Source organism: Prionailurus viverrinus, chromosome A2 (genome assembly GCF_022837055.1).
Source record: "Prionailurus viverrinus isolate Anna chromosome A2, UM_Priviv_1.0, whole genome shotgun sequence".
NCBI classification, from domain to species: domain Eukaryota; kingdom Metazoa; phylum Chordata; class Mammalia; order Carnivora; family Felidae; genus Prionailurus; species Prionailurus viverrinus.
In genome coordinates this window covers 9883701-10006712 of record NC_062562.1, presented here as the reverse complement: position 1 = coordinate 10006712, position 123012 = coordinate 9883701, and the positions used below count along the sequence as shown (strand labels likewise).

The 123012-nt window shown below is 42.5% G+C and overlaps 9 protein-coding genes and 2 pseudogenes across 9 annotated transcripts; 4 read left to right on the top strand and 7 right to left on the bottom strand.

Annotated features, from left to right (window-relative positions):
* The first annotated feature begins 6689 nt into the window (after positions 1–6689).
* On the top strand, positions 6690–7622 carry LOC125160395 (olfactory receptor-like protein OLF4). Its single transcript, XM_047849325.1, has one exon. It carries the CDS (start codon positions 6696–6698, stop codon positions 7620–7622), a length of 927 nt encoding a protein of 308 aa, XP_047705281.1. The 5' UTR covers positions 6690–6695.
* A 14347-nt stretch (positions 7623–21969) lies between these two features.
* LOC125161047 (olfactory receptor-like protein OLF4) lies at positions 21970–22798 on the top strand. Its single transcript, XM_047850651.1, is given in 2 exon segments — positions 21970–22743; positions 22745–22798. Coding segments are annotated over 2 exon segments (828 nt in total).
* Positions 22799–31679: 8881 nt separating this feature from the next.
* LOC125160318 (putative olfactory receptor 7A2) lies at positions 31680–32648 on the bottom strand (annotated as a pseudogene).
* Positions 32649–47339: 14691 nt separating this feature from the next.
* LOC125160184 (olfactory receptor 7A17-like) lies at positions 47340–48272 on the bottom strand. The gene has a single exon (XM_047848867.1). The coding sequence runs from the start codon at positions 48270–48272 to the stop codon at positions 47340–47342; it is 933 nt and encodes a 310-aa protein (XP_047704823.1).
* An 8426-nt stretch (positions 48273–56698) lies between these two features.
* On the bottom strand, positions 56699–57631 carry LOC125158689 (olfactory receptor 7A5-like). The gene has a single exon (XM_047846024.1). The coding sequence runs from the start codon at positions 57623–57625 to the stop codon at positions 56699–56701; it is 927 nt and encodes a 308-aa protein (XP_047701980.1). The 5' UTR covers positions 57626–57631.
* Positions 57632–69305: 11674 nt separating this feature from the next.
* LOC125161121 (olfactory receptor 7A17-like) lies at positions 69306–70280 on the top strand. The gene has a single exon (XM_047850759.1). It carries the CDS (start codon positions 69312–69314, stop codon positions 70278–70280), a length of 969 nt encoding a protein of 322 aa, XP_047706715.1. The 5' UTR covers positions 69306–69311.
* An 8931-nt stretch (positions 70281–79211) lies between these two features.
* On the top strand, positions 79212–80243 carry LOC125160165 (olfactory receptor-like protein OLF4). The gene has a single exon (XM_047848845.1). It carries the CDS (start codon positions 79212–79214, stop codon positions 80241–80243), a length of 1032 nt encoding a protein of 343 aa, XP_047704801.1.
* An 8225-nt stretch (positions 80244–88468) lies between these two features.
* Positions 88469–89297, bottom strand: LOC125159100 (olfactory receptor-like protein OLF4). Its single transcript, XM_047847020.1, is given in 2 exon segments — positions 88469–88522; positions 88524–89297. Coding segments are annotated over 2 exon segments (828 nt in total).
* A 7024-nt stretch (positions 89298–96321) lies between these two features.
* Positions 96322–97316, bottom strand: LOC125160191 (olfactory receptor 7A17-like; annotated as a pseudogene).
* Positions 97317–108268: 10952 nt separating this feature from the next.
* Positions 108269–109204, bottom strand: LOC125160202 (olfactory receptor-like protein OLF4). Its single transcript, XM_047848910.1, has one exon. The coding sequence runs from the start codon at positions 109193–109195 to the stop codon at positions 108269–108271; it is 927 nt and encodes a 308-aa protein (XP_047704866.1). The 5' UTR covers positions 109196–109204.
* An 8472-nt stretch (positions 109205–117676) lies between these two features.
* Positions 117677–118612, bottom strand: LOC125160629 (olfactory receptor 7A5-like). The gene has a single exon (XM_047849763.1). The coding sequence runs from the start codon at positions 118601–118603 to the stop codon at positions 117677–117679; it is 927 nt and encodes a 308-aa protein (XP_047705719.1). The 5' UTR covers positions 118604–118612.
* Between the last annotated feature and the right edge of the window lie 4400 nt (positions 118613–123012).

Here is a 123012-nt window from a genome sequence, read left to right as displayed (position 1 = left end):
ATGCGACTGGAAGCCAAAAGAAAGCTGGAGTAGCAATACTTATATCAGACGAACTAGACTTTAAATGAAAGGCTGTAACAAGAGATGAAGAAGGGCATTATATAATAATTATAGGGTCTATCCATCAGGAACAGCTAACAATTATAAATGTCTATGCGCCGAATACCGGAGCCCCCAAATATATAAAACAATTACTCATAAACATAAGCAACCTTATTGATAAGAATGTGGTAATTGCAGGGGACTTTAACACCCCACTTACAGAAATGGATAGATCATCTAGACACACAGTCAATAAAGAAACAAGGGCCCTGAATGAGACATTGGATCAGATGGACTTGACAGATATATTTAAAACTCTGCATCCCAAAGCAACAGAATATACTTTCTTCTCGAGTGCACATGGAGCATTCTCCAAGATAGATCGTATACTGGGTCACAAAACAGCCCTTCATAAGTTTACAAGAATTGAATTATACCATGCTTACTTTCAGACCACAATGCTATGAAGCTTGAAATCAACCACAGAAAAAAGTCTGGAAAACCTCCAAAAGCATGGAGGTTAAAGAACACCCTACTAACGAATGAGTGGGTCAACCAGACAATTAGAGAAGAAATTAAAAAATATATGGAAACAAATGAAAATGAAAATACAACAATCCAAATGCTTTGGGACGCAGCGAAGGCAGTCCTGAGAGGAAAATACATTGCCATCCAGGCCTATCTCAAGAAACAAGAAAAATCCCAAATACAAAATCTAACAGCATACCTAAAGGAACTAGAAGCAGAACAGCAAAGGCAGCCTAAACCCAGCAGAAGAAGAGAAATAATAAAGATCAGAGCAGAAATAAACAATATAGAATCTAAAAAACCTGTAGAGCAGATCAACGAAACCAAGAGTTGGTTTTTTGAAAAAATAAGCAAAATTGACAAACCTCTAGCCAGGCTTCTCAAAAAGAAAAGGGAGATGACCCAAATAGATAAAATCATGAATGAAAATGGAATTATTACAACCAATCCCTCAGAGATACAAACAATTATCAGGGAATACTATGAAAAATTATATGCCAACAAATTGGACAACCTGGAAGAAATGGACAAATTCCTGAACACCCACACTCTTCCAAAACTCAATCAGGAGGAAATAGAAAGCTTGAACAGACCCATAACCAGCAAAGAAATTGAATCGGTTATCAAAAATCTCCCAACAAATAAGAGTCCAGGACCAGATGGCTTCCCAGGGGAGTTCTACCAGACGTTTAAAGCAGAGATAATACCTATCCTTCTCAAGCTATTCCAAGAAATAGAAAGGGAAGGAAAACGTCCAGACTCATTCTATGAAGCCAGTATTACTTTGATTCCTAAACCAGACAGAGACCCAGTAAAAAAAGAGAACTACAGGCCAATATCCCTGATGAATATGGATGCAAAAATTCTCAAGAAGATACTAGCAAATTGAATTCAACGGCATATAAAAAGAATTATTCACCATGATCAAGTGGGATTCATTCCTGGGATGCAGGGCTGGTTCAACATTCACAAATCAATCAACGTGATACATCACATTAACAAAAAAAAAGAGAAGAACCATATGATCCTGTCAATCGATGCAGAAAAGGCCTTCGACAAAATCCAGCACCCTTTCTTAATAAAAACCCTTGAGAAAGTCGGGATAGAAGGAACATACTTAAAGATCATAAAAGCCATTTATGAAAAGCCCACAGCTAACATCATCCTCAACGGGGAAAAACTGAGAGCTTTCCCCCTGAGATCAGGAACACGACAGGGATGCCCACTCTCACCGCTGTTGTTTAACATAGTGCTGGAAGTTCTAGCATCAGCAATCAGACAACAAGAGGAAATCAAAGGCATCAAAATTGGCAAAGATGAAGTCAAGCTTTCACTTTTTGCAGATGACATGATATTATACATGGAAAATCCAATAGACTCCACCAAAAGTCTGCTAGAACTGATACATGAATTTAGCAATGTTGCAGGATACAAAATCAATGTACAGAAATCAGTTGCATTCTTATACACTAACAATGAAGCAACAGAAAGACAAATAAAGAAACTGATCCCATTCACAATTGCACCAAGAAGCTCAAATACCTAGGAATAAATCTAACCAAAGATGTAAAGGATCTGTATGCTGAAAACTATAGAAAGCTTATGAAGGTAATTGAAGAAGATTTAAAGAAATGGAAAGACATTCCCTGCTCATGGATTGGAAAAATAAATATTGTCAAAATGTCAATACTACCCAAAGCTATCTACACATTCAATGCAATCCCAATCAAAATTGCACCAGCATTCTTCTCGAAACTAGAACAAGCAATCCTAAAATTCATATGGAACCACAAAAGGCCCCGAATAGCCAAAGTAATTTTGAAGAAGAAGACCAAAGCAGGAGGCATCACAATCCCAGACTTTAGCCTCTACTACAAAGCTGTCATCATCAAGACAGCATGGTATTGGCACCAAAACAGACACATAGACCAATGGAATAGAATAGAAACCCCAGAACTAGACCCACAAACGTATGGCCAACTCATCTTTGACAAAGCAGGAAAGAACATCCAATGGAAAAAAGACAGCCTCTTTAACAAATGGTGCTGGGAGAAGTGGACAGCAACATGCAGAAGGTTGAAACTAGACCACTTTCTCACACCATTCACAAAAATAAACTCAAAATGGATAAAGGACCTAAATGTGAGACAGGAAACCATCAAAACCTTAGAGGAGAAAGCAGGAAAAGACCTCTCTGACCTCAGCCATAGCAATCTCTTACTCGACACATCCCCAAAGGCAAGGGAATTAAAAGCAAAAGTGAATTACTGGGACCTTATGAAGATAAAAAGATTCTGCACAGCCAAGGCAACAACCAACAAAACCAAAAGGCAACCAACGGAATGGGAAAAGATATTCGCAAATGACATATCGGACAAAGGGCTAGTATCCAAAATCTATAAAGAGCTCACCAAACTCCACACCCGAAAAACAAATAACCCAGTGAAGAAGTGGGAAGAAAACATGAATAGACACTTCTCTAAAGAAGACATGTGGATGGCCAACAGGCACATGAAAAGATGTTCAGCGTCGCTCCTTATCAGGGAAATACAAATCAAAACCACACTCAGGTATCACCTCATGCCAGTCAGAGTGGCCAAAATGAACAAATCAGGAGACTATAGATGCTGGAGAGGATGTGGAGAAACGGGAACCCTCTTGCACTGTTGGTGGGAATGCAAATTGGTGCAGCCGCTCTGGAAAGCAGTGTGGAGGTTCCTCAGAAAATTAAAAATAGACCTACCCTATGACCCAGCAGTAGCACTGCTAGGAATTTACCCAAGGGATACAGGAGTACTGATGCATAGGGGCACTTGTACCCCAATGTTCATAGCAGCACTCTCAACAATAGCCAAATTATGGAAAGAGCCTAAATGTCCATGAACTGATGAATGGATAAAGAAATTGTGGTTTATATACACAATGGAATACTACGTGGCAATGAGAAAAAATGAAATATGGCCTTTTGTAGCAACGTGGATGGAACTGGAGAGTGTGATGCTAAGTGAAATAAGCCATACAGAGAAAGACAGATACCATATGGTTTCACTCTTATGTGGATCCTGAGAAACTTAACAGGAACCCATGGGGGAGGGGAAGGAAAAAAAAAAAAGAGGTTAGAATGGGAGAGAGCCAAAGCATAAGAGACTGTTAAAAACTGAGAACAAACTGAGGGTTGATGGGGGGTGGGAGGGAGGAGAGGGTGGGTGATGGGTATTGAGGAGGGCACCTTTTGGGATGAGCACTGGGTGTTGTATGGAAACCAATTTGTCAATAAATTTCATAAAAAAATAAATAAAAAAAGAAAAAATAATAAAAAAATAAAAATAAATAAAACAGTGTCAAAAAAATAAAAAAATAAAAAATAAAAAATTCTTTACAAAGAGGGGCTGAACAGCAGCTCTTAATTGTGATGTGGAATGAAAGTCCTAAAAGTGTGCAAATGTGTCATGAAGCTGTGGTATGTAGTGCTCAGGGTTCGTATCAAGAAGCTTTTTTCTCCTCCTTGTTGAAAAGGAAAACCGGAATGTTGTGTAGATAGCAGGACTATATCTCCAACACAAGCCAAAAGCTTGGAGATCCAAGGGAACTAATCCACACAGATTGCTCAGTCCTAGACTTGGGCGAAACATTGACATAAGCTTTGGGGGTCGCTGCTGGGAGGTCTGAACTCTGAGACCAGCGGAGTTCATGAGGAAGGAATACTCAAACCTGGGGTCACGCAGTTATAACCTGGTCTATTGGGAACACAGAACCTCCAGAACAATTTCCTTTGTGTCCAGACCCGTGTCCCCCAGGGAAATCATGTGCTGCTCCAAAGAGGAGGAGGAGGGGAACGTGCCTCATGAACAGACAGAGGAAACTATAAATCCCTCCTGTGCACACCCACTGCCTGTGCCACCATGGGCTGATGGGACCAGGTTGTTGCCGTGGAGTCGAAAGCTTGACTGGGAGACTCATGCTAGCCTCCGTTCTGCCGTCTTGTGTGGGGACAGAGTTCAGTCACCACCAATAACCATCCAGGAGGAATCCAGACGGCCACATGGACACCTCTCCCTCACAGCTCCCAGCCAGGTGAGTCTGAGAGCTTGGCAAGACCCAGAGGAAAGGGTCAGAGAGAATCAAAGCCAGGCGCATCTACCTGAGGTCACCTGACAGCCACCAGCCTAGCCCAGAACATGGAGATCTCTATGGCCATGTACTTGCCTGATCATGCCCTTCTGAAAAAACAGTGAACAAGGTCAGAGAGGGCCCGTTCCTTTGGTACTTGCCTTATAATGGTGGAGTCACAGGGCTATGAAAAAAGTTTGTGTGGTGTGAGAGCCTCAGGCAGAAATCTTACGGAGATGGTGACTTAGAGCCAGAACGGTTGTCATGGTATGTGCAGAATTTTGTAGCGCAAGGTCTGAGCAGAACTTTTCATGTTGTGCAAACCAGAAACAGGACCAGAGTGTTCCCAACACTCGGCCAAAAGATCACAACACAAAGCCCAGGAAAAAGAGAGAAAAGATGCCACGTCTAAAGAGTGAAAGGCACTTGTCCCACCTTCTCTAAGATCACAGGACATCCAGTTGGTTAAAGAAATAGCAAAGTCTCAAGGTGCTTTTTCAAAGAACAAGCAAGTCTCTTACTTTCCATTATAACCTGCCCAACTTTTGCTGTGCTTTGCGTATTTCCTGTGCCGAAGTGTTGATTTATTCCTTGCCACAGGTTTCTCTTGAAACATTCACTCTGTAAGGTGAGCAACGCCCTGAAGTTCCCACTAATTTTGTCTTCTGACGGAATTTAAGGTTCCTCCTTACTATTTTTACTGGGCATCAGGGAGGTAACAAGACTTGGAATGTTTTCAGAACCAGGGATGCTCTTTCTTCCTCATGGCCCCTCGGATTTTAGCGATCACCTGAGCCATTAGATCTTTTCTGCCACTTCCATTTTATTTCACTTTCTTGTTTCTCTCTCTCTCTCTGATTTTGAGCAGATTGTTTGTGTTTCTTTAAATACAGGAAAGAAAATGAGCATGCCAATCTGACTTGTCAATTTTATTTGTTCATGGGAAACTTATGTCATTTGCAGGAATGATAATGGATCTGTGCATCTTGAGTTATATCCACTCCGAACTTAATTGTTGGGGTTGGAGTGAGAAATCATGGTAAAAACACAGCCCAGGGAGCACTAATTTGGGGTGTGTGTGTGTGTGCACCTTGTGAAATGACATCCGTCATCAGAGCAGAGGACATGGTCTAATATATTCCAAGGTGATTCTTATAATACAGAAGCCAGAACTCAATCAACACACTGTATCTAGGAGGCTCTATGTCAATTTACAGCAGACTTTGCAAGTAGATTCTAAAATACAAGCAGTACATAGTGTGGGTGAGTGACTCCTTTCTCTTGAAGGGGAACCAGCAAGGAGGCCACCTATTTCTTTGAAATTGCCTGACACGATCTCTGATCATTTTCCTGCTCAATCCCCTTCCCATAAATGCTTCCTGTTTTGGACTCAAATAGCTCCAAGTAGTATCATCCTCGGGGCCTTAGCTGAGGCCATTCCCTCTACCATCACACACTTCCCCACACAGGCTCTGGGCTCCTGCCTTCATTCCCTGCAGGTCTCTGATCAAATGTCACCTGGTTTACTGGTCTTGACCAAACACTGATTACAAAATAGCACTCATGTCCACACTCTCCTTTATATCTGCTTTTGTTGCTTCATAGCACTTGACACCCTGTGATGTCTTATTAATATTTGTATTTGATTCTATTCATTCTCCATCACTAGATTATAGTGGCTTTTGGTTTCTGTATCCTGTGCTCATGGCCTAGACAATGCCTGGGACATGTTTGACCCTCAGTACATATTCCCCCAATGCAGGAAAGATATTCTTAGTAAAACAGTAAAATACATGACCTCTGCTGGGGAGTGTGGAGAATGAGACCAAAACACCTGAGATGAAACAGGAGGGAATCTCTTCATAAGGACAGTCCTTTGGGGCAAAAGGGACAAGATACCGAAATGAACTTCTTGACTGCACAATATAAATGGTAGCATTTCAACTATGTGGGTAAACTGTTCATGTGAAAATTAATGATGTCCTTTGCCTCTTTCTGGCAGTCAGTGCAACCTCATGGAACCAGAAAATATTACACGGATATCAAAATTTCTTCTCCTGGGATTTTCAGAGAGACCAGAACTGCAGCCCCTCATATTTGGACTTTTCCTCTCCATGTACCTGATCACTGTGTTTGGCAACCTGCTCATCATCCTGGCCGTCAGCTCTGACTCTCACCTCAACACCCCCATGTACTTCTTCCTTGCCAACCTGTCCTTTGTAGACATCTGCTTCACCTCCACCACCGTCCCGAAGATGCTCTGGAACATCCAGACTCAGAGCAAAGTCACAACCTATGAAGACTGTATCACACAAATGAACTTTTTCATAGCCTTTGCGGGGATGGACGACTTTCTCCTGAGTGTGATGGCCTATGACAGGTTTGTGGCCATCTGTCACCCCTTGCAATACACGGTCATCATGAACCCCAGGCTCTGTGGACTCCTGGTTCTGGTGTCCTGGATCACGAGTGTCCTGCATTCCTTGGTACACACCTTAATGGTGTTGCGGCTGTCCTTCTGTACAGAAGTAGGGATCCCCCACTTTTTCTGTGAACTCAATCAGATGATCCAACTTGCCTATTCTGACAGCTTTCTTAATAACGTGGTGATGTACCTTGCAGCTATGCTGCTGGGTGGTGGTCTGCTTTTCTGGATCCTTTACTCTTATTCTAAGATAGTTTCCTCCATATGTGGGATCTCATCAGCTCAGGGCAAGTATAAAGCATTTTCTACCTGTGCATCTCACCTGTCGGTTGTCTCCTTATTTTATTGTACCAGCCTAGGTGTGTATCTTAGCTCTGCTGCTACCCAGAGGTCACAGTCAAGTGCCACAGCCTCGGTGATGTACACGGTGGTCACACCCATGCTGAACCCCTTCATCTACAGCCTGAGGAACAGAGACATAAAGAGGGCTCTGAAAAGAATACTTGGGATCCAGTGATATAAGAACCAATCATCCAAAGGCTAACGACATGACCATGAATGAAGGGCTCAAATCCTCAGAGTCAGGAACTCCCAATCTTTGATCAGACTGTGGAAGTAGGATCTACTCCTTCTATTTCTTTCTTGGCATTTCCATTTGTTTGATCAACTTCTCTCTACATTTAAGGAACTCACTTTATTAAGTTTCTACTGTGACTGAAATACAGACGGTTTTTCTTTGTCTATTTTCAGACGTCCCCAAAGTTTACTCCAACCTTGGGACACAAATGCCTGAAATTTCTGTATCTCACATGGGACTAGTTGGAATTTTTAAAATTAATTTCACCTCAAATGACTTATACCATGCCGGGTAATTTCCCCTAGATTTCCTGAGATCATTATCATGAGTTATACGCTTCATACGGAATAAAGCTACACTTGATCAGTAAGCCATTTTCATCATTGTACTGTCAAGGAGAATACAAAAGCACAGTTTCCACCTTGTGTCTCAGTCTTTTCCTTCACTTCCTTTAGGACTCCACCTTATGAAGTGGACTCTAACATTGTTCCATTCAAGCCTCAGGCAATTCACACCCCGCTCTGGCTAGGAAAGCCCAAGTACTCACCCGCGCCCATGTGCTTGTCCACACTCCCACAGACCTTTCCCTGACCACAGCCTATGCTGTGGCTGCACCAGCCCTTGGGTTCTTATTGTGATTGCAGGACATATGTCAGCAACATCTATCGGAGAACTCTAGTAACCCAGGTTTATTACTCATGTATGCTGGAGGACACATGCGATGCTCAAAAGTCATTCTGGGAGGTCTCAGAAGGGGAGAGAGAGTCAAGAGGAAGAGAGAAAGAGAGGGAGCCTCTGAGGGATCTGGATTTATGAAGGACCATGGCCAGGGTGGGTAGCTGGTGTTGGGTTCACACGTTCTTGGAGAATTGTATTGAGTAGAATGTGTGGGCTGAAGGGGAAAACCTGATTCACTCATGTGTCAGTCTCTAGTTTATAAAGGGCTTTCTGAAGAGGTACTTCGTGACTCGGGATAGCCGAGGGCTTATCTGGTGATTGTGGAACACATCTGACGAAATGTTTATTCAACATGGTTGTGTTCGAAATGGACCCGGGGAAAATACATTATTTCAGTCCCTTGCACTAAACATGCCCTTATGCTTTGTCAGCGGTCTCTTGGTTTTATTCTGTTATTCACCTCGGGGTCCAGAAATTCTACCATAGTCACTGGGAAAACCTGATTAGCTAATCTAGATCTCCCAGTCGAGTGTACTTAGAACGTCAAATTTGAAGAAACAGTTCGACCTGATATTTCTTCGTATCGGCCTGACCAGAAATATGAGGAGGCAAACATTCGAAACACTCATTTCGTGACACACAAAATGTTTCTCTCATTTTTAAAAAAAAAAATCACAGTTCGTGCTATGCACCTATTTATTAAAGCATGGAAGATGGTGTTCACCACTGAGGGAGTTTGTTCATCCAGGCGCAGGATTGCTTAGTGTCTTCTACGTTTTATCACTGAGTTATCTTCCTGTTTCTGCTTGAAAACTTCTAATGTGATCCGCTCATATGATTCTTTCCGTTGTTACACGAAATAGCTTCCCTTTCCTGATATATGTCACAAATCCCACGCGATGGCGAATGCACAGTATCAGCACCATCTATAAAATACATCCTTTCTGCTCTGAAATCTTTTCCATCTGCTTGATCAGAGGACGCTTCACCCAAGAACTGCATGTCCTGCTGGGGTGTGGTTCAGGGTTACCAGTTCTTCTGCACAAATGGGCGCGTCCTTCAAAGTCGCCCAAGCTGACGAGCAGCCCTGTTCATTCTGCTGCATAAATCCTTCTTTGCAAAAATAATAATAATAATAATAACATGTGAAAGGGACTGGAGATTAGGATGTGGGCATATCTGATGGTGCCTTATTCTCCTTAGTGTAAAGGCTTGCTCATCAGGGTATTATTTTGTTCACTTATAAAAGCAATAAACACAGATTTCTCACAGCCTGAAGAATGAGCGAATACACGATCCTTTCACAATTACAGGCACGCAAGGACAAGAGTTGGTGCAGAAGCCTTCACACTACCTACACTTATCTCTAACACAGGATCATCTTCTTGCTAATCAAACAGTGGTCCGCAGACTCAGACTTGCACTTCAGACTCACCCAGGAGCTTGGAGAAATGCAGAATCGCTAAGATTTTGCACTTGTAGTGGGATCCGTATGGATTCACAGGCACAGTGAAGTTGGAGACATGCTGGTCTAGCTGGGATTCTCACCGTTTATGGTGGACATTGGTGGCAGGATAACAGTATTTTGGGGTGCTTTCCTGTGGACTGTAGGTGTTTGGCAGGTTCCCTTCAGATTTTGACAGACGTCCCAGGGGAAAATTCATTTCCGGCTGAGAACCACGGCTCCAAGTTTGAGAACCAGAAGCATCCTGACAGAATCAAACTCAAGGGACACCACATACTCAGATATTAAATTTAGACAGATGACTAGACATCACCAAGCACCATTTATACATCGTAAAATGTAGTTCATAATCTCAGGGATAAGATTTTATAAAGATTAAATCCAAACTCCCTGTGAGATGTTAAGCTCACATTGTAGTACATAACTAGATCTCTATACATCTGTTATATTTAAGGACCATTTTATAACAAGGGAACAAATGACAGCTTTTAACGTCTTATAAAACAAGTGACAGAAAAACTGTCTTGAAACCAATCTCTGTGGCACCCAAATTTTATTATCAGAAATCATTTCTCTGCTTTATTATTTTTTCTTTTTTTTAATATATGAAATTTATTGTCAAAATGGTTTGCATACAACACCCAGTGCTCATCCCAACAAGTGCCTTCTTCAATGCGCATCCCCCTCTCTCCCCTCTCCCCCACCCCCCACCTACCCTCGGTTTGTTCTCAGTCCTCAAGAGTCTCTTATGGTTTGCCTCCCTCCCTCTAACTCTCTTTCCCCCTTCCCCTCCACATGCTCTTCTCTTTAGTTTCTCAAGATCTACCTATGAGTGAAAACATATGGTATCTGTCTTTCTCTGCCTGACTCCTTTCACTTAGCATAACACTCTCTAGTTCCATCACGTTGCTGCAAATGGCAGGATTTCATTCTTCCTCATTGCCAGTAGGATTCCATTGTGTATATAAACCACAACTTCTGTATCTATTTGTCAGTTGATGGACATTTAAGCTCTTTACATAATTTGGCTGTTGCTGAAAGCGCTGCTCTAAACATTGGGATGCACATACCCCTGTGCATCAGCACTCCTGTGTCCTTGGGTAGATTCCCAGCGGTGCTGTTGAGAACAACAGTAGACACTGGGTCACCTCATGGGCTCAGTGGGTTCATCTTCTGTGTCTTGATTGCAGCTCAGGACATGACCCCATGGTCTGGAGATGAGCCCCAGTTTGCTTCTGCACTGAGCATAGAGACTGCTTGGGATTCTCTCTCTCCCTCTTTCTCTGACTCTCTCTCTCTTAATATAAATAAATAAACATTAAAAAAGCTTCTCTCTGTCCCTCTCTCCCTCCCTTCCTCTTCCCCACTCATGCTTTCTCTCTCCCTCTCTCTCAAAAACAAATAGACAGACAGACATACAGTACTAGAAATGCTACAGCTGGGTCCCTAGGACAGGCAATGATTGGAAGACAAAGAGGACTAATCCCGGAGGGTTCCTTGGTCTTAGACTTGGAGGAAAGTGTGTCTCAGCTGAGATAAGGTGCCAGACGATTTACACATATGGAAGGGGACAAGTTCAGGGAAAAGGGGAGGAAAAAAAGAACTGCATTCACTTGGTCTCTGACCTAGTCTTTTGGGAACAGAGATTCATTAGGAAAAAATACTTGTGTCCAGAGCAGTTTTCCACTTGGGAATATGAGATCAGAGGCTGGGGTACCAAGAGGGAAATGAGCCTAATGAGCAGATACGGGGAGCTGTAAATACTCTCTGGTCTCCTGTCAGCCTGTGTGAACTTGGATGGGAAGGGACAAGGTCTCCCTCTGTTCTTCCAGGCCCTAATTACGGCTGGGGCCCATGCTTTACTCTGTCCTGCTGTCTCAGTTGAGAACAGAGCTTTAGTCCCTACCATCTGCAGTCCAGGGAGGCATTCAGACTTGTCACAAGGAGACCTTGTCAGACACCCCAGCCAGGTGAGCCCAATGCCTGGTGCGCCATGAATGACAGGGTCAGAAGAATGGAAGCCAAGTTCATCAACCTGTCTTCGCTGGAGAGCCAATTCAATCTAGTGCAGGGCTGGTGATCACTGTGTTCATTTGTTTGTTTGATTACGTGATGTATTTATTCAGTGGCTGTGTCAGTTTCACAGAGTGGATGCTCACACTTTCGTTGATCTTCCATATTCTATTCCTTTAACTTACTATTAAGGCAATGGCAGTTTATTTTATGTCCCAGTATCTCAGGAACCACACAAGGTGATTAGATAATTGCTCTGCCTCATCCGTTTCATTCACCACCACCACCACTCTCTGCCTTGCTTTCTGTTGAACAGATTTTTTATGTTTGTGTAAATCACAGCAGAAACTTGCCATTCCAATATGGAGCCTCAAATTCATTTGTCCATGGGAGGCTTAAGAACTGGCATTTCTGGGGACCATTTCTATACTTTGCAGGTAAAAGGTCGCTGATCTGTCCTCACTGGCTTATTTCTTTTTCGGGTGTGGAGTTTGGAGAGTTCTTTATAGATCTTGGATACTAGCCCTTTGTCCGATGTATCATTTGCAAGTATCTTTTCCCATTGTGTCAGTTGCTTTTTAGTTTTGTTGATTGTTCCCTTTGCAGTGCAGAAGCTTTTTATCTTCATGAGCTCCCGATAGTTAATTTTTGCTTTTAATCCCCTTGCCTTTGGAGATAGAGACACAGAATCTGAATCAGGCTCCAGGCTCCAAGATGTCAACACAGAGCCCAATAAACAGATCCCAATGTGGGGCTCAAACTCATGAACCATGAGATAATGACCTGAGCTGAAGTTGGAAACCCAACCAACTGAGCCACCCAAATGCCACATCTGCAAGGCATTTAACAAAGAGTTAGTATCTATTCTCTTCAACCTACTCCAAAATATTGAATAGGAGGGAAAGCTTCCAAATACATCAATCAGGCCAACATTACCCTGATGCTGGAACCAAACAACGACACCCCCAAAAAGAAAACTATAGACCAGTATCCTTGATGAAGATAGATGCAAAAATCCTCAGGAAAATCCTAGCAAACCACACACGACAGTATATTAAAAAGATCGTTCACCATGATCAGGTAGGATTTATTTCAGTGATACGAGGGTGTTTCAATATTTTGAAAATCAATGTTATACACATCAACAAAATGAAGGATAAAAATCATACGATCATCTCAATAGATGAATAAAAATCATTTGACAAAATTCAACATTCATTCATGATAAAACCTCAGTAAAGTGGGGTTAGAGGCAACATACCTCCACATAATAAAGGCCACCTATGAAAATTGCATAGGTTGCATCATACTCAATGGTGAAAAGTGGAGAGCTTTTCCCCCTATGTCAGGAAGAAGAAAATATGTCCACTCACACTTATCCAACATAGTACTGGAGGTCCTAGCCACAGCATTCAGACAAGAAAAAGAAATAAGGATATCCATATCGGTAAAGAAGTTAAACTGTCACTATTTGAAGATGACATGATACCATACATGGTAAATCCAAAAGAATCTACCAAAACATTCCTAGAAGTATAGATAAAGAAGATGTGGTATATATACATACAATGGAATAATATTCAGTGATCAAAAAGAATGAAATCTTGCCATTTGAAAGAAATGTGGATGGAACTAGAGTGCATTATGCTAAGCGAAATAAGTCAGTCAGAAAAAGACAAATATATCATTTCACTCATATGTGGAATTTAAGAAACAAAACAGATGAACATAGGGGAAGTGAGGGAAAATAAGTTAATAACAGAAGGAGTAAAACCATAAGAGGCTCTTGAATACAGAGAATAGGCCAGGGGTTCCTGGAGGGGAGGTGGATTGGGGGTTAGCTAAATGGGTGATGGGCATGTATTTAAGGAGGGCACTTATTGGAATGAGCACTGAGTGTTCTATACAAGTGATGAATCACTGGGTTCTACTCATGAAACCAACACTACAGTGCATGTTAACTAACTTGATTTTACATACATACATACATACATACATATAAAATTACTAGATGTATTACATTAATTCAGTAAAGTACAAGATACAAAATAAATTCCCAGTTATCAGCAACGTTTCTGTACCTTAACAACAAAGCAGCTGAAAGAAAAACATTTAGAAACACCATTTACAATTGCACCAAAAAGAATACAATATTTAGGAATCAACTTAGCCAAAAAGTGAAAGACCTATGTTCCAAAAACTATAATACACTGGTGAAAGAAATTGAAGGTAACATAAATAAATAGAAAGATATTCCATGCTCATGGATTGGAAGAATTATTCTTGTGAAAATGTCATTATTACCCAAAGCAAAGCAATCGACAGATTCAATGCAATCTCTATCAAAATACCAACAGCAGTTTTCACAAAACTAGAACAAATAATACTAAAATTTGTATGCAACTATAGAAGACCCTGCATAGCCGAAGAAATCCTGAGAAAAAAGAACAGACCCACCAGGTTTCAAGATATACTTCAAAGCTGTAGTAATCAAGACAGTATGCTTTTGGCACAGAAATAGACACATAGGTCAGTGGGACAGAATAAAGACCCCAGAAATAAAACATGACTAAATGGGTTTAATATATTACTTGGATGTAAATTTTTAAAAAAATTTAAAAAGGTGAGACTATGGGGGAAAGACAGTCTTTTCAATAAATGGTGCTGGGAAAACTGGGCAGATACATGTAAAACAATGAAACATGACAACTTTCTTACACCATACACAAAACCAAAAATGGATGAAAAACCTAAATGTGAGACATGAAACTGCCCGAAAAGAACACAGGCAGTAATTTCTGTGACATCAGCTATAGCAACATTTTTCTAGACAAGTCTCCTGAGGCTAGGGAAACAAAGTAAAAATAAACTATTGGGATTCCATCAAAATTAAAAGATTTTACACAGCAAAGGAGAGAAGAAAACAAAACAAAACAAAACAAACCTGATCTATTGAATGGGAGAAGGTATTTGCAAATGATATATCTGATAAAAGGTTAATATCTAAAATACACAAAGAATTCATACAACTAAACAACAACAAAAAACCCAAAGAATCCACTTAAAAATTGGGCAGAGGTTCTGAATTGACATGTCTCTAAAGAAGACATCCAGATGGCCAACAGAAAAATGAAAAGATGTTCATCATCACGCATCATCAGGGAAATGTAAATCAAACCACAAGGAGATACCACCTCACACAGGTCAGAAGGGCTAAAATCAGAAACACAACAAACAAGTGCTGGTGATGAAGTGGAGAAAAAGGCACCCTCACACACTGCTGATGGGAATGCAGCCACTGTGGAAAACAGTATGGAGGGTCCTCAAAACTTGGAAATAGAACGACAACATGATCCAATAAGTCCATTACTGTTTCCAAAGAAAAGAAAAACGCCAATTTGAAAACATATATGCACCCCTATGTTTATTGCAGTATTCTTTACAACAGACAAGATATGGAAGCAACCTAAGTGTCTATCAATAGAGGAAGGGATAAGGAAAATGTGGCGCACACACACACATACACACGAATATTGATCTGATGTGTCATTTACAAACATCTTCTCCCATTCTGTAGGAAGCCTTTTAATTCTTTTGTTTTCTTCACTGTGCAGAAGCTTTTTACATTGGTGAGGTCCCAATACTTCACGTTCGCTTTTGTTTCTCTTGCCTACGGCAACATGGGTAACAAGAAGTTGCTATATTTGAGGTCAAAGAGATAGCTGCCTGTGTTCTCCTCTAGGATTTGGGTGGTTTCCTATCTCACATGTAGGTCTTTCATCCATTTTGAATTCATTTCTGTGAATGGTGTATGGTGTAAGAGAGTGGTCCAGTTCCACTGGCATGTTGCTCTCCATTTTGCCAATACCATTGCTTAAGAAGCTGCCTTTTTTTCTACTGAACACTTCTTCCTTCTTTGTGGAAGATTGACCATATTGTTTTGGGTCCATTTCTGGGTTTTCTATTCTATTCCATTGTTCTATGGGTCCGTTTTTGTGTCAGTACCATACTGTCTTGATGACTACAGCTTCGTAATACACCTAGAATTACCAAATGTTTTATAAACATCAACTTTTAACCTGTCTTAAACATACGAAACTCCCAGATGATTTGTCAAAAGAATATCAAATCCAAGGATTATTAAACCCATGGTTGTATAGCAAAGGAACACACTTTTTCTTGTTGAAGAAAGAATAGGTATTTTCTAGACTATCAGGAGTTGTGTTCCCACCACAACTCAATGTTTCGGAGAGCCAAGGGGCATTGTCAAGACAGGTTCCTGAGTCCTAGATTTGGAAAAAGAAACTTTCACTCATGTCTGTGAAAAGTTTCAATGTTAGACAAGCCGGGGAAGTTTGAGGAGGAGTAAAAACAATTGGATATGCCTGAATTCTAATCTGATCTCTTGGGAACAGGGAATCTACAGGAAAAAATTCCATTCTGTCCAGCTAAGTTCCCATGGGGAGATGGGCTCAGGGGTTGGAGTAACAATGGGAAATGTGTCTAACGTTTCAGACACATTTTGCTGTGTCAGATGCAGCAAACATAAGGAGCTGTAAATACCTCCTCTGCTGCAGATCCAGAACATGTTTAATCTGAAGCCGGAGGAGACATGGTCTTTGCATTTGGATTCTTAAGTCTGGTTTGGGGACCAATGCTTCACTCCTTCCTGTTCTGGGAATAGAGCTTGCTTTCCATCATCAACAAACAGGGAGGAATTCTGACTTCCACCTGGAGACCTTCCTCTCAGAGACCCCATCTAGGTGAGTCTCAGAACTCAGCAGGTATTCCAGGGAAGGTTCTGAGAGAATGCAATCTGAAAGCTTTCCTCTGAGGTCACCTGACAGCCTAACCATCTTGGTCTTGGGGACAAAAGTGCATTGTATTTGATGGCACAGTGAACTCTTTCATTTTTTTAATGTTTAATTATATTTGAGAGAGAGAGACAGAGACACAGTAAGAGTGCGTGAGGGGCACAGAGAGAGGGGGACCCAGAATCTGAAGCAGACTCCAGGCTCTGAGCTGTCAGCACAGAGCCTGACGTGGGGCTCGAATTCACGAACTGCGACATCATGACCTGAGCCAAAGTCAGACGCTTAACTGACTGAGCCACCCAGTCTCCATTTATTTTTTTATGTTTATTTACTTTTGAAAGAAAGAGAGAGAGAGGCAGAGTGTGAGTGGGGGAGGACCAGAGAGAGAGGGATACATAGATCTGAGGCAGGTTCAGACACTGAGCCATCAGCACAGAACCTTATGTGGGGTTGGAACTAACCAACTGCGAGATCATGACCTGAGCTGAAGTCGGACGCTTGACTGACTGAGCCACCCAGGTGCCCAACCCACTCATTTATAATCAATTTATTTAAGATGTGAAAAAAAGGAAGTGTCTGTTGAAATTAGCAATGTAAGGATTATTGTTGAAAATTAAGTGGTGGGAATAAAAGATCAGTTGGATGCGACCAACGAGGGAATGCCGGGTACTGTCTTCCAGGATAATCTGAACATTTTCAAAGAGTTTTCAGTTAAAGGAAATATAAAAATATACTATTAGGTATGGAAGGAGGTGCAGTGAGGGAATTTAAACAATATTTTTAAGATGGGGTATTTTGGAGCATATTCTGTATCTTTTAGAAAGGTCCAGACCAATGGAGGGAGCCACGACCTGGCAACTGCAGTTCTGGAGACATACATTTCACAGAATCTTCTCTGCATTAGGTCACTTAAAAAGTTTATTTAAAACTCGAACAGGCATATGCTAGAGGGTTTTATTTTGAACTTATTACCTGGAGGACGAATTTATGTTGGGGTTTATTGGCCATTTACTTTCCCTGTCGTAAATTATCAGTGTAATTTCTTTGACTTTTACATCGAGTCTGAGTGTTCTTTTCTTTGTTTGTTGCTCCTGCTGAATCATTTTCTTCCTTCCTCTTGATTGCATTTTTTCACACAAATAATTCTACTCCTGAAACCAATATTACACTATATTTTAACCAACTAGAATTTAGATAAAGACTTTAAAAAGCAAAAAAAAAAATTGCAAATTTTAAGCCAAGTTTACTATTTGCTGTTTAATTCTTGTATGTATGTACAGATACATTTTCTGGGTGGTGTGAGAGTTTATAAACTTTGAGTGGTCAAATCTACCAGTCGGCCATATTTTCTCCCCCACCCATTGCTTTCTATGTGCCTTGTAGTCAGAAACTGCCTTTTGTATGTATTGCCACCTACCTCCCATCTGTGCTTCCTCACTGCCACCTTTTGTTTTGTGATTGGGTCTATTTTCTAAACTAGCAATCGTCCTTCTGCCGTCCTGTGGAAACGTGAATTTCTCTTGCATTCAACTTATATGTTTCTCACAAGTGTGTGTGACCCCACTTAGGTTTGTATAGAATGAAATTATAATTTTATAGTCTGCTCCCTGCATTATTTTTAAAGTCAGTTATAATCATAATTCTTGTTTTCCTATTCTTTTTTGAGGTTTTTGCCTATTCCATTTTGATTTTGAGACGTGTGTCAATGTGATGAAATTGTTATTTTATATCTTTTCCTACAGAAGAGTCTTTTTAACTCGATTTTAATTAATAAGTTTATTTTGAATTCACTATTTATCCCAGTTTTCTTCTCTCTGCTATTCCTTGTATTTTATAAATTCCATTTTCTAAAAATGTGTTACTATATAAATGAACACCTTTATGAAACAGCAAAAAAAATGAATGAAAGAAGTGAGGTCCTGCTCATTTGGATCTTACATTAAATGAAGAAAGCAGAGTGGCGGAAATAAATGTGTATCTGACACAATGTTCTCAGGGATAGACATATGAAGAAAGGAAACACGTTTTTGCACACTCACACGTACACACATATAACTCAACAAGGAGAACCACGAGTGATTGGTCTGCACCCTGACCACGTACGACGTGCTCTGATATTTTCTATTGTGCCTTAGTTTTTCTATTCTAGTTTATTCTTGCAAACCACACCCTGACCCCACAAATGGTCCCAGTCTCAGAATATGGAAAACATTCCTCTCCCTGCTTCTCTGTTCCTGTGCTGGTAGCTCCCTGTTTGTGTTCCCTCTCCTTTCATTGACAACTCCTGTGAGCACAATCTCTCATTTGTTCATTCAATATGTATTTATTACCACTGTCCCCAACCAAACTATGTCTGGGGTAAAGGATGGGAGTAAGTATAACATGCCCAGGGCACCCACAGTCTAGCAGGGAAACATATATGGAATTAAATAAAAATTACAGTGATAACACCACATCTAAATTATCACAAAAGAAAGTCTTTTTTTTTCTTGTGGGAATGTCAAAACACACACACACAGTCACACACACACTCACACACATTCATGAAGGAGACGACTCCTTGCTGTCTGAAAGAGGAGATGGGAGTTTCAAGACAGAAGAGGCGAGAACTTCCAAATTGACCAGTGGATGATTCCAACCAGAGGGGAAGCAGGTGTGTAGGGGCTCAGAGTCTTGACACTGGGGCTTGAGATGAAGCTACAACCCAAGTTCAGTGTCGGTAGAATTGTTGTGGGTGAGGCAGCATGAGTGCAAAGCTGTTGGGTCAGTCAGGGGAGGCAAGCCAAGTGTTGGAAATATGGATTTGGGGTTCATTCTCGGGGGAGGTCAGATGAAAGCATTAAATCAGGAAGGTGGACAGTAACGTAATTGTAGTATAGAGAGATCTCTCAGGGGGGTAAATGTGAATATTGGCTAGAGGGGTGCTAGCCTGTGATGGGTGGAGAGAGGAAGAAAACTGAAATAAGGCTGTGGAATTGGGGCCCCAGAAGTGGGGAGTGATGGGGACTTTGAGAGAAGAAAAAGTTGGTCAAATCTCCTCACCAGTAAGAAGCACTCATTATCCATTGAGGGAACTATGCTAGGTTCTTTATGGCGTATTCACTAAATCTGCCAACCACCTGAGCAGGATAGATACCTCTAGCCCTACTATTTGGGGAAGGATATTAGCATTTACAGTTGTTTGGTTGGGAAGGTGGGGGAAAAGAAGAGAGGGAAACAAAACAGAAGAGACTCATAAAGATAGAGAACAAATTGAGGGTTGACGGAGGCAGGTGGGTGGGGGATGGGCTAGATGGGTGATGGGGATTAAGGAGGGTAATTGCTGTGATGAGCACTGGGTGTTGTCAGTGATGAATCACTGAATTCTACTCCTGAAAACAATATGTTGCACTGTATGTTACCTGAGTAGAATTTAAATGAAAAAAAGAGTAGTTTGCTTGGTTCTCCAAGTTCAAAAATCAAACGTATGTAGATCCAAAATTCAAAACACGAGTCTCTGATGATGAAGGTGTTGCATTTTATATCATTTATAAGAGGTGGGGTTTTGTTAGCAAATAATCTTTTAAAATCTGCCACTTTTGTTGTACTCTGTGTATTACCCTTAGAGAATTGTGGGGGTTTTCCCTTGCTTGTTATTTAGCGGGATGTCTTGGTAACATGAAGACATTCCTACATTTTCTTTTGGATAAATTGCTTTTTGCGGCTTTATTATTCTGGGCATCAAGGAGACGTACCTGGGGTTGGGTTGTCACCAGAACCAGGGACACTTTCTCGTCATCCTCACCAGGGGCCACCTGAGCTCATTAGATCATTCTCCCCGCTTTTCTTGCTCTCAGTTTTTGAATTTGATTTTTGTTTCTGTAAATACTGGACACAAAATGATCACCTTAAAATTGAGACCCATGTCTACATGCTCACGGGAGACTTAACTACTAGAATTTGGATGTTTTTGCAACTTATAGGAAAGACAATCTGATATTGCACAGCTTGCCTTGTATCATTGTTTGCCTAATTATTGCAACTGGAGGTGAGAATAGTCTGGTTGTGACATGGTCCAAGGAGGCTATAGAGCATGCATGTGTGTGTGTGTGTGTGTGTGTGTGTGTGTGATGAGCAGTTCTCAAGACAGAGGTCCTGGTACCCATACCTCCAGTACGCGACCCTTATAATACAGGTGCCAGATTACTACCAACATATGAAGCTAAGAAGGCCCATTTCTATTCAAAGATTCCTTGGAAATGAAATTAATAAAGTGCAAGGAACACCATGTGAAGGAGGGCTTCCTTGTGCCGGGAAGTTTCATCAGTGTCAGGGAGGCCATCTCATTCCTCAACGTTCCCTGCCACCACCTCTCATCAGTCTTCCTCTGGCTCCTTCCCCTGGACACACTGGCTTTCTTTTGAGCCTGGGTCTTTAACACAATATGCAAACAACAAAAGGCAGGATGGTGAAGGGGAGTGGGAGACACTGGCTTCCGGTTGAGGAATTCCTTCCATGTTCAGGAAGGGGAGACTCAGAGGAGGGAAAGGCCCATCGGAGGGAATACTGTCAGTGATGCTGTCACAGGCTGTGTGGTGACAGATGGCAACTCCATGCCTGGTGAGCAGGGCGTGATGTTGACACTTGTTGAATCACTGTGTGGCGCCCCCCAAACTAACGTGACCTGGTGTGTCGACCACCCTCATGCTTTAAAAACTTAATTTAGAAAAACTCACGTCTTTCCTCAGAGCCGTCGCACTCATAGTTCCCTCCGATGGGCACGCTCTTCCCCAGAGGACCTTGTGTCTCCTGTCTCCTCGAGGGCTCTGTTTACATGTGTGCCGGTGTGCCTGAACAACCAGGAAGAGCCATCCCTCCATCCACGCTTCCCTTTACACAGGTTTTGTTTTTCTTCACGGCACCTGTTACCTCCTGATATTTTATCTGATCTTTATTTGCTTATCCCCTTTCTCCATCACTGAACTCTCCAGGCTTTTGTTTCTAGACAGTTATACTCTTTACCTGGAGGTTAGTGAGTGTTCAAAGTTATTCCTCAAACGCATGACAGATTTCAGAATTTCTCATTAAAAATATATAATAGATGAGTAGTTGGGGAAAAGCTAACTGGGGGATGTGAAGCCCTAGTTAGAGCTGACATGGGGAGGGGATTTTTCCCCTGAGATTTTTCCCTGAGAGGGGAAATTTCTGTAAAAAAACTATAGAAATTGATCTTTTGAATGCAAAATAAGAATTGTAGAATTTCAACGATATTTGCAATGTTCATTTTGAGAAAATTAGTCATGTTATTTCTTTGTCCCCCGGTAGTCATCTCCAGCATATGGAAACAGGAAATGATACACAAATTTCAGAGTTTTACCTTTTGGGATTTTCAAAGGGACCAGAGCTGCAGCCCCTCATATTTGGACTTTTCCTCTCCATGTACCTGATCACTGTGTTTGGCAACCTGCTCATCCTCCTGGCCGTCAGCTCTGACTCCCACCTCCACACACCCATGTACTTCTTCCTGGCCAACCTGTCCTTTGTAGACATCTGCTTCACCTCCACCACCGTCCCAAAGATGCTCTGGAACATCCAGACCCAGAGCAAAGTCATAACCTATGCAGGCTGCATCACTCAGATGTACTTTTTCCTTCTCTTTGCTGGATTAGACAACTTTCTACTGTCTGTGATGGCTTATGACCGGTTTGTGGCCATCTGTTACCCCCTGAACTATATGGTCATCATGAACCCCCGGCTCTGTGGGCTGATGGTCCTGGTGTCCTGGATCACGAGTGTCTTGCATTCCTTGTTACAAACTTCAATGGTGTTGCAGCTGTCCTTCTGTACAGAGGTGGAAATCCCCCACTTTTTCTGTGAACTCAATCAGATGATCCAACTTGCCTGTTCTGACACCTTTATTAATAACTTGGTGATGGATCTTGCAGCTGTGCTGCTGGGTGGTGCTCCCCTGACTGGGGTCCTTTACTCTTATTCTAAGATAGTTTCCTCCATACGTAGGATCTCATCAGCTCTGGGCAAGTATAAGGCATTTTCCACCTGTGCGTCTCACCTCTCGGTTGTCTCCCTATTTTACTGTACCAGCCTAGGAGTGTATCTTAGCTCTGCTGCTTCCCAGAGCTCACGGTCAAGTGCCACAGCCTCGGTGATGTACACGGTGATCACACCCATGCTGAACCCCTTCATCTATAGCCTGAGGAACAGAGACATAAAGAGGGCTCTAAAAAGAATCGTTGGCATTCCAGCAATGCATGGGACAATCGTCCTGAGGCCAAAGACGTGCCCATGATTGCAGGGCTCAGAGCCTCAGAGCTGGGAACTTCTAATCTTTGATCAGTCTGGGGAAGTAGAATCTGCTCCTTCTGTTTATTTCCTGGCATTTCCGTTTGTTTGAATTCACCTTCTCTATACATTGAGGTAACTCACTTTATCAAGCTTCTGTTCTGTCTGATATACCATTTCATCTTTCTCCACTTTCATACGTTCCCAGTGTTTTCCCAATTGTTGGATCACAAATGCCAGGAAATTTCTTTACCTTACAATTGGCAAGTTGGTCTCCTTAAAAATAATTCCATTTCAAACTGAAATGAATTTATACCATGATTTCTACCATGGCACATAAATTTTCCATAATTTTCCCCAAAGAATAATCCCAAGGTGAGTTATTCATGTGGAAAAACACTACACTTGGCCCCTAGGCCCTCAACATAATTTTATTGTAGATGGAAATACAAAACCACTGCTTTCACCTGGAATATGTCAATCTCTTTTAAGTCCCTTCCTAAAGAACTCTTTGATGATGTGGACTCTAGCAGGAGTCCATTTAAGCCTCAGGCTATTGACACCAATGCTTAGGTAGGAAACCCCAGGCATTTGCTTATGCCCTTGTGCTTGTGGACATTCCCCCAAGTGTTTCCCTGACCAGAGCCTATGCTGTGACTGCCCTGGCCTTTGGGTTCTTATTTTGGCCACAAGACACACCTCAGCAACACCCACTGGAGGACTATAAAAACACAAGGTTCATTGCTCACAAACGTTGAGGGCACATGGGATTCCCAAAAGGCATTCAAGGAGGTCTCAGAGAGGGAGAGACTTTAACAGGGAAGGAAAGAGAGCACTATGAAGGATCTGGCTTTTGGGGGGGGTCCATGGGGGGAGTGACTATGTTTTTCTGGGCTCAGTTTTTATGGATGAATTTAAAACACGAGTGGAGTTGGAGGATGGGCCGAATGGGCCAAGGAGAGGCGGGACGGAGTTATGGAATGATCAATAATGAGAATGGAAGACACAGTGTATGGAACATAACATCGATGATGTACTAGCGGTAATGGGACAGGTGTCAGTACACCTGTGTGAGCCCCCATAAAGTACAGAGAAGTTGAATCACTGTATTGCAGACCTGAAACTAAGGTAACATCGTGTGTCAACTACACTCATGTAAACAGTTAAAGAAAAAGAATAATAAAATATTATCCCCCAGTACTCAAAAATAACAACAGCAAAAACCAGACAAAAAGTCCAGTAACGGAATGTGGGCACCAAACAGGAAAAGCGGGGTCACTCACTGTTGTTACCTAGATTACCAGGGCTTTCTAATGGGGCAATTTGTGGGGGGGGCCTGCATGATTGTATAGTAACTGAATCATACGCCTGGCAATGTGTTAATATGAATGGTGATCTTTGAAATGGGTGCCTCAGAAGTGAAAAGCCTAATGTCAGGCAATTATTGTACAAACACGCTTCTGTGTCTCATAACTGGACTCTGTTGTTGTTGTTGTTGTTGTTGTTGTTGTTTTCTGTTATTCAGCCCGGCATCCAGAGGCTTATCATAGCCACTGGCAAAAACTGATGAGCAAATGAAATGTGTACCTCCCCTGGAGTCAACATGGAAAGACAAATTGGAATAAACAGATTGATCTAATATGTTCTTGGTGTCAGAGGAGACCATAAACCCGAGGAAGCAAAACACCCATTGTGTTCCTATGCAAAATATTTCTTTTTCATGCACTGCCTCTATTTATTGAAGCATGGAGGCTTTGGTCCGCAGCTGAGGTGGTTTGTTCACTGAGGTAAGGGGTTGCTTAGTGTCTTCTGTTTTATCTCCGAATTCGCTTCCCGTTTCTTCTGAAAGCTTTGCAACGCTACCTGCTATCATGAGTCTTCCTACCGTCGCATGAAATAGGTTCCTTTTCCCAGTATTTGTCACAAATGATGGCAAATGAACAGTATCAGCCCCATCCATTTCGCGCCTCCGTCCCCCTCTGAAATCTCTCCCACCTGCACGACCAGAGGATGCTTCACACGAGAGCTGGATGTCCTGCTGGCATGTGGCTCAGGGTCCCCAGTTGTTCTGCACAAACGTGCATGTCCTTCAAACTCTCCCAGTTACCCCAAAGGGAGCCCACTTGTTCGTAACGTCGTGGGAAATAAACTTGAAAGAGAACGATCATGAGTGCTCTCCTCAACGTCAGATCCTTTGCCACAAATAAAACTCAGCATATCTTCTAATTTTCTAAGGTCCATTCGCTTGGGTTATTGTATCAGTCAGCTACTGCTGTATAACAGGCGGTCCTTGTCAAATGAGATATCATAACACCTTTACAATCAAATGGAATCATATGCGGGGGAGCGTTTCTGATCTCTGCTGGGCTCCTCATGGGTCTGGGGTCAAGTGTGAATCTCTACATTGTGTTTCTAAGGCTCATGCGTGATGTTGGGCTTGGCTGTTGTGCTCTTCTGTCTTTAACCAATTTATGGTCAGATACGGTTCCCATATGGAGGTTAATCTTTTCTTTATGGAAACAAACTGCTTTATCATGTGAATTACTTAAATGTGATTCCATTGTTCATACATCCATATTAACATTTGGCTTCCTTCCCCATTAGAAGTGCTATCTCCTAGCTCTCCTAAGTGAGAATCAGCTACCCGTTCTCTAGATCCTAACCTTAGCCATGACCCATTCGATTTTCTCCACTGAATTAAATCATCAGAGTGTAATTACACACTATAACCTGCATATGTAAAGTGTGCACTTTGGTGAATTAAAGGAGCCACACGCAAATGAACAGTAGATATTTCAAGTTTCTATTTGTGTATATTTTAATACTGTCACATAAGCTTTAACTGCTTTGTTGGAGAGTTTCTTTTCCAAATTTATTTATTTATTTTGAGAGAGAGAGAGGAGAGAGAGAGAGAGAGAGAGAGATGGGGGAGGGGCAGAGACAGGGAGAATCCCAAGCAGGCTCCACAGTGTCAGCCCTGATGCAGGGCTCAGTGCCATTATGTTAGGTAACTTCTAAACATTCAAGCATCCTGAGACTTTGCTGAGTTCATGATTCAGCTCTAGAAGTTTTTGATGGAGTCTTTCGACTTTTCCATGTAAAGTATCATGTCTTCTGCAAAAAGTGAAAGTTTGACTTCTTTGCCAATTTGGATGCCTTTATTTCATTTTGTTGTCTGATTGCTGAGGCTAGGACTCCCAACACTATGTTAAACAACAGCGGTGAGAGTGGACATCCCTGTCCTGCTCCTGATCTTAGGGGGAAAGCTCTCAGTCTTTTCCCATGGAGGGTGATATTAGCTGTGGACCTTTTTTTTTACGTTTTTTATGGCGTTAAGGTATGTTCCTTCTATCCCGAATTTCTTGAGCATTTTTATCAAGAAAGATTCTGTATTCTGTTGAATGCTTTTTCTGCATCCACTGACAGGGTCATATGGTTTTTATCCTTTCTTCTATTAATGTGATGTATCACATTGATTTGCAAACATTGAACCAGACTTGCAGCTCAGGAATGAATCCCATGTGATCATGGTGAATAATTCTTTGGATACACTGTTGAATTCAATTTGCTAGTATCTTGTTAAGAATTTTTGCAGGATATAAAATCAATGTACAGAAATAGGTTGCATTTCTATACAGCAATAATGAAGCAACAGAAAGAGAAATCAAGGAATTGATCCCATATACATAGACCTGGAGGAAACTGTAACTCACAGTGGTGCTGTGAGTTCACTCATCAGGAAGGGGTCACATTCATGGAAAAGGAAGAACAAAAAAACCTAACTGCAGTTACTGCTTCCAAACTGGTCTCTTGGGATCAGAGATTCATTAGAGAAATGTCCTTTGTGTGCCAAAGGGTTGTCCACTTGGGAGCCATGCTGGAGTAAGAAGAGAGACATGTACCTAACGAGCAGATACAGGGTGCCGGAAATACCTCCTAGTCTCCTGTCTGTCAGTGTGTGCAACCTTAGACAGGAAGGGGTGTGGTTTTCTTCTGTTTGTTCTGAGTAGTAACATTGGCTGGGGGCTGATGCTTCTCTGACTGTCCGGCTTTCTCCATTGAGGAGAAAATGATCTCTAATCTATCATCCAGGGAGGAATTCAGCATCCAGGGAGGGATTCAGACTTCCATAAGGAGACCTTCCTGTCAGACAACTCAGCCTCATCATCCGTGGATGAGAGGGTCAGAGAGAGTGGAAGTCGAGAACATTAATCTGTCATCTCCTGAGGGCCAATCCAATTTAGCCTAGAGCATATTACTGTGTCTGTGTGTTTGCTCGTTTAATTAAGTTATAATGTATTTATTCAGTGCTAATGACAGTTTCGCTGAATGACTGCCGTTCACACTTTTGAAGATATTTCTTATTCTATATCATTCAATTGCTATTATGGCCGTGCTAGAAAAAATATGTTGAGATTGTTAAATTCACTGTGTGTTTCTAATGGAGTATAATTTTGTCCCCCGGGGGACATTGATCAATGTCTGGAGACACTTTGTCTGTCATGCTGGAGAGGGGTGCACAGAGGTCAGGGATGCTCTGAACATCTTACAAGGCACAGGACACTCCCCACCACAGGGCAGGCTCTGGGCAGGGTGGGTGCATAGACTAGGAAACTCCTGGTGACAGAATGTCAGTATCTGTAATACAGCTGCTTTCAGTTTCTGTGTTCAACCTTGTTACACTTACTCTTATGCCAACAAATTCAGAATAGCCCTTTGGCTCCTATTTGAAAGTTTCAACCACAAACAATGTAACAGTCCTGTAAGGTTTTTTCCAGGCTGCTGGGTGAAAGGGGCAGTTCTTGTTATTTTCCTAAACCATCCCTCAGTTTCAGCCAAGGTCATATGTTTGATGACCATTCTGATTGGTTTTATTATTATTATATGCCCATAGGTTATTCTCTCTCTCTCTTTTATTTTTAAAACATTATCAACATTTCAAATGATTTCCTGAGATCATTGTTTCTCAATTGATTTTTGCTATACATTTTGATCATAAAAATTTTATATTTTATTTAAATAAATCTATCTTCTTACTTCTGAGATTATGGCTTTATTTAGTGGGTTTGCTCATCTGTGAATGTTATATGTAGTTTCCTTGATGTTCTGCTATATTGTATGGTTACACTTACACTGGGGTCATAATCCCTCTGATGTTGGTAACGTGTCTGCGGGATAGGACCAGTTTCATATTCTTCCGGATAGATATCCATTGATGCCAGTATTAGTTTAGACATCCCTTTATTCTAGATTTTTTTTTAGCAATTCAACCTTTTCCAATGAAATGAAATACAACCTTGCCATATGGTCAATGTCCTTATACTTTGAGACCTAATTTCTGAGTCATCCCACAAATACAAACTGAGCATTGTAGGAACATTATGTATTACGTTTTTTTGCGTGTAGGCCATTGACAATTTAATTATGAATCCATGTTGATATCATTAACAATTTCTTTTTTATAGCCAATTTCAGTTAGTTTTTAGTTTTCACATAATTTTGCTGTGGACAGTTATTTGGAAACTAGTCATTTTAACCTGGTTTCATTATCCCTTTATTATTTTTTTTTATAAATTTTTTTTTCAACGTTTATTTATTTTTGGGACAGAGAGAGACAGAGCATGAACGGGGGAGGGTGAGAGAGAGGGAGACACAGAATCTGAAACAGGCTCCAGGCTCCGAGCCATCAGCCCAGAGCCTGACGCGGGGCTTGAACTCACGGACCGTGAGATCGTGACCTGGCTGAAGTCGGACGCTTAACCGACTGCACCACCCAGGCGCCCCACCCCTTTATTTTTTTAATTCTATAATTTTTCATATCCTTGAGTTTTTCATACTAACCATATATTCACATACATTTGTGACAAAAACAAAAGTGAACAAAGAAGGTGAAATCCCTTCACCAGCGTATGTTTCTGTGTAGCACCAAGGACAGAGAACAATAATATAAATATACAGATGGCATCATGCGGTCAAGCATAATCATACGAAACAAGTTATTTGGTGCAAAACTGGACTGTCGTGATGTCGGGAGCATTTACAGATCATGGTCTGGGGAAGCCTCTGTCCACTGGCTGACATACAGAATGAGGATTCGAGGTGCCCCTTGGGTTTGTGAAAAAGAGACCAATACGCAGAGTCCAAGAGTATCGATGAGAGGACTTCATATAGGGATGGGAGACGAGTGCCTGGGTGGCTCAGTGGGTTAAGAGACCTCTTCTTGGTTTCGGCTCAGCTCAGATCTCACCATTCGTGGATCCAGCCCCTTGTTGGGCTCTGTGCCCACAGCCTGGAGCCTGCTTGGGACTCTCTCTGTCCCTCCCCTGCTTTGTGCTCTCTCTCTCTCACCCTCCCTCCCCTGCTTGTGCTCTCTCCCTCTCTCCCTCCCCTGCTTGTGCTCTCTCCCTCTCAAAGAAATACACATTAAAAAGCGAAAGGGATAACAGGGCTGCCCTCACCTGCTGTCAGCCCCCATGAAGGCGAATTGCCCAAGTAATGATGCGAGAGGCACGTGAAAGCGAAGTCTTCCGTGGTTGACCTTGTAACTGCGCACCTCGCAGCCAATCGTGTGTGCTTCCTTTTGTGAAGTGTTGGCTTATCCCTTTGCTCTTTTTTTCCCTTGGGCCCGCCATATGTAAGGTGTATGACATTAGGAAGATATGGGCACTTTCGTCTTTGGGGGGAGCTAAATGTGTTCTCACATGGTTTTTGCTGGGCATCAGGGGAGGTGGTCGGGTGCAAAGCTGCCAGAAGCAAGGAGGTTACTGTTCATCACAGTCCCTCGGGGACTCCCTGAGCTCCTTGGATCCTTGAATTTCAATAAATAAATTTTAAAAAGTCGGGGTACTAACCTCTTCGGTTGTGTAATAGTTTAGCAGAAACAATTAGGAATTTCATTATTAGATCAGAAGTTACAAACTGTCATTTTTCCCTCCTGATGAAGTGTATATTAATTATAAGAGATACATTTTGATTTCTGCAGCATAGACTAGCTTAGCACACTAAAGGGATTCTATGGTTTAATTTTGACAAAAGTACAATCTATGATGTAGTAGTTTCATGAGCCGTATTTACTATTGTAGAAATGGGCTCAGAAGAATTCAATGTGCTGCTCAAAGGCACAAACCAATCAGCATGTAGTCTTCATTGGAATGATGTCAGGATGTTTCCAGTTCTGAAACTCTGGGAAGTGGTTCCCACCAGAGTTGCTCTTGGGATTTTTGTCCATGTCTGAAGAGCTGCTTCTGAATATCATCAGCCGCAGGACAGCACTCGACAAAAATAGTTACCCAGCTCCAAGGGTCAATGGCGAGAAGGTGAGGAAACCTGTTCCACACTAAGGTTCTCCACTTCACTGTGCACACAATTCACCAGGGACTGTAGTTGAAATGCAAATTCTGGTTCCTCAGGTCTCCAGGGGCCCCGAGGATCCTGCTTCTCTAACAAGCTCCCTGGTGGTGTTGATGTTGCGGGTCCTGGATGTGGAGCCCAGAGTGAGAGCAAAGCTGTGGTCCCTCGTTAGGAGAAATTTAAGTTAGAATTAAAGTTGTGAAGATGGCAATACTACCCCTAAGATCTACAGATTCAATGATAATTTGAAAATAACAAAAATGGGGTATCCTTGGAAAACATTTTTAAAACCATCATAAAATTAAATAAAAAATCTTCCAAGCACGAGCACAGGAGGTCATCCCATTTATTTATGTATTCTTTAATTTCTTTCAGGACCATTTTATTGTTTTTATTTATAAGTGTTTTGATGGCAATAAGTAACCAATCATTCACCCCAGCGAGTAAATCCCCTTAAACACTGCCACTGCTATTCCATACTTGATTGAGAGATGTACAGCTTGAGAAGAAATGTAGAGCATAGTAATACAAAGGAGAATTTAAAACTTGCCTTATCATAGTCGAGGTCATCTTTGACTCCAAGGCCGTATTAAGTCATTCTACTTTTTTGAATTTCTGTTTCCGTGTAGACTCCACTGGTAGACAAGTTTTGGATAATCAGTTTCACCAGTGACTAAGGTAAGCACTGGGGACATACAGCCTGAGAAGAAGATGGGATCCTAATTCGGAGAAAAAAGCTAATGGTCTCTTATAAAACACACTTTTCTGTTCATTAGGAAGAGCAGTTATTGTAGTGATATACAAAGAATGACAGACACAAAGTGAAAAACTGTGGTATCAGATTTAGAATAGAATAGAATAGAATAAAAGAGAATAGAATAGAAATGAACTACTGATCAAACTGAATTTTTTCCATCAGAGTGGTAACAAATGAATATTCTTTTAGGAAAACTAAGGACATATTAAATGGGGTAATTTTTGTCATTTGGGAATAAATTATTCTTAAGAAATCCAAGCAGTTCCATTAGATAAATGGGAATTCCTAAGTTTTCCATATCACAGGTTGGGAATCAATTTACAAATAAAGGTAAAAGATCTGTACACTGAATAGAAGGTTTACGAAAGAAATTGAAGAAGACAAAAAGAAATGGAAAAACATTCCATGCTCAGTGATTGGTAGAAATAAAGGAAGAAAATGAAGGAATAATGATTGCATATCAGAGAAAGGTAAAAAAAAAAGTTTTTTAAATAAGTAAATTGTACTGAGTAGTTGAAAAAATAAAAATTCCAGGAAATAAATGAAAGAAGCACTCTCTATAACCACAATTTGCTTTAAACACACACACACACACACACACACACACACAACTTATTCATTTAAGACCATGAGGCCTGCAATCATGGGAAATTCTTCAACCCCAGGACAATTGGAACTTTTATAGCTACCATCCCAGAGAATCTCCTCAGAGCCTCCTTTATGTCTCTGTTCCTCAGGCTGTAGATGAAAGGGTTCAGCATGGGTGTGACCACCGTGTACATCACCGAGGCTGTGGCACTCGAGTGGGAGCTCTGGGTAGCAGCAGAGCTAAGGTACACTCCCAGGCCAGTACAATAAAATAGAGAGACAACGGAGAGGTGAGATGCACAGGTGGAAAATGCTTTATACTTCCCCTGAGCTGATGAGATTCTCTGTATGCAGAAAGCTATCTTGGAGTAAGAGTAAAGGATCCCAATGAAGGGACCACCACCCAGCAGCATAGCTGCAAGATACATCACCAAGTTATTAAAAAAGGTGTCAGAACAAGCCAGTTGGGTCATCTGATTGAGTTCACAAAAAAAGTGGGGGATTTCTACCTCTGTACAGAAGGACAGCTGCAACACCATTAAGGTTTGTAACAAGGAATGCAGGACACTCATGATCCAGGACACCAGAACCAGCAGTCCACAGAGCTGGGGTTTCATCATGACTGTGTAGTGTAGGGGGTGACAGATGGCCACAAACCTGTCATAGGCCATCATGGTCAGGAGATACATGTCCAACACTGAAAAGATTAAGAAAAAGTCCATCTGTGTGATTCAGTCGTCATAGGTTATAACTTTACTCTGAGTCTGGATGTTCACCAGCATCTTCGGGATGATTGTGGAGGTGATGCAGATGTCTACAAAGGACAGGTTGTCGAGGAAGAAGTACATGGGGGTGTGGAGGTGGGAGTCAGAGCTGACGGCCAGGAGGATGAGCAGGTTCCCAAACACAGTGATCAGGTACATGGAGAGGAAAAGCCCAAATATGAGGGGCTGAAGTTCTGGTCCCTCTGAAAATCCCAGAAGGAGAAATTCTAATAGTCGTGTATCATTTCCTGGTTCCATGAGGTTGAACTGGCCCCCGGAAAGAGGAAAGAGATATCATCAATTTTCACCTGAAGGCATGACTCACATAGTTGAAAGGGTCCAATTTATATTGTGCAGTGAAGAAGTTAATTTCATTGTCTTGTGTATGGATTGCTCCCTTGAAAGGATTCCCTCTCATTACATCTCTGATTAGGCATTTTGGTCTCATTCTCCGCATTCCCCAACAGAGGTCGTGCATTTTACTCTTTTACTAAGAATATCTTTCCTGCATTGGAGGAGTATGTACTGAGTGTCAAATATGTTCCAGGCACTGTCTAGGCCATGAGCACGGGATACTGAAAACCAAAAGCCACTATAATCTAATGATGGAGAGTGATTAGAAACAAATAAAAATATTAATAAGACATCAGAGGGTGTTAAGAACTTTGAGGAAACCAGGGTCAGTGTAAAGCAGAGTGTGGTGAACAGGTGACCTTAGAACAGACCTCAAGGAAAGGAAGGCAGGAGCCCAGAGCCTGTCTGGGGAAGTGTGTGCTGGCCGAGGGAATGGCCTCTGCTAAGGCCCCGAGGATGATCCTACTTCGAGCTATTTGGGTCCAAAACAGGAAGCATGTTTGGGAATGGAGAATTACCAGGAGAGATATCAGAGTTGGTGTCAGGCAATTTCAAAGAAATAGGTGGCCTCGTTGCTGGTTCCCCTTCAAGAGAAAGGAGTCCCTCACCCACGCTATATATTTCTTGTATTTTAGAATCTACTTGCAAAGGCATCCTTTAAATTGACATAGATGGGGCGCCTGAGTGGCGCAGTCGGTTAAGCGTCCGACTTCAGCTCAGGTCACGATCTCGCGGTCCGTGAGTTCAAGCCCCGCGTCGGGCTCTGGGCTGATGGCTCAAAGCCTGGAGCCTGTTTCCGATTCTGTGTCTCCCTCTCTCTCTGCCCCTCCCCTGTTCATGCTCTGTCTCTCTCTGTCTCAAAAATAAATAAACGTTAAATTGACATAGAGCCCCTACTGAACACCATGTGTTGATTTCTGGCCTCTGTGTTACAAGAGTCATCTTGGAATATATTAGACCATATACCTCTGCTCTGTGTATGTATCCCATTCCACAAGGTGCACACACACACACCCCAAATCATTGCTCTCTGGGCTGTGTTCTTTCCATGAGTTCTCAACCCTCACCCCAACAATTAAGCTCGGAGTGGCTCTAACTCAAGATACCCAGATCCATATCATTCCCCTAAACAATCTAAATGGTACCTGAATTTCAATGAATAAGCTTCCCAAGAATAAATACAATCACCAGTCTCACCTGGATGGGAGCTCTGAGGGAGAGGTGCCCATGCGGCAGTCTGAATTTCCCCTGGATGGTTGGTTATTGATGGCGGCTAAACTCTGTCCCCACACAAGACAGCAGGAAGGAGGCTAGCGTGAGTCTCCCAGCCAAGCTTCAGACTCCAGAAGCAGCAACCAGGTCCCATCAGGTGGTACAAGCAGAGGGACTTCACACAGGAGATACAGTTTCCTCTTCTGTTGAGAGGGCACGTTTCCCTCCTACTCCTCTGACCTACAGCACATGATTTCCTGGGGGACACTGGTGTGGACACAAGGGAGAGTTTTCATGGAGATTGTGTTCCCAATAGGCCAGGTTATAACCATGCATATCCGGGGTTGATTAATCCTTCCTTGTGCACACCTCTGCTCCCAGAGTACAGACCTCCCAGCACCTTACCCCAAGCCTGATTTCAGCATTTCCCCAAAGTCTAGGACTAGCAATCTGTCTGGATTACACTCCTTGGACCTCCAAAATACCACGTGCTGATTGAGTTGTGACCTCTGTGTTACAAAAGTCACCTTGGAATATATATTAGACCATGTACCTCTTGTGGTGGAGACACAGCCCTGCCATCTATAGAACATTCTTGTTTTCCTTTTAAACAAGGAGGGCAACTAAGTTCCTTGATACAAACCTCAAGGACTACATACCTCAGCTTCATGACACATTTGCCAAACATTTAGGAATTGCATACTATGTCACAAGTTAAGAGCTGCTCTTTAGCCCCTCTTTGTGAGGCTTTTGTTAGTTGTATGGCATATGTTTAGATACTTTTTTTTAAATATGAAATTTATTGTCAAATTGGTTTCCATACAACACCCAGTGCTCATCCCAAAAGGTGCCCTCCTCAATACCCATCACCCACCCTCTCCTCCCTCCCACCCCCCATCAACCTTCAGTTTGTTCTCAGTTTTTTAGAGTCTCTTACGATTTGGCTCCCTCCCTCTCTAACTTTTTTTTTCTCCACCTCCCCCCTGGTCTTCTGTTAAGTTTCTCGGGATCCACATAAGAGTGAAAACATAAGGTATCTGTCTTTCTCTGTATGACTTGTTTCACTTAGCATCACACTCTCCACTTCCATCCACGTTGCTACAAAAGGCCAGATTTCATTCTTTCTCATTGCCACGTAGTATTCCATCGTGTGTATAAACCACAATTTCTTTATCCATTCGTCAGTTGATGGACATTTAGGTTCTTTCCAATATTTGGCTATTGTTGAGAGTGCTGCTATAAACATTGGGGTACAAGTGCCCCTATGCATCAGCACTCCTGGATCCCTTGGGTAAATTCCTAGCAGTGTTATTGCTGGGTCATAGGGTAGATCTATTTTTATAGATATTTTTTGGTTGGAAAAGTTTGGAATATAAAAGTAAACAGATTCTTCCCTGTAGTTTCTGGAAGGAACCAAGCCTTGCAAACATCTTCATATTAGCCCAATGAGAGCTACTTCAGCTTCTAATTCACAGAATTATAAGAACATAATGTGTTTATTTTTATATTAATTTAATTTAATTTAATTTATTTTTGAAATAGAGAGAAAAGGCACAGTGAGCAAAGGGCAAAGAGAGGATCCCATGAGGGGCAGAGAAAGAGAGAGAGAGAGGTGGGAGAGAGAAGTGGGGCTCACCTGACATGGGGCTCAAGATCATGAGCCCTGAGATCACGGCTGAGCCAAAATCAGATGCTTAATTGACTGAACCATCCATGCACCCAGCATAAATGTTTTAGAACACTAATGTAGTCATTTTACATTAGCATTAGGACTTTAATACAATTTTCCCAATTAAGTTTTGTTAAGACCCTGAGATTAAGCTTCTTCATTCATCCATTTAACTTCCCCTGGGTAAAGGCATTTTGTGTTGTAATCCCATCTTCATGTAAAAGAAGAAATGTAGAATCAATTAGGAGTTATTAATCCTCTTTAACTGGTAAAGAATTTCTCAATGCATAAATTCAAACGTACTTCAGATTTCGATGTCTTTGAGACAACAGGAAAAGTAAGTCATCCTTTAAATGTGTGTCTCTCATTTACTTTATATCTTTTTGTCTACATGTACGCATTCTTTTAAATGCATGTTAATTCAAACATTTATTCTGCAACTTTCCCTCAAGTTTCCTTTCAACATAAAGTAAGAGATTAGAAATGAGTTTGTGTTTAAAATGAATAAATATGCGTCTCCTGGGTGGCTCAGTCTGTTAAACACCTGACTTGATTTTGGCTCACAACATAATCTCAACCATTGGAGCCACCCAGGCAACCCAGTATCTATTCTTCTTTTTAATAAGGCAGAAAACTGACTTCTTCTGATAATAAACCTTGGGCACTAACCACATTGGCGTCAAGACACTTTTGCCATCACCTACTTTATCACAAGTTAAAAGCTGCCATTTGGTTCTTTGTTACAAAATGCTTGTTAAGTAGAACAAGATGTATTTAGATCCTTTTGTGTACTACAATGTGAGCTTAACATCTCATAGGGAGTTTTGATTTGATCTTTATAAACATCTTATCCCCAAGGAAGTACATTTATGAACTCCATTCTACATTGTATAAATGGTGCTTGGTGATGTCTAGTTATCTGTCCAAATTTAATATCTGAGTATGTGGTGTCCCTTGAGTTTGATTCTGTCAGGATGCTTCCGGTTCTCAAACTTGGGGTCGTGGTTCTCAGCCAGAAATGAATTTTCCGCTGGGACGTCTGTCAAAGTCTGAAGGGAAGCTGCCAAACACCTACAATCCCCAGGAAAGCACCCCCAAAATACTGTTATCCTGCCACAAATGTCCACCATAAAAGGTGAGAAACCCAGCTAGACCAGCATGTCTCCAACTTCACTGTGCCCGTGAATCCACACGGATCCCACTACAAATGCAAAACCTTATCTCATGTTCTGGGTGGCCCAGAGATTCTGCATTTCTCCAAGCTCCTGAGTGATGTTGAAGTGCAGGTCTGGGTCTGTGGACCACTGTTTGATTAGCAAGAAGATGATCCTGTGTTAGAGATAAGTGTAGGTAGCGTGAAGGCTTCTGCACCAAATATTGTCCTTGCGTGCCTGTAATTGTGAAAGGATCATGTATTCGCTCCTTCTTCAGGCTGTGTCAATTCTGTGTTTATTGCTTTTATAAGTGACCAAAATAATACACTTATGAAAAAGGCTTTGTAGTGGGCAAAATAAGGCCCCCCCAATATGTTCACATCCTAATCCCTAGTATCTACAACATGTTATTTTTTATAGCAAAGAAGGATTAAGGTAACAGATTGATCGGAGCGGCTGATCAGCTGCCATCGAGAGGAAAAGAGCTGTGATTGTCCACGTGGGACAAAGGCAATCACTACAGTCCTTCAAATGTTGAGGAGGGAGACAAAAGAGTTGGTGCTAGAGAGACTTTGAAAACTTACCCTGCTGGCTCTGAAGGTGGAGAAGAGCCATGAACCAAGAACTGCAGATGACCAGTGACAGAGACTGGAAATGGAAAGGAAACAGATTCTCCCCTGAGCCTCCAGTAGGAACTCAACCCTGAAGACATCTTGCTGCTAACCTGATGAGACTCCTTCCAAGCTTCTGACTCCAGAATTGTAAGAGTGTGTATTTGTTCATTTTAAGCAGCTAAAATGGGGACATTTTACAGCAGCAGTAAGAATCTCATAGGGACAGAGTCAATAAAATGATTTGAGGGAACTGAGTTTAAGACTCTCAATTCATTTATCAGCTTCCCTTGGGTAAGGGCAATTGACACGTAAAGAAACCACATTAACTCGGCGGCAAGATGGCGGTTTAGGAGGATGCTGGGCTCACCGCACGTCCTGCTGATCACTTAGATTCCACCTACACCTGCCTAAATAACCCAGAAAACCGCCAGAGGATTAGCAGAACGGAGTCGCTGGAGCCAAACGCAGACGAGAGGCCCACGGAAGAGGGTAGGAAGGGCGGTGAGGCGGTGCGCCCTCCACGGACTGGTGGGAGGGAGCCGGGGCAGAGGGGCGGCTCGCCGGCCAAGCAGAGCCCCCGAGTCTGGCTTGCAAAAGCGGAGGGGCCTGACAGACTGTGTTCCCACAACAAGGGCGACTTAGCGTCTGGGAGGTCATAAGTTAACAGCTCTGCTCAGAAAGTGGGAAGGCTGGAGGACAACCAGAGGGAGAGCTGCTGAGCCCCCTGACAACAGAGCTCAGTTTGGTGGGGAACAAAGGCGCTCGCCAGCGCCATCTCCCCCGCCCATCCCCCAGCCGAAATCCCAAAGGGAACCGGTTCCTGCCAGGGAACTTGCTCGCTCCGCGCAAACACCCAACTCTGCGCTTCTGCGGAGCCAAACCTCCGGCAGCAGATCTGACTCCCTCCCGATGCCACAGGGCCCCTCCTGAAGTGGATCACCTAAGGAGAAGCGATCTAAGCCTGCCCCTCCTGCCACCGAGCACCTTGCCTACCCACCCCAGCTAATACGCCAGATCCCCAGCATCACAAGCCTGGCAGGGTGCAAGTAGCCCAGACGAGCCACACCACCCCACAGTGAATCCCACCCCTAGGAGAGGGGAAGAGAAGGCACACACCAGTCTGACTGTGGCCCCAGCGGTGGGCTGGGGGCAGACATCAGGTCCGATTGCGGCCCCGCCCACCAACTCCAGTTATACACCACAGCACAGGGGAAGTGCCCTGCAGGTCCTCACCACGCCAGGGACTATCCAAAATGACCAAGCAGAAGAATTACCCTCCGAAGAATCTCCAGGAAATAACAACAGCTAATGAGCTGATTAAAAAGGACTTAAATAACATAACAGAAAGTGAATTTAGAATAATAGTCATAAAATTAATCGCTGGGCTTGAACAGTATACAGGACAGCAGAGAATCTCTTGCTACAGAGATCAAGGGACTAAGGAACAGTCACGAGGAGCTGAAAAACGCTTTAAACGAAATGCATAACAAAATGGAAACCACCACAGCTCGGCTTGAAGAGGCAGAGGAGAGAATAGGTGAACTAGAAGATAAAGTTATGGAAAAAGAGGAAGCTGAGAAAAAGAGAGATAAAAAAAACCAGGAGTATGAGGGGAAAATTAGAGAATTAAGTGATACACTAAAAAGAAATAATATACGCATAATTGGTATCCCAGAGGAGGAAGAGAGAGGGAAAGGGGCTGAAGGGGTACTTGAAGAAATAATAGCTGAGAACTTCCCTGAACTGGGGAAGGAAAAAGGCATTGAAATCCAAGAGGCACAGAGAACTCCCTTCAGACGTAACTTGAATCGATCTTCTGCACGACATATCATAGTGAAACTGGCAAAATACAAGGATAAAGAGAAAATTCTGAAAGCAGTGAGGGGTAAACGTGCCCTCACATATAAAGGGAGACCTATAAGACTCGTGACTGATCTCTCTTTTGAAACTTGGCAGGCCAGAAAGAATTGGCACGAGATTTTCAGGGTGCTAGACAGAAAAAATATGCAGCCAAGAATCCTCTATCCAGCAGGTCTGTCATTTAGAATAGAAGGAGAGATAAAGGTCTTCCCAAACAAACAAAAACTGAAGGAATTTGTCACCACTAAACCAGCCCTACAAGAGATCCTAAGGGGGACCCTGTGAGACAAAGTACCAGAGACATCACTACAAGCATAAAACATACAGACATCACAATGACTCTAAACCCATATCTTTCTATAATAACACTGAATGTAAATGGACTAAATGTGCCAACCAAAAGACATAAGGTATCAGAATGGATAAAAAAACAAGACCCATCTATTTGCTGTCTACAAGAGACTCATTTTAGACCTGAGGACACCTTTAGATTGAGAGTGAGGGGATGGAAAACTATTTATCATGCGACTGGAAGCCAAAAGAAAGCTGGAGTAGCCATACTTATATCAGACAAACTAGACTTTAAATTAAAGACTGTAACAAGAGATGAAGAAGGACATTATATAATAGTTACAGGGTCTATCCATCAGGAAGAGCTAACAATTACAAATGTCTATGCACCGAATACCGGAGCCCCCAAATATATAAAACAATTACTCATAAACACAAGCAACCTTATTGATAAGAATGTGGTAATTGCAGGGGACTTTAATACACCACTTACAGAAATGGATAGATCATCTAGACACACGGTCAATAAAGAAACAAGGGCCCTGAATGAGACATTGGATCAGATGGACTTGACAGATATATTTAGAACTCTGCATCCCAAAGCAACAGAATATACTTTCTTCTCGAGCGCACATGGAACATTCTCCAAGATAGATCATATACTGGGTCACAAAACAGCCCTTCATAAGTTTACAAGAATTGAATTATACCATGCTTACTTTCAGACCACAATGCTATGAAGCTTGAAATCAACCACAGAAAAAAGTCTGGAAAACCTCCAAAAGCATGGAGGTTAAAGAACACCCTACTAACGAATGAGTGGGTCAACCAGACAATTAGAGAAGAAATTTAAAAATATATGGAAACAAACGAAAATGAAAATACAGCAATCCAAATGCTTTGGGACGCAGCAAAGGCAGTCCTGAGAGGAAAATACATTGCAATCCAGGCCTATCTCAAGAAACAAGAAAAATCCCAAATACAAAATCTAACAGCACACCTAAAGGAACTAGAAGCAGAACAGCAAAGGCAGCCTAAGCCCAGCAGAAGAAGAGAAATAATAAAGATCAGAGCAGAAATAAACAATATAGAAACTAAAAAAACTGTAGAGCAGATCAACGAAACCAAGAGTTGGTTTTTTGAAAAAATAAACAAAATTGACAAACCTCTAGCCAGGCTTCTCAAAAAGAAAAGGGAGATGACCCAAATAGATAAAATCATGAATGAAAATGGAATTATTACAACCAATCCCTCAGAGATACAAACAATTATCAGGGAATACTATGAAAAACTATATGCCAACAAATTGGACAACCTGGAAGAAATGGACAAATTCCTAAACACCCACACTCTTCCAAAACTCAATCAGGAGGAAATAGAAAGCTTGAACAGACCCATAACCAGCGAAGAAATTGAATCGGTTATCAAAAATCTCCCAACAAATAAGAGTCCAGGACCAGATGGCTTCCCAGGGGAGTTCTACCAGACGTTTAAAGCAGAGATAATACCTATCCTTCTCAAGCTATTCCAAGAAATAGAAAGGGAAGGAAAACTGCCAGACTCATTCTATGAAGCCAGTATTACTTTGATTCCTAAACCAGACAGAGACCCAGTAAAAAAAGAGAACTACAGGCCAATATCCCTGATGAATATGGATGCAAAAATTCTCAATAAGATACTAGCAAATCGAATTCAACGGCATATAAAAAGAATTATTCACCATGATCAAGTGGGATTCATTCCTGGGATGCAGGGCTGGTTCAACATTCGCAAATCAATCAACGTGATACATCACATTAACAAAAAAAAAGAGAAGAACCATATGATCCTGTCAATCGATGCAGAAAAGGCCTTCGACAAAATCCAGCACCCTTTCTTAATAAAAACCCTTGAGAAAGTCGGGATAGAAGGAACATACTTAAGGATCATAAAAGCCATTTATGAAAAGCCCACAGCTAACATCATCCTCAACGGGGAAAAACTGAGAGCTTTTTCCCTGAGATCAGGAACACGACAAGGATGCCCACTCTCACCGCTGCTGTTTAACATAGTGCTGGAAGTTCTAGCATCCGCAATCAGACAACAAGAGGAAATCAAAGGCATCAAAATTGGCAAAGATGAAGTCAAGCTTTCGCTTTTTGCAGATGACATGATACTATACATGGAAAATCCGATAGACTCCACCAAAAGTCTGCTAGAACTGATACATGAATTTAGGAAAGTTGCAGGATACAAAATCAATGTACAGAAATCAGTTGCATTCTTATACACTAACAATGAAGCAACAGAAAGACAAATAAAGAAACTGATCCCATTCACAATTGCACCAAGAAGCATAAAATACCTAGGAATAAATCTAACCAAAGATGTAAAGGATCTGTATGCTGAAAACTATAGAAAGCTTATGAAGGAAATTGAAGAAGATTTAAAGAAATGGAAAGACATTCCCTGCTCATGGATTGGAAAAATAAATATTGTCAAAATGTCAATACTACCCAAAGCTATCTACACATTCAATGCAATCCCAATCAAAATCGCACCAGCATTCTTCTCGAAACTAGAACAAGCAATCCTAAAATTCATATGGAACCACAAAAGGCCCCGAATAGCCAAAGGAATTTTGAAGAAGAAGACCAAAGCAGGAGGCATCACAATCCCAGACTTTAGCCTCTACTACAAAGCTGTCATCATCAAGACAGCATGGTATTGGCACCAAAACAGACACATAGACCAATGGAATAGAATAGAAACCCCAGAACTAGACCCACAAACGTATGGCCAACTCATCTTTGACAAAGCAGGAAAGAACATCCAATGGAAAAAAGACAGCCTCTTTAACAAATGGTGCTGGGAGAAGTGGACAGCAACATATAGAAGGTTGAAACTAGACCACTTTCTCACACCATTCACAAAAATAAACTCAAAATGGATAAAGGACCTGAATGTGAGACAGGAAACCATCAAAACCTTAGAGGAGAAAGAAGGAAAAGACCTCTCTGACCTCAGCCGTAGCAATCTCTTACTCGACACATCCCCAAAGGCAAGGGAATTAAAAGCAAAAGTGAATTACTGGGACCTTATGAAGATAAAAAGCTTCTGCACAGCCAAGGAAACAACCAACAAAACCAAAAGGCAACCAACAGAATGGGAAAAGATATTTGCAAATGACATATCAGACAAAGGGCTAGTATCCAAAATCTATAAAGAGCTCACCAAACTCCACACCCGAAAAACAAATAACCCAGTGAAGAAATGGGCAGAAAACATGAATAGACACTTCTCTAAAGAAGACATCCGGATGGCCAACGGGCACATGAAAAGATGTTCAGCGTCGCTCCTTATCAGGGAAATACAAATCAAAACCACACTCAGGTATCACCTCACGCCAGTCAGAGTGGCCAAAATGAACAAATCAGGAGACTATAGATGCTGGAGAGGATGTGGAGAAACGGGAACCCTCTTGCACTGTTGGTGGGAATGCAAATTGGTGCAGCCGCTCTGGAAAGCAGTGTGGAGGTTCCTCAGAAAATTAAAAATAGACCTACCCTATGACCCAGCAATAGCACTGCTAGGAATTTATCCAAGGGATACAGGAGCACTGATGCATAGGGCCACTTGTACCCCAATGTTCATAGCAGCACTCTCAACAATAGCCAAATTATGGAAAGAGCCTAAATGTCCATCAACTGATGAATGGATAAAGAAATTGTGGTTTATATACACAATGGAATATTACGTGGCAATGAGAAAAAATGAAATATGGCCTTTTGTAGCAACGTGGATGGAACTGGAGAGTGTGATGCTAAGTGAAATAAGCCATACAGAGAAAGACAGATACCATATGGTTTCACTCTTATGTGGATCCTGAGAAAATGAACAGGAACCCATGGGGGAGGGGAAGGAAAAAAAAAAAAAGAGGTTAGAATGGGAGAGAGCCAAAGCATAAGAGACTGTTAAAAACTGAGAACAAACTGAGGGTTGATGGGGGGTGGGAGGGAGGAGAGGGTGGGTGATGGGTATTGAGGAGGGCACCTTTTGGGATGAGCACTGGGTGTTGTATGGAAACCAATTTGACAATAAATTTCATAAAAAAAAAAAAGAAACCACATTAATAGAAATAAAATGAAATAGATTTTGAAACATTTTGCCCCTTTACCTGATACAGTGATTTCTGTGGGGCATCAATGTGAGTGTGGTCTGACCATGAATCTTTTGAGGCAGTGACACAAGAAAGGAACTCATGATCAGAATTATGGTAACATGTGATAAATTAAAATTTTGTGTCTATTACCACTTCCTTTTACATATGTTCTTTATTTAGTTTCCCTTTATTTTTTGTTGCTACAACCATTCATTCTTTTCAGTGCTCTCCTGTCCAACTGTCTCTCAAGTCTCCTTGCAACATAAAAGATGAAATCATAAATCATCTGTGTGTGTACATGTATGGGGAGTGTGATTATTTGAAAGAAAAATGTATACACACACACACACACACACAAGACACAACCACTACACTTGAATGTTTTCTTTGAGTAAAAATGCATTTAATTTTTTTCCTTACAAGATTCATAGGAATTAACGTTTAGCGTCTGCACTGCCTACAGAAATAAGGAAAGAGAGGCTCGGGGAGCTTGAATTTTTAACGATTACCTGAGAAAGCAATTAAAGCTTATGTAGACCCTTAAATTATACACAGATGGAAACTTGCACTATGTGCTTTTCATTATCTTTTTTGTAAAATTTTTAAACATTTAATTATTTTTGAGAAGAGAGAGAGAGAGAGACAGAGCATGAGCAGGGGAGGGTTGACAGAGAGGGAAACACACGATCCGAAGTAGGCTCCAGGCTCTAGCTGTCAGCACAGAGCCCGGTGGAGGGCTCGAGCCCACGCACCTGAGCTGGAGTCAGACGCTTGAGAGACTGAGCCACGCAGGCACCCCATGTGCTCTACATTCTTGTGTAGCTCCTTTAACGTACCAAATTGTACCCTTTCAACATGCGGTGTATTGTGTATAATTATACTTCAATGATTTAATTGGGGACATATCTATGGAGCAGGGCTCAGAGGAGGATTTGGAGCACAGTTAGCTGACTCTCCATTACAGGTGTGGAGATAGCTTTTGTAACGGAAGGAAAGCAAGTTTATGTACGGATGTAGGCACAGTGAGATGCAACTCGAAGAATACACATAAGCGTATGTAATTTGTAAATAGAAGACTAGCCTACAAATCGAAATGTAGAAATAAGACCAAGAATCTGGCTGAAACAGAAGAGCATGACAGCCACAGACACAACGTCATGGATGGGCGCTAGAAATACCAGGTAGAGATTCAGTCCTGACCACAGACCCATGAGGAGCCCAGCAGAGGTCAGAAAAGTTTCCCGATACAATGCCGTTTGATTGTAAAGGTATTATTGACGAAGAGAACAAAAAGCATGAAGAATGTTGCTGGAAGTCAGATTCCCAACAACTGTAGCTCACTGATAAATCCCCAAGAAATGCAGGGAATGACATTCTCCAGGAACTCACGGCTACTCTGATGCTGATGTTTTGTTGGAGACTAAAAGCACCATTATCTTTGACAGGAGTGAGACCTCCAAGGTCACTTTCATCATACGGAAATTCCTTAGACGTTTATGTTATCTCTACCCTTCCCTCCCTCCACAAACTTAAAAGTATATAATCACTCACTTTCCACAATCCCAGTGCGGCGCTCTCTGGCCATGAGTCCTGCCGCCTTGCTATGAGAGCACATTTTTTTGCACGGTAAAACAACTCAAGGATTCTTTTGTGACCGTTGTCCTCGGCGATCCCACATCATTTTAACATCCCACGTGACAAGGAAAGAATGTTATACAGCAAGAGCTGACTGACACAATCATCCGAGCAACCAACCTGAACTAATTTGAACACGTTCTACCTTTTACTAATGTCATATGATTTGACAATTGAGGAGGGCACTCATGACCATTCAGTGATTCAAGTGTATTTCCCATGACTTGATGAACAAGTGACCATGTGAGGGCTCCCTTCTGGGTAACAGGGAGAGTTTGAAGGACATGCACGTTTGTGCAGAAGAACTGGAGACCCTGAGCCAAACCCCAGCAGGACATCCAGCTCTTGGGTGAAGCATCCTCTGGTCATGCAGGTGGAAGAGATTTCAGGGCAGGAAAGAGGTACGAAATGGATGATACTGGTAGTGTTCATTCACCATCTCTTGGCATTTGTGACAAATATTAAGAAAAGGAAGTTATTTTGTGTAACAACGGAAAGAATCATATTAGCAGCTAGCATGAGAAGTTTTCTAGCAGAAATGGGAAGATAATTCACTGATAAAAGATAGAAGGCACTAAGCAATCCTGCACCTCAATGAATAAATCCCCTCAGTTGTGAACACCATCTTCCGTGCTTTAATAAAGAGGTGCGTAGCATGAACTGGGACATTAAAAAAAAGAAAGAAATGTTTTTTGTGTAGCAAAATGAGTGTTTCGAAATTTTGCCTCCTCATACTTATGGTCATGCCGATGCTAAGAACATCACGTTGATCTATTTATTCAAATCTGTCTTTCTAAGTACACTCCACTGGGAGATGAATATTTTCTAATCAGGTTTGCCAGTGGCTTTGGGAGGCTTTCTGGACCCCGAACTAAATAAAAGAATAAAACCAGGAGACCGGTTATAAAGCACAATAGCATGTTTAGCATAAGTGAAATTAAGCTTTAGATTTCTGGGGCATCGAATTCAAAGACAACCATGTGAAATAAACATATTGTTTATTATTTAAATAAACATATGGCTCAGCTACCCTCAGCCATAAAGTATCTCTTCAGAAAGTCCTGGATAACCTAGATACTGACACGTAAGTGAATCAGCTTTTCCCCTTCAGCACATAAATTCTACTCAATAAAATTCTCCAGTGAATCCCCATGGGCCTTAATAGACCCAGGTCCTTCAGCAGCACTCTCTCTGTCTCCCTCTCCATCTCTCTCTCCCCCTCTGAGACATCCAGAAATGGCCTTGGGCATCCCTGTGCCCTTCAGCTTATGTGAGTCATACATTTCCGTTTTTAGAGTTCTCTGATAGGTGTTGATGTGTGTCTTGTGATCACAATAAGAACCCAGGGACCTGTGCAGTCACAGCATAGGCCTGGTCAGGGAAAGGTCTGTGGGAATGTCCAAAAATACACGGGTGCAGGTGAGTGCCCGGGCTTTCCTAAGCATTGGTGTCAATAGCCCGAGGTTTAAATGGAACAATGTTAGAATCCACATCATCAGGAGGAGTATTAAATGAACTGAAGGAAAAAGACGGATAGACTCAAGGTGGAAACCGTGGTTTTGTATTCTCCTTGGCAATAAAATTATGGAAATGGCTTCCTGATCAAGTGTAGCTTTATTCCATAAGAAGAGTATAATTCATGATAATGATCTCAGGAAATCTAGGAGAAATTTACCTGGCATGGTATAAGTCATTTGAAATGAAATTAATTTTAAGAAATCCAACTACTCCCATGTGAAATGCAGAAATCTCCAGGCATTCATGATCGAAGGTTGAGGAAAACATTGGTGACATATGAAAATAGACAAAGGGGAAAATGTCTGTATATCAGAAACAGCATAAGTTTAACAAAGTTACTTAAACGTATAGAGAAGTTGACATAAATAAAGATGGAAATTCCAGCAAATAAATAGAAGGAGTGGATTTCACTTCCACAGTCTAATCAAAGAATAATTCTTGACTTTGAAGCTTTGAGCCTTGCAATCATGGGCACGTCTTCAGCCCTAATATGATTGGCCCTCACATCATTGAAATCCCAATGATTCTTTTAAGAACCACCTTTAGGTCTTTGTTCCTCAGGCTGTATATGAAGGGGTTCAGCATGGACGTGACCACCGTGTACATCACCGAGGCTGTTGCATTTGACTGGGAGCTCTGGGTAGCAGCAGAGCTGAGGTACACACCTAGGCTCGTACAAAAAAATAAAGATACAACTAAAAGATGAGATACACAGGTGGAAAACGCTTTATACTTGCCCTGAGCTGATGAGATTCCAATTATGGTTGAAACTATCTTAGAATAAGAGTAAAGGATCCCAACAAAGGGACCTCCAGTCAGCAACATAGCTGCAAAATACATCACCAAGTTATTAAAAAAGGTGTCAGAACAGGCAAGTTGGATCATCTGATTGAGTTCACAGAAAAAGTGGGGGATTTCCGCCTGTGTACAGAAGGACAGCTGCAACACTATTGAGGTGTGTACCAAAGAATGCAGGACACTTGTGATCCAGGACACCAGGACCATCAGCCCACAGAGCCGGGGGTTCATGATGACCGTGTAGTGCAGGGGGTGACAGATGGCCACAAACCTGTCATAGGCCATCACACTCAGGAGAAAGTCGTCCATCCCTGCAAAGGTTATGAAAAAGTTCATTTGTGTGATGCAGTCTGCATAGGTTATGACTTTGCTCTGGGTCTGGATGTTCCAGAGCATCTTCGGGACGGTGGTGGAGGTGAAGCAGATGTCTACAAAGGACAGGTTGGCCAGGAAGAAGTACATGGGGGTGTGGAGGTGGGAGTCAGAGCTGACAGCCAAGATGATGAGCAGGTTGCCAAACACAGTGATCAGGTACATGGCGAGGAAAAGTCCAAATATGAGGGGCTGCAGTTCTGGTCTCTCTGAAAATCCCAGGAGAAGAAATTTTGATATCCGTGTAATATTTCCTGGTTCCATGAGGTTGCACTGACCCCCGGAAAGAGGCAAAGGACATCATTAATTTTCACATGAACAGTTTACTCACATAGTTGAAATGCTACCATTTATATTGTGCAGTCAAGAAGTTCATTTCGGTATCTTGTCCCTTTTGTCCCCAAAGGATTGTCCTTTTGAAGAGATTCCCTCCTGTTTCACCTCAGGTTAGGTGTTTTCATCTCATTCTCCACACTCCCCAGCAGAGGTCATGCATTTTACTGTTTTACTAAGAATACCTTTCCTGCATTGGAGGAATATGTGCTGATTGTCAAACATATTCCAGGCATTGTGTAGGCAATGAGCATGGGATACTGAAAAACCAAACGCAAGTATCATCCAATGATGGAGAATGACTAGAAAGAAACAAAAATACTAATAAGACATTAGACTAATAAGACATCTCTATGAAGAGAACAAAAGTAGATATAACGGAGAGCGTGGATACGAGTGTCGTTGTGTAATTGGTATTTGGTCAAGACCCGTGACAGGTGACATTTGAACAGAGACTTCAGGGAAAGGAGGGCAGGATCTGCAAGCATTTCTGGGGAAGTGTGTGCTGGCTGAGGGAATGGCCTCTGCTAAGACCCTGAGGATCATACTACTTGGAGCTATTGGGGTCCAAAATAGGAAGCGCTGTGTGAAAAGGAGTAAACAGGAGAGAAATCAGAGATGGTGTCAGGCAATTCCAAAGAAATGGGTGGCCTCATTGCTGATTCCCCTTAGAGGGAAAGGAGTCACTCACCCACACTATGTACTGCTTATATTTTAGAAACTACCTGCAAAGCCTCCTATAAATTGACAAGGAGTCCTCCTGAATACCCTGTGCTGATTGAGTGCTGGCTTCTGTATTATTAGAGTCAACTTAGAATATATTAGTTAAGGCACCCCTGCTCTGAAAACAGCTCCCCCTCCACAAGACAAGACACACACACACACACACACACACACACCAAATCATCACTCCTTGAACTGTGTTCTTCCATGAGTTCTCACCTCCAGCCCCAATAATTAAGCTCAGAGTGGCTATAAACCAATGTGGCCAGTTCGATTATCATTCCCCCCAAATGATGTAAAAATGGTACCTGAATTCCAATGATTGAGCTTCTTATGGACAAATACAATTGACAGGTCAGACTGGCATGCTTATTTTCTGTCCTGCATTTAAAGAAAAACAAACTGTCTGCTCAAAATCAGAGAAACACACACACACACACAGAGAGAGAGAGAGAGAGAGAGAGAAATGAAATTGAAGTGACACGAAAGATTTCATGGTTCATATGATCACTGAAACCTGAGGGGCCGTGAAGAAGAAAGAGCATCCCTATGTCTGACAACATTCCAAGTCTTGTTACCTCCTTGATGCCCAGCAAAAATAATAAGGAGCAAAATTAAATGTGGTCAGAAGACGAAATTAGTCGGTTGTTCAGCATGTGGATCGCCTTACAGACTGAATGCTCCAAGAGAAAAGCGTGTTAAGGGAATAAATCAACCCTTCGGCACGGGAAATATGCAAAGCACAGCAAAAGTTGGGCAGGTTATAATGAAGCAGTAGGAGATTTGGGGTTTTTTTCTGTGCCTGGTTCATATTTCTTTGACCCATTGGATGTCCTGTGATCTTAGAGAAGGTGGACAAGTCCCTTTCACTTTTCAGATGTGGCATCTTTTGTTTTTCCTGGCCTTTGCATTGTGACCTCTCTCTTGACAAGGGGAGTGGGCACACTCTGGTCCTGTTTCCGGTTTGCACAACACTCAAAGGTTGGTTCAGACCTTGCTCTACAGAATTCTGCACACACCGTGACAGTCAGTCTAGGCTCTGAATCACCGTCTTCATAAGATTTCTGCCTGAGGCTCTTACACCACACACTTATTTCATTCTACTATGACTCTGCCATATAAGGCAAGTACCAAAGGAACAGGGCCTTCTCTGACCTTGTCCACTGTGGTTTTTCAGGAAGGCATGGTCAGCCAAGCACATGACCATAGAGATCTCCAGGTTCTGGGCTAGGCTGGTGGCTGTGTGGGGACCTCAAGTGAATGCACCTGGCATCGATTCTCTCTGACCCTTTCCTGCTGGACCTCCTGGGCACCCGGAATCACGTGGCTGGGAGCTCTGAGGGTGACGTGTCCATGTGGCTGTCTGAATTCCTCCTGGATGGTTATCGGTGGCAACTAAACCCTCTCCCTGCAGAAGATGGTGGGAAGGAAGCTAGCATGAGTCATCCAGCCAAGCTTCGGACTCTAGAAGCAACAATCAGGTCCCATCACCCCGGTGGCACAGGGAGAGGGACTGCACAGAGGAGACATTTATAGTTTCCTTTGTCTGTTCATGAGACATGTTTCCCTCCTGCTTGTCCAACCTGCAGCACATGATTTCCCTGGGGGACACTGGTCTGGACACAAAGAAAGATTTCCTGGAGATTCTGTGTTCCCAATAGACCAGGTTATAACTGTGTGACCCCAGTGTTGATTACTCCTACCTTGTGAGTTCTGTCACTCCCAAGTTCAAATATCCCAGCACCTAATCCCAACGCTGATTTTAACATTTCCCCAAAATCTAGGACTAACCAATAAGTCTGGATTAGATCCCTTGGATCTCCAAAATGTTAGCTTACGGTGGAGACCTGAGCCAAAATCAACAGTTGGACGCTTCTAAGCCTCAACCACCCAGGCGCCCCCAGATACTCATTTAAATATGTTGTGCATAGATATGGCCCCCATTAAGGGATTCCTTCTGGCACATTGATGTAGGGTTTTTTTTTTGTCAAAAAGCTTCTTCTGTAAGTAATGACATATTTTATAATTTCACTGAGAAATTCTTCAAGTATTCAAGAATATAAATTGAGTGCTGACCATGTTTCAGGCAATGAGAATAGGGTGTGGTGAAGAACGAAAATCCCTAGAATCATGGAGAAAAAGTATATAAGCAAACAAGAGAATTCTATAACTTTTAGATGGTGAGGGCTGCTGTGAAGAAAAGAAAAGCAGGAATAAAGGAGGGAGCCAATAGGGCATTCTGTTTCAGTGATTATATAGGCAAATTCTGCAAACAAGGTGAAATAGTAACACAGAACTCATATAAGAGAGAAAGGATTATGTGGGAAGCCCTTACCTGGCAGAGGGAAAGGCCAGTACAAAGGCCCCAAGGAAAGTACTGGTTTCAAAAGTTCAAGGCAAAAAGCAAAGCCAGCGATGAAGGGGAATGAGCCTGATGGAGATTGAGGACAGACGCTGTCACACATGTGGGGAGAAAAGCGGCCTCTCTGCTACAACTGTGATCTCAAGGCACAGGACCGTCCTTGCCCAAGCTACATCTCCCTCTGTATACATCATGGTCTCAAGGCATCCTATGAGTTGCCACAGATCCCCTTCTTGGTGCCTTCTCTTGACAGAGTTCTGGCCCCTGTATTGTGTCTTCTTGGGATTTCAGAGTCCTGACCCCCTTTTTTTTTAAATATGAAATTCATTGTCAGATTGGTTTCCGTACAACACCCAGTGCTCATCCCCACAGGTGTTCTCCTCAATACCCATCACCCAGCCTCCCCCTCCTCCCACCCCCATCAACCCTCAGATTGTTCTCAGTTTTTAAGAGTCTCTTCTGGTTTGGCTCCCTCCCTCTCTAACTTTTTTGAGGACTGCTCACCCTTCACCAGTCACAAGACACCATGGCCTCCTGGGTTGTGTATTTCCCTGTCTTCACAGACCTCACCATCCCGGTTATGCTGGGAATGGACACAACCCAAGGAGGCCAGATCAGTCATCTTTTCCCTGCAAAGTATAGAAATGGTTCCCAGAAATGCCAGTACTTAAGCCTCCCATGGACAAATGAATTTGAGGCTCCACATTGGAATGGCAAGTTTCTGGTGTGATTCACACAAACTTAAAAATGTCTGTTCAACAGACAGCGAGACAGAGAGTCATGTGGGGCAGTGAATGAAATGGATGAGGCAGAGCAATTATCTAAAAAACTTTGTGGTTCCTGAGACACTGGGAGGTAAAATAAACTGCCATTGCCTTAATAGTAAGTTAAAGGAATAGAATATGGAAGATCAACGAAAGTGGGAACATCCACTCTGTGAAATTGACACAGCCACTGAATAAATACATCACTTAATCAAACAAACAAATGAACACAGCTGTCACCCCTCTTGCATTAAGTTGAATTGGCTCTCAGGCGAAGACAGGTTAATGAACTTGGTTTCCGTTCCTCTGACCCTCTCATCCATGGCACACCGGGCCATTGGGCTCACCTGGCTGGGGTGTCTGACAAGGTCTCCTTGTGACAAGTCTGAATGCCTCCCTGGACTGCAGATGGTAGGGACTAAAGCTCTGTTCTCAGCTGAGACAGCAGGAAGGAGTAAAGCATGGGCCCCAGCCGTAATTAGGGCCTGGAAGAACAGAGGGAGACCTTGTCCCTTCCCATCCAAGTTCACACAGGCTGACAGGTGACCAGAGAGTATTTACAGCTCCCCGTATCTGCTCATTAGGCTCATTTCTCTCTTGGTACCCCAGCCTCTGATCTCATATTCCCAAGTGGAAAACTGCTCTGGACGCAAGTATTTTTTCCTAATGACTCTCGGTTCCCAAAAGACTAGGTCAGAGACCAAGTGAATGCAGTTCTTTTTTGCCTCCCCTTTTCCCTGAACTTGTCCCCTTCCTGATGTGTAAATTGTCTGGAACCTTATCTCGGCCGAGACACACTTTACTCCAAGTCTAAGACCAAGGAACCCTCCGGGATTAGTCCTCTTTGTCTTCCAAGCATTGCCTACCCTAGGGACCCAGATGTAGCATTTCCAGTGCTGTCTGTCTGTCTCTTTGTTTGTTTTTAAGAGAGAGGGAGAGAGAGAGCATGAGTGGGGGAGAGGAAGGGAGGGAGAGAGGGACAAAGAGAAGCTTTTTAAATGTTTATTTATTTATATTAAGGGAGAGAGAGTCAGAGAAAGAGGGAGAGAGAGAATCCCAAGCAGTCTCCATGCTCAGTGCAGAAGTAATCTGGGGGCCCAGTTCCATGACCAGGGGGTCGTGTCCTAAGCTGGAATCAAGACACAGAAGATGAACCCACTGAGCCAACGAGGCACCCCAGTGTCTACTGTTGTTCTCAACAGTGCCGCTAGGAAACTACCCAAGGACACAGGAGTGCTGATGCACAGGGGCACGTGCACCCCAATGTTTAGAGCAGCGCTTTCAACAACAGCCAAATTATGTAAAGAGCCTAAATGTCCACCAACTGACAAATGGATACTAAAGTTGTGGTTTATATATACGATGGAATACTACATGGCAATGAGTAAGAATGAAATGCTGCCATTTGCAGCAACATGGATAGAACTAGAGAGTGTTAGGCTAAGTGAAAGAAGACAGGCAGAGAAATACACATACCGTATGTTTCACTCATAGGTGGATCTTGAGAAACTTAAGAGAACAGCATGGGGGAGGGGAAGGGGAAAAGAAAGTTAGAGGGAGGGAGGCAAACCATAAGAGACCCTTGAGGGCTGAGAACAAATTGAGGGTAGGTGGGAGTTGGGGGAGAGGGGAAAGTGGGTGATGGACATTGAAGAAGGCACTTGTTGGGATGAGCCCTGGGTGTTGTATGGAAACCAATTTGACAATAAATTTCATATATTAAAAAAAAGAAATAAATAATAAAGCAGAGAAATGACTTCTTCTGATAATAAACATTGGGTGCTACAGAGATTGGCTTCAAGACACCTTTTCTGTCACTTGTTTTATAACAGATTAAAAGCTGTCATTTGGTCCCTTGTTATAAAATCGTCCTTAAATATAATGGATGTATTGAGATCTAGTTATGTACTACAATGTGAGCTTAACATCTCACAGGGAGTTTGGATGTAATCTTATAAAATCTTATCCCTGAGATTATGAACTACATTTTACGATGTATAAATGGTGCTTGGTGATGTCTAGTCATCTGTCCAAATTTAATGTCTGAGTATGTGGTGTCCCTTGAGATTGATTCTGTCAGGATGCTTCTGGTTATCAATCTTGGGGTCGTGGTTCTCAGCCAAAAATGAATTTTCCCCTGGGACGTCTGTCAAAGTCTGAAGGGAACCTGCCAAACACCTACAGTCCACAGGAAAGCACCCCAAAATACTGTTATCCTGCCGCCAATGTCCACCAATAACAGTGACAAACCCAGCTGGACCATCATATCTCCAACTTCACCTGCCTGTGAATCCACACGGATCCCACTACAAGTGCAAAATCTTAGCGATTCTGCATTTCTCCAAGCTCCTGGGTGACGCCGAAGCACAGGTCTGAGTCTGCAAACCACTGTTTGATTAGCAAGAAGATGATCCTGTGTTAGAGATAAGAGTAGGTAGCGTGAAGCCTTCTGCCCCAAGTACAGCCCTTGCGTGCCTGTAAAAGGATCGTGTATTTGCTCATTCTTCAGGCTGTGTGAAATCTGTGTTTATTGTTTTTATAAGTGACCAAAATAATACCCTGATGAACAAGCTTTTACAGCAAGGAGAATAAGGCACCATCAGATATGCCCACATCCTAATCTCCAGTCCCTTTCACATGTTATTATTATTTTTTAGAGCAAAGAAGGATTTATGCAGCAGATTGAACAGGCTGCTCGTCAGCTTGGGCAACTCTGAAGGACATGCCCATTTGTGCGGAAGAACTGGGGACCCTGAACCACATGACTGGCAAGACATGCAGTTCTTGGGTGAAGCGTCCTCTGGTGAAGCAGGTGGAAAAGATTTCAGAGCAGAAAGGACGTATTATATAGATGGTGCTGATACTGTCCATTTGCCATCCCATGGGACTTGTGACATATATCAGGAAAAGGAAGCTATTTCGTGTAACAATGGAAAGAATCATATGAGCGGATCGCATTAGAAGTTTTCAAGCAGAAACAGGAAGATAATTCAGTGATAAAATGTAGAAGACACTAAGCAATCCTGCCCCTCGATGAACAACTCCCTCAGTGGTGAACACCATCTTCCATGCTTTAATAAATAGGTGGATAGCACAAACTGTGATTTTTTTAAAAAATGAGAGAAATATTTTGTGTGTCACAAAATGAGTGTTTCGAAAGTTTGCTTCCTCATATTTATGGTCAGGCTGACACGAAGAACATATCAGGTCGATCTATTTATTCAAATTTGCCTAAGTACACTCCACTGGGAGATCTAGATTAGCTAATCAGGTTTTCCCAGTGACTATGGTAGGAATTCGGGACCCAGAGCTGAGTAACAGAATACAACCAAGAGACCGCTGACAAAGCATAAGGTCATGTTTAACGCAAGTGACTGAAATGACGTATTTTCTCCGGGTCCGTTTCGAACACAACCATGTTGAATAAACATATCATCATTTGTGTTTCACAATCACCAGATAAACCCTCGGCTACCCCCAGTCACGAAGTACCACTTCAGGAAGCCTTTTATAAACTAGAGACTGACATATGAGTGAATCAGCTTTTCCCCTTCAGCCCACACATTCTACTCAATACAATTCTCCAAGAACGTGTGAGCCCAACACCAGCTACCCACCCTGGCCATGGTCTTGGAGAAAGCCAGATCCCTCAACAGCTTCCTCTCTCTCTCTCTTCCTCTTGACTCTCTCTCCCCTTCTGAGACCTCCCAGAATGGCTTTTGACCATCCCATGTGCCCTCCAGCATACAGGAGTAATAAACCTGGGGTTATTAGAGTTCTCCGATAGATGTTGCTGACCTGTGTCCTGCAGTCACAATAAGAACCCAAGGGCTGGTGCAGCCACGGCATAGGCTGTGGTCAGGGAAAGGTCTGTGGGAGTGTGGAAAGCACATGGGTGCAGGTGAGTCCTTGGACATTCCTAGCCAGAGCAGGGTGTCAATAGCCTGAGGCTTAAATGGCACAATGTTAGAGTCCACATCATCAGGTGGAGTCCTAAAGTAAGTGAAGGAAAAGACAGAGACTCAAGGTGGAAACTGTGTTTTTGTATTCTGCTTGACAGTAAAATGATGGAAATGGCTTTCTGATCAAGTGTAGCTTTATTCCGTACGAAGCGTATAATTCATGATATCGATCTCAGGAAATCTAGGGGAAATTTACCCGGCATGGTATAAGTGATTTGAGATGAAATTAAACTTAAGAAATCCAACTAGTCCCATGTGAGATACAGAAATTTCGGCATTTGTGACCCAAGGTTGGGGTAAACTTTGGGGACACCTGAAAATAGATGAAGGAGAAACCGTCTGTATTTCAGTCACAGCAGAAGCTTAATGAAGTGAGTTCCTTAAATGTATAGACAAGTTGATCAAACAAATGGAAATGCCAAGAAAGAAATAGAAGGAGTAGATTCTACTTCCACAGTCTGATCAAAGATTGGCAGTTCCTGGCTCTGAGGATTTGAGTCCTTCAATCATGGTCATGCTTCAGCCTTTGGATGATTGGTTCTTCTATCACTGGATTCCAAGTATTCTTTTCAGAGCCCTCTTTATGTCTCTGTTCCTCAGGCTGTAGATGAAGGGGTTCAGCATGGGCGTGACCACCGTGTACATCACCGAGGCTGTGGCACTTGAGTGGGAGCTCTGGGTAGCAGCAGAGCTGAGGTACACTCCTAGGCCAGTACAATAAAATAAGGAGACAACCGATAGGTGAGATGCACAGGTGGAAAATGCTTTATACTTGCCCTGAGCTGATGAGATCCCACGTATGGAAGAAACTATCTTAGAATAAGAGTAAAGGATCCCAGCAAGGGGACCTCCAGCCAGCAGCATAGCTGCAAGGTACATCACCACGTTATTAAGAAAGGTGTCAGAAGAGGCAAGTTGGATCATCTGATTGAGTTCACAGAAAAAGTGGGCGATCTCTACCTCTGTACAGAAGGACAGCCGCAACACCATTAAGGTGTGTACCAAGGAATACAGGACACTCGTGATCCAGGACACCAGAACCAGCAGCCCACAGAGCCGGGGGCTCATGATGACCATGTATTGCAGGGGGTGACAGATGGCCACAAACCTGTCATAGGCCATCACACTCAGGAGAAAGTCGTCCATCCCCGCAAAGGCTATGAAAAAGTTCATTTCTGTGATACAGTCTTCATAGGTTATGACTTTGCTCTGAGTCTGGATGTTCCAGAGCATCTTCGGGACGGTGGTGGAGGTGAAGCAGATGTCTACAAAGGACAGGTTGGCCAGGAAGAAGTACATGGGGGTGTCGAGGTGAGAGTCAGAGCTGACCGCCAGGATGATGAGCAGGTTGCCAAACACAGTGATCAGGTACATGGAGAGGAAAAGTCCAAATATGAGGGGCTGCAGTTCTGGTCTCTCTGAAAATCCCAGGAGAAGAAATTTTGATATTCGTGTAATATTTCCTGGTTCCATGAGGTTGCACTGACTGCCAGAAAGAGGCAAAGGACATCATTAACTTTCACATGAACAGTTTACCCACATAGTTGAAATGCTACCATTTATATTGTGCAGTCAAGAAGTTCATTTCGGTATCTTGTCCCTTTTGCCCCAAAGGATTGTCCTTTTGAAGAGATTCCCTCTTGTTTCACCTCACATTAGGTGTTTTGGTCTCATTATCCACACTCCCCAGAAGAGGTCATGTATTTTACTGTTTTACTAAGAATATCTTCCCTGCATTGGAGGAATGTGTACTGAGGGTCAAACATGTCCCAGGTATTGTCTAGGCCATGAGCACAGGATACTGAAAACCAAAAGCCACTATAATATAGTGATGGAGAATGAATAGAATCAAATACAATTATTAATAAGACATCACAGGGTGTCAAGTGCTATGAAGAGACAAAAGCAGATATAAAGGAGAGCGTGGACATGAGTGCTATTTTGTAATCAGTGTTTGGTCAAGACCAGTAAACTAGGTGACATTTGATCAGAGACCTGCAGGGAAGGAGCCTGTGTGGGGAAGTGTGTGATGGTAGAGGGAATGGCCTCAGCTAAGGCCCTGAGGATGAAACTACTTGGAGCTATTTGAGTCCAAAACAGGAAGCATGTATGGGAAGGGGAATGAGCAGGAAAATGATCAGAGATCGTGTCAGGCAATTTCAAAGAAATAGGTGGCCTCATTGCTGGTTCCCCTTCAAGAGAAAGGAGTCACTCGCCCACACTATGTACTGCTTGTATTTTAGAATCTACCTGCAAAGTCTGCTATAAGTTGACATAGAGCCTTCTAGAATACAGTGTGTTGATTGAGTTCTGGCTTCTGTATTATAAGAATCACCTTGGAATATATTAGACCATGTCCTCTGCTCTGATGACGGATGTCATTTCACAAGGCGCACGCACACACACACACACACACACACCAAATTAGTGCTCCCTGGGCTGTGTTTTTACTATTATTTCTCACTCCAACCCCAACAATTAAGTTCGGAGTGGATATAACTCAAGATGCACAGATCCATTATCATTCCTGCAAATGACATAAGTTTCCCATGAACAAATAAAATTGACAAGTCAGATTGGCATGCTCATTTTCTTTCCTGTATTTAAAGAAACACAAACAATCTGCTCAAAATCAGAGAGAGAGAGAGAAACAAGAAAGTGAAATAAAATGGAAGTGGCAAAAAAGATCTAATGGCTCAGGTGATCGCTAAAATCTGAGGGGCCATGAGGAAGAAAGAGCATCCCTGGTTCTGAAAACATTCCAAGTCCTGTTACCTCCCTGATGCCCAGTAAAAATAGTAAGGAGGAACCTTAAATTCCGTCAGAAGACAAAATTAGTGGGAACTTCAGGGCGTTGCTCACCTTATAGAGTGAATGTTTCAAGAGAAACCTGTGGCAAGGAATAAATCAACACTTCGGCACAGGAAATACACAAAGCACAGCAAAAGTTGGGCAGGTTATAATGGAAGGTAAGAGACTTGCTTGTTCTTTGAAAAAGCACCTTGAGACTTTGCTATTTCTTTAACCAACTGGATGTCCTGTGATCTTAGAGAAGGTGGGACAAGTCCCTTTCACTCTTTAGACGTGGCATCTTTTCTCTGTTTTTCCTGGGCTTTGTGTTGTGATCTTTTGGCCGAGTGTTGGGCACACTCTGGTCCTGTTTCTGGTTTGCACAACATGAAAAGTTCTGCTCAGACCTTGCGCTACAAAATTCTGCACATACCATGACAACCGTTCTGGCTCTAAGTCACCATCTCCGTAAGATTTCTGCCTGAGGCTCTCACACCACACAAACTTTTTTCATAGCCCTGTGACTCCACCATTATAAGGCAAGTACCAAAGGAGTGGGGCCCTCTCTGACCTTGTTCACTGTTTTTTCAGAAGGGCATGATCAGGCAAGTACATGGCCATAGAGATCTCCATGTTCTGGGCTAGGCTGGTGGCTGTCAGGTGACCTCAGGTAGATGCGCCTGGCTTTGATTCTCTCTGACCCTTTCCTCTGGGTCTTGCCAAGCTCTCAGACTCACCTGGCTGGGAGCTGTGAGGGAGAGGTGTCCATGTGGCCGTCTGGATTCCTCCTGGATGGTTATTGGTGGTGACTAAACTCTGTCCCCACACAAGACGGCAGAACGGAGGCTAGCATGAGTCTCCCAGTCAAGCTTTCGACTCCACAGCAACAACCTGGTCCTGTCAGCCCACGGTGGCACAGGCAGTGGGTGTGCACAGGAGGGATTTATAGTTTCCTCTGTCTGTTCATGAGGCACGTTCCCCTCCTCCTCCTCTTTGGAGCAGCACATGATTTCCCTGGGGGACACTGGTCTGGACACAAAGGAAATTGTTCTGGAGGTTCTGTGTTCCCAATAGACCAGGTTATAACTGCGTGACCCCAGGTTTGAGTATTCCTTCCTCATGAACTCCACTGCTCTCAGAGTTGAGACCTCCCAGCAGCGACCCCCAACGCTTATGTCAATGTTTCGCCCAAGTCTAGGACTGAGCAATCTGTGTGGATTAGTTCCCTTGGATCTCCAAGCTGTTGGCTTGTGTTGGAGATATAGTCCAGCCATCTACACAACATTCCCGTTTTCCTTTTCAACAAGGAGGAGAAAAAAGCTTCTTGATACGAACCCTGAGCACTACATACCACAGCTTCATGACACATTTGCACACTTTTAGGACTTTCATTCCACATCGCAATTAAGAGCTGCTGTTCAGCCCCTCTTTGTAAAGAATGTTTTAATTATATGAAATATGGTGAGATTTTTTTTTTCTTGCAGTATAATATGAGCTTGGAATAGAAAAGTAAACAGGTTCTTCCCGGTAGCTTTGAGAAGAAATCAGGCCTTGCAATCATTTTCATTTTAGACCAAGGTGAGCCACTTCGGGCTTCTGATCCATCGAATGTAAGAACATAAATGAATTTTAAAACACCAATGTAGTTATTTTACATCAGCGTTAGGACTTAAAACGACAATTGTTGTTCCAATGAAATTTTGTTAAGAATCTGAGATTAGAGGGGCACCTGGGTGGCTCAGTCGGTTAAGCGTCCGAGTTCGGCTCAGATCATGATCTCACTGTTCGTGAGTTCAAGCCCCGCGTCAGGCTCTCTGCTGACAGCTCAGAGCCTGGAGCCTGCTTTACATTCTGTGTCTCCCTCTCTCTCTTCCCCTTCCCTGCTCATGCTCTGTCTCTCTCTGTCTCAAAAATAAATAAACATTAAAAAAATTAAAAAATAAATTAAAAAAAAGAATCTGAGATTAGGGTTTTCCCTTCATTCATGGAGTTTCCCCTGGGTAAAGGCATTTTGCATCGTAATCTCATCTTTAAGTAGAAAAGGAGATTTAAAATAAATTTACAGACATTTATCCTCTTTAGCTAGTAGAGAATTTTTCAGTACGTAACTGCATGCATGCTTCAGATTTTGACGTCTTGGAGGCATTAGGGCAGGAAATGTAATTCATCCTTTAAATGTATGTCTATCATTTATGTCTGTCTTGGAATCTTTGTGTCTATAATTTATGTCTGTCTTGGAATCTTTGTGTCTACACATCTTCATTCTTTTAAATGCATATTAATTCAAACATTTACTCTTTTAATACCTACACCTTCAACTTTCTCTGAAGTTTCCTTTCAACATAAAATAAGAGATTATGTATGAGTTTGCATTTAAAATGAATAAATATGGGGCTCTTGGATGGCTCAGTTGTTTAAGCACCTGCCTCTTGATTTTGGCTGAAGTCACAATCTCACATTTTGTGAGTTCAACCCCCATGTCAGGGTCCGTATTGACATGAGGCTGCTTGGTATTCTCTGTCTTTCCCTCTCTCAGCCTCCCCCCACACCTCTCTCTCCAAATTAAATGCATAAACATTAAAAAAATTTTAAGTGAATAAACAAACACACAGAAACCAGAATGAGACCTACATATACAGAGAAAAAAACCTCATGGATTGCCTGAGGGTTGTGGGGGCATGGGCAGAATAGGTGAAGGGCAGTGGGAGATACAGGCTTCCAGTTGTGGAATTAATGAGTCTTGGGGAAAAAAGGCACGGGGTATGGAATACAGTCAATGATACTGGATGGGTCTGTATGATAACAGACAGGAGCTACCTTTGCGGCGAGCACCGCGTAATGGGCAGAGAAGTTGAATCACTACGTTGTGCACCTGAAACTAATGCAACATTCTTGCCAACTGTACTCAGATAAGATTTCTTTTAAGTGAGTTCGTGTTTATGTACATATGGGTATATGTGTTTATTTGAAAAAACACATGTAATATATACGTACAACTTTGCCTCTGAACTTTTTCTTTGGACTCAACAAAGCTAACTATAATTTAAATTTAAAAAAGTAATAAAATAAAATACAATTTTGCTTCAGCATATTAAAGGACATCTAGAGTCTGAGATCATATTCTAAAGTCAATCTATTTATTAAAGTTTGTTGCTCCATGAAAATTTTCTTGGAGATGCATATTTGGTGAACACTTGAGTAAGGAAGTGACTGTCGTACACATTGTGGACAACAATGTACTAAGAGACCAGGATCCTAATGAGGAGAATAAAGCCCAGCTATAAGACACATTAATATATTAAGTGTCCACTATTAAGAGCAGTTAAGATACTGATATCAAAGGAACTTGGGACATATAAGTGAAAGAAACATAATCTCACAGAGCCTGATGAGGTGCTTGAAATTGTCAACCACAAGATCATGACCTGAACCAAAGTTGGACGCTCATCCCACTGAGCCACCCAGGCATGCCAAAAATAGAGTTCTTTTAGAGACACATAATAAAATATTATAGATAATAAACCAAATAATTTGTATTTTAAATATTTTTATTTATTTTTAGGGCGGAGAGAGAAAGAGAGAGAGAGACAGAGAGAGAGAGATGGCCTGAGCTGGGGAGGGACAGAGAGAGGCAGAGACATAGAATTTAAGCTGTCAGCAAAGAGCCCGACATGGGGCTTGAACTCAAGAGCTGTGAGATCATGACCTGAGCGGAAGTTCGATGCTTAACTGACTGAGCCACCCAAGCACACCTTACATTTATTTATTTCAATTCAAGTCAGTTAACATACAGTGGAGTGTTGGTTTCACGAGTAGAACCCAGTGATATATCACTTACATATAACTCTCAGTGCTCGTCCCAACAAGTGCCCTCCTTAATGCCCATCACCCATTTAGCACCTCCTCCCACCCACTTCCTCTGCAGCAACCCTGAATTTCTTCTCTGTATTTTTGAGTCTCTTATAAATTGCCTCCCTCTCTGTTTTCATCTTAGTTTTCCTTCCCTTCCCCTATGTTCATCAGTTTTGTTTCTTTAGTTTCACACATGAGTGAAATCGTATGATATTTATCTTTCACTGATGGACATATTTTGCTTAGCATAATACACTCTAGTTCCAACCACGTTGTTGCAAATGGAAGATTTCATTCTTTTTGATCACTGAGTAATATTCCATATATATATATATATATATATATGCCACATCCTCTTGATAGATTAAAGGGGCATATGTACCCCAATGTTTATAGCAGTGTTATTAACAATAGCCAGTTATGGAAAGAGCCCAAATGTCCGTGGATTGATGAAAGGATAAAGAAGATGTGAGTGACCTAAATTTTGATCATGAGTTGCTTGCCTATCTCACTACCTCAAAAGCATCATAGTCAGACCACACTCACATTTATGCCCCAGGAATTCACTCTACCAGGTGCTAGGCAGAATATCTCCAAATTGATTTAATTTCTTCTCCATAATGTGGGTTCTTTAAATGTCAATTGACCTTAACCAAGGGAAGCTGATGAATGGAGAAACTTGAACTCGGTGCCCTCAAATAATTTTATTGACTATGTCCCTGTGAGATTCCTACTGCTGTTATAAAACATTCCCACACTAGCTGCTGAAGACAAGCACATACAGGTTCTTACAGATCTGGAGTCAGAAGATTTGAAAGAGTCTCGTCAGGCTAATAGCAAGGTGTCTTCAGGGTTGTGGTCCTTCTGGAGGCTCAGGAGAGAATGTGTTTCCTTTCCAATTGCAGTCTCTGTTGCTGGCCACCTGCATTTCTTGGCCATGGCTCTTCCGCCACCTTCATGGCCAGCAGGAAAGCATTCTCAAAATCTCTGACATCAACTCTTTTGTCTCCATCCTCAACATTTGGAGGACCATCCTGACTACCCTAGTCCCACCTAGAGAATCACAGCTGATCCTTTTATCTCCATGGCAGCTAATTTACAGCCCTGTTTAGTCTGCTACCTTAATCCTACGTTGCTATCAAAAATAACATGTGAAAGGTCCTGGGAATTAGGATGTGGACATATTTGGAAGGGCCTTATTCTGCCCACTACAAAGTCTTTTTCATAAATGTATTATTTTTGTCACTTAAAAAAGCAATAAGCACAGAATTGACACAGACTGAAGAAAGAATGAATACATTATTCCTTCAAAATTACATGCATGCAAGGACACCATTTGGTGCAGAAGACTTAAAAATACCTACACCTGTCTTTAACACCAAGATCCCAGCCTTGCTAATCAAAGAGTGGCCCACAGACCCAGACCCACATTTTAGCATCACCCAGGAGCTGGTAGAAATGCAGAATCTCTGGGCCACCCAGGATGGGAGATCAGATTCTGCAATTGTAATGGGATCTGTGTGAATGCACATGCGCATTGAAGTTGGAGAACTGCTGGTGTAGCTGGGTTTCTCACATTTTATGATCGACATTTGTGGCAGGATAATATTTTCGGGGGTGCTTTCCTTTGAATTGTAGGTGTTTGGCAGCTTCCCTTCAGACTTTGACAGACATCTTCAGGGGAAAATTCATTTCTGGCTGTGAACCACTGCCCCAGAGTTTGAGAACTAGAAGCATCCTGACAGAATCAAACTCAAGGGTCACCACATACTCAGGTATTAAATTTAGACAGATGACTAGACATGACCAAGCGCCATTTCTACAATGTAGAATGGAGCTCATAAATGTACTTCCTCAGGTATGTTTATAAAAATTGAATCCAACTATCCCTATGAGAGGTCAAGCTCACATTGTAGTACGTAAAATATTTAAATACATCTGTTATAATTAAACATTTAATAACAAGGGACCAACTGATAGCTTTTACCTTGTGATAATGTAAGAAATTCCTAATTGTGATGGCAAAAGTGTCTTGAAGCCAGTGTGCGTAGAACCCAAGGTTTATTATCAGAAGAACCCAGTTCTCTGTGCTTCTCTGTGCTGATAGCTCAGAGCCCAGAGCCTACTTCGGATTCCATATCCCTCTCTCTCTGCCCCTCCCCTGCTCATGCTCTCTCTCAAAAATAAATAAACATTAAGAAATATTTTTTTAAAGAATAGACACTAGGATGCTGGGTGACTCAGTTGGCTGAGCATCTGGCTCTTGATTTTGGCGCAGGTCCCAATCTCAGGAACCTGGAGATTGAGCCCCCATCAGGTTCTGCATTGAGAGTGAGGAGCCTGCTTATTATTATCTCTCTTCCTGTATCTCTCTGTCCCTCCCTGGTTCTTTTTCTCCCATAGAAGAAGACAATGAAGAAGAAGAAGAAGAAGAAGAAGGAGGGGGAAGGGGAGTTGAGGAAGGAGAAGAGGTGGAAGAGGAAGAAGCAGGAGGAGAAGGAAGAAGGGGAGGGGAAGGAGAAGAGGAGACACTGGAGATGGCGGGGCTGGGTCCCCGAGACAAGTCAAGGTTTTGAAGTTAAAGAGACCTAATCCCGGTGTGTTCTTCCTTCTTAGAGCTGGAGAAAAGTGTAACTCTGAGCTGAGATAATGTGCTAGGAGACTTACATAACAGGAAGAGGGCAAGTTCAGGGAAAAGGAGAAAAAAGCAAAGAACTGGATTCCCTTGACCTCTAACCTAGTCTTTTGGGAACTGAGATTCATCAGGAAGAAATCCTTTATGTCCAGAGCAGCTTTCCATTGGGAATCATACGCTTAGAGGTTGGAGTAACAAGAGGGAAATGCGCCTAATGAGCAGATACAGGGAGGTATAAATACCCTCTGGTCTCCTGTCAGCCTGTGCGACCTTGGACAGGAAGGCGAGTGGTTTTTGTCTGTTCTGAGTCCTAATTCTGGCTGGGACTGATGCTTCACTCCCCCCTACTGTCTCTGCTGAGGTCAGAGCCTTAGTCCCTGTTACCTGCTGTCCTGGGAGGAATTCAGTTTCACACGGAGACCTTCCTGTCAGACACCCAGCCAGGTGAGTCCAACAGCCCCGGGCACCGTGGATGACAGGGTTGTCTGAGAACATTAATCCATCATCACCTGGGGGCCAATTCAACTTAGTCCATACTTGCTTGCATAAGTAATGAATGTATTTATTCAGTGACTGTGCCGGTTTCGCAGAATGGCTCCTACGAACACTTTTGATAGTCCTTCATACTCTTTATCATGAAAGGGATGCTCTAAACATCCTAAGATACACAGACCTCAGCACTGGGCAGGCTCTGGTCAGGATGTCCATAGGCAGAGACGTAGAAACCCTGCATTAAAAATATGAATATTTGTAATATAGCTGCTTTCATGGTCTGGGGAGTCCTTTGAATGTTGGATGAGATCCAGAATGCAGATTAGAGGGTGTCCATTGGGTTTGAGAACGAGAGATCTTTACTCCTGCCTTCAACCTGTAACACCCACTTTTCCACCAGCAAATTCAGTGTAACCCCAAGACTACCCGCTTGAAAGTCCAAACACAGGGGCACCTGGGTGACTCAGTCAGTTAAGCATCCTACTTTGGCTCAGGTCATGATTTCACAGTCCATGAGTTCGAGCCCCACGCCAGGCTCTATGCTGACAGCTCAGAGCCTGGAACCTTCTTCGGATTCTGTGTCTCCCTCTATCTCTGCCCCTTCCCACTTGCACTCTGTCTCTCTCTCTCTCTCTCAAAAATAAATAAACATTAAAAGACAAGTTCCAACCACAAACAATGTAACACTGCTCTAAGTTTTTTCCCCAGGTTCCTGGGTGAAGAAGACATTTCCTGTTGTTTCTTAATCTATCCCTTAATTTCAGCAAATGTCATATATTTGATGACCTTTCTGATTATTATATGGCCATATGCTATTTCCCCTCTCCTGCTTTTTTTCAGCATTTCAAAAGATTTCCTCAGATCATTGCTTCTCAATCGACTTTGGAAAAACTCTTTGACCATAAAAATGTTTATCTTGGTTTAAATATTCCTATCTTCTTACTGCTGAGTTTCTTGCTTTATTTTAGTGGTTTTTCCCACCTGCAAATGTTATATGCAGTTTTCTTGATGTTCGATATATTGTATGGTTACATTTACACTGAAGTCAGTATCCCTCTGGTGTCGGTAAAGTATCTGAAGAAGATGACCAATTTAATGTTTTTCCAGATAGATATCCATTTATTCTAGCTGTTACTTAGCAATTCACCTTTTCCCAACGAAACTGAAATACGACCTTGCCATATAGGAAATGTCCTTAACACTGAGACCTAATTCCTGATTCATTCAACAAATAATAACTGAGCATCTGCCATGGGCCAGAACATTCTAGAGACATTATATGTCATATTCTTTCATGGTGTTTCACAATTTAGTTATTAATCCGTGTCGGTATTACTAATGACTGCTATTTTTATCTGTTCCAGTTTGCTTTTGTTTTTCATACAACTTTGCTTATGACAGTTGTTTTCAAGCTACTATTTTAACCTGGTTTCCAGATCCTTTCATTCTTTCCATTCTATAACTTCTCATAGTCTTATATCTTTTTACAGTAAACATATATTCAACTAAGTTGGTGAAAAACAGAAATGAACAGAGAGGATAAAGTCCCTGCTCTTCTGGATGTTACAGTGTAGCATTGAGACTGCCATGATGTGGGCAGGATTTACAGAGCACGGTCTGGGGAGTCCTTTGCATGTTGGATGAGATCCAGAATGCAGATTAGAGGGTGTCCATTGGGTTTGAGAACGAGAGATCTTTACTCAAAGCCCAGGAATATCAATGAAAAGGTGCCACATAAGAAGAGGGAGAAAGGAGCTAACCTCATCCCCTATCAATCACGTAGAAATGAATCAGTCATATCATGATGCAGGAGGTACAGGAAAATGTCTTCTAGGCTTGACATAAAAATGCCCAACTTTGATTGTATTGGTTTATCCCTTTGCTTGTTTTTCTTGATGTATAATATAAACAGATATGTTAATATTTATATCTATTTATATTTTTATCTATATAGTTTTGTACAAGTACACCATGAATATATCACTATCTGTCTTTTAAACAAGTTTGTTTCATTCTCGTATTATTTTTGCTGGGCATCAGGGGATGTAACCAGCGGGGAAGCAAGGGAGATATTTCTTCCTCACAGTCTCTCAGGGACCACCCCAGCTTATGAGATCATTGCTCTCCCTCATCGATTTCATTCCCTCTGTATCTCACCCTCTGTCTCTTTCATTTATTGAACAGATTTTGTTACACTGGTGTAAATCACAGTGGAAAATTAACATTCCAGTATGGAGCTCCATGATGATTGGTCCATGAGAGGCTTAAGAATTAGCATTTCTGGGAACCATTTCTACACTTTGCAGGGGAAAGATGGCTGATCGGGTCTCCTTGGGTTGTATCCATTCCCAGCATAACCAGGAATGTGGGGACTTTGAGGACAGGGAAATTCACCACCCAGAAGACCACGGTGTCTTGTGCATGTGTGACTTGTAGAGGGTGAGCAGTCCTCACAACAGGGGCCAGGACTCCTCAATCCCAAGGTGACACCATACACGGGCCACAGCTCAGTCAAGAGCAGGCACCAAGACGGGGATCTGTGCCAATTCATGGGATGGCTTTGCAGCACGATGAATGCCGAGGGAGAGGCAGTGTAGCCAATGACGGCCCTGTGCCTGGAGGTCACAGTTGTCGCAGAGAGGCCACATCCCTCCTCACATGTGTGACAGAGTCTGTCATCAGTGTCCCTCAAGATCATTCCCCTTGCAGCGCTGGCTTTGCTTTTTGCTTGAACATTTGAAACAAGTACCTTCCTCAGGGCCTTTGCACTGGCCATTCCCTCTGCCAGGCACACACTTCCCCCAGAATCCTGTGTCTATGTCTCTGTCTTACATGACGTCTGTGTTCCAATGCCACCTGTGTACAGAATTTGCCTAAATGCCATTAAAATAGATGCCCTATTTGCTCTCTGCTTTATCCCTGTTTCCCATTTCTTCACAGCACACCTTACCATCAAAAAGGTGAGATAATCAAAAGATAATTGTGTCAAAAAGATAATTGTATAATTATCTTCTTTGCTTACATATTTTTTCTCCATCGCTGTCGGGATTTTTGTTCTTCGGCACTCTATACTCATTGCCTAGATAGTGCCTGAAACTTGGTCAGCACTCAATTTATATTCCTGAATACTTGAAGCATTTCTCAGGAAAAGTATAAAATACATGATTCTTAGGAAAGAAGCTGATTGACAATAAAAATATATCAGATGTGGCAGCGATGATTCCCTAAAGGGGACCATATCCGTGCACAACATATTAAAAGGAATTTCTGGACTGCAAAAAAACAAACAAACAAACAAACAAAAAAACAAAACATTCGCATTTCAACATTGTGAGTAATACAAATTTGTGTTTTTTTATTTCCCTCTTTCTCAGAGGTCACCTCCACCACATGGAACCAAGCAATGAAACACAATTTTCAAAGTTTCTTCTTCTGGGATTTTCAGAGGAACCAGGAATGCAGCCCCTCATATTTGGGCTTTTCCTCTCCATGTACCTGATCACTGTGTTTGGGAACCTGCTCATCATCTTGGCCATCAGCACAGACCCCAACCTCCACACGCCCATGTACTTCTTCCTGGCCAACCTGTCCTTTGTAGACATCTGCTTCACCTCTACCACCGTCCCAAAGATGCTGGTGAACATCCAGACTCAGAGCAAAGTCATCACCTATGCAGGCTGTATCACACAGATTTATTTTCTCATACTCTTTGCTGTGATGGACGTCTTCCTCCTGAGTGTGATGGCTTATGACCGGTTTGTGGCCATCTGTCACCCCCTCCACTACACGATCATCATGAACCCCTGGCTCTGTGGGCTGCTGGTTCTGGTGTCCTGGATCATGTGTGTCCTGAATTCCCTGTTACAAAGTTTAATGATGTTGCGGCTGTCCTTCTGTACACACTTGCATATCCCCCACTTTTTTTGTGAACTTAATCAGATGCTCCAACTGGCCTGTTCTGATACCTTTCTTAATAACGTGGTGATGTATCTTGCAGCTGTCTTGTTGGCTGGTGGTCCCTTCATTGGGATCCTTTACTCTTACTCTAAGATAGTTTCCTCCATACGTGGGATCTCATCAGCTCAGGGAAAGTGTAAAGCATTTTCCACCTGTGCATCTCATCTATCGGTTGTCTCCTTATTTTACTGTACGATGCTCGGCGTGTACCTGAGCTCTGCTGCTACCCACAGCTCACGGTCAAGTGCCACAGCCTCGGTGATGTACACGGTGGTCACACCCATGCTGAACCCCTTCATCTACAGCTTGAGGAACAAAGACATGAAAAGGGCTCTGAAAGCATTCTTTGGGAAGGAGACCCTTACGTGGCCAGTCGTGATAAGATTGAAGAAATGCCTCTGATTGCAGGGGCCAAAGCCTCTGGGTCAGAGATTGTGGTCTTTATTCAGACTGTAGATGTAGTATTCCTCTTTCCGTTTATTTCCTTGTCCTCAACTTCCGTATGCCATATATGTAACTCACTCTATGAAGCTCTGCTCTCTCTGATATCCTACAGATTTTTCCCACTTTCTGAATTTTATTTCCAACCATGGATCTGAAATATTTGGAAATGTTCATTTACCTTGAGGCACCATAGATGTTTTTAAAAAATAATCTTTCTCAAACAATTGTGTCACACCAAATCATTTTTCTTTCATATGTGTTTTTTTAATGCCACGTTTACCACTGGTTAGCTCTCTGTATGTCTTAGGATTAGTGGGCAGAATTGGGTGGGTGATGGGCTAATTGGGCAATGGGCATTAGGGCATTAGGGAGGGCACTTGTTGGGGTGAGCACTGGGTGTTGTATGTAAGTGATGAATCACTAAATTCTACTCCTGACACCAACACTACACTACATGTTCACTAACTAGAATTTAAATAAAAACTTAAACAAACAAAAAGAACTGTCATGATTGATACGCCACCTATGGAAACAACCACACTTTATGACAAATATATATGATTTTAAAGGAGAACAATATCTGAGACTATGTTTTTTCACTTATATGTCTGAAGCTCCTTTGTATATCAGTGTCTTAACTGTTCTTCTTAATAGTGGACACTTAATATATTAATGTGTCTTCTAGATCAGTTTTATTCTCCTCATTAGGATCCTGGTCTCTTAGTACCTTGTTGTCCACAATGTGTATGATAGTCACTACCTTACTCAAGCATTCACCAAATACGCGTCTCCAAGAGACGTCTTCATGGAACAACAAACTTAGATAGATTGACTTTAGAATATGATCTGAGACTCTAGATGCCCTTTAATATGATGAAGCAAAATGTTATTTTTTTTTAATTTAAATTTTAGTTAGTTAATATACCATGCAATATTGGTTTCAGGAGTGAATTCTGTGATTCATCACTTACATACAACATCTAGCGCCCATCCCAATGAAGCGGAGTTTTAAATCACACATTGTGCTCTTTAAAATATTTATTCTTCATGCTGTATGTCTATTCATTGGAGTAAAGAGGATTGGTGGCCATGTGTAAGGCGGCTTATCCAAATGGGGGAAGGACTGATTGACATTTTTCTATTTTTATTGAATTATCTCCTTGTTTCTTCCTGAAATCTTTACGCTGCCTTTGGTATGACTCCTTTCATTGTTGTAAAAGAAATATATCCCCCTTCCTTCTAAATTTTGTCATAACCATGAAAGGGGTGTCGAATGGTCATTATCCTCCATTATACATGTTTCTCAGGCTCAGGATTCTATTCATCTTCTATGCTCAAGGGATGACATAAGAGGGAGCTTGCATTCCTGTCTGGTCATGTGAATCAGGGACACCAGTTTTCCAACACAATAATGCATACAGTTTCAATCTTTCCTGGCTATGGGGAAATGACCCTCAATGAGAGGTAGTTGTTTTGTTGTTGTTCTTGTTGTTGTTGTTTGTTTGTTTTTTAGAGAGAGAGAGGGAGAGGGGGAGTAGGCAGGAGAGAGGGGAAGAGGCAGAGAGGGAGACAGAGATAGAATCTTAAGCAGGCTCCAAGTTGAACGGGGCTTGATCTCATGACTGTGAGATCACAACCTGAGCCAAAATCAAGAGTTGGAGACTCGACCGACTGAGCCACTAAGGTGCTTCTCAGTGAGAGGTTTTATACGCAGTTGTGTGAACTAAACTGAAATAACAGAGGTACCATGAATGCAGGCTTCAAATACAAGAATAAATACCAAGAACAGTCAGCAGCAGATTATAATAATTGTCCTTACTTCTGTTCATTGCTGCATAACAAGCCATTTAAAAGAAAATGATTTCATATAATGCTTTTATTACCAAATGATATTGTGTGTTGGGGATTGTTCTGAGCTGTGCCTGTCTCCTCGTGAGTCTATAGTGAGCTGTGAGACTCTACACTGTTTCTTTTCTTTTTTTAAATTTTTTCTTAAAGTTTATTTATTTTTGGGAGAGGCAGAGACAGGATGCGAGTGGGTTAGGGGCAGAGAGAGAGAGGGAGACACAGAATCCGAAGCAGGCTCCAGGTTCTGAGCTGGCAGCACAGAGCCTGATGCGGGGCTTGAACCCACAAGCTGTGCGATCATGACCTGAGCTGAAGTCGGACACTTAACCGACTGAGCCACCCAGGCGCCCCAACTCTACATTGTTCCTAAGGCTCAACCATGATGTCATGTGTGACCACGGGCCACTTCTCTTCTGAACAAGTATATGATCAGTTAACTCGATTTCTGAATGCATTTTTATCTTCTGTTTCACAGGGGAAAAAAGAATATCAAGAGTGAATGATTTTAATTTACATCTACTGTTCCTATATTCATACATGACATTTTGCTTTCTTCCTACTGAGAAGAAAAAGCTCCTGTCACGACTCAGTATGAATCAGCTACCTCCGCTCTATATTTCACACTGATCCGTATGATGCTAGATTTTTTTCCCTTCTAACTAATTTAGTGGGGGTATAATCATGTGCTATAAACTGCATCTACTCGGAACGTATGATTTGATGAATTAAGGGAGCCATACAAACACTAAAGTACCTACTGCACATTCCTGTTTGATGTTCTTCAAGAAAATGCACAACCTTGATGACTTCTTAATCCAGCTGTTAAAATGTAATCTCCCTTGGCCTCAGCTTCTTTATTTCCAAAAGTAACTTGGGACCGTAAACGTAACTTCAAATGGATGTTGCAAGAAATAAATGAGGTGTGTGGACATATTTCGTTGAATCCGAAGAAAATGCTCAGCTGTAAAGTTGTATGTATGCATATATGTGTGTTTCTCTGTATACATTTCTATTTCAAATAAACACACCTACACATATGTACCCAAACACAGAATCATTTTTAAAACTATTATTATCTGAGTGCACTTGGCACACAATGTGACACGAGTTTCATGTGTACGACGGAGAGATTCAACTTCTCCGTACATTATGCGGTGCTCAGCACAAAGGCAGCCTCTGGCTGTCAGCCTACTAGGCCATTGCAATATCATTGACTATATTCTGTCCGCTGTGCCTTTGATTTCCGTGACTCATTTATTCCACAACTGGAAGCCTGTACCTCCCACTGCCCTTCACCCATCCTCCCCACCCCCCTCTGACAACCACGAGTTTATTCTCTATATTTATGGATCGGATTCTGCTGTTTTGTGTGCTTGTTTATTCATTTGAAGCAGACGCAATGGGGCACCCGAGTGGCTCAGTTGGCTGAATGTCTGACTCTTGATTTCCCATGGGGTCGTGGAATTGGGTTCCCCGCCACACTGAGCATGGAACTTGCTTAGGATTCTCTCTCTCTGAATCTCTCCCTCTGCCCCTCCTCCACTCACACATGCTCTTACTCTCAAACAAAAATTTAAAAAATGAACACAGACTCATTTATGGCCTCTTATTTTATGTTGAAAGGAAATGAGTGAAATTTGAAGAGTGTTGATATAAAAATAATAAATGTTTGAGTTAATATGCAATTGATAGAATGTAGACATGTAGACACAACAATTTAGTATAAACAATAGACATACATTCAAATGATGAATTACTTTTCTTATGGTAATGCATCAAAGACAATAAAATCTGGAGCACATTTGTATTTATGCACTGAGAAATTCTCTACCAGCTAAGGAGGATTAATATCTCCAAATTGATTTTAAAATTCTTCTACTTAAAGATGGGGTTACAACACAAAATGCCTTTACCCAGGGGGAACTATAGTGAATGAACGGAGAAGCTTAGTCTCAGGTTCTTAACAAAATTTTATTGGACAAATGTTTGTGTTCAAGTCCTAATGCTAATGTACAATGACTACATTAGTGTTTTAAAACACATGTATGCTCTTACAATTCTGGGGCTCAAAAGCCTGAAGTCATTCTCATGGGTCTGAAATGAAGATGTTTGCAAGGCTTGGTTCCTTCTGGAAGCTACAGGGAAGAATCTGTTTACTTTTCTATCCCAAGCTCATATCATAGTGCAAAATATGATCTAAATATATTTTATATAACTGACAAATGCTTCACACAGAGGGGCTACATGGCAGCTGTTAACTTGTGACATATTATGGAATTCCTAAATGTTTGGAAAATGTGTCATGAAGCTGAGGTATGTAGTGCTTGGGGTTCATATCAAAGGAACTCGTTGAAAAGGAAATAGGAATGTTCCATAGATAGCAGAGCTGTGTCTCCACCACAAGCCAAGCGTTTGGACAACCAAGGCATCTAATCCACAAAGAGTGTTCAGTTCTAGACTTGGGGGAAAAGCTGAAATCAGGGTTGGGATGAGATGCGGGGATGTCTGCCCTCTGGGAGGAGCAGAATTCAAGAGCAAGGAGTGATTAACACTGGGGTCACAGTCTATTGGGAATATGGAATCTCCAAAAAACTTTCCTTTGTCTCCAGACCAGTGTCCTCCAGGGAAATCATGTGCTGTAGGGTGGAGAGGCAGGAGGGGAACGTGCCTCATGAACAGACAGAGGAAACTATAAATATCTCCTGTCTGCCGTCCCTCTGCCTGTGCAACCTTGGGCTGATGGGACCCTGTTGTTGCTTCTGGAGTCTGAAGCTTGGCTGGGACTCATGCTAGCCTCCTTCCTGTCATCTTGTGTGGGGACATAGTTTAGTCACCACCAATAACCATCTGGAGGAATTCAGACAGCCACAAGGAGACCTCTCCCTCAGAGCTCCCATTCAGGTGAGTCTGAGACCCAGCAGGTCTTCAGGAAAAGATTAGGGAGAATCAAAGCCAGGTGCATTTACCTAAGGTCACCACACAGCCACCAGCCTAGCCCAGAACCTGGAGATCTCTATGGTCATTTGCTTTCCTGATTACTTAATGACCTCGTGGATGATGTTACAGAAAGGATTGCACATTGAACTCAGCCACACATGGGTGATTGTTGCCAGTGAAGTGATGGGTGGGGAGGCAGGAAATACTTCCAGTAAAAGTAGAACACGTCCAATGAGTCTTGCAGTTGAAGGGAGTAGGAAAATTAGGGATGGAGGGATGTGCAGTGAAGTCAGGACGTTCCTTTTTTGTCTTTAAATGAGGCATCCTGGGGGGTGCCTCGGTGGCTCAGTGGGTTAAGCTGCAAACTCTTGATTCCGGGTCAGGTCATGATCTTATGGTTTGTTTGATCGAGCCCTGCATCAGGCTCTGTGCTGACAGCTCAGAGACTGGAACCTGCTTTGGATTCTGTGTCTCTCTCCCTCTCTGCCTCTCCCCCATTCACACACCCTGTCTCAAAATAAATAACAAAACATTAAACAAATGGGGCATACTGGGCTACGTTTCCATATTGATGAGACATATCTAGACCAATTTACTGCTTGCATATACGACCTCACAACATTAATTCATGAGACATATATTTTCACAGCGTGCTCTTGCTCTGGGTATTCGTATGACCGCCATGATGTGATAAGTAAAAACTAGCTTTGCTTTGCAGTGATTTCATTATCTACGAAGTTGACTATATTTGTGGTTAGTTAGGTGGGTAACAAATACACCTATTTGTGGGTAGTTAGTTACCTAGCTTTGCTTTGCAGTGATTTCATTATCTACGAAGTTGACTATATTTGTGGTTAGTTATTCCTTGGTTGCCTCATTTACGCATTGTCTCTAACGGGTCTTTGCATGTGTACAGTGGAGTCGGGAGGTGCTACTTCCATTTCTGATTGCATTCTTTCTAAAAAGGAAGTGGATGGGGTGTTGGGTGTTATTTTCCCCACTTTGCCATTTACCATTGAGTTCTATTGTGTACATATAGACATATACGCCTGTGACATAGACATATAGGACTGTGTTCATTAGTAATATGGGGTCAAATCTGTCACTCGGTTATACTGTGTTCTCTCTTGTTATTTATTTATTTACTTATGTATTTATTTATTTATTTATTTGCCTTCCTTCATTATCCTACACTGAGCTGTCATTAATACTCTTCACTTGCAAATTCTTGCTATAAACAAAAAGGAGTATACGTGGTACTTTGTACATTGCTCACAAATCACTGTCTATACACATTTCCACGTGCCTTCCCATCTCTGTTATTCCCTATAGTTCCTTTGGCCCGTTGTGAAAAGATCTATTTCTGGAAGTTGCGTTATCTCTGACTACCACGGCTTCTTTACATTTGACTGAAGGTCACCTTACTCTCCATAAGCATATTTGAATCCATGTATCGTTATAAGAAAATATTTATCATTTAGATACAGCTCCTTCCCCAGTGATAAAGGTGATTCTATCGCATTCTTTTCTTTCCACGTGTTTGGAGTGTGATCGGAAATCAGTGGCCCACCTCGATACCACTAAATCATTTTATGCCTTTTGTACATCGGTTTTAGAGTCTCACATAATTTTGTTTCACACAGTTGTTTTGAAACTTGCCCTAATTTCACTCCTCCTGGAAGTCTTTATTCTTTCAGTTCTCATAAAGCTTCTCTTGCTATCTTAGGCGCACATACACATTCATAACCAGACGGATGAATGAATGGCGGCCTGTGGACAACATAAACGCTCTTTAGGTTTTAGGGTAGTCTTTTCTTGACCTGCGTCCACTCTTCCTTCTTCCTCAAAACTACCTCATGGACTTGTCTCCAACCGACTAGGGAAATGCTGATTCTTTATTTCAATGTCTGCATAATATCTCATGATACGGCTGTGCTACTCACACTTCGAAAGCTTTTCCTAGCTTTTCTCGATGCATTGCTATTATAACAATTCTGCAAAAATATTTTGAGATTGTTATGTGAAAAATCTGGTTCTCCACTGGAGGCAATACTGTCCCTCAGGGGGACACGACTTATTTGGGTGTCACATGGTGGGGGGGGGGGGCTCAGGAAGGGCCAGGGATGCTCTAAACATGTTCAAAGCCCAGGACACACAGCACAGAGACCAGTCTGTATCAGAACGTCAAGGGTGTCGGGACTTAGAATCTCTGAGTGAAAGCATATCTGTGTTTTCACATTTGTCGCTGTCTTCAGTTGTTTTCTCAACATCGCAGTGGTTCACACTCCTCCCAGAAAAATTAGAGAATCTCTTTTTTCTACCTGTTTAAAAATTTCAACACAGTCAGCTCGAGAGATCTTGTTTTCTTCAACCGTTACTGAATTTGAGCCAATATGTACATATTTGATCACCAGGTTCATTGTTACATGTCTATTGTTATTATATGTCCATAAAGTCTATGCCTATTCCTCAGCTAGCAGCATTTCACATGAAGTTCACGGATTGCCGTTTAATGCCTTGGGTTGGATATTATGTCCACAAAATGATTTAAATTTTATGTAGCTAAATATATCTATCTTCTTACTTCCAATTTTCCTGCCTTAATTACAATGATTTTGCTCACCTGTGGTTTGTATCTGCGTTTTTATGCACGTTCACTGAAAATGTACTGTTTCCATTTACTTCAAGATCTCTAATCCCTCTGAATTGTTTAAGATGTGTATACTAGGGAAACTTTATTTTCTTTCAGATGGATAGCCACCTTTGCCAGCCTTTAGGAAACAACCTTCACCAACTAAATTGGAATACAGTGGTGCCTGGGTGGCTCAGCCCGTTGAGCATCTGACTCTTGCTTTCGACTCAGGTCATGATCTCATGGTTCGTGAGATCAAACCATGCATCAGTCTCCATGCCGAGCGTGGAGCCTGCATGGGATTTTCTGTATTACAAAAGGCTGATGGGTGTGCATCTGACTTCGGCTCAGGTCATGATCTCGCGGTCTGCGAGTTATAGCCCCGCGTCGGGCACTGTGCTGACAGCTTGGAGCCTGGAGCCTGCTGCATATTCTCTGTCTCCCTGTCTCTCCTCCCCTCCCCCACTCACGCTCTGTCTCTCTCTCTCTCTCTCTCTCAATAATAAATAAACGTTAAAAACTTCAAATACAGGAAAGAAAATGAACATGCCACTCTCACTTGTCAATGTTATTTCTTCACGGGAAGCTTGTTCATTGGAATTCAGGTAACATTTTACATTGTTTGCGGGAATGATTATGGATCTGGCCAGCTTGAGTTATACTCCCTCCAAACTTAATCACGGTGGCTGGAATGAGAAGTCATGGTAAGAACACAGCCAGAGAAACAATGATTTGTGGTGTGTGTGTGTGTGTGTGCGCGTGCTTTTTGGAGTGGGATTCATCCTCAGAGCAGGGGTACACGGTCTAATATATTCTGAGGTGAATACAGAAGCCAGAACTCAATCAACACACAGTACTCAGGAGGGCTCGATGTCAATTGACAGGAGACTTTGCAAGTAGAGTCTAAAAGACAAGCAGTACATAGTGTGGGTGAGTGACTCTGTTTTCTTGAGGGTTAACCAGCAGCGCCCATTTCCTTGAAACTGCCTGACACCATCTCTGATTCCCCTCCTGTTTACTCCCCTTCCTACACATGCTTCCTGTTTGGGACCCAAATAGCTCAAAGTAGGATCATCCTCGGGGCCTTAGCAGAGGCCATTCCCTCAGCCAGCACACACTTCCCCAGACATGCTCGTGGCTCCTGCCTTCCTTTCCCTGAGGTCTCCGTTCAGATGTCGCCTTGTTCACTGTTCTTGACTGAACACCAATTACAAAATAACACTTGTATCCACACTTTCCTTTACACCTACTCTTGTTCTCTTCACAGCACTTGACACCCTCTGGTGTCCTATTGATATTTTGATTTCCTTCTGTTCATTCTCCATCACTGGATTATACTGGCTTTTGATTTTCCCGGACTCATTGCCTCAACAATGCCTGGAATATGTTTGACCCTCACTACAACTTCTTGACAGCAAAATACAAGTCGTAGCATTGCAACAATGTGAGTGATACTGTTCATGTGAAAATTAATGATGTCTCCCATCATCTTTCCTCGTGGTCAGTGCAACCTCATGGAACCAGGAAATGATACACAAACATCAGAATTTCTGCTTCTGGGGTTTTCAGAGGGTCCAGAACTGCAGCCCCTCGTATTTGAGCTTTTCCTCTCCATGTACCTGATCACTGTGTTTGGCAACCTGCTCATCATCCTGGCCGTCAGCTCTGACTCCCGCCTCCACATGCCCATGTACTTCTTCCTGGCCAACCTGTCCTTTGTAGACATCTGCATCACCTCCACCACCGTCCCGAAGATGCTCTGGAACATCCAGACACAGAGCAAAGTCATAACCTATGAGGACTGCATCACACAGGTGAACTTTTTCATAATCTTTTCAGGATTGGACATCTGCCTCCTGGCCATTATGGCCTATGACACGTTTGTGGCCATCTGTCACCCCTTACACTACACGGTCATCATGAACCCCCGGCTCTGTGCACTGCTGGTCCTGATGTCCTGGATCACGAGTGTCCTGCATTCCTTGTTGCAAACTTCAATGGTGTTGCGCCTGTCCTTCTGTACAGGCTTGGAAATCCCCCACTTTTTCTGTGAACTCAATCAGATGATCCAACTTGCCTGTTCTGACACCTTTCTTAATAACTTGGTGATGTATTTTGCAGCTATCCTAGTGGGTGGCGGTCCTTTCGTTGGGATCCTTTACTCTTACTCCAAGATAGTTTCCTCCATACGTGGGATTTCATCAGCTCTGGGCAAGTATAAGGCATTTTCCACCTGTGCATCTCACCTCTCGGTTGTCTCTCTATTTTATTGTACTGGCCTGGGAGTGTACCTCAGCTCTGCTTCTACCCAGAGCTCCGACTCAAGTGCCACAGCCTCGGTGATGTACACGGTGGTCACGCCCATGCTGAACCCCTTCATCTACAGCCTGAGGAACAGAGATATAAAGAGGGCTCTGAAGAGATTCTCTGCGATGGCAGTTAGAAAAGGTCCAATTGTCCTGCGGTTGAAGAATTTCCCAGGATTGCAAGCCTCAAGGTCTTAGCGTCAGAAATTGCGTTTCGTTTTTTTAAGCAGATTGTAGACATAGAGTTTGTTTCTCTCATTTATTTCCCGGAATTTTTATTTTTTCAACCACTCAGTACAATTTAGTTCCTCATTTTAAGTTTTTCCCTCTCTGTGATCCAACATTTTCCCCGTCATCTTTTTCTTTTATTTCTAAATCGATTTGCAAGCTGTGATATGAGAAAATTAGGAGTTCTCATTTGTCTCATGGAAGTGCCTGGATTTCTTAAGAATAATTTCTTCACAGGGGCACCTGGGTGGCTCAGTTGGTTAAGCATCTGACTTCGGCTCAGGTTCCTGGTTCCCGAGTTCGAGCCCCACATTGGGCTGTGTGCTGATAGCTCAGAGCCTGGAGCCTGTTTCAGATTTGTGTCTCTCCTTTTGTCTCTCGCCTCCCCCCCCCCCCCACTTATGTTTCGTCTCTGTCTCTTCTCCCTCAAAAAATAAAAAAAAAAACATTAAAAAATTTTTGAAGAAAAAAGAATAATTTCTTCACCAATGACAAAATCATTCCACATAATAATGATTTTAGTTTTACTAAAGGAATACTCATTTGTTACCTCTCTGTTGGAATAAATTCAATTTGGCAAATAGGCCATTTCTATTCTATTCTATTCTATACTATTCTCTATTCTATCCTATTCTCTATTCGATTCGATTCTATTCTCTATTCTATTCCATTCTATTCTATTTATTCCATTCTATTCTATTCTAACTCTGGGACCACAGTTTTTCACTTTGTGTCTGTCATTCTTTTGTATATCACTACAATAACTGCTCTTCCTGATGAACAGATAAGTGTGTTTTATAAGAGACCATTAGCTTTTTTCTCCAAATTAGGATCCCGTTCTCTTTTCAGGCTCTATGTCCCCAGTGCTTACATTAGTCACTGGCAAATCTGATTATCCAAAACTTGTCTACCAGTGGAGTCTACACGGAAACAGAAATTCAAAAAAGTAGAATGACTTAATACGGCCTTGGAGTCAAAGATGACTTTGACTATGATAAAGCAAATTTTAAGTTCTCCTTTGTAGGGGCGCCTGGGTGGCTCGGTCGGTTAAGCGTCCGACTTCAGCTCAGGTCATGATCTCACGGTCCGTGGGTTCGAGCCCCGCGTCGGGCTCTGTGCTGATGGCTCGGAGCCTGGAGCCCGTTTCAGATTCTGTGTCTCCCTCTCTCTGTGACCCTCCCCCGTTCATGCTCTGTCTCTCTCTGTCTCAAAAATAAATAAACGTTAAAAAAAACAATTTTAAATTCTCCTTTGTATTACTATGCTCTACATTTCTCCTCAAGCTGTACATCTCTCAATCAAGTATGGAATAGCAGTGGCAGTGTTTAAGGGGTTTTATTCGCTGGGGTGAATGATTGGTTACTTATTGCCGTCAAAAGACTCATAAATAAAAACAATAAAATGGTCCTGAAAGAAATTAAAAAATACATAAATAAATGGGATGACATCCTGTGCTCATGCTTGGAAGATTTTTTATTTAATTTTAGGATGGTTTTAAAATTGTTTTCCAAGGATACCCCATTTTTGTTATTTTCAAATTATCATTGAATCTGTAGATCTTCGGGTTAGTATTGCCATCTTCACAACTTTAATTCTAACTTAAATTTCTCCTCACGAGGGACCTAACGAGGGAAATTTCTCCTAAATTTCTCTTAAATTGCTCTCAGTCTGGGCTCCACATCCAGGACCCGCAACATCAACACCACCAGGGAGCTTGTTAGAGAAGCAGGGTCCGTGGGCCCCTGGAGACCTGAGGAATCAGAATTTGCATTTCAACTACAGTCCCTGGTGAATTGTGTGCACAGTGGAGAAACCTCAGTGTGGAACAGGTTTCCTCACCTTCTCGCCATTGACCCTTGGAGCTGGGTAACTATTTTTGTCGAGTGCTGTCCTGCGGCTGATGATATTCAGAAGCAGCTCTTCAGACATGGACAAAAATCCCAAGAGCAACTCTGGTGGGAACCACTTCCCAGAGTTTCAGAACCAGAAAATCCTGACATCATTCCAATTAAGACTACATGCTGATTGGTTTGTGCCTTTGAGCAGCACATTGAATTCCTCTGAGCCCATTTCTACAATACAGAAACAGCTCATGAAAGTACTACATCATAGATTGTACTTTTGTCAAAATTAAACCATAGAATCCCTTTAGTGTGCTAAGCTAGTCTATGCTGCAGAAAATCGAAACGTATCTCTTATAATTAATAAACACTTCATTATAAGGGAAAAATGACAGTTTGTAACTTGTGATCTAATAATGAAATTCCTACTTGTTTCTGCTAAACTATTACACAACCAAAGAGGTTAGTACCCCAACTTTTTAAAATTCATTTATTAAAATTCAAGGATCCAAGAAGGTCAGGGAGTCCCCGAGGGACTGCGAGGATCAGTAACCTCCTTGCTTCTGGCAGCTTTGCACCCAACCACCTCCCCCGATGCCCAGCAAAAAACCATGTGAGAACACATTTGCCTCCCCCAAAGACGAAAGTGCCGATATCTTCCTAACGTCAAACAGCTTACATATGGCGGGGCCAAGGGAAAATATGAGCAAGGGGATAAGCCAACACTTCACAAAAGGAAGAGCACGTGATTGGCTACAGGGCGCGCAGTTACAAGGTCAACCACGGAAGACTTCGCTTTCACGTGCCTCTTGCATCATTACTTGGGCAATTCGTCTTCATGGGGGCTGACAGCAGGTGAGGGCAGCCCTGTTATCCCTTTCTCTTTTTAATGTTTATTTCTTTGAGAGAGAGAGAGCACAAGCAGGGGAGAGAGAGAGGGAGAGAGCACAAGCAGGGGAGGGAGGGTGAGAGAGAGAGAGCACAAAGCAGGAGAGGGACAGAGAGAGTCCCAAGCAGGCTCCAGGCTGTGGGCACAGAGCCCAACAAGGGGCTGGATCTCACAAACGGTGAGATCTGAGCTGAGCCGAAACCAAGAAGAGGTCTCTTAACCCACTGAGCCACCCAGGCGTTCCTCTCCCTTCCCTATGTGACATCCTCTCATCGATACTCTTGGACTCTGCGTATTGGTCTCTTTTTCACAAACCCAAGGGGCACCTCGAATCCTCATTCTGTATGTCAGCCACTGGACAGAGGCTTCCCCAGACCATGCTCTGTAAATGCTCCCGACGTCACGACAGTCCAGTTTTGTACCAAATAACTTCTTTCACATGATTATGCTTGACCGCATGATGCCATCCGTATATTTATATTATTGTTCTCTGTCCATGATGCTACACAGAAACATATGCTAGTGAAGGGATTTCACCTTCTTTGTTCACTTTTGTTTTTGTCACAATGTATGTGAATATATGGTTAATATGAAAAACCCAAGGATATGAAAAATTATAGAATTTAAAAAATAAAGGATAATGAAACCAGGTTAAAATGACTAGTTTCCAAACAACTGTCCACAGCAAAATTATGTGAAAACTAAAAACTAACTGAAATTGGCTATAAAAAAGAAATTGTTAATGATATCAACATGGATTCATAATTAAATTGTCAATGGCCTACACGCGAAAAAACATAATACGTAATGTTCCTACAATGCTCAGTTTGTATTTGTGGGATGACTCAGAAATTAGGTCTCAAAGTATAAGGACATTGACCATATGGGAAGGGTGTATTTCATTCCATTGGAAAAGGTTGAATTGCTAAATAACATCTAGAATAAAGGGATGTCTAAACTAATACTGGCATCAATGGATATCTATCTGGAAGAATATGAAACTGGACCTATCCCGCAGACACGTTACCAACATCAGAGGGATTATGACCTCAGTGTAAGCGGAACCATACAATATAGCAGAACATCAAGGAAACTACATATAACATTCACAAGTGAGCAAAACCACTAAATAAAGCCATAATCTCAGAAGTAAGAAGATAGATTTATTTAAATAAAATATAAAATTTTTATGATCAAAATGTATAGCAAAAATCAATTGAGAAACAATGATCTCAGGAAATCATTTGAAATGTTGGTAATGTTTTAAAAATAAAAGAGAGAGAGAGAGAGAGAGAGAGAATAACCTATGGGCATATAATAATAATAAAACCAATCAGGATGGTCATCAAACATATGACCTTGGCTGAAACTGAGGGATGGTTTAGGAAAATAACAAGAACTGTCTCTTTCACCCAGCTGCCTGCAAAAGAACTTACAGGACTGTTACACTGTTTGTGCTTGAAACTTTCAAATAGGAGCCAAAGGGTTATTCTGAATTTTTTGGCATAAGAGTAAGTGTAACCAGGTTGAATGCAGAAGCTGAAAGCAGCTGTATTACATATACTGACATTCTGTCACCAGGAGTTTCCCAGTCTCTGCACCCATCCTGCCCAGAGCCTGCCCTGTGGTGGGGAGCGTCCTGTGCCCTGTAAGATGTTCAGAGCATCCCTGACCTCTGTGCACCCCTCTCCAGCGTGACAGACAAAGTGTCTCCAGACATTGACCAATGTCCCCTGGGGGACAAAATTATACTCCATTAGAAACACACAGTGAATTTAACAATCTCAACATATTTTTTGTAGCATGGCCATAATAGCAATTGAATGGTAGAATAAGAAAGATCTTCAAAAGTGTGAACGGCAGTCATTCGGTGAAACTGATATTAACACTGAATAAATACATTATAACTTAATTGAGCGAGCAAACACACAGACACAGCGATATGCTCTGGGCTAAATTGGATTGGGCCTCAGGAGATGACAGATTAATGTTCTCGACTTCCACTCTCTCTGACCCTCTCATCCATGGATGATGAGGCTGAGTTGTCTGACAGGAAGGTCTCCTTATGGAAGTCTGAATCCCTCCCTGGATGCTGAATTCCTCCCTGGATGATAGATTAGAGATCATTTTCTCCTCAATGGAGAAAGCAGGACGGTCAGAGAAGCATCAGCCCCCAGCCAATGTTACTACTCAGAACAAACAGAAGAAAACTACACCCCTTCCTGTCTAAGGTGCACAAGCTGACAGACAGGAGACTAGGAGGTATTTTCGGCACCCTGTGTCTGCTCGTTAGGTACATGTCTCTCTTCTTACTCCAGCATGGCTCCCAAGTGGACAACCCTTTGGCACACAAAGGACATTTCTCTAATGAATCTCTGATCCCAAGAGACCAGTTTGGAAGCAGTAACTGCAGTTAGGTTTTTTGTTCTTCCTTTTCCATGAATGTGACCCCTTCATGATGAGTAAACTCACAGCACCACTGTGAGTTACAGTTTCCTCCAGGTCTATGTATATGGGATCAATTCCTTGATTTCTCTTTCTGTTGCTTCATTATTGGTGTATAGAAATGCAACCGATTTCTGTACATTGATTTTGTATCCTGCAAAAATTCTTAACAAGATACTAGCAAATTGAATTCAACAGTGTATCCAAAGAATTATTCACCATGATCACATGGGATTCATTCCTGAGCTGCAAGTCTGGTTCAATATTTGCAAATCAATATGATACATCACATTAATAGAATAAAGGACAAGAACCATATGATCCAGTCAGTGGATGCAGAAAAAAGCATTCAACAGAATACAGACTCTTTCTTGATAAAAATCCTCAAGAAAGTCGGGATAAAAGGAACATACCTTAACACCATAAAAGACGTACAAAAAAAGGCCCACAGCTAATATCACCCACCATGGGAAAAGACTGAGAGCTTTCCCCCTAAGATCAGGAGCAGGACAGGGATGTCCACTCTCACCGCTGTTGTTTAACATAGTGTTGGGAGTCCTAGCCTCTGCAATCAGACAACAAAATGAAATAAAGGCATCCAAATTGGCAAACAAGTCAAACTTTCACTTTTTGCAGAAGACATGATACTTTACATGGAAAAGTCGAAAGACTCCACCAAAAAACTGCTAGAGCTGATACATGAACTCAGCAAAGTCTCAGGATGCTTGAATGTTTAGAAGTTACCTAACATCATGGCACTGAGCCCTGCATCAGGGCTGACACTGTGGAGCCTGCTTGGGATTCTCCCTGTCTCTGCCCCTCCCCCATCTCTCTCTCTCTCTCTCCTCTCTCTCTCTCAAAATAAATAAATAAACTTAGAAAAGAAACTCTCCAACAAAGCAGTTAAAGCTTATGTGACAGTATTACAATATACACAAATAGAAACTTGAAATATCTACTGTTCATTTGCGTGTGGCTCCTTTAACTCACCAAAGCGCACACTTTACATACTGGGAAAAGGAACCTATTTCATGCGACGGTAGGAAGACTCATGATAGTAGGTAGCGTTTCAAAGCTTTCAGAAGAAACGGGAAGCGAATTCGGAGATAAAACAGAAGACACTAAGCAACCCCTTACCTCAGTGAACAAACCACCTCAGTGCGGACAAAAGCCTCCATGCTTCATTAAATAGAGGCAGCGCATGAAAAAGAAATATTTTGCATAGGAACACAATGGGTGTTTTGCTTCCTTGGGTTTATGGTCTCCTCTGACACCAAGAACATATTAGATCAATCTGTTTATTCCAATTTGTCTTTCCATGTTGACTCCACGGGGAAGTACATATTTGCTCATCAGTTTTTACCAGTGGCTATGATAGGCCTCTGGATGCCAGGCTGAATAACAGAAAAACAACAACAACAACAACAACAGAGTCCAGTTATGAGACACAGAAGCCTGTTTGTACAGTAATTGCCTGACATTAGGTTTTTCAATTCTGAGGCATCCATTTCAAAGACCACTATTCATATTAACACATTGCCAGGTGTATGATTCAGTTACTATACAAACATGCAGGCCCCCCCTCACAAATTGCCCCATTAGAAAGCCCTGGTAATCTAGGTAACAACTGTGAGTGACCCCACTCTTCCTGTTCGGTGCCCACATTCCATTACTGGGCTTTTTGTCTGGTTTTTGCTGTTGTTATTTTTGAGTACTGGGGGATAATATTTTATTATTCTTTTTCTTTAACTGTTTACATGAGTGCAGTTGACACACGATGTTACCTTAGTTTCAGGTCTGCAATACAGTGATTCAGCTTCTTTGTACATTATGCGGGCTCACACAGGTGTACTGACACCTGTCCCATTATACCGCTAGTACATCATCGATGACTATATTCCACACACTGTGTCTTCCATTCTCATTATTGATCTTTCCATACCTCCATTCCCCCTCTTCTTGGCCCATTCGGCCCATCCTCCAACTCCACTCGTGTTTTAAATTCATCCATAAAAACTGAGCCCAGTAAAACATAGTCACTCCCCCCATGGACCCCCCAAGAGCCAGATCCTTCATAGTGCTCTCTTTCCTTCCCTGTTAAAGTCTCTCCCTCTCTGAGACCTCCTTCAATGGCCTTTGGGAATCCCATGTGCCCTCAACATTTGTGAGCAATGAACCTTGTGTTTTTAGAGTCCTCTGGTGGGTGTTGCTGAGGTGTGACCAAAATAAGAACCCAAAGGCCAGGGCAGTCACAGCATAGGCTCTGGTCAGGGAAACACTTGGGGGAATGTCCACAAGCACAAGGGCATATGCAAATGCCTGGCTTTTCCTACCTAAGCATTGGTGTCAATAGCCTGAGGCTTAAATGGACCCCTGCTAGAATTCACATCATCAAAGAGTTCTTAAGGAAGGGACTTAAAAGAGATTCACAGATTCCAGGTGAAAGCAGTGGCTTTGTATTTCCATCTACAATAAAATTATGTAGGGGGCCTAGGGGCCAAGTGTAGTGTTTTTCCACATGAATAACTCACCTTGGGATTATTCTTTGGGGAAAATTAGGGAAATTTTATATGGCATGGTATAAATAATTTGAAATGAAATTATTTTTAAGGAGACCAACTTGCCCATTGTAAGATACAGAAATTTCCAGGCATTTGTGATCCAACATTTGGGAAAACACTGGGAACGTATGAAAGTGAACAAAGGTGAATTGGTATATCAGACAGAGTGGAGTCTTGATAAAGTGAGTTACCTCAATGTATAGAAAAGTTGAATTCTAACAAACAGAAATGCCAGGAAGTAAATAGAAGGAGCAGATTCTACTTCCCCAGTGTGATCAAAGATTAGCAGTTCCTGGCTCTGAGGCTCTGAGCCCTGCAATCATGGGCACGTCTTTCGCCTCAGGATGATTGTCCCATGCATTGCTGGAACCCCAACAAATCTTTTCAGAGCCCTCCTTATGTCTCTGTTCCTCAGGCTGTAGATGAAGGGGTTCAGCATGGGCGTGACCACCGTGTACATCACCGAGGCTGTGGCACTTGAGTGGGAGCTCTGGGTAGAAGCAGAGCTGAGGTACACTCCTAGGCTGGTAGAATAAAATAAGGAGACAACCGACAGGTGAGACGCACAGGTGGAAAATGCCTTATACTTGCCCTGAGCTGATGAGATCCCACAGATGGAGGAAACTATCTTAGAGTACGAGTAAAGGATCCCGGCCAACGAAGCACCACCCAGCAGCATAGCTGCAAGATACATCACCAAGTTATTAATAAAGGTGTCAGGACAGGCAAGTTGGATCATCTGATTGAGTTCACAGAAAAAGTGGGAGATTTCCAAGGTTGTACAGAAGGACAGCCCCAACACCATTAAGGTTTGTAACAAGGAATTCAGGACACACATGATCCAGGACACCAGAACCAGCAGTCCACAGAGCCGGGGATTCATGATGACCATGTAGTGTAGGGGGTGACAGACGGCCACAAAGCGGTCATAGGCCATCACTGTCAGAAGAAAGATGTCTAATCCTGCAAAGAGCAGGAAAAAATACATCTGTGTGATGCAGTTCTCATAGGTTATGTGTTTGCTCTGTGTCTGGATGTTCCAAAGCATCTTTGGGACGGTGGTGGTGGTGAAGCAGATGTCTACAAAGGACAGGTTGGCCAGGAAGAAGTACATGGGGGTGTGGAGGCAGGAGTCAGAGCTGATGGCCAGGAGGATGAGCAGGTTCCCAAACACTGTGATCAGGTACATGGAGAGGAAAAGCCCAAATATGAGGGGCTGCAGTTTTGGTCTCTCTGAAAATCCCAGAAGAAAAAAATCTGAAATTTGTGTTTCATTTCCTGGATTCATGTGCTGGAGGTGACTACCAGGGAACAACAACAAAAAAATAACATGACTGATTTTCTCAATAATGAACATTGCAAATATCATTGAAATGCTACAATTCTTATTTTGCATTCAAAAGTGAATATCCATCGTTTCTGTATGGAACTTGTCCCCTCTCAGCATCTCCTTGCCAGCTCTGAATAGGTATTCACTTCCCACACTTAACATTTTCCCCAAGTGCTCATATTTTCTATACTTTTAATGAGGAATTCTGTCACCCATTTGAGGAATAACCTTGAGCACTGACTAACCTTCACACAAAGCATATAAGTGTCTAGAAACAAAAGCCTGGAGGGTTCAGTGATGGAGAAAGGGGATAAGCAAATAAAGACCAGATAAAATATGGAGGTGACAGGTGCCGTGAGGAAAAACAAAGCCTGTGTAAAGGGAAGCGTGGATGGAGGGATGGCTCTTCCTGGTTGTTTGGGCACACTGGCACACATGTAAACAGAGCCCTCGAGGAGACAGGAGACACGAGGTCCTCTGGGGAAGAGCGTGCCCATCGGAGGGAACTATGAGTGCGACAGCTCTGAGGAAAGACGTGGGTTTTTCTAAATTAATATTTTAAAGCATGAGGGTGGTCGACACACCAGGTCACGTTAGTTTGGGGGGCGCCACACAGTGATTCAACAAGTGTCAACATCACGCCCTGCTCACCAGGCATGGAGCTGCCATCTGTCACCACACAGCCTGTGACAGCATCACTGACTGTATTCCCTCCGCTGGGCCTTTACCTCCTCTGAGTCTCCCCTTCCTGAACATGGAAGGAATTCCTTAACCGGAAGCCAGTGTCTCCCACTCCCCTTCACCATCCTGCCTTTTGTTGTTTGCATATTGTGTTAAAGACCCAGGCTCAAAAGAAAGCCAGTGTGTCCAGGGGAAGGAGCCAGAGGAAGACTGATGAGAGGTGGTGGCAGGGAATGTTGAGGAATGAGGTGGCCTCCCGGACACTGATGAAACTTCCCGGCACAAGGAACCCCTCCTTCACCCCTCCCTGGAGAATGAACCCCCAATTCCATACCTTCCAACACTTGGCTTGCCTCCCCTGAACGACCCACCAGCTTTACACTCACACCGCCTCACCCCTTCGATCTCACACACACCGAGCCTGAGTTGTAGCTTCTCTGGAAGGCCCAGCTCAGGTCTCGGAGCCTCTACACCCCTGCTTCCCTCTGCTTGGAGTCACCCCCTGGTCCGTTTGGAGTTTTTCACCTCTTCTCTATCCTGAAAGTCCTATCTCCTCTTTCTGAAGCAAGGAGTCCTCTCCCTCATGAGTCTTCGTGGGTATAGTTCCTTTTAATATTCTCACAGCCTATTAAATAGTCTATTAAATAGTCTATTAAATAGCTTCCAGCTACCAATCTCTCTGAACCTTTCCCGAAATACCTGCTGAGCTCTGAGCCTCACCTGGATGGGGTCTGTGAGAGGAACGTCTCCAGGTGGAAGTCTGAATTCCTTCCTGTTGGTTGATGATCGAGAGTGAAGCTGTATTCCCAGAACAGGAAGGAGTGAAGCATTCAAGCCAGGCTGAAGAATCCAAATGCAAAAACCACGTCTCCTCCAGCTTCGGGTTAACCATGTCTGGATCTGCAGCAGAGGAAATATTTATAGCTCCTTATGTTTGCTGTATCTGTTCTCTGCACCAACTCCTTAGACACGTTTCCCATTATTACTCCAACCCCTGAGCCCATCTCCCCATGGGAACATATCTGGACAGCATGGAATTTTTCCTGTAGATTCTCTGTTCCCAAGATACAGGTTAGAATTCAGGCATATCCGATTTTTATTACTCCTCCTCGAACTTTCCTGGCTTCCAGAGCTCTAACATTGAAACTTTTCACAGACCTGAGTGAAAGTTTTTTTCCAAATCTATGGCTCAGGAACCTGTGTTGACTATGACCCTTGGTTCTTTAAAACATGGGTTGTGATCAAAACCACACTCAGGTATCACCTCACGCCAGTCAGAGTGGCCAAAATGAACAAATCAGGAGACTATAGATGCTGGAGATGATGTGGAGAAACGGGAACCCTCTTGCACTGTTGGTGGGAATGCAAATTGGTGCAGCCGCTCTGGAAAGCAGTGTGGAGGTTCCTCAGAAAATTAAAAATAGACCTACCCTATGACCCAGCAATAGCACTGCTAGGAATTTATCCAAGGGATACAGGAGCACTGATGCATAGGGCCACTTGTACCCCAATGTTCATAGCAGCACTCTCAACAATAGCCAAATTATGGAAAGAGCCTAAATGTCCATCAACTGATGAATGGATAAAGAAATTGTGGTTTATATACACAATGGAATATTACGTGGCAATGAGAAAAAATGAAATATGGCCTTTTGTAGCAACGTGGATGGAACTGGAGAGTGTGATGCTAAGTGACATAAGCCATACAGAGAAAGATAGATACCATATGGTTTCACTCTTATGTGGATCCTGAGAAACTTAACAGGAACCCATGGGGGAGGGGAAGGAAAAAAAAAAGAGGTTAGAATGGGAGAGAGCCAAAGCATAAGAGACTGTTAAAAACTGAGAACAAACTGAGGGTTGATGGGGGGTGGGAGGGAGGAGAGGGTGGGTGATGGGTATTGAGGAGGGCACCTTTTGGGATGAGCACTGGGTGTTGTATGGAAACCAATTTGACAATAAATTTCATAAAAAATAAATAAATAAAAAAAATAAAAGCACACACAAAAAAATAAAATAAATAAAACATGGGTTGTGGTGGGAACACAACTCCTGATAGTCTAGAAAATACCTATTCCCTCTCCACCAAGCAAAGATGTGCTCATTTGCTGGAAAACCATGGGTACAATAATCCTTGGATTCATAATTCTTTTGACAAATCAACTAGGAGTTTTGTATTTTTAATACAGGTTAAAAGTTGACATTTATAAAACATTTCGTAATTCTAGGTGTATTACAAAGCTGTAGTCATCAAGACAGTATGGTACTGACACAGAAACAGACACACAGATCAATGAAACACAATAGAGAACCCAGAAATGGACCCACAATGATACGGGCAATCTTCACCAAGCAGGAAAGAATATCCAATGGAAAAAAGGCGGTCTCTTCAAAAATGATGCTGGAAAATTGGGTGGCAACAGGCAACGTCAGCTGGATCACTTGCTTACACCATACACAAAAATAAATTCAAAATTCCAAAAGACCTAAACGTGAGGCAGGAAACCATCAAAATCCTGGAGGAGAACACAGGTAGCTATTTCTTTGGCCTCGGATTTAGCAACTTCTTATTAGACATGTTGCAGGAGGCAAGGGAAGCAAAAGCAAACATGAACTATTGGACCTTCACCAAAGTAAAAATCTTCTGCACAGTGAAGAAAACAAGCAAGAGAATTGAAAGGCTGCACAAAGAATGGGAGAAGATGTTTGTGAATGACACATCAGATAAATATTCGTGTGTGTGTGTGTGTGTGTGTGTGTTCCACATTTTCCTTATCCATTCATTTATTGATAGACACTTAGGTTGCTTCTATATCTTGTCTGTTGTAAAGAATGCTGCAATAAACCTAGGGGTGCGTATATCTTTTCAATTTAGCATTTTTGTTTTCTTTGGAAACAGTAGTGGAATTCTTGGATCGTAAGGTAGTCCTATTTTTAAATTTTGAGGCCCCTCCACACCGTTTTCCACAGTGGCTGCACCAGTTTGCATTCCGACCCAAAGTGTGCAAGGTACCTTTTTCTCCACATTGTCACTGGCATTTGTTGTTTGTTGTGGTTTTGATTTTAGCCATTCCGACATGTGTGAGTTGGTATCTCAATTGTGGTTTTGATTTACATTTCCTTGATGATGAGAAATGCTGAGCATATTTTCATTTGTCTGTTGGCCATCTGGATGTCTCCTTTATTTTTTTTATTTTTTATTTATTTTTTATCTTTTTTAAAAAATTTTTTAACGTTTTTTATTTATTTTTGAGACAGAGAGAGACAGAGCATGAACGGGGGAGGGGCAGAGAGAGAGGGAGACACAGAATCGGAAGCAGGCTCCATGCTCTGAGCTATCAGCCCAGAGCCTGACGCGGGGCTCGAACCCACGGACCGCGAGATGGTGACCTGAGCTGAAGTCGGACGCTTAACCGACTGAGCCACCCAGGCGCCCCTGGATGTCTCCTTTAGAGAAATGTCTATTCAGATTCTCTGCCCATTGTTTTTTGTTGCTGTTTAGTTGTATGAGTTATTTACATTTCTGTTTACTTTTATTTATTTATTTTTTTTATTCAACCAAGTTAGTTAAGATATAGTGTAATAATGATTTCAGGAATAGAATTTAATGATTCATCACTTACATCTAACACCCAGTGCTTATCACCAGTGGCCTCCTTAATACCCATCACCCATCTAGCCTATTCCTGCAGCCACCTCCCCTCCAGTAACCATCAGTTGTTTTCTGTCTTGAAGAGTCTTCTATGGTTTGTCTCCATCTCTGTATCTTATTTTTGCTTACATTTTCCTATGATCATCTGTTTTGTTTCTTAAATGCCACGTCGGAGTGAAATTATATGATATTTGCCTTTTTCTGACTGACCAGATTTGCTTAGCATAATACACTCTAGTTCCATCCATGTTGCAAATGGCAAGATTTGATTCTTATGGATCACTGAGTAATATTCCAGTGTGTGTGTGTGTGTGTGTGTGTGTGTGTGTGTGTATACCACTTCTTCCTTATAAGTTCATCAGTCAATGGACATTTGGGCTCTTTCCATTCTTTGTGGATTGATGATAGTGCTGCTATCAATATTGGAGTACACGTGACCCTTTGATCACCACTCCTGTGTCCCTTGGCTAAATAGCTAGTAGTGCAATTGCTGCCCCGTAGGGTAGTTCCATTTTTTTTTTTTTGGTGGAACCTCCATACTGTTTTCAGAGTGGCTACACCGGTTTGCATTCCCAAATGGAGTGCAAAAGGGTTCCACTTTTCTGCATCCTTGCCAACATCTGTTGTTTCCTGAGTTGTTAAATTTTAGCCATTCTCACAGGTGTGAGGTGGTAACTCATTGTGGTTTTGATTTATAGTTTCCTTATGAGAGATGTTGAGCATCTTTTCGTGTGTCTATTAGCCATCTGAATGTTTTTTTTGGAAAAGTGTCTACTCATTTCTTTTGCCAATGCTTCACTGGATGGTTTGGTTTTTTGAGTGTTGAATTTGATAAGTTATTTGTAGATTTTTGATATTAACCTTTTATCTGATATGTTATTTGCACATATCTTCTCCCATTCCTTCAGTTGCCTTGTAGTTTTACTGATTATTTCCTTCACTGTGCAGAAGCTTTTTATCTTGATGAGATCCCAAAAGTTCATTTTTGCTTTTATTTCCCTTGTCTCTGGAGACATGTCAAGTAAGAGGTTGCTGTGGCTGAGGTCAAGGAGGTTGTTGCTTGTTTTCTCCTCTAGGATTTTGATGGAGTTTAGGTCTTTCAGCCATTTGAGTTTATTCTTGTGTATGGTGTAAGAAAGTGGTCCAGGTTCATTCTTCTGTATGTTGAGGTCCAGTTTTCCCAACACCATTTGCTGAAGAGACTGTCTTTTTTCCATTGGGTATTATTTCCTGTTTTGTCAAAGATTAGTTGGCCATACGTTTGTGGGTCCATTTCTGTGTGTTTTATTCTGTTCCATTGGTCGGTTTGTCTGTTCTTGTGCCAATACCATACCGTCTTGATGATTACAGCTTTGAAATACATCTTGAAGTCCAGAATTGTGATGCATCCAGCTTTGGTTTTCTTCTCAGAATTGTTTTGGCTTTTCTGGGTCCATACAGATTTTAGCATTATTTGTTCTAGATCTGTGAAGAATCCTGGGGTATTTTGATGGAGATTGCATTACATATGTAGATTGCTTTGGGTAGGATCAATATTTTAACAATATTTGCTCTTCCAATCCATGAACGTGGAATGTTTTTCCATTTCTTTTGTTCTTCTTCAATTTCTTTCATAAGCTTTCTATAGTTTTCAGTGTATAGATTTTTCACCTCTTTGGTTAGGTTTATTCCTAGCTATCTTGGGGTGTTTTGGTGCACTGTAAATGGGATCAATTCTTTGATATCTCTTTCTGATGCTTCATTATTGGTGTATAGAAATGCAACCTATTTCTGTACGTGGATTTTATAACCTGTGACTTGACTGAATTCATGTATCAGCTCTAGCCATTTTTTTTGGTGGAGTCATCAAGTTTTCCATGTAGAGTATCATGTGATCCGCAAAGAGGGAAAGTTTGACTTCTTCCTTGCCAAATTGGATGCCTTTTATTTCTTTTTGTTGTCTGAATCCTGAGGCTAGACTTTCAAGTACTATTGAACTATAGTGGTGAGAGTGGCATGCCTGTCATGTTCATGATCTTAGGAAAGCACTCCATTTTTCCTCATTGAGGATGATATTATCCGTGGGACTTTCATATATGGCTTTTATGATGTTAAAGCATGTTCCTTCTATCCCTACGTCCTTGAGTATTGTTATCATAAAGAGACTCTTAACAATAGAGAACAAACTGAGGGTTGCTGGAAGGGAGGTGGGTGAGGGGATGGACTAAATGGGTGAGAGGCATTAAGAAGGGTGCTTGTGATGGGAACTGGGTAAGTGAAGAATCACTAAACTATACTACTGAAACCAATTCTACATTATATGCTAACTATGTAAATTTAAATAAAATCTTGGAAAGAAATCAAATAAAATCCAACTTGCCCATTGTAAGATGCAGAAATGTACAGGCATCTGTGATCCAACATTTGGGAAAACATGGGAATGTATGAGGGTGGACGAAGGAGAAACCGTATATCAGACAGATCAGAAGCTTAATAAAGTGAGTTATTGAAATGTATGGAGAAGTTGAAATCAAACAAATGGGAATTCCAAGAAATAAATAGAGGGGGCAGATTCTACTTCCACAGTCTGATCAAAGAAAAGCAGTTCCTGGCTCTGATGCTTTGAGCCCTGCAATCATGGCATGTCTTCAGCCCCAGGACAATTGGCCTTTACATCACTGGAACCCCAACGATTCTTTTCAGAGCCCTCTTTATGTCTTTGTTCCTCAGGCTGTAGAAGAAGGGGTTCAGCATGGGTGTGACCACGGTGTACATCACCGAGGCTGTGGCACTTGAGTGGGAGCTCTGGGTAGCAGCAGAGCTGAGGTACACTCCTAGGCCAGTACAATAAAATAAGGAGACAACCGAGAGGTGAGACGCACAGGTGGAAAATGCCTTATACTTGCCCTGAGCTGATGAGATCCCACGTATGGAGGAAACTATCTTAGAATAAGAGTAAAGGATCCCAGCTAGGGAAGCACCACCCAACAATCCAGCTGCAAAATACATCAGCATGTCATTAAGAAAGGGATCAGAACAGGCAAGCAGGACCACCTGATTGGTTTCACAGAAAAAGTGGGAGATTTCCACCTCTGTACAGAAGGACAGGCACAACATCATTAAGGTTTGTAATAAGGAGTTCAGGGTGCTCATCATCCAGGACACCAGAACAAGCAGCCCACAGTAGGTGGGTTTCATGATCAGCATGTAGTGCAAGGGTTGACAGATGGCCACGAACCGGTCATAAGCCATCACAGACAGTAGAAAGTTGTCCAATCCAGCAAAGAGTAGGAAAAAATACATCTGTGTGATGCAGCCTGCATAAGTTATGACTTTGCTCTGTGTCTGGATGTTCCAGAGCATCTTCGGGATGGTGGTGGAGGTGAAGCAGATGTCTACAAAGGACAGGTTGGCCAGGAAGAAGTACATGGGGGTGTGGAGGTGGGAGTCAGAGCTGACGGCCAGGAGGATGAGCAGGTTCCCAAACACAGTGATCAGGTACATAGAGAGGAAAAGCCCAAAAGTGAGGAGCTGCAGCTCTGGTTCCTTTGATAGTCCCAGAAGAAAAAATTCTGAAACTTGTGAATCATTTCCTTGTTCCATGGGCGAGAGGGGACTATCAGGGAACAAAAAATAGCATGACCGAGTTTGTCAACAATGAACATTGCAAATATCATTGGAATTCTATAATTTTTATTTTTCTTTCAAAAATTCAATATCCATAGTGTTTTGGATAGAACTTGCCCCCTCTGGGGACTCCCTCATGCCAGCTTTGAATAGGAATTCACATCCCACACTTAGCTTTTTCCCCTAATACTCATGGATTCTATAGTTTTAATGAGAAATTCTGTCACCCATTTGAGGAATAACCTTGAGCACTGACTAATCTCCAGACAAAGAGTACAGGTGTCAAAAAAATAAAAGTCTATAAGGTTCAGTGATGGAGACAGAGGATAAGCAAATGAAAGAGTGGATAAAATATGAGAAGGTGACAGGTGCTATGAAGAAATACAAAGCCTGTGTAAAGGAAAGAACGGGTGAAGATGTTACTTTTTACTGGTTATTCGGGCATACCAAAACACATCTAAACAGAGGCCTCAAGGAGACAGAGGAGACACAAAGTCCTCTGGGGAAAAGGACACCAATCAGAGGGAACGACCAGTGCAGAGGCTCTGAGAAAAGTAATTTTTTTTAATCAATTTTTAAAACCTGAGGGTTGTTGATGCACCATGTTACAGCAGTGTGGGGTGTACAATCCAACAGTTTTACACATCACACCATGCTTACCACACGTGGAGCCGCCATTTGTCACCACACAATGCTCTGATAATATCACTGACTATATTCCCTTTGCTGTGTCTTTTAGTCTTGTGTGTCCTTCGTTCCTTAACTGGAAGCCAGTATCTCCCACTCCCTGTCATCATCTTTCTTTTTGTTGGTTTGTTTGTTGTTTTAAAAGCCAATATTCATTGGTCATTCAATGGTCAACCAAAGCCATTGCGTTGAGGGGAATGACCAAGAGGAAGAGTGGTGACAGATGGTGGCAGGGAATGTTGAGGAACAAGGTGGCCTCCCCGGTACTGATGAAACTTCACGGCACAAGGAATCCCTCCTTCACATAGAGTCCCTTGCACTTTATTGATTTTGTGTCCAAAGAATCTTTGGATAGAAATGGGCCCCCTTCTTATCTTCATGTGTTGGGTAATAATCTGGCATCTGTATATTAAGGGTCACATTATGGAGCTATGGGTTCCAGGACCTCTGCTTTGAAAACCGCTCATGGCACACGACACACACACGCACACACACACGTGTGTGCCCCCTAGTCTCCTAGGACCATGTCACAACCAGACTATTCTCACCTCAAGGCACATTAATTAGGTAAACACTGATACAAGGCAAGCTGTTGACAAGAGATTTTCTTTCCTCTAAAGATGTGAAAATACGTCCAAGTTCCAGTAGTTAAGTCTTCTATGAGCATGTAAACATGGGTCTCCGCATTAATATGAACTTTTCATAGCCAGTGTTTAAAGAAATTAAAATATCATTTTCAAAAACTGAGAGCAAGAAAAGTGGAAAGAAAGATCTATGAGTTGAGGTGGCCCCTAGCAACGGATGAGAATGTGTCTTCTCTTCTGGCAACACCCCAACCCCAGGTACGTCTCCTTCATGCCCAGGATAATGAAGCAGCAAAAAGCAATGTATCTAAACGGAAAAGTTAGGATGTCTAAGTTATCAAGACATCCCGCTAAATAACAAGCAAGGGAAAACCCCCACAATTCTCTAAGGGTAATACACAGAGTACAACAAAAGTGGCGGATTTTAAAAGATTATTTGCTAACAAAACCCCACCTCTTATAAGTGATATAAAATGCAACACCTTCATCATCAGAGACTCGTGTTTTGAATTTTGGATCTACATATGTTTGCTTTTTGAATTTGGAGAACCAAGCAAACTACTCTTTTTTTCATTTAAATTCTATTCAGGTAACATACAGTGCAACATATTGTTTTCAGGAGTAGAATTCAGTGATTCATCACTGAAAACACCCAGTGCTCATCACAGCAATTACCCTCCTTAATCCCCAGCACCCATCTAGCTCATCCCCACCTACCTGCTCCATCAAACCTGAGTTTGCTCTCTACGAGTATGAATCTCCTGTGGTTTGTTTCCCTCTCTTCTCTTCCCCCACCTTCCCAACCAAACTATTGTAAATGCTAATATCCTTCCCCAAATAGTAGGGCTAGAGGTATCTATCCTGCTCAGGTGGTTGGCAGATTTAGAGAACACGCCATAAAGAACTTAGCATAGTTCCCTCAATGGATAATGAGTGCTTCTTACTGATGAGGAGATTTGACCGACTTTTTCTTCTCTCAAAGTCCCCATCACTTCCCCACTTCTGGGGCCCCAGTTATACAGCCCTATTTCAGTTTTCTTCCTCTCTCCACCCATCACAAGCTAGCACCCTTCTAGCCAATATTCACATTTACCCCCAAGAGATCTGTCTATATTACAATTATGTTACTGTCCACCTTCCTGATTTAATGCTTTCATCTGACCCCCCCCTGGAGAATGAACCCCAAATCCATATTTCCAACACTTGGCTTGCCTCTCCTGACTGACCCAACAGCTTTGCACTCATGCTGCCTCACCCACATCAATTCTACCGACACTGAACTTGGGTTGTAGCTTCATCTCAAGCCCCAGTCTCAAGACTCCGAGCCCCTACACACTTGCTTCCCCTCTGGTTGGAATCATCCACTGATCTATTGGGAAGTTTTCATCTCTTCTGTCTTGAAACTCCCATCTCCTCTTTCAGACAGCAAGGAGTCGTCTCCTTCATGCATGTGTGTGTGTGTGTGTGTGTGTGTGTGTTTTGACATTCCCACAAGAAAAAAAAGACTTTCTTTTGTGATAATTTACATGTGGTGTTATCACTGTAATTTTTATTTAATTCCATATATGTTTCCCTGCTAGACTGTGGGTGCCCTGGGCATGTTATACTTACTCCCATCCTTTACCCCAGACATAGTTTGGTTGGGGACAGTAGTAATATGTACATATTGCATGAGCGAATGAGAGATGTGCTCACAGGAGTTGTCAATGAAAGGAGAGAGAACACAAACAGGGAGCTACCAGCACAGGAACAGAGAACCAGGGAGAGGAATGTTTTCCATATTCTGAGACTGGGACCATTTGTGGGGTCAGGGTGTGGTTTGCAAGAATAAACTAGAATAGAAAAACTAAGGCACAGTAGAAAATATCAGAGCACGTCGTACGTGGTCAGGATGCAGACCAATCACTCATGGTTCTCCTTGTTGAGTTACATGTGTGTACGTGTGAGTGTGCAAAAACGTGTTTCCTTTCTTCATATGTCTATCCCTGAGAACATTGTGTCAGATACACATTTATTTCCGCCACTCTGCTTTCTTCATTTAATGTAAGATCCAAATGAGCAGGACCTCACTTCTTTCATTCATTTTTTTTTTTTGCTGTTTCATAAAGGTGTGCATTTATATAGTAACACATTTTTAGAAAATGGAATTTATAAAATACAAGGAATAGCAGGGAGAAGAAAACCGGGATAAATAGTGAATTCAAAATAAACTTATTAATTAAAATTGAGTTAAAAAGACTCTTCTGTAGGAGAAGATATAAAATATAATTTCATCACATTAACACACGTCTCAAAATCAAAATGGAATAGGCAAAACCTCAAAAAAGAATAGGAAAACAAGAATTATGATTATAACTGACTTTAAAAATAATGCGGGGGGGCGCCTGGGTGGCTTGGCCGGTTAAGCGTCTGACTTCAGCTCAGGTCATGATCTCACGGTCCGTGAGTTCGAGCCCCGCGTCAGGCTCTGTGCTGACAGCTCAGAGCCTGGAGCCTGTTTCAGATTCTGTGTCTCCCTCTCTCTCTGCCCCTCCCCTGTTCATGCTCTGTCTCTCTCTGTCTCAAAAATAAATAAAAGTTAAAAAAATTTTTAAAAATGCAGGGAGCAGACTATAAAATTATAATTTCATTCTGTACAAACCTAAGTGGGGTCACACACATTTGTGAGAAAGATATAAGTTGAATGCAAGAGAAATTCATGTTTCCACAGGACGGCAGAAGGACGATTGCTAGTTTAGAAAATAGATCCAATCACAAAACAAAAGGTAGCAGTGAGGAAGCACAGATGGGAGGTAGGTGGCAATACATACAAAAGGCAGTTTCTGACTACAAGGCACATAGAAAGCAATGGGTGGGGGAGAAAACATGGCCGACTGGTAGATTTGACCAAAGTTTATAAACTCTCACACCACCCAGAAAATATATCTGTACATACATACAAGAATTAAACAGCAAATAGTAAACTTGGCTTAAAATTTGCAAATTTTTTTTGTTTTTTTAAGTTTTTATTTAAATTCTAGTTGGTTAAAATATAGTGTAATATTGGTTTCAGGAGTAGAATTATTTGTGTGAAAAAAATGCAATCAAGAGGAAACAAGAAAATGATTCAGCAGGAGCAACAAACAAAGAAAAGAACACTCAGACTCGATGTAAAAGGCAAAGAAATTACACTAATAATTTACGACAGGGAAAGTAAGTGGCCAATAAACCCCAACATAAATTCGTCCTCCAGGTGATGAAATAAGTGCAAAATAAAACCCTCTAGCATATGCCTGTTCGAGTTTTAAATAAACTTTTTAAGGGACCTAATGGAGAGAAGATTCTGTGAAATGTATGTCTCCAGAACTGCAGTTGCCAGGTCGTGGCTCCCTCCATTGGTCTGGACCTTTCTAAAAGATACAGAATATGCTCCAAAATACCCCATCTTAAAAATATTGTTTAAATTCCCTCACTGCACCTCCTTCCATACCTAATAGTGTATTTTTATATTTCCTTTAACTGAAAACTCTTTGGAAATGTTCAGATTATCCTGGAAGACAGTACCCGGCATTCCCTCGTTAGTCGCATCCAACTGATCTTTTATTCCCACCACTTAATTTTCAACAATAATCCTTACATTGCTAATTTCAGCAGACATTTCCTTTTTTTCGCATCTTAAATAAATTGATTATAAATGAGTGGGTTGGGCACCTGGGTGGCTCAGTCGGTTAAGCGTCCGACGTCAGCTCAGGTCATGATCTCGAAGTTGGTTAGTTCCAACCCCACATAAGACTCTGTGCTGATGGCTCAGAGTCTGGAACCTGCCTCAGATCTATGTCTCCCTCTCTCTCTGGTCCTCCCCCACTACACTCTGCCTCTCTCTCTTTTTCTCTCAAAAGTAAATAAACATTAAAAAAAAATGGGAGAGACTGGGTGGCTCAGTACATTGGCTCAGGTCATGATGTCGCAGTTCGTGAGTTCGAGCCCCACGTCAGGCTCTGTGCTGACAGCTCAGAGCCTGGAGTCTGCTTCAGATTCTGGGTCCCCCTCTCTCTGTGCCCCTCCCGCACTCTTACCCTGTCTCCATCTCTCTCTCTCTCTCAAATATAAGTAAACCATAAAAAAATGAAAGAGTTCACCGTGGCAACAAACACAATGATTTTTCCGCTCCGAGACCAGGATGCTTAGGCTGTCAGGTGACCTCAGAGGAAAGCTTTCAGATTCCATTCTCTCGGAACCTTCCCTGGAATACCTGCTGAGTGCTGAGACTCACCTAGATGGGGTCTCTGAGAGGAAGATCTCCAGGTAGAAGTCAGAATTCCTCCCTGTTTGTTGATGATGGAAAGCAAGATCTATTCCCAGAACAGGAAGGAGTGAAGCATTGGTCCCCAAACCAGACTTAAGAATCCAAATGCAAAAACCATGTCTCTTCCGGCTTCGGATTAAACATGTTCTGGATCTGCAGCCGAGGAGATATTTACAGCTCCTTATGTTTGCTGCATCTGACACAGCAAAATGTGTCTGAAACGTTAGACACAATTCCCATTGTTACTCCAACCCCTGAGCCCATCTCCCCATGGGAACTTATCTGGACAGAATGGAATTTTTTCCTGTAGATTCCCTGTTTCCAAGAGATCAGATTAGAATTCAGGCATATCCAATTTTTATACTCCTCCTCGAACTTCCCTGGCTTGTCTAACATTGAAACGTTTGACAGACCTGAGTGAAAGTTTTTTTTTTTTTCCAAATCTAGGACTCATGAACCTGTCTTGACAATGCCCCTTGGCTCTCCGAAACATTGAGTTGTGGTGGGAACACAACTCCTGATAGTCTAGAAAATACCTATTCTTTCTTCAACAAGAAAAAGTGTGTTCCTTTGCTATACAACCATGGGTTTAATAATCCTTGGATCTGATATTCTTTTGACAAATCATCTAGCAGTTTCATATGTTTAAGACAGGTTAAAATTGATGTTTATAAAACATTTGGTAATTCTAGGTGTATTACGAAGCTGTTGTCATCAAGACAGTATGGTACTGACACAAAAACGGACCCATAGAACAATGGAATAGAATAGAAAACCCAGAAATGGACCCAAAACAATATGGTCAATCTTCGACAAAGAAGGAAGAAGTGTCCAGTGGAAAAAAGGCAGCTTCTTAAGCAATGGTATTGGCAAAATGGAGAGCAACATGCCAGTGGAAATGGACCACTCTCTTACACCATACACCATTCACAGAAATTAATTCAAAATGGATGAAAGACCTAAATGTGAGATAGGAAAGCACCCAAATCCTAGAGGAGAACACAGGCAGCTATCTCTTTGACCTCAAATATAGCAACTTCTTGTTACCCGTGTTGCCGTAGGCAAGAGACACAAAAGCGAACGTGAACTATTGGGACCTCACCAATGTAAAAAGCTTCTGCACAGTGAAGAAAACAAAAGAATTAAGAGGCTTCCTACAGAATGGGAGAAGGTGTTTGTAAATGACACATCAGATCAATATTCGTGTGTGTGTGTGTGTGTGTGTGCGCGTGCGCGTTTGTGTGCCACATTTTCCTTATCCATTCCTCTATTGACAGACATTTAGGTTGCTTCCATATCTTGTCTGTTGTAAAGAATACTGCAATAAACATAGGGGTGCATATATGTTTTCAAATTGGCGTTTTTCTTTTCTTTGGAAACAGTAATGGACTTATTGGATCATGTTGTCGTTCTATTTCCAAGTTTTGAGGGCCCTCCACACTGTTTTCCACAGTGGCTGCATTCCCACCAGCAGTGTGTGAGGGTGCCTTTTTCTCCACTTCATCACCAGCACTTGTTTGTTGTGTTTCTGATTTTAGCCCTTCTGACCTGTGTGAGGTGGTATCTCCTTGTGGTTTTGATTTACATTTCCCTGATGATGAGTGATGATGAACATCTTTTCATTTGTCTGTTGGCCATCTGGATGTCTTCTTTAGAGACATGTCAATTCAGAACCTCTGCCCAATTTTTAAGTGGATTGTTTGGGTTTTTTTGTTTTTGCTTAGTTGTATGAATTCTTTGTGTATTTTAGATATTAACCTTTTATCAGATATATCATTTGCAAATACCTTCTCCCATTCAATAGATCACGTTTGTTTTGTTTTGTTTTCTTGTCTCCTTTGCTGTGTAAAATCTTTTACTTTTGATGGAATCCCAATAGTTTATTTTTACTTTTGTTTCCCTAGCCTTAGGAGACTTGTCTAGAAAAATGTTGCTATAGCTGATGTCAGAGAAATTACTGCCTGTGTTCTTTTCGGGCAGTTTCATGTCTCACATTTAGGCTTTTAATCCATTTTTGGTTTTGTGTATGGTGTAAGAAAGTTGTCCTGTTTCATTGTTTTACATGTATCTGCCCAGTTTTCCCAGCACCATTTATTGAAAAGACTATCTTTCTCCCATAGTCTCATCTTTTTAAATTTTTTAAAAAATTTACATCCAAATAATAGATTAAACCCATTTAGTCATGTTTTATTTCTGGGGTCTTTATTCTGTCCCACTGACCTATGTGTCTATTTCTGTGCCTAAAGCATACTGTCTTGATTACTACAGCTTTGGAGTATATCTTGAAACCTGGTAGGTCTGTTTTTTTTCTCAGGATTGCTTTGGCTATGCAGGGTCTTCTATAGTTCCATACAAATTTTAGTATTATTTGTTCTAGTTTTGTGAAAACTGCTGTTGGTATTTTGATAGAGATTGCATTGAATCTGTCGATTGCTTTGCTTTGGGTAATATGGACATTTTCATAAGAATAATTCTTCCAATCCATGAGCATGGAATATCTTTCCATTTATTTACGTTACCTTCAGTTTCTTTCACCAGTGTATTATAGTTTTTGGAACATAGGTCTTTTACTTTTTGGCTAACTTGATTCCTAAATATTGTATTCTTTTTGGTGCAATTGTAAATGGTGTTTTTAAATGTTTTTCTTTCAGCCCCTTCGTTGTTAAGGTACAGAAACGTTGCTGATTACTGAGTAATTATTTTGTATCTTGTACTTTACTGAATTAATGTAATACATCTAGTAATTTTATATGTATGTATGTATGTATGTAAAATCAATTTAGTTAACATGCACTGTAGTGTTGGTTTCATGAGTAGAACCCAGTGATTCATCACTTCTATAGAACACTCAGTGCTCATTCCAATAAGCCCTCCTTAAATACATGCCCATCACCCATTTAGCTAACCCCCAATCCACCTCCCCTCCAGGAACCCCCAGACTATTCTCTGTATTCAAGAGTCTCTTCTGGTTTTACTCCTTCTGTTATTAACTTATTTTCCCTCACTTCCCCTATGTTCATCTGTTTTGTTTCTTAAAGTCCACATATGAGTGAAATGATATATTTGTCTTTTTCTGACTGACTTATTTCGCTTAGCATAATACACTGTAGTTTCATCCACATTCTTTCAAATGGAAAGATTTCATTCTTTTTGATCACTGAATATTATTCCATTGTATGTATATATACCACATCTTCTTTATCCATACTTCTAGGAATGTTTTGGTAGATTCTTTTGGATTTACCATGTATAGTATCATGTCATCTGCAAAAGTGACAGTTTAACTTCTTTACCAATATGGATATCCCTTATTTCTTTTTCTTAGCTGATTTCTGTGGCTAGGACTTCCAGTACTATGTTGAATAAGTGTGAGTGGACATATTTTCTTCTTCCTGACATTGGAGGGAAAGCTCTCCACTTTTCACCATTGAGTATGATGCTACCTATGCGATTTTCATAGGTGGCCTTCATTATGTGGAGGTATGTTGCCTCTAACCCCACTTTACTGAGGTTTTACCATGAATGAATGTTGAATTTTGTCAAATGATTTTTCTTCATCTATTGAGATGATCATATGATTTTTATCCTTCATTTTGTTGATGTATATAACATTGATTTTCAAAATATTGAAATACCCTTGTATCACTGAAACAAATCCTACCTGATCATGGTGAACGATCTTTTTAATATACTGTCGTGTGTGGTTTGCCAGGATTTTCCTGAGGATTTTTGCATCTATCTTCATCAAGGATACTGGTCTATAGTTTTCTTTTGGGGGTTGTCGTCGTCTGTTTCCAGCATCAGGGTAATGTTGGCCTGATTGATGTATTTGGAAGCTTTCCCTCCTATTCAATATTTTGGAGTAGGTTGAAGAGAATAGATACTAACTCCTTGTTAAATGCCTTGTAGATGGGGCATTTGGGTGGCTCAGTTGGTTGGGTGTCCAACTTCAGCTCAGGTCATTGTCTCATGGTTCATGAGCTTGAGCATTGGGATCTGTGCATTGGGCTCTGTGTTGACATCTTGGAGCCTTGAGCCTGCTTCAGATTCTGTGTCTCTATCTCCAAAGGCAAAGGGATTAAAAGCAAAAATTAACTATCGGGAGCTCATGAAGATAAAAAGCTTCTGCGCTGCAAAGGGAACAATCAACAAAACTAAAAGGCAACTGACAGAATGGGAAAAGATACTTGCAAATGACATATCGGACAAAGGGCTAGTATCCAAAATCTATAAAGAACTCTCCAAAATCCACACCCGAAAAACAAATAAGCCAGTGAGGCCAGCTCAGCGACTGAAATGACATATTTTCCTCTGGGTCTGTTTTGAACACAACCATGTTGAATAAACATATTGTCAGATGTGTTCCACAATCACCAGATAAGCCGTCAGCTACCCCCAGTCACGAAGTACATCTTCAGAAAGCTTTATAAACTGGATATTGCCACATGAGTGAATCAGCTTTTCCCCTTCAGCCCACACATCCTACTCAATACAATTCTCCAAGAACGTGTGAACCCAACACCAGCTACCCACCCTGGCCGTGGTCCTTGAGAAAGCCAGATCCCTCTGCGGCTCGCTCTCTCTCTCTCTCTCTCTCTTCCTCCTGACTCTCTCTCCCCTTCTGAGACCTCCCAGAATGGCTTTTGAGCATCCCATGTGCCCTCCAGCATACATGAGTAATAAACCTGGGGATATTAGAGTCCTCTGATAGATGTTGCTGACCTGTGTCCTGCAGTCACAATAAGAACCCAAGGGCTGGTGCAGCCAAGGCATAGGCTGTGGTCAGGGAAAGGTCTGTGGGAGTGTGGAAAGCACATGGGCGCAGGTGAGTCCTTGGACATTCCTAGCCAGAGCAGCGTGTGAATTGCCTGAGGCTTGAATGGAACAATGTTAGAGTCCACATCATCCGGTGGAGTCCTAAAGGAAGTGAAGGAAAAGACTGAGACTCAAGGTGGAAACTGTGTTTTTGTATTCTCCTTGACAGTACAATGATGGAAATGGCTTTCTGATCAAGTGTAGCTTTATTCCGTACGAAGCGTATAATTCATGATATCGATCTCAGGAAATCTAGGGGAAATTTATCCGGCATGGTATAAGTCATTTGAGATGAAATTAATTTTAAGAAATCCAAATAGTCCCATGTGAGATACAGAAATTTCAGGCATTTTTGACCCAAGATTGGGGTAAACTTTGGAGACATCTGAAAATAGACAAAGGAAAAACCGTCTGTATTTCAGTCACAGCAGAAGCTTAATGAAGTGAGTTCCTTAAGTGTATAGACAAGTTGATCAAAAAAATGGAAATGCCAAGAAAGAAATAGAAGGAGTAGATCCTACTTCCACAGTCTGATCAAAGATTGGCAGTTCCTGACTCTGAGGATTTGAGCCCTTCAATCATGGGCATGTCTTCAGCCTTTGGATGATTGGTTCTTATATCACGGGATCCCAAGGATTCTTTTCAGAGCCCTCTTTATGTTTCTGTTCCTCAGGCTGTAGATGAAGGGGTTCAGCATGGGCGTGACCACCGTGTACATCACCGAGGCTGTGGCACCTGGCCGTGAGCTCTGGGTAGCAGCAGAGCTAAGGTACACACCTAGGCTTGCACAATAAAATAAGGAGACAACCGAGAGGTGAGATGCACAGGTGGAAAATGCTTTATACTTTCCCTGAGCTGATGAGATCCCACGTATGGAGGAAACTATCTTGGAGTAAGAGTAAAGGATCCAGACAAGCAGACCACCACCCAGCAGCATTGCTCCAAGATACATCACCACGTTATTAAGAAAGGTGTCAGAAGAGGCAAGTTGGATCATCTGATTGAGTTCACAGAAAAAGTGGGGGATCACTACTTCTGTACAGAAGGACAGCCGCAACACCATTAAGGTGTGTACCAAGGAATGCAGGACACTCGTGATCCAGGACACCAGAACCAGGAGTCCACAGAGCCGGGGGTTCATGATGACCGTGTAGTGCAGGGGGTGACAGATGGCCACAAACCTGTCATAGGCCATCACACTCAGGAGAAAGTCGTCCATCCCTGCAAAGGTTATGAAAAAGTTCATTTGTGTGATGCAGCCTGCATAGGTTATGACTTTGGTCTGGGTCTGGATGTTCCAGAGCATCTTCGGGACGGTGGTGGAGGTGAAGCAGATGTCTACAAAGGACAGGTTGGCCAGGAAGAAGTACATGGGGGTGTGGAGATGGGAGTCAGAGCTGACAGCCAGGATGATGAGCAGGTTTCCAAACACATTGATCAGGTACATAGAGAGGAAAAGCCCAAATATGAGGGGCTGCAGTTCTGGTCTCTCTGAAAATCCCAGGAGAAGAAATTTTGATATCCGTGTAATATTTCCTGGTTCCATGAGGTTGCACTGACCCCCGGAAAGAGGCAAAGGACATCATTGATTTTCACATGAACAGTTTACTCACATAGTTGAAATGCTACCATTTATATTGTGCAGTCAAGAAGTTCATTTTGGTATCTTGTCCCTTTTGTCCCCAAAGGATTGTCCTTTCGAAGAGATTCCCTCCTGTTTCACCTCAGGTTAGGTGTTTTCGTCTCATTCTCCACACTCCCCAGCAGAGGTCATGCATTTTACTGTTTTACTAAGAATACCTTTCCTGCATTGGAGGAATATGTGCTGATTGTCAAACATATTCCAGGCATTGTGTAGGCAATGAGCATGGGATACTGAAAAACCAAACGCAAGTATCATCCAATGACGGAGAATGAATAGAAAGAAACAAAAATACTAATAAGACATTAGAGGGTGTCAAAGTGCTATGAAGAGAACAAAAGTGGATATAACGGAGAGCGTGGATACGAGTGTCGTTGTGTAATTGGTATTTGGTCAAGACCCGTGACAAGTGACATTTGAACAGAGACTTCAGGGAAAGGAGGGCAGGATCTGCAAGCATTTCTGGGGAAGTGTGTTCTGGCTGAGGGAATGGCCTCTGCTAAGACCCTGAGGATCATACTACTTGGAGCTATTGGGGTCCAAAATAGGAAGCGCTGTGTGAAAAGGAGTAAACAGAGAGAAATCAGAGATGGTGTCAGGTAATTTCAAAGAAATGGGTGTCCTCATTGCTAATTCCCCTTAGAGGGAAAGGAGTCACTCACCCACACTACGTACTGCTTATATTTTAGAATCTATCTGCAAAGCCTCCTGCAGTTTGACAAGGAACCCTCCTGAATACCTTGTTCTGACTGAGTGCTGGCTTGTGCTGGCTTATTAGAGTCAACTTAGAATATATTAGCTAAGGCACCCCTGCTCTGGAAACGGATCCCCCTTCACAAGACAAGACACACACACACACACACACACACACACACACAAACATAAACACACACCAAATCATCACTCCTTGAGCTGTGTTCTTCCATGAGTTCTCACCTCCAGCCCCAATAATTAAGCTCAGAGTGGCTATAAACCAATGTGGCCAGATCCATTATCATTCCTCACAAATGATGTAAAAATGGTACCTGAATTCCAATGATTGAGTTTCTTATGGACAAATACAACTGACAGGTCAGACTGGCATGCTTATTTTCTGTCCTGCATTTAAAGGAAAACAAACCATCTGCTCAAAATCAGAGAAACACACATACATACACACACACACACACACACAGAGAGAGAGAGAGAGAGAGAGAGAGGCAAGAGAGTGAAATGAAATTGAAGTGGCACAAAAGATTTCATGGTTCATATGGTCACTGAAACCTGAGGGGCCGTGAACTAGAAAGAGCATCCTGAGGTCTGACAATATTCCAAGTCTTGTTACCCTCTTGATGCCCAGCAAAAATAATAAGGAGCAAAATTAAATGTGGTCAGAAGACGCAATTAGTGGGTTGTTCATGTGGATCGCCTTACAGACTGAATGCTCCAAGAGAAAAGTGTGCTAAGGGAATAAATCAACCCTTCGGCATGGGAAATATGCAAAGCACAGCAAAAGTTGGGCAGGTTATAATGAAGCAGTAGGAGACTTGGGGATTTTTTCTGTGCCTGGTTCGTATTTCTTTGACCCATTGGATGTCCTGCTATCTTAGAGAAGGTGGACAAGTCCCTTTCACTTTTTAGATGTGGCATCTTTTCTTTCTTGTTCCTGGCCTTTGCGTTGTGACCTCTCTCTTGACAAGGGTAGTGGGCACACTCTGGTCCTGTTTCCGGTTTGCACAACACCCAAAGGTTGGTTCAGACCTTGCTCTACAGAATTCTGCACACACCGTGACAGTCAGTCTAGGCTCTGAATCACCGTCTTCATAACATTACTGCCTGAGGCTCTTACACCACACACTTATTTCATTCTACTATGACTCTGCCATATAAGGCAAGTACCAAAGGAACAGGGCCTTCTCTGACCTTGTCCCCTGTGGTTTTTCAGGAAGGCATGGTCAGCCAAGCACATGACCATAGAGATCTCCAGGTTCTGGGCTAGGCTGGTGGGTGTGGTGACCTCAAGTGAATCACCTGGCATCGATTCTCTCTGACCCTTTCCTGCTGGACCTCCTGGGCACCCTGAATCACATGGCTGGGAGCTCTGAGGGTGACGTGACCATGTGCTGTCTGAATTCCTCCTGGATGGTTATCGGTGGCAACTAAACCCTCTCCCTGCAGAAGATGGTGGGAAGGAAGCTAGCATGAGTCATCCAGCCAAGCTTCGGACTCTAGAAGCAACAATCAGGTCGCATCACCCCTGGTGGCACAGGCAGAGGGACTGCACAGAGGAGACATTTATAATTTCCTTTGTCTGTTCATGAGACATGTTTCCCTCCTGCTTGTCCAACCTGCAGCACATGATTTCCCTGGGGGACACTGGTCTGGACACAAAGAAAGATTTCCTGGAGATTCTGTGTTCCCAAGACCAGGTTATAACTGTGTGATCCTTGTGTTGATTACTCCTACCTTGTGAGTTCTGTCGCTCCCAGAGTTCAAATATCCCAGCACCTAATCCCAACCCTGATTTTTAACATTTCCCTAAAATCTAGGACTAACCAATCAGTCTGGATTAGATCCCTTGGATCTCCAAAATGTTAGCTTACAGTGGAGACCTGAGCCAAAATCAAGAGTTGGACGCTTCTAAGCCTGAAGCACCCAGGCGCACCCAGAATTTCATTTAAATATGTTGTGTATAGATTTGGCCCTCATTAAGGGATTCCTTCTGCCACATTGATGTAGGGGTTTTTTTTTGTCAAAAAGCTTCTTCTGTAAGTAATGACATATTTTATGATTTCACTGAGAAATTCTTCAAGTATTCAAGAATATAAATTGAGTGCTGACCATGTTTCAGGCAATGAGTATAGGGTGTGATGAAGAACAAAAATCCCTAGAAACATGGAGAAGAAGTATATAAGCAAACAAGAGAATTCTATAACTTTTCAGATGGTGAGGGCTGCTGTGAAGAAAAGAAAAGCAGGAATAAAGGAGGGAGCCAATAGGGCATTCTATTTTAGTGGGTATTTAGGCAAATTCTGCAAATGAGGTGACATTGGAAAACAGAACTCATAGAAGACAGAAAGGATTATGTGGGAAGCCTTTACCTGGCAGAGGCAATGGCCAGTACAAAGGCCCCAAGTAAAGTATTGTTTCAAAAGTTCAAGGCAAAAAGCAAAGCCAGTGCTACAAGGGCAATGAGCCTGATGGAGACTGATGACAGATGCTGTCACACATGTGAGGAGTGAAGTGGCCTCTCTGCTACAACTGTGACCTCAAGGCACAGGGCTTTCCTTGCCCATGCTACGTCTCCCTCTGTATACATCATGGTCTCAAGGCATCCCATGAGTTGCCACAGATCCCCTTCTTGGTGCCTTCTCTTGACTGAGTTCTGGCCCCTGTATTGCATCATCTTGGGATTTCAGAATCCTGACCCCCGTTTTTTTGAAATATGAAATTCATTGTCAAATTGGTTTCCATACAACACCCAGTGCTCATCCCCACAGGTGTTCTCCTCAATACACATCACCCAGCCTCCCTCTCCTCCCGCCCCCATCAACCCTCAGATTGTTCTCAGTTTTTAAGGGTCTCTTCTGGTTTGGCTCCCTCCCTCTCTAACTTTTTTGAGGACTGCTCCCCCTTCACCAGTCACAAGACACCATGGCCTCCTGGGTTGGGTATTTCCCTGTCTTCACAGACCTCACCATCCCGGTTATGCTGGGAATGGACACAACCCAAGGAGGCCAGATCAGCCATCTTTTCCCTGCAAAGTATAGAAATGGTTCCCAGAAATGCCAGTACTTAAGCCTCCCATGGACAAATGAATTTGAGGCTCCACATTGGAATGGCAAGTTTCTGCTGTGATTTACACAAACATAAAAAAGTCGGTTCAACAGACAGCGCGGTAGAGAGTGCGGGTGGTGGTGAATGAAACGGATGAGGCAGAGCAATTATCTAAGATACTCGTGAGGTTCCTGAGACACCGGGTGGTAAAATAAACTGCCATTGCCTTAATAGTAAGTTAAAGGAATAGAATATGGAAGATCAACGTAAGTGTGAGCATCCACTCTGTGAAACTGACACAACCACTGAATAAATACATCACTTAATCAAACAAATGAACACAGCGATCACCCCTCTTGCACTAAGTTGAATTGGCTCTCAGGTGAAGACAGGTTAATGAACTTGGCTTCAATTCCTCTGACCCTCTCATCCACGGCGCACCGGGCCATTGGGCTCACCTGCCTGGGGTGTCTGACAAGGTCTTCTTGTGACAAGTCTGAATGCCTCCCTGGACTGCAGATGGTAGGGACTAAAGCTATGTTCTCAGCTGAGACAGCAGGAAGGAGTAAAGCATGGGCTCCAGCCGTAATTAGGGCCTGGAAGAACAGAGGGAGACCTTGTCCCTTCCCATCCAAGGTCGCACAGGCTGACAGGTGACCAGAGAGTATTTATAGCTCCCTCTATCCGCTCATTAGGCTCATTTCCCTCTTGGTACCCCAACCTCTGATCTCATATTCCCAAGTGGAAAACTGCTCTGGACACAAGTATTTTTTCCTAATGACTCTAGGTTCCCAAAAGACTAGGTCAGAGACCAAGTGAATGCAGTTCTTTTTTGCCTCCCCTTTTCCCTGAACTTGTCCCCTTCCTGATGTGTAAATCGTCTGGCACCTTATCTCAGCCGAGACACACTTTCCTCCAAGTCTAAGACCAAGGAACCCTCCGGGATTAGTCCTCTTTGTCTTCCAAGCATTGCCTACCCTAGGGACCCAGCTGTAGCAGTTCTAGTGCGTTCTGTCTGTCTGTCTCTTTGTTTGTTTATTTTTGAAAGAGAGGGAGAGAGAGAGCATGATTGGGGGAGAAGGAGGGAGGGAAGAGGGACAGAGAGAAGCTTTTTTAATGTTTATTTATTTATTTTAAGAGAGAGAGAGTCAGAGAAAGAGGGAGAGAGAGAATTCCAAGCATTCTCCATGCTCAGTGCAGAAGCAATCTGGGGGCTCAGATCCATGACCAGGGGGGTCGTGTCCTAAGCTGGAATCACCACACAGAAGATGAACCCACTGAGCCAAGAGGTGACCCAGTGTCTACTGTTCTTAGCAACAGCACTGCTAGGAATCTACCCAAGGACACATGAGTGCTGATGCACAGGGGCACGTGCACCCCAATGTTTAGAGCAGCGCTTTCAGCAACAGCCAAATTATGTAAAGAGCTTAAATGTCCATCCACTGACGAAAAGAAAAGAAGTTGTGGTTTATATACACAATGGAATCCTGCTTGGCAATGAGGAAGAATGAAATCCTGCCATTTGCAGCAACGTGGATGGAACTAGAGAGTGTTATGCTAAGTGAAAGAAGTCAGGCAGAGACAGATACCGCATGTTTTCACTCATAGGTGGATCTTGAGAAACTTAAGAAAAGGGCATGGGGGAGGGGAAGGGGAAAAGAGAGTTAGAGGGAGGGAGGCAAACCATAAGAGACCCTTGAGGGCTGAGAACAAACCGAGGGTAGATGGGGGTGGGGGAGAGGGGAAAGTGGGTGGTGCGCAGGGAGGAGGGCACTTGGGATGAGCACTGAGTGTTGCATGGAAACCAATCTGACAATAAATTTCATATATTAAAAAAAAGAAAAAAATAATAAAGCAGAGAAATGACTTCTGATAATAAAACTTGGGTGCCACAGAGATTGGCTTCAAGACACTTTTTCTGTCATTTGTTTTATAAGGCGATAAAAGCTGTCATTTGGTCCTTTGTTATTAAATCGTCCTCAAATATAACAGATGTATTGAGATCTAGTTATGTACTAAAATGTGAGCTTAACATCTCACAGGGAGTTTGGATTTAATCTTTATAAAATCTTATCCCTGAGATTATGAACTACATTTTATGATGTATAAATGGTGCTTGGTGGTGTCTTGTCATCTGTCCAAATTTAATATCTGAGTATGTGGTGTCCCTTGAGATTGATTCTGTCAGGATGCTTCCAGTTCTCCAACTCTGGGGTCATGGTTCACAGCCAGAAATGAATTTTTCCCTGGGACGTCTGTCAAAGTCTGAAGGGAACCTGCCAAACACCTACAGTCCTCAGGAAAACACCCCCAAAATACTGTTATCCTGCCGCCAATGTCTCACCATAAACGGTCAGAAACACACCTAGACCAGCATGTCTCCAACTTCGCTGAACCCGTGAATCCACACGGATCCTAGTACAACTGCAAAATCTTAGCGATTCTGCATCTCTCCAAGCTCCTGGGTGATGCTGAAGTGCAGCTCTGAGTCTGTGAACCACTGTTTGATTAGCAAGAAGATGATCGTGTGTTAGAGATAAGTGTGGGTAGCGTGAAGCCTTCTGCACCAAATCCTGTCCTTTTGTGCCTGTAACTGTGAAAAGATCGTGTATTTGCTCATTCTTCAGGCTGTGTGAAATCTGTGTTTATTGCTTTTATAAGTGACCAAAATAATACCCTGATGAACAAGCCTTTACACTAAGGAGAATAAGGCACCATCAGATATGCCCACATCTTAATCTCCAGTCCCTTTCACATGTTATTATTTTTTTTTTAGAGCAAAGAAGGATTTATGCAGCAGATTGAACAGGGCTGCTCATCAGCTTGGGTGACTCTGAAGGACATGCCCATTTGTGCGGAAGGACTGGGGACCCTGAACCACATGACTGGCAGGACATGCAGTTCTTGGGTGAAGCGTCCTCTGGTCAAGCAGGTGGAAGAGATTTCAGAGCAGAAAGGACGTATTACATACATGGTGGTGATACTGTGCATTCGCCATCCCGTGGGATTTGTGACATATATCAGGAAAAGGAAGCTATTTCGTGTAACAACGGAAAGAATCATATGAGCGGTTCGCATTAGAAGTTTTCAAGCAGAAACAGGAAGATAATTCAGTGGTAAAATGTAGAAGACACTAAGCAATCCTGCACCTCAATGAACAAACTCCCTCACTGGTGAACACCATCTTCCATGCTTTAATAAATAGGTTCATAGCATGAACTGTGATTTTTTTTAAAAATGAGAGAAATATTTTGTGTGTCACAAAATGAGTGTTTTGAATGTTTGCCTCCTCATATTTATGGTCAGGCCAATATGAACAACATATCAGGTCGATCTATTTATTCAAATTTGCCTTTCTAAGTACACACCACTTGGAGATCTAGATTAGCTAATCAGGTTTTCCCATTGACTATGGTAGGAATTCTGGACCCCGGCTGAGTACCAGAATACAACCAAGAGACCGCTTACAAAGCATAAGGGCATGTTTAGTGCAAGGGACTGAAATGACATATTTTCCCCGGGTCCATTTCAAACACAACCATGTTGAATAAACATATCGTCAGATGTGTTCCACAATCACCAGATAAGCCCTCGGCTACCCCCAGTCACGAAGTACCTCTTCAGGAAGCCCTTTATAAACTAGATGCTGCCAAATGAGTGAATCAGCTTTTCCCTTTCAGCCCACACATTCTACTCAATACAATTCTCCAAGAATGTGTGAACCCAACACCAGCTACCCACCCTGGCCATGGTCCTTGAGAAAGCCAGATCCCTCTGCGGCTCTCTCTCTCTGTCTTCCTCTTGACCCTCTATCCCCTTCTGAGACCTCCCAGAATGGCTTTTGACCATCCCATGTGCCCTCCAGCATACATGAGTAATAAACCTGGGTTATTAGAGTTCTCCAATACATGTTGCTGACCTGTGTCCTGCAATCACAATAAGAACCCAAGGGCTGGTGCAGCCACGGCATAGGCTGTGGTCAGGGAAAGGACTGTGGGAGTGTGGACAACACATGGGGGCAGGTGAGTGCTTGGGCGTTCCTAGCCAGAGCAGAGTGTCAATAGCCTGAGGCTTGAACAGAACAATGTTAGAGTCCACATCATCAGGTGGAGTCCTAGGGGAAGTGAAGGAAAAGACTGAGACTCAAGGTGGAAACTGTGTTTTTGTATTCTCCTTGACAGTAAAATGATGGAAATGGCTTACTGATCAAGTGTAGCTTTATTCCGTACGAAGCATATAATTCATGATATCGATCTCAGGAAATCTAGGGGAAATTTACCCGGCATGGTATAAGTCATTTGAGGTGAAAAAAATTTTAAGAAATCCAACTAGTCCCATGTGAGATACAGAAATTTCAGCATTTGTGACCAAGGTTGGGGTAAACTTTGGGGACATCTCAAAATAGACAAAGGAGAAACCATCTGTATTTCAGTCACAGCAGAAGCTTAATGAAGTGAGTTCCTTAAATGTAGAGAGAAGTTGATCAAACAAATGGAAATGCCAAGAAAGAAATAGAAGGAGTAGATTCTACTTCCACAGTCTGATCAAAGATTGGCAGTTCCTGCCTCTGAGGACTTGAGTCCTTCAGTCATGGTCATGTCTTCAGCCTTTGGATGATTGGTTCGTATATCACTGAATCCGAACAATTCTTTTCAGAGCCCTATTTATGTCTCTGTTCCTCAGGCTGTAGATGAAGGGGTTCAGCATGGGCGTGACCACCGTGTACATCACTGAGGCTGTGGCACTTGGCCGTGAGCTCTGGGTAGCAGCAGAGCTAAGATACACACCTAGGCTTGCACAACAAAATAAGGAGACAACCGAGAGGTGAGATGCACAGGTAGAAAACGCTTTATACTTGCCCTGAGCTGATGAGATACCACATATGGAGGAAACTATCTTAGAATAAGAGTAAAGGATCCAGACAAGCAGACCACCACCCAGCAGCATAGCTGCAAGGTACATCACCACGTTATTAAGAAAGGTGTCAGAAGAGGCAAGTTGGATCATCTGATTGAGTTCACAGAAAAAGTGGGGGATCACTACTTCTGTACAGAAGGACAGCCGCAACACCATTAAGGTGTGTACCAAGGAATGCAGGACACTCGTGATCCAGGACACCAGAACCAGGAGTCCACAGAGTCGAGGGTTCATGATGACCGTGTAGTGCAGGGGGTGACAGATGGCCACAAACCTGTCATAGGCCATCACACTCAGGAGAAAGTCGTCCATCCCTGCAAAGGTTATGAAAAAGTTCATTTGTGTGATGCAGTCTGCATAGGTTATGACTTTGCTCTGGGTCTGGATGTTCCAGAGCATCTTCGGGACGGTGGTGGAGGTGAAGCAGATGTCTACAAAGGACAGGTTGGCCAGGAAGAAGTACATGGGGGTGTCGAGGTTGGAGTCAGAGCTGACAGCCAGGATGATGAGCAGGTTGCCAAACACAGTGATCAGGTACATGGAGAGGAAAAGTCCAAATACGAGGGGCTGCAGTCCTGGTCTCTCTGAAAATCCCAGGAGAAGAAATTTTGATATCCGTGTAATATTTCCTGGTTCCATGAGGTTGCACTGACCCCCGGAAAGAGGTAAAGGACATCATTAATTTTCACATGAACAGTTTACTCACATAGTTGAAATGCTACCATTTATATTGTGCAGTCAAGAAGTTCATTTTGGTATCTTGTCCCTTTTGTCCCCAAAGGATTGTCCTTTTGAAGAGATTCCCTCCTGTTTCACCTCAGATTAGGTGTTTTCGTCTCATTCTCCACACTCCCCAGCAGAAGCCATGCATTTTACTGTTTTGTTAGAATACCTTTCCTGCATTGGAGGAATATGTGCTGATTGTCAAACATATTCCAGGCATTGTGTAGGCAATGAGCACGGGATACTGAAAAACCAAACGCCTGTATCACCCAATGATGGAGAATGAATAGAAAGAACTAAAAATACTAATAAGACATTAGAGGGTGTCAAAGTGCTATGAAGAGAACAAAAGTGGATGTAAAGGAGAGCGTGCATACGAGTGTCATTGTGTAATTGGTATTTGGTCAAGACCCGTGACAGGTGACATTTGAACAGAGACTTCAGGGAAAGGAGGGCAGGATCTGCAAGCATTTCTGGGGAAGTGTGTGCTGGCTGAGGGAATGGCCTCTGCTAACACCCTGAGGATCATACTACTTGGAGTTATTGGGGTCCAAAATAGGAAGGATTGTGTGAAGAGGAGTAAACAGGAGAGAAATCAGAGATGGTGTCAGGTAATTTCAAAGAAATGGGTGGCCTCATTGCTGGTTCCCCTTAGAGGGAAAGGAGTCACTCATCCACCCTATATACTGCTTATATTTTAGAATCTATCTGCAAAGCCTCCTGCAGTTTGACAAGGAGTCCTCCTGAATACCCTGTGCTGATTGAGTGCTGGCTTCTGTATTATTAGAGTCAACTTAGAATATATTAGCTAAGGCACCCCTGCTCTGGAAACAGATCCCCCTCCACAGGGCAAGATACACACACACACACACACACACACACACACACACACACACACACAAACACACACCAAATCATCACTCCTTGAGCTGTGTTCTTCCATGAGTTCTCACCTCCAGCCCCAATAATTAAGCTCAGAATAGCTATAAATCAATAGCCGAACTGGGTGGCCAGTTCGATTATCATTCCCCCCAAATGATGTAAAAATGGTACCTGAATTCCAATGATTGAGCTTCTTATGGACAAATACAATTGACAGGTCAGACTGGCATGCTTATTTTCTGTCCTGCATTTAAAGGAAAACAAACTGCTCAAAATCAGAGAAACACACACACACACACACACACACACACACACAGAGAAAGAGAGAGAGAGAGAGAGAGGCAAGAGAGTGAAATGAAATTGAAGTGGCACAAAAGATTTCATGGTTCATATGGTCACTGAAACCTGAGGGGCCGTGAAGAAGAAAGAGCATCCTGAGGTCTGACAACAGTCCAAGTCTTTTTACCTCCTTGATGCCCAGCAAAAATAATAAGGAGCAAAATTAAATGTGGTCAGAAGACGAATTAGTGGGTTGTTCAGCATGTGGATCGCCTTACAGACTGAATGCTCCAAGAGAAAAGTGTGCTAAGGGAATAAATCAACCCTTCCGCACGGGAAATATGCAAAGCACAGCAAAAGTTGGGCAGGTTATAATGAAGCAGTAGGAGACTTGGGGTTTTTTTCTGTACCTGGTTCATATTTCTTTGATGCATTAGATGTCCTGTGATCTTAGAGAAGGTGGACAAGTCCCTTTCACTTTTCAGATGTGGCATCTTTTCTTTGTTGTTCCTGGCCTTTGCGTTGTGACCTCTCTCTTGACAAGGGGAGTGGGCACACTCTGGTCCTGTTTCCAGTTTGCACAACACCCAAAGGTTGGTTCAGACCTTGCTCTACAGAATTCTGCACACACCGTGACAGTCAGTCTAGGCTCTGAATCACCGTCTTCATAACATTTCTGCCTGAGGCTCCTACACCACACACTTATTTCATTCTACTATGACTCTGCCATATAAGGCAAGTACCAAAGGAACGGGGCCTTCTCTGACCTTGTCCACTGTGGTTTTTCAGGAAGGCATGGTCAGCCAAGCACATGACCATAGAGATCTCCAGGTTTTGGGCTAGGCTGGTGGCTGTGTGGTGACCTCAAGTGAATGCACCTGGCATGGATTCTCTCTGACTCTTTCCTGCTGGACCTGCTGGGCACCAGGAATCATGTGGCTGGGAGCTCTGAGGGTGAGGAGTCCATGTGGCTATCTGAATTCCTCCTGGATGGTTATCGGTGGCAACTACCCCTAGGGGCGCCTGGGTGGTCAGTCGGTTGGGCGGCTGACTTCGGCTCAGGTCACGATCTCGTGGTCCGAGAGTTCCAGCCCCGTGTCAGGCTCTGGGCTGATGGCTCAGAGCCTGGAGCCTGCTTCTGATTCTGTGTCTCCTTGTCTCTCTCTGCCCCTCCCCCGTTCATGCTCTGTCTCTCTCTGTCTCAAAAATAAAAAACACGTTAAAAAAAATTAAAAAAAAATAAAAAAAAACAAACCCTCTCCCTGCAGAAGATGGTGGGAAGGAGGCTAGCATGAGTCATCCAGCCAAGCTTCGGACTCTAGAAGCAACAATCAGGTCCCATCACCCCGGTGGCACAGGGAGAGGGACTGCACAGAGGAGACATTTATAGTTTCCTTTGTCTGTTCATGAGGCATGTTTCCCTCCTGCTTGTCCAACCTGCAGCACATGATTTCCCTGGGGGACACTGGTCTGGACACAAAGAAAGATTTCCTGGAGATTCTGTGTTCCCAATAGACCAGGTAATAACTGCGTCACCCATGTGTTGATTACTCCTACCTTGTGAGTTCTGTCGCTCCCAGAGTTCAAATATCCCAGCACCTAATCCCAACCCTGATTTTAACATTTCCCTAAAATCTAGGACTAACCAATCAGTCTGGATTAGATCCCTTGGATCTCCAAAATGTTAGCTTACGGTGGAGACCTGAGCCAAAATCAAGAGTTGGACGCTTCTAAGCCTCAACCACCCAGGCGCCCCCAGATACTCGTTTGAATATGTTGTGTATACATATGGCCCCCATTAAGGGATTCCTTCTGCCACATTGATGCAGGGCTTTTTTTTGTCAAAAAGCTTCTTCTGTAAGTAATGACATATTTCATAATTTCACTGAGAAATTCTTCAAGTATTCAAGAATATAAATTGAGTGCTACCATGTTTCAGACAATGAGTATAGGGTGTGGTGAAGAATGAAAATCCCTAGAATCATGGAGAAAAAGTATATAAGCAAACAAGAGAATTCTATAATATTTCAGATGGTGAGGGCTGCTGTGAAGAAAAGAAAAGCAGGAAGAAAGGAGGGAGCCAATAGGGCATTCTATTTTAGTGGGTATTTAGGCAAATTCTGCAAACGAGGTGACAATGGAAAACAGAACTCATACCAGACAGAAAGGATTATGTCGGGAGCCTTTACCTGGCAGAGGGAAGGGCCAGTACAAAGGCCCCAAGGAAAGTACTGGTTTCAAAAGTTCAAGGCAAAAAGCAAAGCCAGTGCTACAAGGGCAATGAGCCTGATGGAGACTGATGACAGACGCTGTCACACATGTGAGGAGTGAAGTGGCCTCTCTGCTACAACTGTGACCTCAAGGCACAGGGCCTTCCTTGCTCACGCTACGTCTCCCTCTGTATACATCATGGTCTCAAGGCATCCTAGGAGTTGCCACAGATCCCCTTCTTGGTGCCTTCTCTTGACTGAGTTCTGGCCCCTGTATTGCATCATCTTGGGATTTCAGAGTCCTGACCTCCCTTTTTTTGAAATATGAAATTCATTGTCAAGTTGGTTTCCATACAACACCCAGTGCTCATCCCCACAGGTGTTCTCCTCAATACCCATCACCCAGCCTCCCCCTCCTCCCACCCCCATCAACCCTCAGATTGTTCTCAGTTTTTAAGGGTCTCTTCTGGTTTGGCTCCCTCCCTCTCTAACTTTTTTGAGGACTGCTCCCCCTTCACCAGTCACAAGACACCAAGTCCTCCTGGGTTGTGTATTTCCCTGTCTTCACAGACCTCACCATCCCGGTTATGCTGGGAATGGACACAACCCAAGGAGGCCAGATCAGCCATCTTTTCCCTGCAAAGTGTAGAAATGGTTCCCAGAAATGCCAGTTCTTAAGCCTCCCATGGACAAATGAATTTGAGGCTCCACATTGGAATGGCAAGTTTCTGCTGTGATTTACACAAACTTAAAAATGTCTGTTCAACAGACATCGAGGCAGAGAGTGGAGGGGCTGTGGTGAATGAAACGGATGAGGCAGAGCAATTATCTAAGAAAATCGTGTGATTCCTGAGACACTGGGAGGTAAAATAAACTGCCATTGACTTAATAGTAAGCTAAAGGAATAGAATATGGAAGATCAACGTAAGTGTGAGCATCCACTCTGTGAAACTG

Bases quoted from the DNA above. Each gene is read 5' to 3' on its own strand.
- LOC125160629 (XM_047849763.1), bottom strand. From the start codon at position 118,603: ATGGAACCAGGAAATATTACACGGATATCAAAATTTCTTCTCCTGGGA.
- LOC125158689 (XM_047846024.1), bottom strand. From the start codon at position 57,625: ATGGAACCAGGAAATATTACACGAATATCAAAATTTCTTCTCCTGGGA.
- LOC125160184 (XM_047848867.1), bottom strand. From the start codon at position 48,272: ATGGAACCAGGAAATATTACACGGATATCAAAATTTCTTCTCCTGGGA.
- LOC125160395 (XM_047849325.1), top strand. From the start codon at position 6,696: ATGGAACCAGAAAATATTACACGGATATCAAAATTTCTTCTCCTGGGA.
- LOC125160165 (XM_047848845.1), top strand. From the start codon at position 79,212: ATGATGTCTCCCATCATCTTTCCTCGTGGTCAGTGCAACCTCATGGAA.
- LOC125161121 (XM_047850759.1), top strand. From the start codon at position 69,312: ATGGAACCAAGCAATGAAACACAATTTTCAAAGTTTCTTCTTCTGGGA.
- LOC125160202 (XM_047848910.1), bottom strand. From the start codon at position 109,195: ATGGAACCAGGAAATATTACACGGATATCAAAATTTCTTCTCCTGGGA.